Source organism: Lampetra planeri, chromosome 43, assembly GCF_965212315.1.
Source record: "Lampetra planeri chromosome 43, kcLamPlan1.2.h2, whole genome shotgun sequence".
Classification (NCBI taxonomy): domain Eukaryota; kingdom Metazoa; phylum Chordata; class Hyperoartia; order Petromyzontiformes; family Petromyzontidae; genus Lampetra; species Lampetra planeri.
This window is the reverse complement of record NC_136149.1, coordinates 5,208,474-5,330,369: the sequence shown is the minus strand read 5'-3', so window position 1 is coordinate 5,330,369 and position 121,896 is coordinate 5,208,474. Positions and strand designations below refer to the sequence as shown.

At 49.7% G+C, this 121,896-nt stretch overlaps 3 protein-coding genes across 4 annotated transcripts; all 3 read left to right on the top strand.

Annotated features, from left to right (window-relative positions):
* Positions 1-651: 651 nt before the first annotated feature.
* On the top strand, positions 652-34,455 carry LOC144732620 (nucleotide-binding oligomerization domain-containing protein 2-like). 2 transcript variants are annotated; one of them, XR_013588218.1, is made up of 13 exons: positions 652-890; positions 2,831-3,071; positions 3,652-4,093; positions 4,407-4,518; positions 7,485-9,348; positions 9,717-9,800; positions 13,166-13,249; positions 16,223-16,306; positions 19,376-19,459; positions 25,126-25,213; positions 25,636-25,719; positions 27,601-27,684; positions 28,630-34,455. XR_013588218.1 is itself a non-coding variant. In XM_078614116.1 (13 exons), exons 2-13 carry the CDS (start codon positions 2,902-2,904, stop codon positions 28,697-28,699), a joined length of 3,246 nt encoding a protein of 1,081 aa, XP_078470242.1. In that variant the 5' UTR covers positions 652-890; positions 2,831-2,901; the 3' UTR covers positions 28,700-34,455. The 2 variants fall into 2 exon arrangements, 1 of the variants encoding a protein (XP_078470242.1); XM_078614116.1 differs by having other exon boundaries at positions 25,126-25,209.
* Positions 34,456-41,751: 7,296 nt separating this feature from the next.
* Positions 41,752-60,376, top strand: LOC144732621 (nucleotide-binding oligomerization domain-containing protein 2-like). The gene is made up of 13 exons (XM_078614117.1): positions 41,752-42,282; positions 44,687-44,927; positions 45,514-45,910; positions 46,225-46,336; positions 47,394-49,266; positions 49,629-49,712; positions 51,264-51,347; positions 52,133-52,216; positions 55,267-55,350; positions 57,206-57,289; positions 57,940-58,023; positions 58,605-58,688; positions 59,860-60,376. The coding sequence occupies exons 2-13, from the start codon at positions 44,758-44,760 to the stop codon at positions 59,927-59,929; spliced, it is 3,210 nt and encodes a 1,069-aa protein (XP_078470243.1). The 5' UTR covers positions 41,752-42,282; positions 44,687-44,757; the 3' UTR covers positions 59,930-60,376.
* A 4,177-nt stretch (positions 60,377-64,553) lies between these two features.
* On the top strand, positions 64,554-100,086 carry IPO5 (importin 5). The gene is made up of 26 exons (XM_078614115.1): positions 64,554-64,686; positions 71,024-71,104; positions 73,288-73,483; positions 74,232-74,334; positions 75,007-75,103; positions 77,963-78,064; positions 78,780-78,905; positions 79,622-79,742; positions 80,205-80,292; positions 81,052-81,158; positions 82,342-82,466; positions 83,016-83,105; positions 84,103-84,276; positions 84,487-84,705; positions 85,335-85,418; positions 86,355-86,487; positions 88,201-88,319; positions 89,714-89,810; positions 90,741-90,913; positions 91,446-91,557; positions 91,873-91,928; positions 93,078-93,200; positions 93,685-93,904; positions 95,610-95,838; positions 96,477-96,618; positions 97,212-100,086. Exons 1-26 carry the CDS (start codon positions 64,606-64,608, stop codon positions 97,296-97,298), a joined length of 3,285 nt encoding a protein of 1,094 aa, XP_078470241.1. The 5' UTR covers positions 64,554-64,605; the 3' UTR covers positions 97,299-100,086.
* The last annotated feature ends 21,810 nt before the right edge of the window (positions 100,087-121,896 follow it).

Genomic DNA, 121,896 nt, shown 5'->3' with positions numbered 1-121,896 from the left:
TACTTACACTTCGCGTTTAACCGATCCCTGTGTTTTTTTAAATCCTAATATTAAGTTCACTTGCTTACTTGCTTGCACGCTTACGACCGTGCAAATCTTTCGGTCGTTTTTTAACCCACTTCCCGTGATCCGATCGAGCTGACATTTTGCACACAGACTTGTTGTGCGTGAGAATTTATTTTCGTGAAATTTTTTTTCAAAAATTTTACACTTTTAGGAAAAAAACAATTATATTTAATTACCAATTGCTTAATGGTGGCAGGCAATCATCTGACCCATAGGTGGCAGCCATCTCAAACCAGAGGACGAGAGGACTCTAGCCGCCCGTTCCAAAGACCAATGTGGGCTGGTTTGTGGCCCATTGAACACGTACTGTAATTTATTGTCTTGCTCTTTGTAAAAAACTGAAAACACAGCAAGGTCCTCCTGTCATGGAATGTAATGTAAACCAATCGAAAGAAAAACAGAAATGAATAATAAAATAAAACCGATGCCACGCATATAAAGGATTTATAGTGAAAAACTTTGTTTTTACGGGTTAATTTTTTTTCGCTCTCTTCTCTCCAACTTCTCGGTGTTTGTCGCCACCACGCGGCCAATCTTGGATGGAGACGATCCGTCAAAAGTTTGCACTGCACGGACAAACAACTGGGAAAGTGCGGGGCCGGCCAGCCCAGCCAGGTGTGTCTCAAACAGGAACCCGGAGAAGGAGCAGGAAGTTATCTCTCTCTCTCCCCTCCGTCTCAAGAAGTCACCGCCGTCTTTATCTCTCTCTCTCTGGAAAGCGCGTGCATCAGACCCCGAGACGTCTCTCTCGGCTCGCTCTCGCCGATTGAGACGCCACACAAAGACGGCTTCTTCCCCGAACGAGCAGGAGTCCCTGCAAATCGGTGGGTGATGCTGACCGGTGATGATCACTGTTGTTGGCTTGCTGATAATGCTGTTGCTGCTGAGGATGCTGATAATAACGATCGAGTACCCCCCTCCGAATATCACAGGCGCTAGGCTGTAAACGTGGCGAGTGGGTGGATGGTGAAAGAACGATGGTGGTGGGGGGGGGACGTCAATCATTAACCGGACGTCGCCCGCTCAGCCAGAGACAACCTCCACCACCCCCCACGACGCAGCGATAAATCGCGCAGAGAGCGGCCGTGGGTTTTCAACGTCCGTCGCGGAGATAGAGCGACGAATTCGGCTGGTGAACCGAGAGACGGGCGGGCAGGCGGGGTGGGCAAGCGGCTCGACGTACGTTTGAACTTCTTTCGCACCGCACGTAGCCAAGTGTGCCGTGCCAACCGGAGGTGCGGGTGGAAACGCAGTGGGGGGCGGAGTGGCGGCCAATGGGATGGAACGCGTCCGGGCACGGAGATGGAGCGACGAATTCTCGTGCGTAGAGCGGCATTTCCGGGTGGATTGTATGAATACGTGACATTATCCAGACGTATCTACCGTCTTAATTTAAGGGGCTTTACAACAATCTTGACTGAGAGCTTTCGTAACTGCAGGAATTTATATTCTTTGGGTCTTACGGTAAAGTCACGTAGATAGGTTCAGAGAAAATAACAAAAAATTACGACGTTTCGATCGCAACACAAGCGGTCGTCTTCAGGATAAAAAAAACGAAGACGACCGCTTGTGTTGCGATCGAAACGTCGTCGTTTTTGTTTTTTTGCAATTTTTTTAAACCTGTCTACGTGACTTTACCGAAAGACCCAAAGAATATAGTTGGAGGAAAGTGTATCTTAAAGTTGCGTCACACTCCTCTGTCCACTCGGCAAGCAGCACGAATAGGTTCAACCACAGGTCGATCGGCAGGTTTGTATGTGGCTGGGTGAAGTGTGGGTTACTCGCAGATATTTCAAGACGTCTGATACCGTGGAAATGTAGGCCAAGTGAAAACCACAAAGCGGCTCTCAAGAGCAGTGCGACTCGTCTTTTTCATTCCACGGCACCGCTTTCAAACTGGCACACTATTTTATCAATTTTTTATTTTACCAGGTAAAGCCCACTGGGCTATGTAGCTCTTTTTCAGAAGCGACCTGGCGACAAATGATAGTTCAACGAAATTAGCTTATCACGTGGACATGTATAGCAGCCAAATATTCTAAAACGCATTTTTCTAAATGTTGAGCGAAAAATTGGAAGACCCAGAGAAAAATCCACGCGACCACGGGGGAGAGAGACACCGCAAACTCCAAATATACAGCAGGCGTCAGGGTCGGGATCGGACCCACGACCTCCTGTATACCAGGCGAGGTAGTTAACGTCTCGCCGCTGCCACGCCCCGGGGATGGGTGATAACGCGTGGTAGTTCACATATAATTCACGGTCCCTCACTTCTAATGATGGAGGAATTCAGGTGGAACTGCCAAACTCGGCGACACGAATTTGCTCAACTGTGTGGGTGTATGCGTGTCTCTATCTCCGCGTGTGTATCCATGTCCGTGTGTCTCTACGTGTCTCCGTGTTTGTGTTGCTGCGTGTCTCCGGGTTTGTCCCAACTGGGCACCCGCGACCGAGGGAGTTGAGAGGGCCTTGGGTGGGGGCCAAGGCCCTCTCAACTGTCTGCAGCCGTCAGCCCAATGATGAGGGGAGAGGGGGGAATGGTGGGAGGTGGGCGGAGGGTGCTTTAGGTTCTTTCCCGATTCCTAAAATACCGGGCTTCTGGGTATGCCATTGTACACCAATAACTTAGCACTGCTATAGTCTATAGCTCCATCTAAGGTAGAGATTATCGTTTTGTTTTAGCTATTTATTACGATTTTAATTCGAGCTGATTTTTTTGTTTGATGCGCTGCTATTTTTGTTCCCTGCCTCTCTTTAAATCCAGGGGTGCTCCCGCCCCCACCTTGATCCGCTTGGGGCCCTGATCTATTTGCTCGATTTGCCCGGTGGCCGGTGATGGCGGAGGGAGGAGCGGCGCAGGACCGGCCGAAGGCCTCATCCCTGCTCCTCCACCGCAGGGAGCGGCTCGTCCTGGCCATGGGCCCGCAGGTGGAGGGCCTCCTGGACGTCCTGTTCGCTCGCGACATCGTCTCCCTGGAGGAGAGAGAGAGCATCGTGTGCGGCAGGTAACCCTTATGCCCTACGGAATGTAAAATGCACTCTGGGGGGAGCTGTAGACCAAGGGGACAAGGGCACAGGGACACGCGGTGGTGATGGAGCGTTGATGTAAAGTCATGTGGAGGTGGATTATGAGCGTCACAGCGACGGCGTGGGGAGGCCTTCATCCAGCAGTGGCTAGACCGTTCCGTTGATGGCCGTGGTGACAATGATTACTTTAGCTTGTGTAGGTCTATGGCTTGCGGTTCGAATTTTAGTAGGCCGCCCTGGTTAATACTGTCGTACAGGTGTATTTAACATAAAATTTGTTCCCTCTGCTTCACAGTAAAAAAAATCCTGTGGCTTCATTCAGAGAAGAGTAGTCGGCCATTGTGCGCCAACATCTTGGTCCAAATAAAAAAAAACTCGCAATTTACTTAATTGGGGAACACGGTAATCGTCGCCCCCGACTGCGAAAAACTTTTCGGGACCCTCTTGGAAACAAAAGATCCTCGAGGCTCCATGAGGCTTAACAATGATAGCGGTGGAGGCCGCACCATAGGCCGCACCGCAGGCCGCCTTCGTGAACGTTCCATCGCGTTCTCCCAGGACGCCGTACGACGCGGCGCGCCAGCTGCTCTGCATCGTCGGCAGCAAGGGCGAGGACGCCGCCACGGAGCTGGTGGGAGCACTCGCGAGGGCGGCGCTCATCCAGGTGCCTCCAGGGTTCGAGCTCCGCACGGACCAAGCCGACGCCGACGCCACCACCAGCACCGGCTTTGCCACCGCCGACGACGCCACCGCCGCCGACGCCACCGCCGCCGACGCCACCGCCGCCGACGCCACCGCCGACGATGCCAACGCCGCGACGCTTGTCGCGGTGCCGTCGCCCCCCGACGGCGCCCTGGCTGCGATGCGGCTCCACCACCTGGCGCTGGTGGACAAGCTGGACGATGTGGACGTGCTGGCAGAGCAGCTGGTGCTGGACGGCGTCTTGAGTCACGAGGACCGGGACCGAGTGACGCTTCCGCAGCAGACGCGCCAGCAAAACGTGATTAGCGGCTTTAAAGCGCGCCGGCAGGCCGCGTCCAAACCTGATTCTCCAAATGTTTGCACGTTAATAATCCGAAAATCGGGAGCACGTACCTCGTGGCAACGTTTATAATAATTTACTTGTTTATCCAGGAAAGCCACACTGAGTCGCAGGACTCTCTTTCAGGAGGGTCCTGTTACATTTTACCGCACCTCTTATTCGCGCCGCACCGCCCAATTAGCACAGTTGGCTAGGTACGGTGAGATCGTACGGTCCTTCGAGTTGACCCGTCGATGCGTGAATAGTGGCGCTGTGGTCTCTGTTCCCGCAGGTGAGGAAGCTGCTCAATCTGATTCACACGAAAGGGGAAGCCGCGGCGGCCGCGTTTCTCCGCTGCGTCGACGTGAAAGCGGTGGCCGAGAAGGACTACTTCCCTTCGCCCGGTGGGAAAACGACGCTCGATCGTCGTGCAATCTATTCGCCCAATCGCAGCATGGGGTGGTGAGGGCGGGGGTAACTTACCCTGGCACCTGTATCTTTGTAGTTTTCGGTGTCTCCCTGCCTGTGGCCACGTGGATTTTTCTCCGCTTCCTCCGTTTTTTCCCTCCACATTTATAATCAATATGATGTGTTTAGAGTATTTAGCTATTTTAGATGTCAACGTGATAAGCCACTTATGTTAGGCTATCATTTGTGGTCCAGGTCTCTTCTGAAAAAGAGCTATAAAGCTCAGCGGGCTTTACCTGGTAAAATAAAAAATCGTTTTAGCCGTTAGAGATTCCACACCAACGACGCCTGCCATTTCGGCTCGTCACGAGCTGCAGACCGGCAGCCGATCGTGGCCATCGCAGATTTACGACACCGTTCAGGTGAAAGTAAAAAGGAACGACAAGTTGCTGCGGGAAATCTTTTTTTAATTGCTGCCATTTTACGAGGGACGTCTCGGCGAGGCGGTAAAGTTGCGGCGAGCGGCTGCTGTAAAGGAGTAATTGTGCGAAGCGGCATGGCTGTAAGAAGCGAACTGTTTGTTGTTTGTCTTGGGGACATGGCCCGTCAGTTTGCGCGTTCAACGCTTGTTGCAGAGGTCCACGGTTCGATTTTCGGCATGCTAACTTGGTTAATCTTTCTTTCTTATTGTAATGAGAGAGCACACCGTCGGGTGACGGAGGGCTGCATAGGCGCTGCTGCATCGGTCGTAGCCAATCAGGGCTAAGGCTTCCATCTGGGCCATAGTTCATGGCCGGAGCTCACAGGTACATGCGGGAACCATCGAGAAGGTTCTGAGGGGGGTGTGGTTAGAGGCGGGGCTTTGCTCCGCCGGGAGGGATATAAGGAGAGGCAAGGGGAGGACTCGGGGTTCGGTTTGGAAGCCTGGGTCTGGACTGCATCTCCGCCTTCTCATCAAGCTACCGACCACGTGGCAGCCTCGGGGGCCGAAGCTCTCCCGACTCCCGGCACGCCGTCAACCAGCGGTGTGCGGGGGAGGCGAGAGCAAGGGAAGCTGCGTGGGGATGAAGGAGCAGTGAGCGCGTGCATGCGGCGAGGGAGAGGGAGCGCGGAGCCGAGCAGTCATAACTAATAAAGAAAGGACGCAAGTCTCAACTTGTCGTGGAAGTCGTTTATTACATTATGACATTTAAAAAAGCAGCTGACGAAATACAGTGATACCTCGGTTCACGAACGCTTCTGTTCACGAACAACTCGGTTCACGAACAAAAAAGTTCATAAAAATATGCTCCGGTTCACGAACTCCACTTCGGTTCACGAACAGGAGCCGCGGCCATATTAATGCTATTTCCAGGCTGTCACATGGTCGTGACTTCCTGTAGGAAGATCGTGGAGAGAAGAAGAGACACAGAAAGAAGTACTGTGAGTACTGTGAAGACACTTTCAGTGACTTTTTGCTTTTTGGTGTGCTTTTTAGCACATACAGTACTGTACTGTACTACTGTACTGTACTACTGTACTGTACAATACTGTACTTACTGTATTGTACAGTTCACCCGTTTGAGTGCTTACTGAAGTCATCTCAAGCAAGGTTAGTGTTCTCTCTTTATACATTACTATACTGTACAGTACTAATGTGTATTGTAATTTGTTTCATATTTGTGTGCTTCAAAAACCAAAAAAAAGGTCAGAACGGATTAACCGGATTTACATTGAACCCTATGGGAAAATGTGCCTTGGTTCACGACCAATTCGGTTCGCGACCAGAGTCAGTTCACAAATTAAGTTCGTGAACCGAGGTATCACTGTAATATAATCGTGTGTAGAGGAGTCTGGCAATTCGTCCGATGGCATCAGGAGCCACTTGATGTGCGGTGTCCATACCTCCTGGGTAACCGAATACTGGCCAGGGTATGTATGTATATTGAACTTCTTTCGCACAGTGCGAAAGAAGTTCAACATACATACATGCACCGTACGTAGCCAACCATGGTAATCGGAAGTGTGGAGGAAGGACAACAAACTGAACACAAAAAAAACTATTCTAAAGAAATAAGACTTAAATCTTGATTCAAAAGTGCATAGCTCCAATGCTTTCCTCATCAGAAAGAATAGCATTCCAGATTGCCACAGAAGCGCATTTGAAAGTGGGTTGCAATGCAGTGACCGTCTTTGTAAGACGGCTAGCCAAAAGCCGCTGCTGCGAGGATGACTGGAGTTCGTGTGATGGTTATTTGTTCCTTCACGAGGTCATGAAAGGTGCTGTGGTTCATTTGTGGCAAGCAGTTTGTGTGTAATGGGTGGTCGGTTATACGATGAGATCTCCCTTCATCACATTGGCAATCGGGATGCCCTTCCTTTCTCTTTCCATTTATGATGGAATTGGTAGCCCCTTCCATGTGTTGTTCGGTTGTGGTTAACGCCCGCTGCGGCTGTTTTTCATTTATGTTGGAATCCACCGCTTGCACCTTTGGGATCACGGGATCAAGTATTGGCCGGAAACTTTCCAAACAGAGCCGTTCCATGTAAGCTTCTAGCCGAGGAGTTATCTTGTCCAGGAAGTTATTGGGTCATAGGCCTTTGTCTTTCTGGCTTAAGAAGTTCAAGGTTCTAAACTTCGCCAGGCGTTACATGATCTAGGAGTCACGAGGTTATGACCTAGAGCTTCCCCTTCCGTTTTCTCGGGACTTTGTCGGCAGTGTGTTGCGTTGGTGACTAATTCTGCCAGCCATTTGCGTCCAACAGGTTCCTGCGATGTATTACACTTTGCACTCTTATCGTGTTTTTTTTATTTTTTGTTGTTGTAGCGTTCTGACCTGCCCCTATTGGACATGAAAAATAGCGGATTCCTCCAGTATAAGTTCTGATTCTGATGAATTGCATGAACGACTCTGCATTATAAAAAGCATGTTTACCATTCGGTAAACTACGTGGTCACGCATAAACGTGTTGCGGCGCGCAGTGGAGGCGTACAAGACCAAGCTGCGTCGGCACCACGAGGACGGCTCGCAGTCGCTGCAGATGTACAGCCACCTTGGCCACCTCGCCCTCGACGACATCTACACCGAGACGCAGCTGCACGCGCTACCCACCGCGGCCGACGAGGAGCCCCTCGTGCTCACGCTGGACACGCTGCTGCCGCCGCCCCCGGCCGTGGCCGGCAACGGCGCCGACGCCGGCCGCCGCCCCGGGCCGCCCGGCAAGGACGTGGTCATTCTGTCGGGCGGCGCGGGCAGCGGCAAGAGCGTGCTGGTGCAGAAGCTGCGGCGGGAGTGGTCGAAGGGCGCGGCGTACGCCGAGTTCGAGTTCCTCTTCTCGTTCTCCTGCAGCCACCTGAACCACGTGAAGAAGGAGATCTGCCTGAGGGACCTGCTCTTCAACAACTGCTGCTGCCCGGACGCGTGCCCCGACAAGGTGTTTGAGTACGTGCTGAGACACCCGGAGAGGACACTGCTCGTGTTCGACGCCATGGACGAGTTCCGGCGAGACATGGCTGGCGGCGACGACGACGTGGCAGTGTGCGCGTCGCCGGAGGGCGCCGCCTTCGCTTTCACGCTCGTCGCCAACGTCTTGCGGGGGAACCTGCTCAAGGGCGCGAAGAAGATCGTGACGTCGCGAACCAACTCGGACGTGAAGGTCATGCTGGAGACGCACGTCGGGCGGAACGTCGTCGCCTCGGGCTTCTCCAAGGATGCCGTCATGGCGTACCTGTCCAAGCGGCGCGAGGGCGCCGCCAGCCGGACCACGGAGCAGCTGCTCAAGTCCGACCCGAATATCTACAGCCTCTGCCAAATCCCACTCTACTGCTGGATCGTGTCGCAGTGCCACGGTCTGCTCCGGCAGCCGCAGCCGCCGCAACACCAGGCGGCGCCGGCGGGGGCCCCGGACTCGTCGCTGACGATCACCGAGATTTACCTGAGCATGCTCGAGGTGTGCTTGTGTCACAGCCGGCCGCAGCGGGACCACGAGGCCGTCTTCGGCGCCTCCCTGCCGCTGCTGCTCAAGCTGGGCAGCCTCGCCCAGAAGGCGCTGCTGGAGTCGGAGACCTCGTTCTCGTCGTCGCGCCTCAAGGAGCACGGCCTCACGGAGGAGGACTTCGCGTACGGCTTCCTCATCAAGTCGCAGAGCTACCGCGGCTTCGGCACGGAGGACGTGTTCGTGTTCATGCACGTCACCTTCCAGGCTTTCTTCGCCGCGCTCCTCCTGGTGCTGAGCGCCGACCGCGGCGTGCGCGACATGCTCGGGCACTTCCCCAACTTCTCGCGAGCGACTCCGTGGCGGAGGCTGGCGCCGGCGTGCGTGGTCGGGTGGCAGCGGCGGAACCAGTGCCGCAAGCTCACCGACTCGGAGAAGAGCAACCTGCAGTTGGTGTCGCAGTTCCTCAGCGGCCTCCTGTCCGAGCGGCAATCCGCGGCGCTGTCGAAGATGGTGGACCGCGGCGGCGGCGCCCTCCGGCGGAAGCGCGGGGCGCTGCGCGCGCACCTGTGCCGGTGCCTGCGCGTTCACCTGGAGGATCTTGCGGCGAGTGTCCGACTGACGCGCCGCGACATGGTCAGCTACCGCGGCCACCTGACGTGCGACTTCCTGTGGGTGGTGTGCTGCGCCCACGAGTTCGGCGACGAGGCGGTGGCGCGGCGGCTGGCGCGTGACATGCCAAGCTACATGAAGCTGAACTACGCGTCAGTGGGGCCGGCGCACTGCACGCACCTGGCCTTCGTGCTGCGGCACGCCAGGTCGGCCGTGTCGGCCATGCTCGACAACAACCACATCGAGGACCTGGGCTTGCACCAACTGCTGCCGTGCCTGCACAAGCTGGACCAGCTGCGGTGGGCACGCGGTGTACACGCTCGCGGGAAATATTGTGATTTTTTTATCCCCCTCCAAATTCTCTAAATTGCTTTTTTGTGTTTCATTTGTTATCCTACCCCCAAAATTCTGATTAGCATGGTTGTCTACATACCGTTCGACATGCATGCAAATGGTTTTCTGACTTATTTAGAATATTAGGTCAGTGTGTGCTGGCATTTTGGTCCAAATTTGAACAAATTACTCAAAACCTCATTGGGAAACATAGCAATCGTTGCCCCACCCCCTACTCCCCACTGCGAAGACGTTTCCTTGGCTTTCCTGGGTAATGAAGTTCCATGCTCACCACCGCCCGCCTCTTTCCGTACCTTCTTGATTTGTATTCCAGAGTAAGCAGTAACCGGATAACGGACGACGGCATCCGCATGCTGGTGCCAGAGTTGATAAAGCACAACACCTTGAAGAACCTTGTGTAAGTGGCCCTCCACTACATGGCCCGCCGTGCAAACGAGGGGGACTTCAGCTGCCGTGTTTCGCTGTGTTAAACAACAACAAAAACGTGCAGCCCTGTGATTGTTTGCTCACGCCACTGCTGGGGGAAAGGGACGACTGCCAGTGTTGGTCACGATTCGGACACAACGATACAACGGCGGTGTTTTTAAACTTGCCTCGGCACACGCCGATTCTCTCTTGCTTTACTTCTCTGCATTAGCTTATCTCACTGTCTTAGTATTTCCTCCGCTTGGCCTGCGATTTGCGAAGCCTCGAGTACTGTGTCATTGAAAGGGGCTTTATAAATGCAGCTTATTACTATTGTTATTACTTGACCTATGAATCCATTCTGGGTATATGTCTTGGAAGAAGTGGGAGGAATCACAATTTACCTCACCACACGCAAACTGGCGATCAACTGTGGTTGTTGAGGCTGCTGCCCCCCGATTCCATTCTGTTGAGGCTGCTGCCCCCGATTCCTCTCCCCCTTCCTCCTCCTCTTCTTCTCTCCTCGCTGCTGCCGTTTCCCTCCTGCGAGACATAACTCTTGGCTGGCCCTTGGCCACCTCGGGTCATTCACACCCACTCTCCCCATGCATTCCCTCAAACATTAGTAGGAGACTCCCTGCACACCACATCCCACACTCGTATACGCGCAGCCACTCACACGCGACGTCTCTGCTCTCACAACCCCGCTCAGCGATGCACACCCAGAGCGGAGGCCAGAGGTGACAGGACGAATCGCGCACTCGCGGAGTCCTTCGGGTGCAGCGTTTCTTCCCCCGGGATACCGCGCACCCAGCCACACACGTTACGGCGAGCGCACACACCCCACCACGTACTTTCCTCACACTCGTAGAAACCACACGAGGCTGTTATCGATCATTAATGATTTATTCCCGGCGTGTCTGCGAGCTACTATTACCCGAATCAGTCTGAGTCAGCAGGGCAGGGCTAACCTATCTCCCGATGGTCTCAACCCGATCTACCTCGTCTACTCGGAATTAAACTCCCTAGGACCCTACGCTAAATGCCAACTCTCTCTTGCGTACTCACGGTTCGGCTCGGATGTGCGGGAAGCCGTGGGGAGGCGAGGCTGCACGGAGTTCTCCTGGTGGCGGGGCCTGGCTGCGCTGAGATTCGTCTCACGGATGATCCAGTGGCCGGCAAGGTGGCTACTCCGATCTCTCACTTCAGAAGAACACGACTGACTTTTTCTATACCTTCTCTCGCCTTTTATTGTTTTCTACATCAAAGAGAATTTGGCGCCGATCCGCAGATAGCTCGGATTTCCCGCCACGGACCATTGCTCTCACAGACGTCCGCATTTTGCCTTCTACATTAAAGGGATGACCCCGGAGCTGCGGCATTGGTGCACAAGCACATTGGTCCGACCAATCAGAGGGCCGGCCCTGTTTTCCCGCCGTTCGTGGCTCTGCCCCCCTACCTTCCTGCTGACCCGGGTGTGTCGTGTGTGTTTTCTACCCACGGTGGCTGGGCAGCCCCATCGTGACCATGTAATTACCACCCAAGTCACGGCGCCGCGGTGCGAGTTAGCCTCGGGGGAGATCGCCCAATTCCTTGGCCGCAGGAAACCATGAAGATTAGTCCCGTGAGAGGGCTTCCGGGTGAAAACCTGTCGGCCAGGTGACCTCCCCTCGGGGCCCTATGTGGAGGTGTGTGTGTGTTCATGTGGGGGGTGGTGAGGGAAGAGCAGTGTCGGCCCCGTCGCTTGGTGGTGGTGGGGTCATAGGTGGGGTGCCGGCAGAACGGCTTCGCTGCTGCGCATCACATGGTCAACGGCGGCGAGATGTTAACTACCTCACCTGGTATACAGGGAGGTCATATTCTCTCCATGATCGTGTGGATTTTTATCTGGGTCCTCCGGTTTTTCCCTCCACATTTTGTCACATGCGTTCAGAGTATCTGGCTGCTATAAATTTCTGCAAGATGATAAGCCACTTCGTTGAGTTATCATTTGTGGCCAGGTCACTTCTAAAAAAGAGCTATACAGCTCAGTGGGCCTTACCTGGTACAATAAACAATTATTTATAGTCTTAGGTTTTTTCGGTAAAGTCACGTAGATAAAAAATAAAAATTAATAAAAGTAAAATAAAATAAAAACCTCTCCATAATAAAGGCTCAGTCTTTTGTTATGCAGTCTATTCATAGTCTCAAGCCGCACCTTACCATAATAATAAAAAGTGGGCCATTCCTGGCCCCCCCCCTCAACCATTATATATATGGAGTGGTATCTCCTGTAATCTCTCATTTACTTGATACAGCTGTCGGGCTGTGACGGTTCCACCTGAAGACGAAAGCTTGTGTTGCCTCCGAAACGTCGTGATTTTTATTTTATTTTACTTTTATTAATTTTAATTTTTTACCTACGTGACTTTACCGAAAAAAACCTAAGAATATGAATCCTTGCAGTCACGAAAGCTTCAAATCTATAATTATTTATAGTTTTAGTTTAACTCATCACCCTCAGGCCTACACCTCTGCAGCGACAGCAACACGACAACAGGGACATGAAAGCAACTGAAGGGCAATTGTCTCCGGCAACGGATTTACTGTGAGCGGCTAAGGCAACTTTGTATGACTGTGGCATGCGGGAGGTGTGTCTAACCAAGTGATGATCAATTATATGGTCTACAGACCACACAACCAAGTCATGTGGTGTCTAACCATCATCTGATTGGAAGTCAACAACCGATTCATCCACTGGGGCAACTGCGATCAGATTCGTCCAGATTCAGGCAACAGGATTATGGTGCGGTGACTTGCCGGTGATTGTTGCCGGCAACGGTCGCCTTCCTATTGATGCAGCTCTCTCGTGCTTGCACAGAGCAAGTGCACGGGGTGGAAATCTTGCGGATGCTGAACGCCATCTCGGAATTGACACGGGGGGATTGAGACTGCGAGCCAGCGGAGGGATTGAGGCGTCAATGAGCGTAAACCGTCATGCGAACTCCGGTCACCCTCGCAGCAGCAGCTTTGGCTGGCCATCTAACAAAGACAGTGGGCACCGCATCGCACGCTTTTGGATGCGCTTCTGCAGCGACCTGGAACGCTCTTCTGATATTAGGAAGTCACTTGGAGCTATGTACTTTCAGGAGCGTTCAGTGCGTTGCGTCTGCGTGCTTAGACGTTGGAATTAATCGGAGTTCGAGGTTGAAAACTAATTTTTTTACAGCTGCTTTTTGTGTTTAGCTTGTTGTCCTTCCTCCGCACCTCCGATTAGCACGGTTGGCTATGTATGGTGCGAAAGAACTTCAACGTATGTACGTCTAGCATCGGGCATTTTGCGTTGACGTGAGTGTAACTGTTTTTTCCTACCGGCAGGCTCTTTAAGAACAGCTTGACGGACGTCATCGTGCCTGACCTGGCGAAGTTCATCGAGAGGAGCAGCACCATTGAGCAACTCATGTGAGAGACCCCCGGTGGATATGATTGGCACGTGATGGGAACTCTCCATTGAACACCTTGGAGCTCCGTCACAGGAATCGCTTCAATGGTTCATGGGGGAGATTTGGATGTCCTTTCGTCAACTCGTTCCTGAACTTACCCGACCCTCTCGCCCCATCGTAGACCTCACGTAGATTTTTTGACTGAACATAAAGACTCAGTGACTGAGAAGGACATATACACTCACATGGAGACCCACATAATTACACGGATCCAAATAATCAATATAAAAAAATAGAATCAGAATATTTATACTAGCTATGAAGCTCTTTTTCACAGATATCTAGTAAGGGCGGGTCAGAACGTTACAACAATACAACAACACGATTGGAGTGCAAAGTATAGAGAGTCAATGACTATATGTATGTATGTTGACCTTTCGCACCCTACGAAGCCAACTGCGCTCATCGCATAGACTTGCAAAGAGCCCCATAGTCTTACATACAGTACAGATCCATAGGATCAACACAGAAACGCAGACTTTGTTGGCAAGAGAGAACCAATTGCCAACAAAGGGATCTATAGACTCCCATAAATAAACCCACCAAGTGATTTAAATGCGTTGGCAGTGGCTTTGCAAGCTGCGCTTACACTCCAGCGGAGCAATGCACGCACCCCACGCAGCTTCCCAGCAGAACTGGTGAAGTCCAGCGTTCCCAGTTCTTTGGTTGTCATCATCAGCCAACAATGTGATCATTGTTAACATCGGGTCTCTTTCCCCCCACTCCCCTGAACGTTGTGTTCCTGAGTCATCTCAGCCTCCCTAACCCGCTAACCTAACCTGTAACCCCACACCCCTAACACCTGTGGGGGCTGACGCCCCCCTCCTCCTCTCCCCCCTCCTCCACCCCTTCTCGCCGGGCTGCCGCCGATCAAATGATCGGCCTCCCCGCACCAGCGTCCTCTCTGAGGGACATGGCTAGTGGCTGGCTCCCCACCACCTGGAGTTATCCCACACACTTCCCACGTACACCACCACTAATGAGGAGGTGGCTGCATGCACCCACTTGCCGGAGGAGCCGCTCCTCTGCTCGCGCTAAAAATAGCCATATGAATATGTACGCGCCCCTCCCCCTCCCATGGGGTCGGATTTACTCCGCCGTAAGCACGCGCACGCGCCCTTCCCCCTCCTGTGCGTCGGCCTTAATCCGCTGTGCAAACACGCACGCGAGCGCAAGCCGTATTGATGGCAATATACGCGCTCCACCGCTAAGTGCTATCGTCGCTACGTGAACACACTGCGTAAGGCGTGCTGTGTAAACACGCATGCGAACGGGTTTTAACTCACACCTCCCTCGCCCTATTAATCACACGGCTGCACGGACACGGAAGCCGTTAATGAAATACTACCCACGCTGCCTCCCACACACGCTCGAATTACACACTACGCCGACAGTTTCCCCACACCCACAGAAATCACACCACACGGATCCTCTGTGATAAAGTGTATTAATGGCGCGCCTATAGCAAGCCCTGGGCGGTCCGGAGTAAATACCCACAGAGCAGTGCCTAGCCTATCCCTATTCAATCCCTGAGTGCACTCTCCCCCCCAACTTCTCAGCTCGCAGACGTACTCGCTGTGTCTCACGGACACGGTGGGAATCGGAGGGACGAGGGTACGAGAGGTCTCTGCCTGGGGTCGAGTCGTAGCTGCACTTGCCAGCGTCCCTGGGACGCTGCGAGCGGCTGTGAGTCCGACCGGGTAGCTCAACGGTTGGAGGAGCACTGATCAACGTTTTTTCTCTTCCCTCCCTTTGTCCCCTCCCAATCCAAAAATCCAGGGTCACGTGGTGTTACCCTGCGCGGCCAATCGGGGGCCTACCTTTTGATTTTAAACCGATGCCCCGCCCTTACCTGGAACGATATCTTCCGGTGCGCCTTCAACCATTGTTTTCGCACCCGCCCTCCCCATCCCCGCCCCAACCGGTTTGGTCGGGGTGGCCGTCCCGCGGAATACACAACTTTAGTCGGTCCAGGAATTTCCCTCCCACCTCCTCTCATGCACTGCTCGCTGGGTGTTTGCCCACGAGGCCCCATCTCCCTGTGCTGTGAGTGTTTTCATTGCGGTTTTCTCGGTGAGCTTCGTCTTGCGCATACAATTCTTAGCTAATGCACGGGGGCCGCAATGCAATTCGGCCTGGGGGGGGTCTGCCAATCTCCTAGCACTGGGAAGCCGTGGAACATCCCCGCTAGGGGCCCCTCAGATAAAAACCCATGGTACCAGGTGACCCCCCACGAGACCCTATGTGGGTGCGTGTGTTTAGTCGGGGTGTTCGTGCGTTCGTGTGGAGGGGTGCAAGGGGATAGCAGCGCCGGCAGAGTTGCTCCGTTGCTGTGGCACCACACACTTCCCCCAATCCTTATAACCTTTTCTCCTTTTCTCTGAATTTTAAATCTTGTGTCGGCAGGTTCCTACGGAGAATTTTGTTCTCTCCGGCTGCTTCTCCTCGCGCGTTTTTGTTGAATCTACATATAGAGTGCGTGTATATATACACACGCACACATATTTGCACACTGTATCTTAAAGAGCTACCGGGAGTGGTGAAAAGCAGCGGTTTGTTTGGCAGACGCAGCGACTGCGTTGACCGTGACGCCTCTCTCTGTTTGTGTGTCCCCGAGCGCAAAGCCGTCCCTAGGGTATGGAGAATCGGGGCGACCGCCCCGGACCCCGTGCATTGGGGGGGGGGTGCTTTGGGTGTCGGGAGGGGCGCTTTGGGTGCGGGGGGGGGCACGCTTTGGGTAGAAGGGGTGCCTCGCTTCGACATCACGGTGTTAGATGTAATAATTCCGTTTTAGTTTGAAGGGGTTGGGGGGGGGGCACGTGGTGTGATTTTCCCCCATGCCCCGCTCCCCCTCCCGCCCCCCCCCCTATCGACAGCCCTGGCTCGCTGCTTGTCGCCTGTGACCCCCCTCCGCCCCCCCCAACCCCCTCAGGCTCGGCGGGAATGAGTTCACGGGAGCGGGCGCCGTGCTGCTGGCAGATGCGCTGAAGCGCAACCGCTCTGTAAAGATCGTCGGGTAAACTTTGTTTTTCCATTTAAATCTCTCTCGCCCGCGGTTTCCAAAGAAAAAGGGCACCAACCAATGAACCAGTTGCTCATGCGTGATGATCTCCCAGGCGAAATGCTGAGGGAGGGTGGCGTTTGTGCACAGACTGCCCTATATGACATCATAACAACAGTCTGGACCACTGGACGGGTTCCGCAGGACTGGAAGGATGCCCTGGTGGTCCCCCTCTTTAAGAAGGGGGACCGTACCGACTGTAACAACTACAGGGGCATCTCACTCCTCAGTGTGCCGGGTAAGGTCCTGGCAAGGATTATTCAACATCGCCTTGCTAGGCACGCTGAGGAGAGGCTTGCGGAGCCCCAATGCGGTTTCAGGAAAGGGCGGTCCTGCACAGATGCCATATTTTCTGTCCGTCTGCTACAGCAGAGGTGTAGGGAATTCCAAAAAGACCTACATCTCTGCTTTATTGACCTGGTCAAGGCCTATGATACCATCAGTAGGACTGGGCTCTGGGTTGTTCTTCGTGCTTTCGGAGTCCCTGACCCTCTGCTCACGATCATTAAGGACCTTCATGATGGTGAGCGGGCCCGGGTAAAACTACGTGGCTGGGAGTCAGAGCCTTTCCCTGTACACCTTGGGGTGCGACAGGGATGTCCTCTGGCTCCCACATTATTTAACATCTATTTCGACTGCGTAGTTCGTGAAGCCTTCAATAGCTGTACCGGGGGAATTTCCATTTGGTACAGATATAATGGGAGGCTGATCGACGCCCGGGTGCGATCAAGGGATGGCTCCCTATTGGTCAACCACGTTATGTATGCCGATGATTTGGTAATAGCTGCTCATTCAGAAGAGGAGTTGGAGACGCTGCTGCTGAGACTGGAGCGTGCCACTAAGAGGTGGGGCCTTACCATCAGCCCCACCAAAACTAGGCACCTGCCTGGGTATTTTGTACCATCGGACACTCCACCCCCACAACTCCCAATCGGTGATGGGGAAGTTGTGGAGAGAGTGGAGAGTTTCCCATACCTGGGCAGTGTGCTTATGACCGGCTCCAGTTTATCAGCAGAGGTCTCACTCCGAATCAGTCGAGCGGCAATATATTTTCATCGGTTGCGTAACGCTGTGTGGAAGCTACCTGGTCTGTCGCTCCGCACGAAGCTTCAGGTCTTCTCGGCCATGGTCATTCCCTCCCTTCTCTACGCTTGCGAAACGTGGACCCCCCTAGTGGAGCATCTTCACCGGTTGGAAACATTTAGGCTGGCCTGCCTACGATCCATCCTGGGTTTAACCAGGCTGGATTGTGTGAGGAGCTCACAAGTCCTTGAAATATCTGGGCAAAGTCCCATCAGTGAGCTCCTCCGGCAGGCAAGGCTGCGTTGGCTGGGTCATGTAGCCCGCATGCCCAGCCACCGCATGCCTAAACAGCTTTTGTTCGGCCGGATCGAGGGGGCTAAACGGGCGCAGCACGGGCTAGAGAAGAGATGGAGTGATGTGGTACAGGAGGACGTGGAGCTGAGTGGACTTGCCGATGACTGGTACCAGCGGTGTCAAGATCGGCCTCAGTGGAGGAGGCTCGTGAAGGACGCTACTGGGCAGTTGGAGGCAGTCGCCCTCCAACAACAACGGAGGGCGGAGGAGCGACGCTCACAACAACGAGCGGGGCGCCGGGTGGCTAAAGCACAGCAAGTTGGTACAGTAGGGGGCACAGGTGGTGCATCAGCCAGTCATCTCGGACATCTCGGTCAGTCGACCCGTGGCACCTGGGTCTGCCCCGTGACCTCCTGCCAGCGGGCGTTTGACACTTCACGTGGCCTCAAGGTGCACATGGCCTGGCACAAGCGTCGTGGTGACGTCACCGCCACCTAGTGGCGAATGGCGGTTGTTGTTGTTGTTGTGTGTAAGGTGTGTGTGTGTGTGGTGTGTGTGTGAGGTGTGTGTGAGAGTGTGTGGGGGAGCGGTTAGCGCTATGCTACGCTGTGAACCCGGCGATCCGAGTTCGGTTCTCGCTCACAGCCAACACCAGTTGTGATTATCTGAACCGGTCCTGGGCCTCCATCTAGGTCGACTCAGCCTCAAATGAGTACCTGGTGCGGTGTGTAAAAACATCGCCACTGGGGAGACAAAGGTGGCCAGGCATGGTGTTGGCCACCCACCCCCTCGTGTGCCGTGCCGGCCTTCATAGGTGCTCGCTAACAGCACTTGCCCTAACAGTGTATTGAGGCTATATGGGGGTCTTTGTCTTTGTGTAATGCTGATGAGGTGAGGATAGGCGGGAAGGTGGCGGCGGGGAGACACCGCCTAAAATAATGAAATAAAGGAGGCGGAAACGAGGCTGGGGATTGGGGGAGGACTGGAGGAGTTATTTGATAAGTGTGGGGGGCATGAGGGGGGGTTTAAGGGGGGGTTATGAGAGAGGGGGGTTACGGGGTAGGGGCACGGGGTCAGAATGTTACAACAACAGACAATACAAAATGGCCAGGACACGTTTTATTTTTTACAAACAACTGCTGAGCACACGGGGCCCAAAGGCCCAAAACTTCAAGCGGACAGCAAACAAACGACACTGTTAGAGGTGTAATAGAGTTATTTAACACGGTTTAACACGTATGCTTTGGGGATGGGCTGTGGGTGGAGTGGTTGGCGCACTGAACTAAGAAATCTCGAGTTAAATTCCCGGCCATAGCGAATATTGTTGGCGAGCGATATCCAAATCGGTCGTGTGTCTCCCCCCTTCGCCAAACCCGCACTGACCGGCGTGGTGAAGCATGGTCAAACAACCTCCATTACCGACAACAGCAGTGGATTGATAAAGGACTTCAAGTGTAATTTTGTTTCATCGCAGCTTTAACGGCCACCGGTGGTACTTCCACTTGGAGTTTGCGTCTTCATGATCGCCTATTGTCAATCTACTGTTGGTTGAGGGCTACCCCATGCTATCTCCACCCCTCTCAATTGTGCAATCTAAATCACCCAGCACCTGCATGTCAAGCAATTTATTTGTAATATAAAAAAAAAATCAGGTTTTAGCGAGCTGCGCGTAACCACTGCAGTTCTGTGCGTCGCTCTCTCCCCCAGTTTGTGGGGCAACGCGATCGGCGACCGGGGGGCCGTGGCGTTCGCAGAGGTGCTGGAGCAAAACACGCCGCTCGCCTGGCTCAGGTACCCGCGCCGTCCACCTCTGTTCCCACTGCGTCATCTCACCCGGTCTGTAGCTAATAACGACGTCCTGTTTTGTTCGTTCTTCGTTTGTTTTGCCGCGAGTCTCGGTCCCGTGGACTTAACCCCTTTCCCGTCCCGATGACGTACGTGGGACATACGTGTACGTTATCGGAACGGAAGTGGAAGAAAACCTAAAATAAAATAACTTTATTGGGACAGGGGCGCCACAGTTTGACGCCATCTATCGTAGAGTGCGGTCATGTCGCTACAGTTCTCTGCAGTGAGTACAATGTCTTTAAAAACAACGGCACTATGCCTCTCGAAATAAAATGAAGGCTGAGCCGGTTGCGCGTTCCGAGATTCAGCGGTGAACGTGACACCCATGTCTTGGAACCGAAAAGGGTTAACCTGCCGAGAGCTGGGTGGGTGGCTTATATTTCTACGTATGCAGTTAATTAGACAACACAACAGTTACATATGTAGTAAGTTCGAGTGGAACGTCCATCGGTCGCGACGGAGGCGGGAGCGGGCCGACAGCCCGGGGTTGGGCTTGTGTTCTGGCCCGCCGATCTTGCGGGCAAGTTGGTTCCCGCTGGGTCGGCCGTTGCGGGTGGCCGGGCCGATTTCACTCTCGAGGCACCTGAGGGTGGGACAATAGGACCTGACCGAGAGTCTGCATTGGCGCAGCGCCGCTCGCCGGACACGTCGCGCTCTCGGCCCTCGAGATGTGTGGGAGGTGTGCATGGTTGTACGTAAGGTTTCAGGCGTGACGGGTGCACAAACGGCGCTTGCCGTGCTGGATCTTGACGCACTGATTGCGGACAACGCGGACAATAACAACTGGGCCCCTCCAGGGCTTAAGCAGTTTTGAGGAAGTAGCCAGCGGCACTTGCGGGCAGTGAAGCCAGGCGCGGTCCCCTTTCGCCCAAACATGGCGGGACGTGCGGAGGTTCCGCAACCACTCGTTAACCAGCTGACGAGCTTCTGAGTTATTTTGAGCAGCCTCCCGGGCATCCACCAGACAACGTACATTAGCACGGATGTAGTCGGCAATTTTTGCCAAGGTGCAGGCTGCAGCAATTGGACGTCAATCGGAGGGCAAACCTCCCTACCATACATGAGGTAAAATGGAGAGTACCCCATGGCAGCATGGGGCGCCATTCTATAGGCGGCCAAGGCACCAGTACGTGGAGATCCCAATCTGTCTATGACTCAGACACCTGGTGGCTTAGCATGGAGGTGAGTGTCCTATGTAATCGCTCCACCATACCGTCGGTCTGGGGGTGATCTGGCGAGTGTCCCCAGCAGATCGCCCCCCATGGGCTATTTGATGGCGCAATGACATCGGCCGCCAACATATCGTTGATGGCCACCCGCACATGTTCCTTCTCGACTGGGCTCAACCGGAATGGGTTTTGACGAATTGGAGCGGCATCATCCATGTCGATGTGGTGGCTAAGCAATTTAGTACAGCCAATGTCGAATTTCCCTTGACTGAAAACGTTGGTGAAATTGCTCAGCAACGTATGTAATTCAAAATGCTGTAACGGTGACAAATCGGCACAACTGGAGCAAAGCGCGTCGAGCCAACCCGCGTCAGGACCCGGCTTGGATGTGGAAGGGGACACGTCCCCTACGTGACCCACCATCAAATCCCCCGATGGGGCCGGCGTCGCGTGAGCAAGCACCATCTTCTGAAGGATGACGGCCGTTTTCAACCCCATGTTAAGGATCTAGATAAAGGGCTCGCGGTCGCTTCGCATGAGCGTTTGTGTACACACAAGGTCCAACGCCCGCGCCGTCGAACGCGAAGGCCCGATCACAACGGCCCCCATGAACGCGTCGGAGTCAAGAGGCTTCCGAAGCAGGAGGGGAACCAACATTTGAGACCCGGGAGGAGCCGGTGGTGAGCGAGGCGCCGCGGTCGGAGGTCCCGAAGTGCGGTGACGGGGGACCCGGCAGCTGGACGCCACATGGCCCCGAAGGCAGATGATGGACGCGCCGTCCTGGCGTGAGGTCGGCCGGTCCCGCTGGTGGTAGTCTCGCTGGGGTCGCCGGTCGGACGATCCGCGACTCCCCGTTGATGATGGCCTGGTGAGGCTCCGATTCCACGTTGTGGCCCTGGTCGTCAGGTGGGCCCGCGCAGGCGGCGACGGTCATGTCCCCCTGGAGCTGTAGATGCGCTTAGATGCACCTGGCAGCGTGTAGAGACGTGAAGTCATCGTCGTCGGCCGCTGGCATAGCAACTCGAAGCAAGCGAGCCCAGCTCAGGAGCTTCTGCAGCACCAAAGAGTCCATGGCGTTCTGATCCATATGAGGGTAGGCAACCCCTGCCATGGCCAGCAGCGCGCTGTGGTACCCCAGCGCCGACTCCCAGGCCATCTTCGTCCTGACGTCGAAGCGGTGACACGCTTGGGATGGTGGCCCGTAAATCAGCCGCATCTGACAAAGGGCGTCTGTCAGCGTAGCTCGCTTCGCCCATGAAACTGTCAGGAAAGCGGCAAGGGCGTTGTAATCCAGCATGGCCGGGAGGACACGGAACCCCTCAGCCACTGACCAGCCGGACGTCTCTATGTGAGAGACAAACTGGCGTTCGAATGCCGCCGAGTTGCCGCCGGCCGCAGAGTATGCCTTCAGCTCCGGCAGGCGTTGCTGGATGTGAAGCGCGCGTCCGTCGGCCGGCGACACGGATGAAGCTGTCCCGCATCACCAGCGCTGGCCAAGATGTCGCCCGGCGGTGAAGGTCGCAGCGCTGATGACGCGGTGTCGGTTGGTTGGACCCCGCTGGGCCCAGAAATGACGTGGCTCCCAGCGGCCACTGCACCCCCCGGCGAAAGTATCCCCCAACATGGTGGGAGTTTCAAAATTTATGACGGGAACGGCGGTGGCGGTGTCGGTTGGGTGCTGCGCCATCTCCCTCCCTCCCGCTGCAGCCTCTGAGCGACGTATGTCGCCCAGGATGGAGGCAGTAGCGTGGAGCAGCTCCGTGAGCTGGAGAAGCGCTTCCTGCAGCGGAGCTCCCGACGATGGAGGAGGGGCGGGCGGTTGAACGGACGACCGCTCAGCCGGCAGTGCAGCGCCATTGACGGCCGGAGTCATCGGCTCCGCAGCTGCACGCTTACCGAAGTCGCCGTCTGGGCTCTGGGTACGTGATTTACCCCGCGTCTCCATGGCCACTTCTAACACCAAATGTAGTGAGTTCTGGAGACGCTGGTAGAGGCGACGCGTTTATTACAATGCACAACAACAACAGACCTTATACAGACTAGGGACACAGCCTACGTCTAGCGTGCCTGACACCGGCTACGCTCTCAGGTCCTCCGGCTATGATTTACCTAGGGGAGGCTATCTGACCCGTCCCAGCCAAGGTGCGAGTCCAGACCACTGGCTTCCTCGGACCTGGCCCTTACAAAGACGTCAGGCCGGGATTCCCAGGGTCTCACCACTGGCCCCCACAGAGCCCCGGCCCTTACAAGGACAGCGGGGCTAGGGGTCCAAGGTCCTAAGCTGGCTGGTCTTCTGGTTTCTGTCTTGGACTGGCCCCGAACCTCTGGAGAGGTCTGTTTTTATACACCTTCCCCACCGAGGGGCGGGGCTGCGTGGGATCCTGGAACACCCCGCAGCCCCCTCCCGTTGGGAGGGGCCCTGGCAGAGGTCGCAATCGGGTACCCGATACCCGTACCCTACCCGATACCCGGCTACCCGTACCCGGCTGGGTACGGGCACGGGTACCCGTTTGCGACCCTGGTACGGCCGGGTACGGGTACCGGTAGCTGCACGTGACTCACCCCAACCAATGAGTGAGAAGGCCGTGAGTCACTGGTGAGCAACCGTTTGTCACTCATTTCCCAACGTCGTCTCACAATTCAGGTTGCTAGAATCAACCCACCCGCGCCTGCAACATGGCTTCATCCCAGAGGTCGCAATCGGGTACCCGATACCCGTACCCGGCCGGGTACGGGTACCCGTTTGCGACCCTGGTGCGGCCGGGTACGGGTACGGGTAAGGAATCAAAACCCGTTTGCGACCTCTGGCCCTGGGGGATCACATAACACTCTGCAGCCCCCTCTCGTTGGGAGGGGCAGTGGGGGATCCCAGAACACCCCGCAGCAACTCCCCTGTACCGCCCTTGATGGGCCCTGTCCACCACTGCAGGTAAGTGTGGCCCATCTACGGCGCTACACATACATAAAGTGTCTTCCTCACTTATTCGTTTGTTCCATTGCTTAAGGTTTATACATTCGTGTCGAAGTTGGGGAGTGAGCGAGCGGATGATTTCAGGAGTAGCCTCGTGGTGAATAGCTGAAATTCTAACACGTAGCCTTTCGCGACCAATATTATTAATTGATAAAGGTTTTTGGGTTAGATCGCGTCAGTATAAATGTGCAGAAACCCTCCACCACCCGACACGGCCAATCAGTAATGGATTTGTCACGTAAACAAAACGACAAATAGTTACTACTTCAGCCCACCGGCGGGTTGAGTGAATCCACAACATTTACAATTTGAGTACGACGTTTCACTGGCAATTACCACCAGGATCATCGGGCGATTTGCCAGAATAGTGAAGCCATCCACCTGCTTCTGGTCTTATATAGTGCAGGATGTCATATACATAAACAGACTAACAGACTCATAGACCCACATATACAGTAATCCCTCGCCACTTCGCGGTTCAAGTTTCGCGGCCTCAGTGCATCGCGGATTTTTTGAACTGATTTAAAGGCCTAATTATACCTGTGCAGTAACACCATCATCATCATTCATCATCACATTCATCGAACTGCACAGGTCTGTCATCGTCGTCATTGTCATCATCATTGTCATCGTCGTCGTCGTCATTACTGGAGTCAAGTCTCAAGATACTACTGTCATTGGTGAGTGTAGAACACCATAATACGCATCGTATGAGAGAGAGAGTGAATGTATAATATTAAGGTTTTATAATTAAATAGATTTAAGTAAAATATATATATAAAGTATAAATATACATATTTTAAACATTCTGGTACCCACACACACATATACGGAAATTCCTAGGGGGCCAATCCTACTTCGCGGATTTTCACCTATCGCGAGGGGTTCCGGTCCCCATTAACCGCGATAAACGAGGGATCACTGTAAACCCATTGGTGAATAATTAGAATTGGGCAGTGACGTTACTATGCGGTCTACGGTTTGAGATTTTGACTTGTGGTAATTCATACACCATACACACAGACTCACACACACCTAATGAATGTCTGAAAATCTTCGAGCACATGATTGAAGGGGGCGACGGTGTTACTATGCGGCCCATGGGCTGACAATGGTGGCCGCAGTCGCACTGGGAGCTACTCTTATTTGTCCATCGGTGTAGGAGGAGATAGCCGCACCATTCTTTACGGGGCAATTTGAAAGAAAAACAAGGTTCTATTTCATTGACAGTCGCTGCTCCTCCCGCTGCTCAGAGCGCAGGTTCAGCAGGGGTTGGAGAACTGTGGTCACACCTGGGTTGGAGCTGCAAGTTCCTCCAAGTTGATTTTGTTCAAGCTAGATGAGAACTCAAACGACCAGGATGAGTCTCACCTGCAGCAGTTGCATCGGCCACTCACCCGGTTCAACAAATTGAACGTGAACCTTGAATATCTGCTATTAATGTTCTGTGTGTGTGTCCTGTGCAACAGTCTGGTGGGCAATGGCATTGGCAATGAAGGCGTCAGACGACTTTCCGAGGCTCTCCTCAAGAACTCCATCCTGCAGGATCTCTGGTTGGTATACAGGACTTGCCGTATTTTACCTGGGATACGTGTGATGGCTCTCATCTCAATAAGCACCTTTGCCAGGATGAAGATTGTTTTTACTTTCGAGTATAGCGAGTGTTGAAAAATAGTGCAGTAATTAGAACATTGTGAAATGTACCAAGAAACCCTGGTACGATTTTCCAGATTTGTAACACACATTGTACTAAGCACTGCGTTAAACCACTCCCCAACATATTCAAATTGAGCAGAGTCAATTCTCACGGGCACTATATGAAGCGCGTGCGAACGACGTTGAAATGATGCATCATTAACGTTGAACTGATGCATCGTTGACACCGTCTGTCCACTGCCAAATCCTGGTGGCCTTTCCCCAGCGAGCGACGTTCCAGAGTTCCGTGCCGAGCCATTTAATTTTGTGTCCGGTCGAGGCAGGCTCGGGGAGAACTCCCTGACGGACGAGGAGGCCCTCATCCTCGCCGACGTCATCCGTGGAAAAATGCACCTCGAGCAGCTGTGGTGAGAATGCTGCCCCTGTGCGTGAATCCCTTGTGAATATTTCATCGAGGCCTTGGGGCCAGAGTACAGAACGACGTAAGGTGTCTAAGCCCTTTCCCGTTCCAATGACATGTGTACGTCGTCATATTTTCTTTTGATTCGTACGTCATTGGAACGGCACAAGTAGAAAAATAAAATAGCTTTTTTGGTACCGAGGCTCCCACAAGGCCATGCGGGAGGGTGTGCGGCACAGTTTGACGCCAGCTATCGCTTCGGATAGTTGCGGTGAGTGCAATATATTGAAAAACAACGGCGCTCTGCTTCTCTAAATAAAATGAGCGCTTAAGCTGCTTTCGCGTTCCGAGATTCAGCGGTAAATTGGACACCTACCCTGCAACTTGCAGTAATCTCGGAATGGGCAAGGTTAAGAATGTCGCAATGTTAATTTAACATCGGTCGTTACTCCCAAGTAATAGAGTTGCGATGTCGGGCATCAAAAAGTCATGACTGCCCTCTTGACAGTGCCACGGCTGAATGGGAGCACGTTCGCCGCTTTTTTCAGGTGCTCACGGTTCTAATCAAGCACCTGCCCTGGTTATTATTTCAAGTGTAAGAACCTTGATAGTAACTGTGCGCCGTCTGCTTCACAGTGAACGCTAGAGATCCAGTGACGTCGTTAGTAAGAGTGGGCCACTGTTGTGCTGGCGTCAGGGACCAAATTTGCCAAATTCAAAGATTACACGGCAAATTACTTAACTGAGATTATACAATGCAATCATCGCCATCTACTGGCAGACTAATGAGACTGTATCCCGGTCCTATCAGATTATTAAACAAAATCTTCTCGATAAAGGAATACCTTAATCTGTATGTTTCAAAAACCTATAGGGTACTTCCCAACAAGGTAGAACACTGAAATTTGGTATAGGTAGCTTTTAGGACCCAAACAATAGGAAACATCTGAACATCCTAGATCTTTTATTTGAAGGCCCCCAAATCTCGATTTTAAGTGCCCAACAAACATGTTTGTGCATGTCATTTAGAAACCGTTCTAACAGCAGTGCGTTCTGACTGTGGTGGTACCTGCTATGATTACAGCAGTGCATACCGACTGTAGTGGTACCTGCTATCACTACAGTAGTATATGCTGACTCTATAGCAGTATTTATCGACTCTATAGCACAAAGTACTCACCTGACAGAGTGGCGTGGTGAGGCCTAGATTGTCCAGCCGGCCGAGGTGGCACCTTGGCAGGCTGGGGCTGGGCTGCTACCCCTGACCCCCCCCCCCAGCCACGATCTCTCCGGCCGCTTTGCAGTAATATCTACGGCCTATAGTGGGAGCATCTAGCGACTGTATCTATTAGTAACTGCACGCATCGGGGTGGGGGGGACATCACACAGTGGAGATTTAAGCTCAGCGTTTAGTGTATTTTTAAAGCATTTTTAACGTGAAAGAAAATGTCCCCCTCACTCCCACCGAAAGCGTGCGACTTGGCATGGGCTGTCCCCCCACCAAAGGCACGTGAGTTGGTATGGTCGTGCACGCGTCATAAATAAATAGAGCTAAAACTTTCGCACTAAATCGCTAATTTAACTTTTTTAAAAATGACAGGTGTGAAAAAGGAATAGCGCTTGCTCACTGCGTTGCTTACGGCGTGGTACCTGGCTATTTTTATTTAACATAAACCCCACCATTGGAGAGCCAAATCCTTCGCAAGCGCGTGAACACACACAAAGCCACAAACCGATAAACATAACTTTTTTTTACTTTTATATAGATAGATACTACTGGTCGGTGATTTCGATTAACAGTTATTTCGGCTAACAGTAGTTTTCCTGGAACGTATTAAAAATAACGTTAACCGAAGAGCGACTGTAATGTATTCATCTCCCCGTTCAGGTTGAACAAAAATAAATTTACCGTGCTCGGCGCCGAGGCCATCGCTTCTGCCCTCAAAGACAACACCTGCTTGAAGTGTGTCGTGTGAGTAGACATTTAAATGTGGTCATCATCACCATCGTGCAACTCCTTGATTTGCAACTATGTCTCTGTCAATCGTACAATAAAAAAAAAGCTTTACGAAACGTTTTATTTTACCAGGAAAGACCCACTGAGCTATATAGCTCTATTTTAGATGCAATCTGGGCCACAAATGATATCTCATAAGTGACTTATCATGTGTGAATTTATCACAGCCAATTATTCTAAACGTGTGTTTGTAAACGTGGAGGGGAAAACCGGAAAACCCAGAGAGAAATCAACGCGACCATGGGAATAATATGGAAACTCCAAATATACAGGTGTCAGGGTCGGCATAAAACCCACGACCTCCTCCTGGAAACCTAGCGAAGTAGTTAACATTTTGCCACCTTGGCGCCCCATCACCATCTGACAGCACCCCCAATACAAAGGAAGTTACTCACGGCTCTGTGCTTGGCCCTATCCAGTTTTCTCTGTACGTCCTTAAAGACCCTGCACTCGCTCTGTACAATGTTGGCCTTCACGTGTCTTTGTCTTGTTGTTGCTGCTGTTGCTGCTGTGTTCGTACGCCGCGGATCTCCATTGTAAAATAGCAGATATCTGGCTAAATGGGATCAACCGTGTAACAAATGAAATAAACAAAAATTATCAGTCATGTTCAATCCACTGCTGGGTGAAGGCTCCCCCCCACCCTAAACCGCCACCACCTTTCGCGATAATGCGATGTAATAATAAAGATGTAGCAAACGTATGATAAATTAACTATAGGGCATTCCCATGGCATGGTACATATCTGCGTGAATGTCCAAAGTTATACATTTGCTGTTCGTATACAATAATGCTGCGGTGTTATAGAAGACGTGTGTGTGTATTCTTACGAAACATTTATTTCTGTACGTCTTCTCGCGTATGTTAAAGCAACCGGTAATGTTTTGCCTCTCGTTACAGGTTGAGGGATAATGATATCCCTTACGACGAATACGTGAAGATCCAAGATAAAGACAGCAGAATAGAGTAGTAGCGCAGACCACTTGTCGACATTTTGTTACATTGAAATTCAAATTGCAACAAATGCCGGTGGCAGCTGTTTACGAGTTTGGGCGGACGTCAGTGTCATCTGTTGATACCCAAGCGGGGGTGAATGCACTTTTTTGTTTTTACACTAACTCAACTTGCACTAAAAAGACGTACAAGACCAAAGCCATAGCCACTCGTTTGTGTAATGGGTCCTGGAGACACTTGCAGAGGCGACTCTTTCTTACAACACACCACACCCACAGTCCTGATCCAGCCTAGGGACACAGCCTACTTCTAGCGTGCCTGACATTGGTTACGCTCTCGGGTCCTCCGGCTATGATTACCCTAGGGGAGGCTACCTAACCCGACCCAGCCAAGGTGCGGGTCTAGATTCTGGCTTCCTTGGACCTCGCCCTTACAAGAGTGTCGGGCCGGGAGTCCCAGAGTCCCACCACTGGCCCGCACAGCGTCCCGGCCCTTACAAGGACAGTGGGGCGAGGGGGTCCAGGGTCCTAAGCTGGCTGGTCTTGGTTCTTCGGCTGCGACTGGTCCAGATCGGCTGGGGAGGTCCCCTTTTATGCCCCTTGCCCATCGAGGAGTGGGGCTGCGTGAGATCCCAGAACCACCTTAGCCCCCCCCCCCCCCCTCGTTGGTGGCGCCGAGGGGCTTATCTGTCTGGGATCTTGAGCCCCCAGCGGCGAGGGGCTTAGCTGTCTAGGATCCTGAGCCCCCCGCAGCCCCTCCCCTCTTGGGCTGACACAGCAGCCCCTCCCCTGGCGGTACGAGGTACCCCCTCTGGATGGGCCCCGTCTACCGCTGCCGGTAAGTGTGGCCCATCTACGTCACTACACATACACAGACACTAAGGTATTGTGAAAGCCCAGTGGGCTCTGTAGTTGTATCTACTGACTGTACAGTATAGTATCTACTGAGCCAGTAGTCTTCTTCTTCTTCTTGTTCGTCCATCAAAGTTGATGATGACCAAGGCACGTTTGTCATTATGTTGGGTTTTGATGAGTGCGCAAATGGCTGAAGAGGCCAATCCGAGCCCGGAATTCCCTGTGGCACACTGGACAGGTCAGGGAGGATGCAGAGCTCTGAGGTGCAGCCACACGTCCTTCCTTGGTAGATTTGCGCTGCTGCCTCTTCAAGATAGCACAGGAGCGTCTCCTACTCTCACAGAGGACTGCACCGTCCTGTACTTTTCTTCTCCAGGCAGGTCGGTCCTGTGCTAGGGATTCCCAGCTTTTAAGGTCGAATCCAAAGCTCTTCAAGGAAGCTTTCAGGGTGTCCTTGTAGCGCTTTTTGGGGCCACCTTGTGCTCGCTTGCCATTCCTCAGCTCGCCAAAGAAGACTTGATTTGGAAGTCTCGCATAGGGCATTCTGGTCATGTGGCCAGTCCATCTAAGCTGTTCCTTCGCAAGCAAGGTGTAGATGCTGGGGATATTTGCCTTGCTGAGGACTTCCGTGTCAGGGATTCTGTCTTGCCACTTGATCCTCAGCAGTTTCCTCAGACAGCTCAAGTGGAAATGATTCAATTTCTTGGCATGGCGCTGGTAAACTGTCCAGGCTTCGCACCCATACAGAAGAGTTGGTAAGACAACAACCCGGTAGACCTTCAATTTTGTCTCCTGCTTGATGCCAGTCCTTTCCCATACCGAGTCACGTAGACGTCCAAAGGCTGCACTGGCCTTAACAATCCTGATGTTAACTTCATCATCTATGTGCACAGCGCGAGATAGTGTACTACCAAGGTAAGTAAACTTGTCAACGGCTGAAAGCTTTTGCCCATTCACAAAGATGGTTGGCTCAGTGTAGGGTTTCCCAGGAGCAGGTTGGTATAGGACTTCAGTCTTCTTTGTGCTGATTGTTAGGCCGAAGTTGTTGCAGGCTGAGGAGAGGTGGTCCATACTGTCCTGTAGATCTTTATTTGAGTCAGCAGCCAGAGCACAGTCATCAGCAAACAAAAGATCTCGAACAGTGATTTCCTCCACTGAGCCAGTAGTAGATACTGACTGTATAGTAGTATTTACTGACTGTAGCAGTATTTACTGACCGTAGTGGTATATATTGACTGTTTTAGTATCTACTAACTCTATATAGCAGTAACTATCAACTCGATAGCAATGTAGTGACTTGCAGCGTCACTACTATGTACACACACACACGTGTGACGTAACTATGCATGAGAGCGTCACTACCAGACGGGTCTACATACCCAGACATGACGTCATCCCGTCTGGAGGCGGGAATGACGTCAGGGCCGGTTCAAGGATCTGGAGGCCGTAGGTGAGGCCACGGGGGTTGTGTAAGGCTGTGACACTCTGAGTGAACCCGACTGGACACGTGGCCGGATCAAGGTGGAGGCCGGGGGCCCGGGGGGCACCTCGGGGGGCCACGTGGACAGACAAGCAGCTTCGAGAGGGTTCTCGAAGGAAGGCGTGACCGGGGTGGGGGCCCGGACACGCCAAGGCCCATATAAGCAGCCTCCTCACCGGGTTCGAGGCTGCCCGTGTCAAGAAAGAAGATGCATCGTGAATATGCCTCGTGAAGAGTCAAGCATCCAGTCAGCGGACCAGCCAGTAGCCCACCTGGCTGGGTCATGCTAGTTGTATCCGAGAGTCTGTGTGAGTGATGGTGTGTGTTAGTTAGAATAGGTCGGTAGTCACAACCCTATGTTTAGGAGCGTTCTGTTAACAATAAATAGTGTTGCCTCCCAAGACGTTGTGTTCGCCTATTTTTGAGCCCATTACAACAGTATCTACTATCACTAGAGCAGTGCATACCGACTGTGGTGGTACCTGCTATCAATACAGCAGTGTATACCAACTGTGGTGGAACCTATCAGAGCAGCAGTGCATACTGACTGTGGTGGATCCTGCTATCACTGCAGCAGTGCATACTCACTGTGGTGGGACCTGCTATGACTACAGCAGTGCATACCGACTTTGATGGGACCTGCTTTCACTACATCAGTACATAATGACTGTGATGGTATCCTGATATTGCTACAGCAGTGAATACTGACTGTGGTGGTACCTGCTTTAACTACAGCAGTGCATACCGACTGTGGTGGTACCTGCTTCACTACAGCAGTGCATACTGACTGTGGTGGTATCCTGCTATAGCTACAGCAGTGCATACTGACTGTGGTAGTGCCTGCTATGATTACAGCAATGCATACCGACTGTGGTGGTTCCTGCTTTCTCTACAGCAGTGCATACTGACTGGTGGTATCCTGCTTTAGCTACAGCAGTGCATACTGATTGTGGTGGTACCCAATTTCACTACAGCAGTGTATACCGACTGTGGTGTAACTGCTTTAACTACAGCAGTGCATACCGACTGGTGGAACCTGCTATGATTACAGCAGTGCATACTGACTGTGGTGGTACCTGCTATGATTACAGCAGTGCATACTGCTGTGGTGGTACCTGCTTTCACTATAGCAGTGCATGCTGTGGTGATACCTGCTATGATTACAGTAGTGCATACTGACTGTGGTGGTACCTGCTATGATTACAGCAGTGCATACTGACAGTGGTGGTGCCTGCTATGATAACAGCAGTGCATCCTGACTGTGGTAGTACCTGCTATGATTACAGCAGTGCATACTGTGGTGGGACCTGCTATGATTACAGCAGTGCATAGTGACTGTGTTGATACCTGCTAGCACTACAGTAGTACATGCTGACTATATATCAGTATATATGGAATCTATAGCACAAAGTAGTAAGCAGACAGTGCCGTGGTGAGGCCTAGTCTCGTGTAGAGCCCCCGGCCTCGCCTAGATTTGCCAACCCGCCGAGGTGTCACCTTGACAGGCTGTGGGCTGGGCCGCTGCCCCCGGCCACGCAACAATAATGGCATGTAAGCCCTATAATAATGATATGTAGGGGCTCTATAGTAGTTTCAGGACGCATTGGGTATCATTAAGATGGGGTGGGGAGAAGAGGACATCACACTGTGAATAATTAATGTGTTTGGTGTGTTTTTGCTGCATGTGTAAGGCGAATTAAAATTTGCGCTGATCGTGAGTCCGTTGCTAGGGGCAACCCATGTGAGCAATGCAAAGTGTAATTAGGTACATGCTTATAAGACTAAATTTTGATTTAAAGCTTTCGTGACTGCAGGGATTCATCTTCTTGGTTCTTTCGTAAAGTCACGTAGAATGGAAATAATAAAAATAAAACATAATAAAATAATTATCACCAGCTTAAATATACGCTCCAAGCCTGGTGCTGTTTCATTCAGACGCTGTCTCCCCGACAGACCTGGTCTTCACCTGATGACGGCTGCTTGCGTTGTGGCCGAAACGTCGTGAGAATTATTTTATTATGTTTTATTTTTATTATTTCCATTCTACGTGACTTTACCGAAAGAACCAAGAAGACTTATAAGACTAATTTGTGTGTCTTACGTCTGATATAAATGCATATAAATACAACAGTGTGCGACTTACCTTGGGCGATGGCGCGTGTGGATTGCTAGGAGGCAACGTAGTGGGCATTGTGCACAAGTGCAGCTGGCTGCATTGTCACCCAGCGCATGGCGAAGGGAAATCTTCTAACCTCTGAAAGGCATTCTTTGTATCGTCTTGATTCTTTCGGTAAAGTCACGTAGAATGGAAATAATAAAAATAAAACATAATAAAATAATTCTCACGACATTTCTGCCACAACGCAAGCAGCCGTCCGTCAGTCTGTCCCTCTGTCTGCGTACACACGCTTGCAAGGGATTTGGCTCTCTGTTGGAGATGACGTATACATTTTTTTTGCCAGCCAGCATGCCCTCAGCCGCGCGGTGGGAATAGGCTATTCCGTTTTCCCATCCGTAAAATTTAAAGTAGTTAAATTAACAATCTAGTGAGGTTTGTATTTATTTACTTACTTTTGCCGCCCGGCGCGGGACAAAGCACGCTATTGCACATGCGCCAAACGCTGACAGGAGTTGCCCCTGGCAACGCACGCACGCCATCGCTGGAGGGTGGGGGGGATTTCTCATTCACGTTCAAAATGCAATTTTTTTTACACGCAACGCTGAGGTAAATTCATCAAAGTGTCATGTCCTCTTCTCTCCCCCCCCCACCCCAATGTGTGCACTCACGACTATAGGGTCGGTAGATACTAAAATTATACCGCTTAGATCGTGTTATTGTAGCGTGGGCGGGGGGATGGTGGGCAGGGGTAGCGGCCCTGCCCCCAGCCTCGGCCGGCTGGGCAATCAATCCAGGCGAGGCCAGGGGCTCTACACGGGACTAGGCCTCACCACGGCACTCTGTTAGGTGAGTACTTTGTGCTATAGAGTCGATATATACTGGTACTAGCGGGAAGTACCCGGCGTTGCCCGGGGGAAAAATATATTTAAAAACTTCTCAAAACTTAAAAACATTCAAATTAAAAGAATACTTTAATCATTACTGCATTAATTAAAAATAAAATAAAACCCAATGCGCAGTGGAAAAAACAAGTATAACCCGTAAAAGCTAAGTTTTTCACTATAAATCGTTTATATGCGTGGCGGCTAGAGTCCTCTCGTCCTCTGGCTTAAGATGGCTGCCACCTATGGGTCAGATGATTGCATGGCAGCATTAAGCAATTGGTAATTAAATATAATATTTTTGTCCTAAAAAGTGTAAAATTTTGGAAAAAATTTTTCACGAACATTAATTGTCACGCACAACGAGTCTGTGTGGAAAATGTCAGCTCGATTGGATCACGGGAAGTGGGTTAAAAAGTAAAAAAGGACTCGATCACGGGTCTGTCTCCGTTGTCCTTTATTCGGGTTCTTATACTTGTCCCACACGGCCCTCGCTCAGAGTCTCCCCCGCTTGGCAGCTCCACAGCTGCCTTCGCTCCCGTAGCCTCCTCGCTCCTGCAGCTCCGCTGCAGATCCCCTGTGCAGTCCTCCGGCTGCCCTCACTGCAGCTCCACCGCTGCTCCTCGTTCCTCCGTGCTCGGTCACCGCTGGCTGGCGGTGCCGAGTCTTACCGTGTGTGGCGATCTCGCCACTCCCCAACCTCAGCCCTGCGTGGCCTCTGTGGCGATCTCGCCACTCTCCAACCTCCGCCCTGCGTGGCCTCTGTGGCGATCTCGCCACTCTCTGTCTCTATCCCCAACTCTCTCTTCCACCCCGCTGGCTGGCGTCGTCATGAGCCCCTCAGCCATCAGGCTGAGGCACGGCGACCACCCAACGTGTTCTCCACTCTTCACTCCCCCGACTGACCCAGATGTCTTCCTGTCTCCCCGCTATAACATCTCCCCCCACGTGATCCTGACTCCTCCCTCTCGGATCGTCACATCCGATCCGCCCATTTACGCCCGCATTACAAAAGTGTAAAATTTTGGAAAAAAAATTTCACGAACATTAATTGTCACGCACAACGAGTCTGTGTGGAAAATGTCAGCTCGATTGGATCACGGGAAGTGGGTTAAAAACGACCGAAAGATTTGCACGCTCCTAAGCAAGCAAGCAAGTGAACTTAATATAAAGGATTTAAAAACTTATGCTCGCGTGCCAAGATTCGATTCTTTGAATCTCGCAAAGGAATTGATGGTTATAGATTTCTTTAGAATCGGCCTATTCTCGTTTAATCGATACCACAGACACTCACCAGATATCGATTCTCGCCAGTCCTGTATGTGGGTTGACTTCATGGTCATTTACCCCCTCCCCCACCCCCCAAAATACAAAAGTCTATTTTCATACTTTTTACATTGTGTACAGTCCGGAAGCTACCGACATGCCAAATTTCAAGTTTGTTGCATGTCGGGAAGTATGCTAAATATTTCGAACAGACACACATTAACAAATGTCCTTTTTATATATAAGACTAGCGGAAAGTACCCGGCGTTGCCCGGGCGACAAAGGCAGACACACACACACAAATGGACTCACACACACAGACATCGACCCACACACATAGAAACGCATCGACTTACACGCACACACACACATATGGACTCACACACAGAGATCGACTTTAGACACACACGTGTAGTTACACACACAAATCGACTCACACATACATACATAGACTCAACAACAACAACCGCCATTCACCACTAAGTGGCAGTGACGTCAGCACAACGCTTGTGCCAGGATATGTGCACCTTGAGGCCACGTGAAGTGTCGAACGCCCGCTGGCAGGAGGTCACGGGGCAGACCCAGATGCCACGGTCGACTGACTGAGACGACTGGCTGATGCACCACCTGTGCCCCCTACCGTGCCAACTTGCTGTGCTTTAGCCACCCGGCACTCCGCTCATTGTTGTGAGCGTCGCTCCTCCGCCCTCCATTGTTGTTGGAGGGCGACTGTCTCCAACTGCCCAGTAGCGTCCTTCACGAGCCTCCTCCACAGAGGCCGATCTTGACACCGCTGGTACCAGTCATCGGCAAGTCCACTCAGTTCCACGTCCTTCTGTACCACATCACTCCATCTCTTCTCTAGCCCGTGCCGCGCCCCTTTAGCCACCTCGATCCGGCCGAACAAAAGCTATTTAGGCATGCGGTGGCTGGGCATGCGTGCTACATGACCCAGCCAACGCAGACTTGCCTGCCGGAGGAGCTCACCGATGGGACTTTGTCCACATCTTTCAAGAATTTGTGAGCTCCTCACACAATCCAGCCTGGTTAACCCCAGGATGGATCGTAGGCAGGCCATCCTAAATGTTTCTAACTGTATCGGCCTCGCTGTGCGCTGCATTGCACCGCTAGCTGAGTAGTTAACTTCGCGTCCAATAAACCCTCAGAGCCAGGATGAACATCCGACTCCAAACGTCATTTATTGAATTGAACGAGGTAAAACTGGTAAGAAAACAGCACAGATGCAGCATCTGTTAATACCCGGAAACACCAACACAATGAATGAACACCACAGCATCATACCATTGTCTTAGATAACATGTTTCTCAACAATGGATCCTGGATGGACCAGGCACCTACATTACCACTGAATAGCTATACAAGAGCATAAGCTACTGTGTTACATAAAGGCACATCATGTAATCATCACACTGCACCCCAGATGTACAGTACTACACATAACACTGCACTATGAATGAGACATTTTGTCGTCCTTGCTCTCAAGATCGCAATATAGTTACTTGGGTACAAGTTTGACTCGACTTATTCGATTACAGGTAACAGTCACAACAAGGCAAGTTGCAGGCTTCATTGTTAAATAGGCCTCGTATTTTATCATAACAATTTAACAGCATTATAAAGGCATTTACATAATTATAACGGTCATTCTAACATTATAACAGCATTGCCAATATTATAAGAACATAAACGAACTTACAGACAATGCTTCTTAAAGTCCCACAATGGACAATTGCAGCTGGCTTCACTGGGACGCGATGTGTGCCGCCATCTTGAATTATGTGTGTAATGGCCGATGCCCGCGTGGTTGAGCGGGAATCTTAAATCGCAACTTCCTGGTCACGTGACCAAACTTAGCATCAAAAACAGGAAATTCCTGTGTACATACGCCCCACATCTGCCGTGAGGAAAGACACCTGCCGTGAGGCAGAACACTAACCGGCGAAGATGTTCCAATAGGGGGGTCCAAGTTTTGCAAGCGTAGAGAAGGGAGGGAATGACCGTGGCCGAAAAGACCTGAAGCTTCGTGCTGAGTGATAGACCAGGTAGCTTCCACACAGCGTTACGCAACCGATGAAAAGATAATGCCGCTCGACTGATTCGGAGTGAGACCTCTGCTGTTAAACAGGAGCTGGTCATAAGCACACTGCCAAGGTATGGGAAACTCTGCACTCTCTCCACAAATGGCCCATCACCAATTGGGAGTTGTGAGGGTGGAGTGTCCGATGGTACATAGACTCACACACACATTGACCTACACACATATATGGACTTACAAAGACAGACATATCGACTAAGACACACACACAGGGACTTACATACACACATGGACCCACGTACACACATCGACTTACAGACACACATCGACTCACACACACATACAAAGACTCACACACACACATGAATTTACACACACCTATCGACGCATACACACACATGGACTCTGACACATACACACATTGCCGTACACACATCGACTGACACACAGACTCCCACACAAACATACATGGATTCACACACGCACATAGAGCCACACACACATGGACTGACATACACACATGGACTTACGCACACACACACACAGATGTACGTACAGACACACACATATGGACTCACACGCACACATGTACCAAAACACACACACAGAAAGAAATGGACTTACACTGACTTGCATGGAGCGACGCATACTCAGCGACTAACACACACGCACACGGACTGACACAAACACACAGACATATCGACTCACACACACATTGACTCACACACACAGACACATGGACTCACACACATCGCCGCAGACACGCACATCGACCCACACGCACATCGACCCACACGCACACATGGACTTAGACGCAGGCATTATTAATGTGAAAAGAATTAACTTAATAGAAAAATAGAAGTTGTCTACACACACACACCACGCGCACACATTGACTAACACACACATCGACTTACGCACACATACATCGACGGTATGCACTATAACTACAGCAGTGCATAGCGACTGTGGTGGTACCTTATTTCACTACAGCAGTGCACACGAACTGTGGTGGTACCTGCTTAAACTACATCAGTGCAAACCGACTGTGGTAGTTCCTGGTATCACGACGGCAGTGCCTAGTGACTGTGGTGTAATCTGCTATCACAAAGGCAATGCATACTGACAGTGGTGGTACCTGGTATCACCAGAGCAGTGCATACTGACTGTGGTGGTACGTGCTTTCACTACACCAGTGCATAGTGAATGTGGTGGTACCTGCTATTAATACAGCAGTGCATACTGTGGTGCAACCTGCTCTCAGTACAGCTGTGCATACTGACTGGTGGTAGCTGGTATGATTACAGCAGTGCATACAGTGGTGGTACCTGCTTTAACTACTGCAGTGCATACGGATTCTGGTACCTGCTTTGATTACAGCAGTGCATAGTGACTGTGGTGGTCGCTGCTATGATTACAGCAGTGCATACTGTGGTGGTACCTGCTTTCACTACAGCAGTGCATACCGACTGTGGGGGTGCCTGCTATCACTACAGCAGTGCATACTGACTTTGGTGGTACCTGCTATGATTACAGCAGAGCATACTGTGTTGGTACCTGCTAGCACTACAGTAGTATATGCTGGCTGTATCGCAGTATATATGCAATCTATAGCACAAACTAGTAAGCAGACAGAATACCGTGGTGAGGCCTAGTCCCGTGCAGAGGCTCCGGCCTCGCGTCGATTTGCCAGCCCGCCGAGGTGTCACGTTGGCAGGCTGGGGGCTGGGCTGCTCCCCCTGGCCACGCAACAATAATGGCATGTAAGTGCTATCATAATAAAATGTAGCGGCTCTATAGCAATTTCAGGACACATTGGGGTATCATTGGGATGGGTTGGGGAGAAGAGGGCATCACACTGTGAAGAATTAACGTGTTTGGTGTGTTTTTGCTGCATGTGTGCATTGCTAGGGGCAACCCATGTGAGCAGTGCAAAGTGTAATTAGATAAATGCTTATAAGACTAATTTTGTGACTTACGTCTGATATAAATGCATATAATACAACAGTGTTCAACTTACCTTGGGCGATGGTGCGTGTGGATTGCTAGGGGGCAACATAGTGGGCATTGTGCGTAAGTGCAGCTGGTTGCGTTGTCACCCAGCGCGGGGTGAAGGGAAATAATTAAAGAAATCATCAACGAATTTAATATGTTATAAAAAAAATCGCCAAGAAACGCTAATTTTACTCATTTAAAGGTGACGGACGTGAAAAAGGAAGAGCCTATTCCCACCTCGGGGCTTTGGGCATGCTAGCTGGCAATTTTTTTCTAAGTTAACCCCACCGTTCGGAAGCCAGATCTCTCGCAAGCGCACGTGCGGAGACTTATACATAAGAAGAAGAAAGACTAGCAGGTGTACACGTTCTTCGCATGGAAATTCATAGTTTAGTCCATCACAGATTTGACGTCACCGCTCACTTGCCGTGCAATAGATTTCCATTATTGCGCCCCCCCCCCCCCCCCAAATACAACAGTCTATTTTTATACGTTTTGCATTGTGTACAGTCTGGAAGCTATCCACATGCCAAATTTCAAGTTTGTTGCATGTTGGGAAGTATGCTAAACATTTCGAACAGACACACATTCACAAATTTCCTTTTTATATTTTTATATAGTCAGCATGTACTACTGTAGTGATAGCAGGTACCACCACAGTCAGTATGCACTGCTGTAATCATAGCAGGTACCATAACAGCAGTATGCACTACTGTAATCATAGCAGGTACCACCACAGTCGGTATACACTGCTGTAGTGAAAGCAGTTACCACCACAGTCAGTATGCACTGCTGTAGTGATAACAGGTATCACCGCAATCGGTATGCATTGCTATAGTGAAATCAGGTACCACCACAGTCGGCATGCACTGCTGTAAGCATAGCAGGTATCACCACAGTCAGTATGCACTGCTGTTATCATAGCAGGTACCACCACAGTCAGTATGTACTACTGTATTCATAGCAGGTACCACCACAGTCAGTATGCACTGCTGTAATCAGAGCAGGTACCACCAGTCAGTATGCACTGCTGTAATCATAGCAGGTACCACCACAGTCAGTATGCACTGCTCTAGTGATAGTAGATACTGCTATCGAGTTGGTAGATACTGCTATATAGAGTTAGTAGATACAAAAACAGTCAGTATATACCACTACGGTCAGTAAATACTACTATACAGTCAGTAGCTACTACTGGCTCAGTAGATACTACCGTACAGTCAGTAGATACAACTCCAAAGTCAATCGATACTACTTACTCTGTTGTATGTAGGGTGTGTAGGTATATATACCTACGCGAGGGTAAATATGTTTTTTGAGGGGGGTGGTCGACAATTTTCGGAAACCTTTTATATCAACTATTTACCCCACACTTTCTCTAATTTTTTGGACTTTTGCAAGACTCTTATAATTATGTTGGTGGAGAAATGGACAAACGGCCCACCGTGCTTTCACAAATCCCTCACAAGCGCGCGCGGAGACTTTTATATATAAAGAAAAGATAATACAGTATAGTTGTTTTGCTTGTTTACACATCACACCGGCCACACGGACTCTTTTTTGTTCTTTCTGGGAGTGATTTTTTGTTGTTTTTGAGCAGCTTTGCGTTTATTGCAACAAAACCCTGGACCAGTTTCGACGTTCAATGTCTCATCAGTGGAGTCGGGCTTGCTTAAAAACCAATTCTGGCCAACTGGCAGGTTCAACTTGCAATATTCCTTAATGACCTACACTGTCCTCTTACATGTTTGTTTCGTGTTTCTTTTGTTATTTCTGTGATCATCCGCAAAATAAATCTAAATCAACTTCCAGATGTTGTTTTTATTTTTGATGGGGGGGGGGGGGTTAGATCGCGTGAATATGAATGTGTCGTTAAACCCGCCACCATTTAGTTACTGCTCAAGCACACGGGCCCGTTGTTGGAGAGTAGACCCACACAGCCTTTACAATCCGAGTACGACGTTTCGCTGGTGATTACCACCACCGGGATGGTGGCGGCTTTAACGACGCATTTATTTTCACGCGATCTAACCCACAATAATACAACAAAAACTACTTTATTATGGAGTAGCTTTACTACCCGGCTTCCACCAGGACTTGGATTCACCACGCCCGGTCGCCTTTGTCTCCCCAGTGGCGATGTTCACACACCACAACCGTTACTCAGTTGAGGCTGAGTCAACCTAGGGGAGGCCCAGGACCAGTTCTAATAATCGTCACCGGTGGTGGTCGTGAGCGGGAATCGAACTCGGGTCGCCGGGTTCGTAGCGCAGCGCGCTAACCACGACACGACAATGAGTTACGCTTCCACATGCCCGGGTCACGTGACAGATGGGACGTCACAGCTCACTTGCCGTGCAAAAAATATATGCATTATTGAGCTCCCCCTCCAAAAAAACAAAAGTGTATTTTAATAATTTGTGCATGGTGTACAGTCTGGAAAGTACCCACATGGCAAATTTCCAGTTTGTTGCATGTCGGGAAGTACGCTAAACATTTTGAACAGACACATAATCACAACTTTGCCTTTAATATCTATGGAGATAACATTGGTCGCGATAGCCCAATACAGTACTACTTACACTTCGCGTTTAACTTCGCTCTCTTCTCTCCAAATTCTCGGTGTTTGTCGCCACCACGCGGCCAATCTTGGACGGAGACGATCCGTCAAAAGTTTGCACTGCACGGACAAACAGCTGGGAAAGTGCGAGGCCGGCCAGCCCAGCCAAGTTTGTCTCAAACAGGAACCCGGAGAAGGAGCAGGAAGTTCTCTCTCTCTCTCTCCCCGTCTCAAGAAGTCACCGCCGTCTTTATCTCTCTCTCTCTGGAAAGCGCGGGCATCAGACCCCGAGACGTCTCTCTCGGCTCGCTCTCGCCGATTGAGACGACACACAAAGACGGCTTCTTCCCCTAACGAGCAGGAGACACGCGCAGTCCCTGCAAAATCGGTGGGTGATGCTGACCGGTGATGATCACTGTTGTTGGCTTGCTGATAACGCTGTTGCTGCTGAGGATGCTGATAATAACGACCCCCCCCCCCACCGAATATCACAGGCGCTAGGCTTTAAACGTGGCGAGTGGGTGGGTGGTGAAAGAACGGTGGTGGGGGGGACGTCAATCATTAACCGGACGTCGCCCGCTCAGCCAGACAACCTCCCCCACCCTCCACGACGTCGCGATAAATCGCGCAGAGAGCGGCCGTGGGTTTTAACGTCCGTCGCGGAGATGGAGCGACGAATTCGGCTGGTGAATCGAGAGACGGGCGGGCAGGCGGGGTGGGCAAGCGGCTCGACGTACGTTTGAACTTCTTTCGCACCGCACGTAGCCAAGCTGACCGGAGGTGCGTGTGGAAACGCAGTGGGGGTCAAGGGATGGAACGCGTCCGGGTTTGCGGAGATGGAGTGACGAATTCTCGTGCTAGTGCGTAGAGCGGCATTTCCGGGTGGATTGTATGAATACGTCACATTATCCAGACGTATCTACCGCCTTAATTTAAGGGGGTTTACAGCAGTTATACGCGAGATGGTAGTGGTGGGAATAAAGTGGCCATGGTTATGAAGAGTGAGAGGAGGCCTTCATCCAGCAGTGGATTGATCATGGCTGATGCAGGTGACAGAGTCGCGTGTTTCATGAATATTCGTGGCGTCTCTGTCAAACGCTTGTCGGGGCCGTGAGTGAATGAATGCAATTACAAATCTGACATTTTTTTATTTATTACTCTTTGGTTCTTTCGGTAAAGCCACGTAGGTATGAAATAAATCACAACGTTTCGGGCGCAACACAAGCGTCCGTCATCAGGTGGGAAAGCATGATCTGCTGCTGAAGCAGACTGTTTTAAAAGGTTTGAAATGGGTGTAGCAGCTTCTTGGTTCTTTCGGTAAAGTTCTACGTGACTTTACCGAAAGAACCAAGAAGATGAATCCCTGCAGTCACGAAAGCTTTAAATCGAAATGGGTGTAGCAGGTCGATTTTTGGGTGTAATAGGTCGATTTTTATTTGTTGTTTGCCGAAATGCCTGGCTGCTTGGGATGTCAATGGAATAATATCCGAGGCTCAGTGAGCAAAAACCCCAAGGCACCCTGACAGCACGGCTTCCATGGACGCTCACAGTAAACGACACCACATCCACACATGGTGGCTTCAGCAAGCATTCTGCCGTGTCGAACCTGGCCATCACTGGACAGAGACCCAGGGGGGGCCCGATCCATGTCCCTGTCTACGTGACTTTACAGAAAGACGCAAATAATATACTGTAGTTGGAGGAAAGTTTATCTTAAAGTTGCCGTCACACTCCTCTGTCCACCCGGCAACCAGCACGAATAGGTTCAACCACAGGTCGCTCGGCAGGTTTGTATGTGGCTGGGTGAAGTGTGGGTTACTCACAGATATTTCAAGACGTCTGATACCGTGGAAAGGTAGGCCAAGTGAAAATCACATAGCGGCTCTCAAGAGCAGCACGACTCGTCTTTTTCATTCCACGGCACCGCTTTCAAACTGGCACACTATTTTATCAATTTTTTATTTTACCAGGTAAAGCCCACTGGGCTATGTAGCTTTTTTCAGAAGCGACCTGGCCACAAATGATAGTTCAACGAAATTAGCTTGTGACGTGGACATGTATAGCAGCCAAATACTCTAAAACGCATATTTCTAAATGTTGAGGGAAAAATTGGAAGAAAAATCCACGTGACCACGGGCAGGGAGACACCGCAAACTCCAAATATACAGCAGGCGTCAGGGTCGGGATCGGACCCACAACCTCCTGTATACCAGGTGAGGTAGTTAACGTCTGGCCACTGTGGCGCTCCGGGGATGGGTGATAACGCGTGGTAGTTCACATATAATTCACGGTCCCTCACTTCTAATGATGGAGGAATTCAGGTGGAACTGCCAAACTCGGCGACACGAATTTGCTCAACTGTGTGGGTGTATGCGTGTCTCTATCTCCGCGTGTGTATCCATGTCCGTGTGTCTCTACGTGTCTCCGTGTTTGTGTTGCTGCGTGTCTCCGGGTTTGTCCCAACTGGGCACCCGCGACCGAGGGAGTTGAGAGGGCCTTGGGTGGGGGCCAAGGCCCTCTCAACTGTCTGCAGCCGTCAGCCCAATGATGAGGGGAGAGGGGGGAATGGTGGGAGGTGGGCGGAGGGTGCTTTAGGTTCTTTCCCGATTCCTAAAATACCGGGCTTCTGGGTATGCCATTGTACACCAATAACTTAGCACTGCTATAGTCTATAGCTCCATCTAAGGTAGAGATTATCGTTTTGTTTTAGCTATTTATTACGATTTGAATTCGAGCTGATTTTTTTGTTTGATGCGCTGCTATTTTTGTTCCCTGCCTCTCTTTAAATCCAGGGGTGCTCCCGCCCCCACCTTGATCCGCTTGGGGCCCTGATCTATTTGCTCGATTTGCCCGGTGGCCGGTGATGGCGGAGGGAGGAGCGGCGCAGGACCGGCCGAAGGCCTCATCCCTGCTCCTCCACCGCAGGGAGCGGCTCGTCCTGGCCATGGGCCCGCAGGTGGAGGGCCTCCTGGACGTCCTGTTCGCTCGCGACATCGTCTCCCTGGAGGAGAGAGAGAGCATCGTGTGCGGCAGGTAACCCTTATGCCCCACGGAATGGAAGATGCACTCTGGGGGGAGCTGTAGACCAAGGGGGCAAGGGCACAGGGACACGCGGTGGCGATGGAGCGACGATGTAAAGTCATGTGGAGGTGGATTATGAGCGTCACAGCGACGGTGTGGGGAGGCCTTCATCCAGCAGTGGCTAGACCGTGTCCGTTGATGGCCGTGGTGACAATGATTACTTTAGCTTGTGTAGGTCTATGGCTTGCGGTTCGAATTTTAGTAGGCCGCCCTGGTTAATACTGTCGTACAGGTGTATTTAACATAAAATTTGTTCCCTCTGCTTCACAGTAAAAAAAATCCTGTGGCTTCATTCAGAGAAGAGTAGTCGGCCATGGTGCGCCAACATCTTGGTCCAAATAAAAAAAAAAAATACTCGCAATTTACTCAATTGGGGAACACGGTAATCGTTGCCCTCTACTGCGATAAACTTTGCGGGACCCTCTTGGAAACAAAAGATTCTCGAGGCTTCGTGAGACTGAACAATGATAGCGGTGGAGGCCGCACCGCAGGCCGCACCGCAGGCCGCCTTCGTGAGCGTTCCATCGCGTTCTCCCAGGACGCCGTACGACGCGGCGCGCCAGCTGCTCTGCATCGTCAGCAGCAAGGGCGAGGACGCCGCCGCGGAGCTGGTGGGAGCGCTTGCGAGGGCGGCGCTCATCCAGGTGCCTCCAGGGTTCGAGCTCCGCACGGACCAAGCCGACGCCGACGCCACCACCAGCACCTGCTTCGCCACCGCCGCCGACGCCACCGCCGACAACGCCAACGCCGCGACGCTTGTCGCGGTGCCGTCGCCCCCCGACGGCGCCTTGGCTGCGATGCGGCTCCACCACCTGGCACTGGTGGACAAGCTGGACGATGTGGACGTACTGGCCGAGCAGCTGGTGCTGGACGGCGTCTTGAGTCACGAGGACCGGGACAGAGTGACGCTTCCGCAGCAGACGCGCCAGCAAAACGTGATTAGCGGCTTTTGAAGCGCGCCGGCAGGCCGCGTCCAGGCCTGATTCTCCAAATGTTTGCACGTTAATAATCCGAAAATCCGGAGCACGTACCTCGTGGCAACGTTTATAATAATTTACTTGTTTATCCAGGAAAGCCACACTGAGTCGCAGGACTCTCTTTCAGGAGGGTCCTGTTACATTTTACCGCACCTCTTATTCGCCCCGCACTGCCCGATTAGCGCAGTTGGCTAGGTACGGTGCGATCGTACGGTCCTTCGAGTTGACCCGTCGATGCGTGAATAGTGGCGCTGTGGTCTCTGTTCCCGCAGGTGAGGAAGCTGCTCAATCTGATTCACACGAAAGGGGAAGCCGCGGCGGCCGCGTTTCTCTGCTGCGTCGACGTGAAAGCGGTGGCCGAGAAGGACTACTTCCCTTCGCCCGGTGGGAAAACGACGCTCGATCGTCGTGCGATCTATTCGCCCAATCGCAGCATGGGGTGGTGAGGGCGGGGGTAACTTACCCTGGCACCTGTATCTTTGTAGTTTGCGGTGTCTCCCTGCCTGTGGCCATGTGGATTTTTCTCCGGTTCCTCCAGTTTTTCCCTCCACATTTATGACCAATATGATGTGTTTACAGTATTTAGCTATTCTAGATGTCAACGTGATAAGCCACTATGTTAGGCTATCATTTGTGGCCAGGTTGCTTCTGAAAAAGAGCTATAAAGCTCAGCGGGCTTTACCTGGTAAAATAAAAAATCGTTTTAGCCGTTAGAGATTCCACACCAGCGACGCCTGTCATTTCGACTCGTCACGAGCTGCAGACCGGCGGCCGATCGTGGCCATCGCAGATTTACGACGCCGTTCAGGTGAAAGTAAAAAAGAACGACAAGTTGCTGCGGGAAATCTTTTTTTAACTGCTGCCATTTTACGAGGGACGTCTCGGCGAGGCGGAAAAGTTGCGGCGAGCGGCTGCTGTAAAGGAGTAATTGTGCAAAGTGGCAGGGCTGTAAGAAGCAAACTGTTTGTTGTTTGTCTTGGGGACATGGCCCGTCAGTTCGCGAGTTCAACGCTTGTTGCAGAGGTCCACGGTTCGATTTTCGGCATGCCGCCCTGGTTAATCTTTCTTTATTATGACATTTATAAAAGCAGCTGACGAAATAATATAATCGTGTGTAGAGGAGTCTGGCAATTCATCCGATGGCATCAGGAGCCACTCGATGTACGGTGTCCGTACCGCCTGTGTAACCGAATACTGGGCGGTGTATGTATATTGAACTTCTTTCGCACGGTGCGAAAGAAGTTCAACATACACTCCTATCGTGTTTTTGTTGTTGTTGTAACGTTCTGACCTGCCCCTACTGGAAAAATTCATAGCTCATCGGATTCCTCCAGTATAAGTTCTGATTCTGATGAATTGCATGAACGACTCTGCATTATAAAAAGCATGTTTCCCATCCGGTAAACTACGTGCTAACGCATAAACGTGTTGTGGCGCGCAGTGGAGGCGTACAAGACCAAGCTGCGTCGGCACCACGAGGACGGCTCGCAGTCGCTGCAGATGTACAGCCACCTTGGCCACCTCGCCCTCGACGACATCTACACCGAGACGCAGCTGCACGCGCTGCCCACCGCGGCCGACGAGGAGCCCTTCGTGCTCACGCTGGACACGCTGCTGCCGCCGCCCCCGGCCGTGGCCGGCAACGGCGCCGACGCCGGCCGCCGCCCCGGGCCGCCCGGCAAGGACGTGGTCCTTCTGTCGGGCGACGCGGGCAGCGGCAAGAGCGTGCTGGTGCAGAAGCTGCGGCGGGAGTGGTCGAAGGGCGCGGCGTACGCCGAGTTCGAGTTCCTCTTCTCGTTCTCCTGCAGCCACCTGAACCACGTGAAGAAGGAGATCTGCCTGAGGGACCTGCTCTTCAACAACTGTTGCTGCCCGGACGCGTGCCCCGACAAGGTGTTCGAGTATGTGCTGAGACGCCCGGACAGGACGCTGCTCGTGTTCGACGCCATGGACGAGTTCCGGCGAGACATGGCGGGCGGCGGCGACGGCGACGTGGCGGTGTGCGCGTCTCCGGAGGGCGCCGCCCCCGCCTTCACGCTCGTCGCCAACGTCTTGCGGGGGAACCTGCTCAAGGGCGCGAAGAAGGTCGTGACGTCGCGAACCAACTCGGATGTGAAGGTCATGCTGGAGACGCACGTCGGGCGGAACGTCGTCGCCTCGGGCTTCTCCAAGGATGCCGTCATGGCGTACCTTTCCAAGCGGCGCGAGGGCGCCGCCAGCCGGGCCACGGAGCAGCTGCTCAAGTCCGACCCGAATATCTACAGCCTCTGCCAAATCCCGCTCTACTGCTGGATCGTGTCGCAGTGCCACGGTCTGCTCCGGCAGCCGCAGCCGCAGCCGCCGCAACACCAGGCGGCGCCGGCGGGGGCCCCAGACTCGTCGCTGACGATCACCGAGATTTACCTGAGCATGCTCGAGGTGTGCTTGTGTCACAGCCGGCCGCAGCGGGACCGCGAGGCCGTCTTCGGCGCCTCCCTGCCGCTGCTGCTCAAGCTGGGCAGCCTCGCCCAGAAGGCGCTGCTGGAGTCGGAGACCTCGTTCTCGTCGTCGCGCCTCAAGGAGCACGGCCTCACGGAGGAGGACCTCGCGTACGGCTTCCTCATCAAGTCGCAGAGCTACCGCGGCTTCGGCACGGAGGACGTGTTCGTGTTCATGCACGTCACCTTCCAGGCTTTCTTCGCCGCGCTCCTCCTGGTGCTGAGCGCCGACCGAAGCGCGCGCGACGTGCTCGGGCACTTCCCCAACTTCTCGCGAGCGACTCCGTGGCGGAGGCTGGCGCCGGCGTGCGTGGTCGGTTGGCAGCGGCGGAACCAGTGCCGCAAGCTCATCGACTCAGAGAAGAGCAACCTGCAGTTGGTGTCGCAGTTCCTCAGCGGCCTCCTGTCTGAGCGGCACTCCGCGACGCTGTTGAAGATGGTGGACCGCGGCGGCGGCGCCTTCAAGCGGAAGCGCGGGGCGCTGCGCGCGCACCTGCGCCGGTGCCTGCGCGTTCACCTGGAGGATCTTGCGGCGAGCGTCCGACTGACGCGCCGCGACATGGCCAGCTATCGTGGCCACTTGACGTGCGACTTCCTGTGGGTGGTGTGCTGCGCCCACGAGTTTGGCGACGAGGCGGTGGCGCGGCGGCTGGCGCGCGACGTGCCGAGCTTCGTGAAGCTGAACTACGCGTTGGTGGGGCCGGCGCACTGCACGCACCTGGCTTTCGTGCTGCGGCACGCCAGGTCGGCCGTGTCGGCCGAGCTCGACAACAACCACATCGAGGACCTGGGCTTGCACCAACTGCTGCCGTGCCTGCACAAGCTGGACCAGCTGCGGTGGGCGCGCGGTGTACACGCTCGCGGGAAATATTTATTTTTTATCCCCCTCCCAAATTCTCATTTGTTATCCTACCCCCAAGACTCGGATTAGCACGGTTGTCTACGTACCGTTCAACGTGCATGCAAATGGTTTTCCGACTTGTTTAGAATGTTAGGCCAGTGTGTGCATCCTGGTCAAAATTTTAACAAATGACTCAAAACCTCATTGAGAAACACATAGCAATCGTTGCCCCCCCCACTCCCCACTGCGAAAACGTTTCCTTGCCGAGTCTCCGGACTCTGCAAGGCTTTCCTGGGTAATCAATTTCCACGCTTACCCCCGCCCGCCTCTTTCCGTCCCTTCTTCATTTGTATTCCAGAGTGAGCAGTAACCGGATAACGGACGACGGCATCCGCGTCCTGCTGCCGGAGTTGATGAAGCACAACACCTTGAAGTACCTTGGGTAAGCGGCCCTCCACCACACGGCCTGCCGTGCAAACGAGGGGGACTGTCCCGACTTCAGCCGCCGTGTTTAGTTGTGATAAACAACAACAACAACAACAAAAACGTCTAGCCCTGCGATTGCTTGCTCACGCCACTGCTGGCGGAAAGGGACCACTGCCAGTGTTGGTCACGATTCGGACACAACGATACAACGGCGGTGTTTAAACCTGCCTCGGCACACGCCGATTCTCTCTTGCTTTACTTCTCTGCATTAGCTTTTCTCACTGTCTTCTTAGTGTTTCCTCCGCTTGGCCTGCGATGTGCGGAGCCTCGAGTACTTTGTCATTGAAAGGGGCTTTATAAATGCAGCTTATTACTATTGTTTTTACTTGACCTACGAATCCATTCTGGGTATATGTCTTGGAAGAAGTGGGAGGAATCACCATTTACCTCACCACACGCGAACTGGCGATCAACTGTGGTCAACGGCGGCGAGATGTTAACTACCTCACCTGGTATACAGGAGGTCCTATTCTCCCCGTGATCGTGTGGAATTTTATCCAGGTCCTCCGGTTTTTCCCTCCACATTTTGTAACATGCGTTCAGAGTATTTGGCTGCTATAAATTTCTACAAGACGATAAGCCACTTCGTTGAGCTATCATTTGTGGCCAGGTCGCTTCTAAAAAAGAGCTATACAGCTCAGTGGGCATTACCCTCAGGCCTACACCTTTGCAGCGACAGCACCGCCGCTACAAGGACATTAAAGCAACTGAAGGGCAATTGTCACCGGCAACGGATTTACTGTGAGCAGCTAAAGCAACTTTGTATGACTGTCGCATGCGGGAGGTGTGTCTAATCAATGAAAACGAGTTTTTTGTTTAAGTGATGATCAATTATATGGTCTACAGACCACACAACCAAGTCACGTGGTGCCTATCCGTCATCTGATTGGAAGTCGCCAACCAACCGGCAGCTGCGATCAGATTGTAGTCCAGATTTAGGCAACAGGATTATGGTGCGGCGACCGTTGCCCGGTGATTGTTGCCGGCAACGGTCGCCCTCCTGTTGATGCAGCGTCTCGTTCTCGCACAGAGCAAGTGCACGGGGTGGAAATCTTGCGGATGCTGAACGCCATCTCGGAATTGACCCGGGGGGATTGAGACTGCGAGCCAGCGGAGGGATTGAGGCGTCAATGAGCGTAAACCGTCATGTGAACTCCGGTCATCCTCGCAGCAGCAGCAGCAGCAGCAGCTCTTGGCTGGCCATCTAACAAAGACAGTGGTCACTGCATCGCATGCTTTTAGATGCGCTTCTGTGGCCGTCTGGAACGCTCTTCCTTCTGATATTAGGAAATCACTTGGAGCTATGCACTTTTAAATGCACATTGGAAAGTAATTTTTTTACAGCTGCTTTTTGTGTTGAGGTTGTTGTCCTTCCCCCCGCACCTCCGATTAGCACGGTTGGCTACGTATGGTGCGAAAGAAGTTCAACGTATGTACGTCTAGCGTCGGGCATTTTGCGTTGACGTCTTGCCTCGAAGTGAGTGTAACTTTTTTTTTCCACTGGCAGGCTCTTTAAGAACAGCTTGACGGACGTCATCGCGCCCGACCTGGCGAAGTTCATCGAGAAGAGCAGCACCATTGAGCAACTCAAGTGAGAGACCCCCGGTGGATATGGTTGGCACGTGATGGGAACTCTCCGTTGAACACCTTGGGGGTCTTTGGTTGTCATCATCAGCCAACAGTGTGATCATTGTTAATAGTGGGTCTCTCCCCCCCCCACTCCCCTGAACGTTGTGTTCCTTCGAGTCATCTCAGCCTCCCTAACCCGCTAACCCAACCTGTAACCCCACACCCCTAACACCTCCCCCCGATCCTTATAACCTCTTCCCTTTTTCTCTAAATCGTAAATCTTGCGTCGGCAGGTTCTTCCGGAGAATTGTGTCCTCTCCGGCTGCTTCTCTCTCGTTTTTGTTGAATGTACATATACAGTGCGTGTGTATGTATACACACGCACACACATTTGCACACTGTATCTTAAAGAGCTACCGGGAGTGGTGAAAAGCAGCGGTTTGTTTGGCAGACGCAGCGACTGCATTGACCGCGACGCCTCTCTCTGTTTGTGTGCCCCCCAGCGCAAAGCCGTCCCTAGGGTATGGAGAATCGGGGCGACCGCCCCGGACCCCGCGCATTGGGGGGGAGGGTGCTTTCGGTGGCGGGAGGGGCGGTTTGGGTGCGGGGGGGGGGCACGCTTTGGGTGGAGGGGGTGCCTCGCTTTGACATCACGGTGTCAGATGTAATAATTTTTTAGTTTTAAGGGGTTGGGGGGGGGCACGTGGTGTGATTTTCCCCCATACCCCGCTCCCTCTCCCGCCCCCCCCTATCGACAGCCCTGACTCGCTGCTTGTCGCCTGTGACCCCCCTTCACCCCCCCCTCAGGCTCGGCGGGAATGAGTTCACGGGCGCAGGCGCCGTGCTGCTGGCAGATGCGCTGAAGCGCAACCGCTCTGTCAAGATCGTCGGGTAAACTTTGTTTGTCATTTAGATCTCTGTCGCCCGCGGTTTCAACAGAAAAAGGCCGCCAACCAAACAATGAACCAGTTGCTCGTGTGTGTGTGTGTGAGGTGTGTGTGTGAGGTGTGTGTGTGAGGTGTGTGTGGTGTGTGAGGTGTGTGTGTGTGAGGTGTGTGTGTGAGGTGTGTGTGTGTGAGGTGTGTGTGAGGTGTGTGAGAGAGTGTGTGTGAGGTGTGTGTGTGTATGGTGTGTGTGTGAGAGTGTGTGTGTATGAGAGTGTGTGTGAGGTGTGTGTGTGGTGTGTGTGTCAGAGTGTGTGTGTGAGGTGTGTGAGAGTGTGTGAGGTGTGTGTGAGAGAGTGTGTGTGTGAGGTGTGTGTGAGAGTGTGGTGTGTGTCAGAGTGTGTGAGGTGTGTGTGTGAGATGTGTGTGTGTGTCAGTGTGTGTGTGTGAGGTGTGTATGTGAGGTGTGTGTGAGGTGTGTGTGAGAGTGTGTGTGTGTGAGGTGTGTGTGTGTGAGGTGTGTATGTGAGGTGTGTGTGAGGTGTGTGTGAGGGGTGTGTATAAGGGTGTGTGAGAGTGTGTGTGTGTGAGAGTGTGTGTGTGTGTGAGGTGTGTATGTGAGGTGTGAGGTGCGTGTGAGGTGTGTGTGTGAGGTGTGTGTGAGGTGTGTGTGTGTGAGGTGTGTGTCAGAGTGTGTGTGTCAGGTGTGTGTGTGAGGTGTGTGTGTGATTTTGGGGGAGCGGTAGTGTAGTGGTGAGTGCTACGCTGTGCTATGAACCCGGCGACCCGGGTTCGATTCCCGCTCACGGCCAACACCAGTGTGACGATTATCTGAACCGGTCCCGGGCCTCCATCTAGGTCGACTCAGCCTCAAATGAGTACCTGGTGCGGTGTGTAAAAACATCGCCACTGGGGAGACAAAGGCGGCCAGGCATGGTGTTGGCCACCCACCCCCTCGTGTGCCAGTGCTGGCCTTTATAGGTGCTCGTTAACAGCACTTGCCCCTACAGTCTGTTGAGGCTATACGGGGGGTCTTTGTATTTGTGTCGTGCTGGTGAGGTGAGGACAGGCGGGAGGGGGGCGGCGGGGAGACACCGTCTAAAATAATTAAATAAACTGGGCAGAAACGAGGCCGGGGATTGGCGGAGGACTGGAGGAGTGATTTGATAACTGTGGGATATGGGGATATGGGGGAATGAGGGGGGGGTTTAAGGGGGGGTTATGAGAGAGGGGGGTTATGGGGTCTAAGTGTGGGGGCCATGAGGGGGGGGGGTTTAAGGGGGGGCGGTATGAGAGAGGGGGGTTACGGGATATAACTGTGGGATATGGAGTATGAGGGGGGGTTTAAGGTTTGGGGGGTTATGAGAGAGAGGGGTTATGGGGTATAAGTGTGGGATTTGGGGTATGAGTGGATATTAGGTAAAAGGGGGGGCGGGGGGGCGGGGCTCCGGAATAGAAGGTTTCCTGCGCGTACGGATGTTTGTTAATGTTTTGTGAGGAATTTCAACAAAGTCCTAAGTGGAAGATCGCCTCGTGGGGACTCGGGCACACTTGCGTGTTGTGTTCTGTCATCGGAGAACTGCCATCCAGAATCAGAATATGTATTGATACAGGAGGAATCCGAAGAGCTATGAAGCTCTTTTTCGCAGATGTCCGATAGGGGCACGGGGTCAAAACGTTACAATAACAGACAATACAAAATTTCCAGGACACGTTTTATTTCTGACAAACAGCTGCTGAGCACACGGGGCCCAAAGGCCTAAAACATCAAGTGGACAGCAAACAAGCAACACTGTTAGAGGTGTAATAGAGTTATTTAACACGGTTTAACACGTACGCTTTCGCGACCAATATTATCACACGTTTTCTATTAACTCACTCTGTCTGTTGTTGTTGTCATTGTATCCTCAAATCTTGTATCTCAATTTTAACCCACTTCCCAATGTGGTATCGACTGCAAACTTGGTATGCTTGTGTCATACTGATGACAATACTATATTCTATCATAAAAATAAAATACAAATATTTTAAAATTATTTTTTATATGTTATGTTTCGGCTTGGGTCTCATTGTTCACGCTCAACTAACGTTGGCTGTAAATCACCACGGTCCCTTACGTTATGGCAAGCCTCGGGGCCACTTCCTGGAGATGTGCAGTTCTTCCATTACTAGTAGGGTACATTTCATTAAAGCGTGTTTTTAAAAAAGTAAAAAAAAAAATATTTCTTATCTTTTACTCTCCAACACACCGGTGTGCTGTACTCGTAATGGATTGTCATATTCTGTTTACGTGACAAACCTTACTAATTGACTGTCGGGTGGTGGCGGGTTGAACGACACATTTATATTTACGAGATCCAACCCCAAAAAAAAAAAACCTCTTATGGAGTTATTAACACGCTTCTTGAATTGACAGCTTCCATTCAGATCGCGGGCAGACATCGTCACGTGACTTCCCGACGTTGCGTGCTCTCTCGACCAATCACTTATCGCCAACGTCAAAGTTCAACAAACTCTGCGTTCATTGGCCAGACACAACTCAGTCGCTCTTCTGCCATCATCTTACCAAGTTGCCATAGTTGCTCACAGTAAATGCGTTGCCGGTGAGATAGCCCTAAAGATTCCCCGAATGTATCTTGGCCTTGGGGTAGGGCTGTGGGTGGAGTGGTTGATCTAAGAAATCTTGAGTTAAATTCCTGGCCATGGCGAACATTGTTGGCGAGCGATATCCGAATCGGTCGTGTGTCTCCCCCCTTTGCCAAACCCGCACTGACCGGCAGTGGATTGATAAAGGACTGCAAGTGTCATTTTCTTTCATCGCAGCTTTAACGGCCACCAGTGGTTCTGCCACTTGGAGTTTGTGTCTTCATGATCGCCTATTGTCAATCTACTGCTGGATGAGGGCCACCCCAGACTATCTCCATCCCTCTCGATTGTGCAATATAAATCACCCAGCACCTGCATGTCAAGCGATTTCTTTGTAATATATAACAAAAAATCAGGTTTTAGCGAGCTGCGCGTAACCACTGCGGTTCTGTGTGTCGCTCTGTCCCCCAGTTTGTGGGGCAACGCAATCGGCGACCGGGGGGCTGTGGCGTTCGCAGAGGTGCTGGAGCAAAATACGCCGCTCACCTGGCTCAGGTACCCGCGCCGTCCACCTCTGTTCCCACTGCGTCATCTCACCTTGTCCGTAGCTAATAATGACGTCCTGTTTTGTTAGTACTTCGTTTTATTTGCTGCGAGTCTCGGTCCAGTGGACTTCACCCCTTTCCCGTTCCGATGACGTACGTGGGATGTATGTGTACGTCATCGGAATGGAAACGGAAGAAAAACTAAAATAAAATAACTTTATTTGTACCGGGGCTCCCACAAGGCTATGCGGGAGGACGCGTGCCACAGTTTGACGCCATCTATCGTAGAGTGCGGTCGTGTCGCTACAGTTCTCTGCGGCGAGTACAATGTCTTTAAAAACAACGGCGCTATGCCTCTCGAAATAAAATGAAGGCTGAGCCGGTTGCGCGTTCCGAGATTCATCGGTGAACGTGACACCCACCCTGCAACCTGCAGACGTCTTGGAATGGAAAAGGGTTAACCTGCCGAAAACTGGGTGGGTTGCTGGCTTATATTTCTACGTATGCAGTTAATTAGACAACAACACAAGAGTTGCATACATAAAGTGTCTTCCTCACTTATTCGTTTGTTCCATTGCTTAAGGTTTATACATTCGTGTCGAAGTTGGTGAGAGAGCCAGCGGATGGTTTCAGGAGTAGCCTCGTGGTAAATAGTTGCAATTCTAACACGTAGGCTTTCTCGACCAATATTATTCATTGATAAAGGTTTTTTGGGTTAGAAGTATAAATGTGCCGAAACCCTCCACCACCCGACACGGCCAATCAGTAATGGCTTTGTCACGTAAACAAAACGACAAATAGTTACTACTTCAGCCCACCGGCGTGTTGAAGAGTGAATCCACAACATTTACAATTTGAGTACGACGTTTCACTGGCAATTACATCCAGCATCATCGGGCGATTTGCCAGAATAGTGAAGCCATCCACCTGCTTCCAGTCTTAAATAGTGCAGGACAACGTGATATACATAAACAGACTAACAGACTCATAGACCCATATATAAACCCATTGGTGAATAATTATAATTAGGCAGTGACGTTACTGCTTGAGATATTGACTCGTGGTAATTCATAGACTTACACAAAGATCCCCCGTGTAGCCTAAACAGACTGTTGGGGCAAGTGCTGTTAGCGAGTATCACTTATAAAGGCCGGCACGGCACACGAGGGGGGTGGGTGGCCAGTACCTCGCTCGGCCGCCTTTGTCTCCCCAGTGGCGATGTTTACACGCTGCACCAGGTACTCATTTGAGACTGAGTAGACCTGGGGGAGGCCCAACACCGGTTCAGATATTCGTCACCGATGTTGGTCGTGAGCGGGCATGGAACTCTGGTCGCTGGGTTTTCGTAGCGCTGCACCAGAACCGCTACACCATACACACAGACTCGCACACACCTAATGAATGTCTGAAAATCTTCGAGCAAATGATTTAAGGGGGCGACGGTGTTACTATGTGGCCCATGGGCTGAGAATGGTGGCCGCAGTCGCACTGGGAGCTACTCTTAATTGTCCATCGGTGTAGGAGGAGATAGCCGCACCTGCCGTTTGATGTTCCGATGCGGCTCAATATAGACCATTCTTTACGGGGCAATTTGAAAGAAAAACAAGGTTCTATTTCATTGACAGTCGCTGCTCCTCCCGCTGCTCAGAGCGCAGGTTCAGCAGGGGTTGGAGAACTGTGGTCACACCTGGGTTGGAGCTGCAAGTTCCTCCAAGTTGATTTTGTTCAAGCTAGATGAGAACTCAAACGACCAGGATGAGTCTCACCTGCAGCAGTTGCATCGGCCACTCACCCGGTTGAACAAATTGAACGTGAACCTTGAATTTCTGCTGTTAATGTGTCTGTGTGTGTCCCCTGTGCAACAGCCTGGTGGGCAATGGCATTGGCAATGAAGGCGTCAGACGACTGTCTGAGGCTCTCCTCAAGAACTCCACCCTGCAGGATCTCTGGTTGGTGTGCAGGACTTGCCGTATTTTACCTGGGATACGTGTGATGGCTCTCATCTGAATAAGCACCTTTGCCAGGATGAGAATTGTTTTTACTTTCGAGTATAGCGAGTGTTGAAAAAAAATTGTGCAGTAATTAGCACGTTGTGAAATTAACCGAGATACCCTGGTCCGATGTTCCAGATTTGTAACACATTGTACTAACCATTGCGTTAAACCACTCCCCAACATATTCGAATTGAGCAGAGCCAATTCTCACGGGCACTAGTTGAAGCGTGTGTCGTAACCATGCGAACGATGCTGAACTGATTCATCAATGGCGCGTCTATCCAATTCACGTCTATCCCATTGACACGTATATCCCATTGACACGTATATCCCATTGACACGTCTACCCAATTAACCAATTCTCACAGGCACGATATGAAGGACGTGCTGTGACCGTACGAACGACGTTGAAATTATGCATCATTAACGAGCCTATCCAATTGACCATTTCTCACAGGCACGATTTGAAGCACCCTAAGAACGACGTTGAACTGATGCACCGTTGACACCGTCTGTCCACCACCAAATCCTGGTGTCCTTTCCCCAGCGAGCGGCGTTCCAGAGTTCCGTGCCGAGCGATTTCATTTTGTGTCCGGTCGAGGCAGGCTCGGGGAGAACTCCCTGACGGACGAGGAGGCCTTCATCCTCGCCGACGCCATCCGTGGAAAAATGCACCTCGAGCAGCTGTGGTGAGGATGCCGCCCCTGTGCGTGAATCCCTTTTAAATATTTAAACGAGGCCTTGGGGCCAGAGTGCAGAACGACGTAAGGTGTCTAAGCCCTTTCCCGTTCCAGTGACATGCGTACGTTGTAACATTTTATTTCGATTCCATTCCGATGACGTACGTGTAAGTCATTGGAATGGCACAAGGCCATGAGGGAGGGCGTGCACACAGTTTGCTTCCAGAAGCAGATGGATGGCTTCACTATTCTGACAAATTGCCCGAAGATGCTGGATGTAATTACCAGCGAAACGTCGTACTCAAATCCTAAATGTTGTGGATTCACTCTTGAAATACACCGGTGGGCTAAAGAAGTAACTAATTGGCGTTTTGTAAACGTGACACATTTTTTACTGATTGGCCGTGTCGGATGGTGGAGGGTTGCGACACATTTATAATAACGAGATCTAACCCAAAAACATTTATTATGAATACTACTGGTCGGTGATTTCGATGAACGGTTATTTCGGCTAACAGTAGTTTTCGTGGAACGGATTAAAAATAACGTTAACCGAAGAGCGACTGTAATGTGTTCATCTCCCCGTTTAGGTTGAACAAAAATAAATTTACCGTGCTCGGCGCCGAGGCCATCGCTTCTGCCCTCAAAGACAACACCTGCTTGAAGTGTGTCGTGTGAGTAGACATTTAAATGTGGTCATCATCACCATCGTGCAACTCCTTGATTTGCAACTATGTCTCTGTCAATCGTACGATAAAAAAAAGCTTTATGAAACGTTTTCTTTTACCAGGTCAGACCCACTGAGCGATATAGTTCTTTTTCAGATACGATCTGGGCCACAAATGATATCTCATAAGTGGCTTATCATGTGGGAATTTATCACAGCCAAATACTCTAAGCGTGTGTTTGTAAATGTGGAGGGCAAAACCGGAAGACCCGGAGAAAAATAAACGCGACCACGGGAATAACATGCAAACTCCAAATATTTAAGTGTCAGGGTCGGCATCAAACCCACGACCTCCTCCTGTATATCGATTTAAAGCTTTCGTGACTGCAGGGATTCATCTTATTGGTTCTTTCGGTAAAGTCACGTAGAAGGGAAATAATAAAATAATAAAAATAAAACATAATAAAATACAATTCTCACGACGTTTCGGCCACAACGCAAGCAGCCGTCCTCAGGTGAAGAACAGGTCTGTCGGAAAGACGTCTTTCCCTTCTACGTGACTTTACCGAAACAACCAAGAAGATGACTCCTCCTGTATACCTAGCGAGGTAGTTTACATCTTGCCACCTTGGTGCCCCATCACCATCTGACAGGACCCCCAATACAAAGGAAGTTACTCACGGCTCTGTGCTTGGCCCTATCCAGTTTTCTCTGTACGTCCTTAAAGACCCTGCACTCGCTCTGTGCAATATTGGCCTTCACATGGCTTTGTCTTGTTGTTGTTGCTGCTGTGTTCGTACGCCGCGGATCTCCATTGTAAAATAGCCGGACATCTGGCTAAATGGGATCATCCGTGTAACAAATGAAATAAACAAAACAAAAATATCAGTCATGTTCAATCCACTGCTGGGTGAAGGCCCCCCCCCCCACCCTAAACCACCACCACCTCTCGCGATACTGCGATGTCATAATAAATACGTAGTAAATTAACCATAGGGCATTCCCATGGCATGGTACATATATGCGTAAATGTCCAAAGTTATACATTTGCCGTTCGTATACAATAATGCTGCGGTGTTATAGAAGACGTGTCTGTGTGTATTCTTACGAAACATTTATTTCTGTACGTCTTCTCGCGCATGTTAAAGCAACCGGTAACGTTTTGCCTCTCGTTACAGGCTGAGGGATAATGATATCCCTTACGACGAATATGTGAAGATCCAAGATAAAGACAGCAGAATAGAGTAGTAACGCAGACCACTTGTTGACATTTTGTTACATTGAAATTCAAATTGCGACAAATGCCGGCGGCAGCTGTTTACGAGTTTTGCCGGACGTCAGTGTCATCTGTTGACACCCAAGCGGGGGTGAATGCACTTTTTGTTTTTACACTAACTCAGCTTGCACTAAGAAGACGTACAAGACCAAAGCCATAGCCACTCGTTTGTGCCAAACGGACTCCTAAATCGGTGCTTTACTTTTTTTTTGTTACGTACGCGTGACAGAACTTTTTTTAAGACGTTTTAAAATGAATTTGCGTGAACTCACGATGACGGAGGAGGAGACGTGGCGTTCGTAATGTTCAGCCGATACTTGTTACACAGACACGGAGGGGAAAAGTTACTTCCATCTCCCCCCATTCCTCTCTCCTCCCAGCAGTATAAGGGGCCGTCCATAAATGACGTCATGCACCTGGGGGGGGGGAGGGGTCAGACATTTGTGACGATGTGTGACGAGGGGGGGGGGGGGGGTGAGAAATGTGACGTCACATCAAAATGCGCAACTTTAAATAAATATAGACAACACGTTCTACTTAATTAAATAGACTTTTTTTTATAAATGTTTTCTTCTACAACATGACAATAGTTTAAAGCGATTTGAAGCATGTTTCTTTTTTTTTGGGGGGGGGGGGCAGAGCTTTGTGACGTCATATTTGAGGCGGGGTCTGACTTTTTGTGACGCCGTGTGACGAGGGGGGGGGTCAAAAATCGTCCAAAAGCGCGTGACGTCATTTATGGACGGCCCCTAAGTCGATAACAACACAGTCGTATGGTTAAGGTTGGCCTCAGGTGAGGTAAAGTGTTGGTTATTCCACCTTCATTCAACACGTTACCCAGTGAGGAAGAGTAGGCCAAAACACCCTCTAGATGGGCTGTTTCGTGGCGGCTCTTCGGCCAGCAATGACACGAGCAAAGAATTGCGGGGCTGCACCTCTTCCTTTTACAGGTGCACCCCGATATGAGTTACTTCGATTAACGATGGTTCGTTATTAGGTTTGCCATAAATTATGTTTCGGTGGGGAAAAAAATCTAACTACAAACTTATAGTAAATGCACGTTATGTGCATGCGTGCCTTTTTATACTGTCCTAGGCCATGTGTGACTGGTCGCTGCGTTTTGTAGCCTCGCCCCTTGACAGCCGTGTTGAAAAGAGCTTCATAGCTCATCGGATTCCTGCAGTATAAACACAGATTCTGATAAGCCACGCACACCAAGCTCCTGTACCTTCCACCACACTTCACTGGACTCACACCCTCCTAGTAACCCCACCCCCCGGTTTCTGGTGAGTAAATAGCAGTGTACATTGTTACACGCTTTCATTTAACTCACTCTGTCTGTTGTTGTCGTATCCTCAAATCTTGTAACTCAATTTTAACCCACTTACCAATGTGGTATCGACTGCAAACTTGGTATACTTATGTCATACTGATGACAATACTTTATTCTATCATAAAAATACATTTTTAAACATTCTTTTTTACATGTTATGTTTCGGCTTGGGTCTAATTGTCCACGGTCAACTGATGTTGGCTGTAATTGGCCACGGTCCCTTACGCTATGGAAAACTTCGGGGCCACTTCCTGAAGTCGTGGAGTTCTTCCATTACGAGTACATTTCATAAAAGCATGTTTTTAAAAAAGTTTTTGTTTAACTCGTCTCGTTATACTTCTCCATATATTGCGTTGAAAAGTGTTTACTTTGGTAGCTTCTGGGTTCGATATTTCCTTATGAACGCATCTTACGTTAGATAATGGGGACCTTATGGAAACATCTGTTCCGATATAGAGGAGAATGTTTCACTTTAAGTTCGGGTTTTCAAGAATGCAACCCAAATATGTGTCGAGGTACACCCATACCTCTAAAAGCCTCTTGGCAGAACTGTTTAGTGACGCCTCTGACCAAACCCCTTTAACAATTACTTTCCAGGTGAATTCAACGATTGTGTAATTGTCACCGATAGTTACAGCTTCCTCTTGAAAACGACGCGTAACTCAAAATTCCGTAAAAATTCTACGTAAATTTCCCACAAGATATAAAGGAAATGGTTGTGGTTAGGGAGATTATGCTTTCGAACCTCATTATTGTGTCTACACATTTCACTGGTTACAGTACATATTTAACACATTCCTGCGGAGGGAGCTGGTAGGAACGTTGGGTTGCTCAGTCAATGGCCAGGGTCAACGGCGGCGTGGTGTATTCCGCAAATATGCCCGACTTTGAGGGCGGGCACAAGCCGGCGTGAGTAGGTTAAACGTTGAGTTTTATAAGGGCACCACGGGGTGACCAGCCCCTCCCCACCCAACCCCACCCCTCCCACCCCCCACCCAGCCCCTCCCCATCCAGCCCCTCCCCTCTCCATCCAGCCCCACCCCTAACATTTTTGTATGCACGACGGACGGACACAATAATCCCCTGTGGGCTGGTGGAACCAGGAGGTTCATACCAGTACAATACTACCCATACATGTATTAAAAATAGTAACAGCCTATTTAAGTTAAGAAAAATAAGAAAGTAAAAAAGGATTGTTTTCACGTGTTGTGAAATGCTTGAGTGTGGCGTACTGGGTGGGGGCCAAACACAAAAATTAACGTGGATAAGACATTCAGGATGTTGTGCGAGAAGGAGATGCTGCTGCTGTTCGTACTTGCACCTCACGCATCGCTACCGAACTTTGCTGCCTAACGACGAAGCTCGCAGCGCGTTATGTCGATAATAAGGGGCCGTCCATAAATGACGTCACGCACCTGGGGGGGGGGCAGACATTTGTGACGATGTGTGACGAGGAGGGGGGGGGGTTGAGAAATGTGACGTCACATCAAAATGCACAACTTTAAATAAATATAGACAACACGTTCTACTTAATTAAATAGACTTTAATAAATGTTTTCTCCTGTAACATCAGAGTGCAGCGCCACATTAAATACGCACTACAATGACAATAGTTTAAAGCGATTTGAAGCATATTTTATTTTTCTTGGGGGGGACAGAGCTTTGTGACGTCATTTGAGGGGGGGTCTGGCTTTTTGTGACGCCGTGTGACGAGGGAGGGGGGGGTCAAAAATCGTCCAAAATCGCGTGGCGTCATTTATGGACGGCCCCTTAGGAAAATATGGTTTATTACAGAATGAGTCTTAACGCTAATAGCAAAACGGAGGTGGTGCAAGGCATTGTTTCGTGTTGTGCACTCACGTGTTTTGTCGCTGCAACGTGGCATTGGCATTTCCTCGAGCACATTACACATTTTTCCTGCACGGTACGCATTTTTATTCATACATCTAAATCAGCTCAAGCTTCCCATGAATCACGTGGCTTTAGTGTGGCCGTCCCAACTGAATCTCTCCCGCTGTCTCCGCCCCCTCGGAAAACAGACGCTGTTCCATGCAGCTCACCGCTGCTTGCTCCCAGTAGACTCGCACACGTGCAGCGGGGTCTTGGTGCAGTGGAAACTCTTGGCCCAGTCATTCCTTCTCCACTCCCCTACTTCCTAACCAGCGCTCATGCTTCCTGCTGCTGTGATCTTTGCGCATTGGGATCCTAAGGATGGAATGCGCATTATACATTTGAATTATTACCTTGAGCCCTGCCCGTCGCTTTGCATTTCGTGATGCCATTTGGCTCTGCTAGTGTGCCACGGTAAACAGGTTTTCAGAAAATGTTAAGACTAGATATACCGGGAAATCCACATTGTAATATAATATACAGCATGAGCTTCGTTACATAATATATACACGTGTCAGTTTAACACGTAGGCTTTCGCGACCAATATTATCATAATCAACGTTTTTGGGTTAGATCGCGAATTTCCCGATGATGCTGGATGCAATTACCAGCGAAACGTCGTATTAAAAAATTGTAAATGTTGTGGTTTTACGCTTCAACACACCGGTGGGCTAAAGCAGTGAACTATTTGTCTTTTGTCAACGTGACACTTTTTTGCTGATTGGCCGTGTCGGGTGGTGGAGGGATACGACACATTTATAAATAACGCGATCTAACCCAAAAACGTTGATTATGAATATACACGCGTATAAATGTAGCTTAAAATTAAAATCATTTTAATTTTACTAAAACGTAGGGTTTCGTAGCCAACCCAATGATCCATATTTGTTTCGGGGTTCGGCCACGTACAGTAATAGTTTTACGCCAAAAACATTTTTATTTCCCGCGTTTTTTCCACCACGTGCACGGTGACCAAAACGCGCACGTGCCACACAGCCCAAACGCCCCCGCCCCTCTTCCCACCGCTGTTGGCGCGTGCGCAGTCGCAGTTCGGCTCTACGCGCGAGTCCATTCGCTGACGCTTTCGGCCAATCGGATGGCGCGCAAATCGAGCGGGAGTCGAGCGAGCGAGCACGCGCGCGCCGTCAAAAGCCGGTGAGGTCATCGAACGGGCGGGGTCAGTTATACTCGGCGGCCATCTTAGTAAGGTTAAATCGGCTTCAGGAGTGAAGCCGGAGAGCGCCCCCCCCCCCTCTCGGTTGATGACGTACGCGACCCCCTTCGCCGCTCAATGAATGATTCTCGACCCTTACGTAACATGGCCGCCCGGGTGACTTCACCGTCCACCGGCGGCGCGGTTTTTATTGCTCGCGCGGGCTGAGCGCGCGGGCGGTGCTTTCTGGAGTCGGGGAGGAGCGCGGAGCCATGGCGGAGCAGGAGGCCTTCTTCCAGCAGCTGCTCACCAACCTCATGAGCCCCGACAATGGGGTTCGCAAGCAAGCCGAGGTAAGAAAGCGGCGGGTGGGGGGGGGAATTCGGGAGTTTTGTTTTTTTCCCCGAGTGGGAGAAACCTTTGGCGCGCGTCTCTAGCCTCGGCCTCCTCTACTCGGAAGGCCGCGGCCTGGTTCACGTGTGAATTCCTATTAGCAGTTTGTCTCGGCGGTGGACAATTAACGCAATTTCGAGTGCGTGTTCTTTCGCGGGGTTGTTTTTGTTTGTTTGTTTGGGAGGTCGTTGCGTAGGTCGTTGCTCGCTCGGTACAATTGTGGGTGAAGTATGGCCCGCGACTCGGCGCGCCGACAAAACGCGTGGGGGGGGAGGGCCTGTTCAGTCACCGGCGTGGCGCCCATTGTATTCCCCACCGTCGATAAGCGCCGCCGCCGCCCATTGGCCGCGGTGGAGGCCTCTCGGCCAATGGGACGATCGCGTCTTGAGGTCGCGCGCCGTTGCAGCCAATGGGTGAAGCGAGATGGCTCGCGGCCGCGCTTATGTGGACTATGAGATGTGGCAGCTTGACAGCAGTGACTTGGGGTGCGTGCGTGGGGATTTAAAATTGTTTTTTAAAATAAAAAATGTAATCACGCTTTCTGAGCAAAGGACCGAAACGCTAAACAGTCCACAACAAACATCACCATCCTTAAAAGTTGTCACCTCTCCAACGCACCGGCGTGCTGTGCTGGTAACGAATTGGCCACGTTCTGTTCACGTGACAACCCTTACTAATTGGCCGTGTCGGGTGGTGGCGGGGTTAACGACACATTTGTCGCTATTGGTCGCGAAAGTCGTCTCCGTGTTAAACCTAGAGAAGAGTTCACAATGATGGCGAGCGGGGAGGGGGGTGATCGCACGGAGGTGGTGGTGGGGGGGTGGGTGACGACTTGGATGGGGCCCGTGCATGACAGCGTTGGGCCTTTCCCCTAGGTCGACTCAGCCTCAAATGAGTACCTGGTGCGATGTGTAAACATCGCCACTGGGGAGACAAAGGCGGCCGGGCGTGGTGTTGGCCACCCACCCCCTCGTGTGCCGTGCCGGCTTTCATAGGTGCTCGCTAACAGCACTTGCCCCAACATTCTGCTCAGGCTATACAGGGAATCTTTCTATTTGTGGCGTCTGCTCCTGATTAATCTTTAAGTTCGAGTATTACTCATTTCTTTAGAACTGCTTTTTGTGTAATATGTTTAGTTTGTTGTCCCCCCCCGCACGGTTGGCTACGTACGGTGCGACAAAAGTTAAACTTACACTACATGTCGTGGGGTAATAGTATGGAGGGGATGACTGCATGAGTGGTAGCATAGAATAGGGTGATATCATGGACGTGGTGACATGATAGATGGATAGCGTGGGTGACGGCGCAAACGGGTTGATATCATAGAGGGGGTGACAGCTCTGAGGGAGGCATGGCAGTGTAGACGGCGTGGAGGACGTGAAGCACATTGAAGGAGGTGGTCACATGGAGGGAGTGACGGGAGGAATTACGCCAGAGATTTACATCGGGGGGGTGGGTGACAGCATGAAAGTGGAGGCTGCGTGGTTGTTGACAAGATATACTATATATATAGTGGCATTTTGTGTTACATTAACATAGCGGAGAGCGACGGTGTGGGTGGCATCACGGAGGGGAGGGCAGCGTGGAGCGGCGTGTAATGGCATGGAGGGGGTTCGCACAGTATGCAGACGATGACACGCACTGGATAAAGGGGTCAACAGCACTGGCGAAAGTATCGAGAAAGTTGAGAGCCTGCAGAGGTTGACGGCTCGTACGAGTGAGGAGCTTATCGGAGTTGCATTGCGGTTGACAGCCAAACCGGAGGGAACGGCGTGCAGTGGTGATAGCAACTGGTGGCGTGGTTGTGGCTGGAGTACATCAACCATACCATTGGAACCTCCTTTGCCAGGAGCAAAATATGATAATTGTTTTTTTACCCTTTTATCTGGCAACAAAAATGGTGTAAATGTTTACCCCGAGCTCTCATACTCTGATGGTGCATTGTCTTTGAGTTGTGTGCCTTGTGGCGTCATCTGGTCCAACACCATGTGAGACTAGGCTCTAAGGAAAGCTGTCTCGGGTGTGGACCAATCAATTTCAAGGACAGTGCATACATTATCAGAGTTGTGTTTTTTGTTTGCATTCCGACCGCAGGTATTGTGGTCAATGCAAACATGACTACATCAACCATGTTGGAGCAAAAGGAGGGAACAACGTAATATTGAACTACTCTAGTTGTGGAACGGCTTGCAGAGGACATGGCGTACGGAGGGGAGATGGCATGGAGTGTTCGTAGAGAGGATCTCCATGCGGGATATGGGCATCGCTTATGACCGATGGATGGCGGAGGGCATTGCAGGACATTGTGCGAGTGGGAGGTAGGGCTTTCAGAGTGGACTCTGATTAATTGGAGTCATTATTCGAGAAAGGGATAACAGAGCAGGGAACAGAATGTGTTTGGAGATGCAGCAAAACAGTTGGGGCTTTAGACCTTACCGCAAGAAATACCAGTGCATGAGACGTGATGTTGCTGTAACATATCAGTCATTGTAATGGATCAAGGCCTGTGTTTATAACCAAGTGAGAGTCCATTGAGATAACTGTTTGATGAGGATCTCCACAATGTCTTTATCCCTTGCGACTCCAACTTGCCCCTCATTCCTAGATGCATATACTGTGCACATTAATTATATCAGACCAGGTTTGCTTTCATGTTTTGCCGCAAGAATGTGTGGCTAATGCGGACTTGGTGTCTTTTTAATAGGTATCTATTTGGTGTTTGAACATTTTAACGCCCGTTTTATTGCCAAAAGGTAAAGCCTATTCTTTTTTTTTCATACTAGATGCAGTTTGTAAAACGGACGTTATAAATTTGGATTGTAGACACCATTCAATACAGTACATATAGTGTTCCCTTCGGTTGGCTGCCCATTGGGACTGGGTTTGTCTTCGTATAGTTGTGTATCAAGTCAAGTTGTGTACACGTGGTGCTGTATCGTTACTGGAAGTACATTGTGCTTTGTACAGTTGGCTTCTGTTGGCCAAGTGTCACAGAAAATCTAGTGTGGGTAAGGAGAGAAATGGCTTGCTTGGTCAGACCTTAATTTAAATGACTGTGTAGGTGATACGGTCTTATGGGTGTTATTCAATATGTTGTCTGCTGAATCATGCCTGCTTTTCTGTGTCGTGTAATGTTTGTTTTGGCATTAAAGCCGCACATGATCCTGCGTCCGTTCTACAGCACCATAGACATACAAGAAACTTTTTTTGCCTCAAGCTATTTGAATAAAATGCAGAGTAACGGATGTAGAATTAGTTTCGTCAGTTATATTCATGATTTGTAATTTCCTCTGCAGCTCACGTTCTCATTTTACGGTGAAAGGGCTTTTCAAAATGTTGAACAAATAAATCCCAAATCGATGATTTGGGATTTTTTTTGTACTTGCACTTTCCATGGTATTTCATGTGATGTATTTTTCTACAGTTATTCACAAATGCATTTCAGTGCTTGTGTGGAGCACTGAATTGGCAATGGACTCGCTAGACCACGGTTCAGTTTGGTTTTCAAGAATAATTTCCCATGGAACAATCGCATCTATTGAATCACCCAAGGGTGACTTTTGTTAAGATTTTGTTATTGCTATAGTTGAGTTGATAATCATCCATATTCCTGCGTCCAAGGTATGATACATTCACTTACAACACGAGTTGAAAATCATCAATTCCATTTGAAAATATCGTTTAACGTGTAAGTATGTTTGTTTATTGTGTACGATATGGGTAAGGGTGGAGCGGTGGCATAGTAGGGTTAGTGCATTGTGCTATGAACCCTGACCCGCGTTTGATTTTAGGCCACGTCTAATATCAGTGGCGAGTGATGTTTGGACCAGCCATCCCTTACCTTTTCAATTTGTTTACTTGGTGCCGGATAACATTCGTCTGGAAATCCAAAGGCCGATGACTAAAAACATTATTTTATTTGTATGTGGAGACACAATGTGGTGAAGCATGGTCAATCAACCCCCATGACCGACACGGCAAAGAGAAGCCTCCATCCAGTCGAGGACTGAGTGAAAAAGAGCCATCATTTCATTATGAAATGTTCTGTGTTTATTTCAGAAAGCTATTGACATCGCAAAAAACGCACTTTTTTTGGGTAATAAACACAAAACCGAAACTGGTTCTGTGAATTTAAAGATTACCAACGCAAGGAGTTTGGTCACAAATGTGATGACAAAGCCAAAGGGCTGCCTTCTCCATTTAGCAAAATGGTCACAAATATCTCGCGGTATATGCGTCGGCAAACCTCGAGCACATGGGGAACTGCCTCTTGTCATCAAAACTTTAAAGCCGGAATGAGCTTTGGTCACTGTTTAGGAACTTGCCATTATTATTTAAATGTGTGCAGGCGCCCATGGCGGGGGCGGGAGGGGGGGGCGCTGGTTATTGTGCACAGCTATTCAACCAGTGAAAGGGATTAGGCCTCAGTCCAATTTGGTGATAAAAAAAGGGGAGAGGAGAAAATTTTACCCATGGTCAGCTGTTCATTCTGTCTAACCCTTGATCCATTATGGGTCAAGCGGAATCTATAAAATTGTGGATTTGCTTGATGAAATGAACCCATTGGTGCTCCCATAGCACCCACAAACTTGATTATTGCTTACTATTATTTGGCAATGAGGATCATGTGTTTTATCCAGAAACAACTTTGTATGATCTCAAGACGTTTTCAGAATGATGCAGCATCACGATGTTTGGCTAGTTCATATTTTTTACCAAAGCTGGAGTAGAGGAAAGTAAGAGTACTTTACAGAAACCTCTTCTGTACACCAGGGGAAAATTCACAAACTCATGTATGATCTGGCCCCATCACAGGCAAGCATGCATTTTGGGGGTTTCACAAATATGTGCGTGATAAATGGAAATCATGCTGTACGCTTGAGTTTGTAATTATGGTTGACTTGACACTGTTGTATGGTGCCTCCCTTCCACCTCACAGGTTGAGCAAATTATTTTGCCATACTGCACCACGTGTGTCAGTGCAGATCAGTGAAGACGGGACCATAGAAGTACATTACAATGACGAATTATGCTGAATTGGCCTCTGCTGCCTACAACAGCTGTTTTGCACATGCTGGACGCCCATCCAACTACTCTCCGGGATAAACCTTGCTTTGCTTCCAAGATCCTGACAATCAAGTCCATTCAGGGTGATCCGGTCGTAGGCAGGCTATCCAACACGACTAATTTATCGGCTGGCTCATACCAATATTGTGGGGGAGGCTAATGTTAAGCAGAATTGAGTGAACTTGAATCCCCCTTCACAGCGATATTTTTGGGTGCGTGCTTCGGCATTACTCTTGTGTCGAATGGTCGGCTCACATGCGCTGATTGATGGCTGCCCTCCTGCCTAGCGTGCTGTTGCAGAACATCGTGCAGCCCAGTCGTAGCCAATCGGCAAGAGTACATCGAAGTCTTCAGATTTGCCTTCTACCAATTCACCGAATCCATCCCATCTGATCAGATTCCGGAAGCTAAGCAGAGCTGAGCATGAGTTGCTTGATTTTTTTTTCTATGATTAATGTTATATAGCGTCTTCCATGCAAATTGCATCTCACAATTTCAGAGGAACCACAGACAAAGCTGGAAGGTTGCCAGGCGGCGAGCCACCACCAGCAATTGCTCTGCAGTTCTTTATATTAAGATGGTTTCAGCCAATTTGTGAGTTTATACGTGTGGAAACTTCCGCATGCGATAGGGAAACGCTCTACCCCTTGCAGAAGGGACATGATATCGGTCCGCACTTTGCTGTATTGAATTCTGCTTGCAAGCCAGGTTATTGCACATCGATGCCAACAGAGAAGGGAGTCTCGCAACATTTTGTTATTTGCCCGATCCACTAACCCTTGTTTCCTCCACAAGCGATGTCTTAGAATATCAGGTTTTGTTGGCTATCTCTAGGGTTAGGTGGCAGTGCAGCAGTTGGCTTCGCCTACATAAATATTCCATGGATTTGGTCTGTCTTTGGAGTGAATCTATCTGTACAGAGCGTTGAGTGGTTTCCTCTCATTTGCACTTGATTTTTTATCTAATACCCTGTTTATGCATGGTGAACTTATACTTTTCTAAAGATTTTTCACATGGCAGAATTTTTCTCACGTCTACCTATATAGCTCATTCCCCAGCTAGTGTCGTATGCAATGTTGTATTCCACATCACAGATGTATCCTGCAACATAAAGCACAATGCACTGTGTATCGTAAGTCGTTTCCATATTTTTCAGCAGAGGAGCGAGCTATGACATTTAAAGTCTTAAGTGTTTGACGTGTGTGTTTGCGACTTCTTCTTTCTCCCTAGGAAGCGTATGAAGCCATTCCTGGGCCTTCAAAGTTGTCCTTCCTCATGAGCGCCGTGAGGAATGGATCTGGTGCAGAAGAGGTGGGTGTTTTCCGTGCCCTTGTCACCTGTCTTCGTTTGCTGGGGTATTGCTGGAGAACGCGACCGATGCAGTTGGACTGTCAGTTGCTGTAACGCTGCCACATGCTGCCCATTAATGTGCGGTGCAGAAGTGATGGTGTTTTATCCATTCATCCTCTACGATCGGTTTAATGGGGCGCCACAGTGGCGAGATCTTAACTACCTCGCGTGGTATGCAGGAGGTCTTGGGTTTGATCCTGATCATGACACCTCTCTGTTTGGAGTTTGCATATCTCTCTCTCTCCGTGAACTCCGGGTCCTCCAGTTTCCCCCCCTACATTTAGAATCAACATCACGTGTTTAGAGTCTTTGGCTGCTATAAATTTCCACATGACAAGCCACTTCGTTGAGCTGTCATTTGTGTCCAGGTCGCTTCTGACAAAAATCTATATAGCTCAGTGGGCCTTCCATGGTAAAATAAAAATAGTTTATAGTTTAATGACGAGGCCGTTGGGGCACCGTGCTCATGATCTTCCACCACCTTGCTTGGTGTTTTGACTCGTGGATCAGCTGGTTGCGGTGGAAGTCTGTCCGCTCTGTGCCAATCTGAGCCCAAGTTTTCCTTTGGAGCCATTTTCCTAGTCCCCTCAATGACACCTTGGAGGATGTGCAAAAATAATTCTAGTTTTCATTGTGCCATAGTGCCTAGGAGTCGTTCTTTGTTTCCTGATCAAGTGGTAATTGTGCTCCATACACGTATTCTTTGGGTCTTTCAGTAAAGTCACGTAGATAGGTTCAAAGAGAAGAACAAAAAACTACGACGTTTCGATCGCAACACAAGCGATTGTCATCAGGAAAAGATTTCTCCTTACGCGTGTTTGTTGGTTATATCTGCTGGCCATGTGTGTTTTATAATATTCCTCAATGCGTAGTGGAGACCGTATTGGGGTCAGTGAACCCCAATGAAGTTACATTATCAACATTACGACATGCGCGGCACGTAGCAGTGCACCGTTGCATCGATTAAAATATATTCTTCCGCTTGCGATGCGTGCGTGAAATCGTGCGTGTGAGAATTGTTAACGCTCTCTTCGCATATTTTGTATGTGATTGGTTTGTGACTCCCCGCAGCAACGAGAGGTGCTGCGTGTACAACAATTATTATTTAGTTAAATTATTCATTATTGAAACAAAAGTGCAACCTGGAATCTAGATACTTTTCATCGAATCGTTATATGCCTATCTCATGAACACGTTTTACATTAATAATTCAAGGAACATTCTTGCCGCTTTAGTTTCAGGATTCAATAACTATACAAAACTTTTGGTGCTTTTGTGTGTTTGAACAGCAGTTGCCCAAATGTTAAGAAGCCTACGGGGGCAGCCTGAACTGAGCCTTGGCCACCATTACTTGAATTAGTTTCCCTATCACACTCCCCGTCCCTGTGAGCACCTTGTTTGCACAGCGGCCTTCCCTTCCAGTGTATTAGAGTAGTTGGCATGGGCACTGGTGCAAGGAATTAAATGCCCCCCCCCACCCCGTCCAATCTACTCCACTTTTGGCAGTCAAGCACACTTGGATTCCTCTGGCACGTGGGGGCTAGTGCAGTAAGCGCGCACTCGATGGCTTTGCCACCGACTCCATTCCTGCATCGCCTCTCTCCATCCCCACTCTTACCTCCCCATCCCGTCCACCATCTATACATTCGTCTCCGCCCATATCTTCCTCCATCCTCTATCTGCCCATTCCTCCTTCCACGTAAGCAATGCAGATGTCCGGAAGAGAACACACCGCAGGTAAGTGTTGTCGATGTGAATAGGCAAAAACGGTTCCGCTTGGTTGGGTCATGTGTGCAAGGTAGGGGAGTGCCAATGTTGGCCTCCACGTTGTCCAGTGACCAAGGGGAAGAGAAGACATAAAATAAAATAGTGGGATACAGTTCGGAAAAATGTTGGAGGTCGCGTGTTGTGGGATCTGGCAGAGGCGTTGGCGAGGTGTGGCAGCATCAATGGCGATGGCCACGATGATGTCTTGACCTCCATCCAACTCTCCATCCCTCCCATCATCTCCCCCTACGTGCATCCATACTTCCCCCATCCCTACTGCCAACCGAGGAGTGCTGGCGCGTTTTCCATCAACCGCACAAGCTCACGTTTTGCCCTTCCCCCGTCGCTTTGCTATGCCCGCTTGCGCCAACATGCAGACACGACAGATGGCGGCGGTGCTCGCTCGACGGCTGCTGTCCTCGTCGTTCGAGGAGGTGCACCCGGCGCTGCCCCCCGAGCTGCAGCTCGCCCTGCGCCAGCAGCTGCTGCTGGGCGCCCAGGACGCCTCGCTAAGCCCGAACCTGCGCGCCAAGATCAGCGACATCATCGCCGAGCTCGCCCGCAACCTCATCGGTAACGATCATCGACATCCTCATCAGAATCCACTGCTGGGTGAAGGTCTCCCCAAGCCGCCGCTGCCGCCACCTTTCGCGATCCGGCGATGTAACGATCCATTCGACACCTGCACTTGAACTGAGTTCATAGTTCCATCTCCGGCGCGTTCCATTCCTTGGCTGCCACTCCGTTGTTATTCTTAACTATCCTCCATCGTCCCTTCCAGTGACGTGTCCTGCCCAAGTCCACAACAGTTTGGATAACGTCATTAACTTATTAAATTTCGATTTAAAGCTTTCGTGACTGTAGGGATTCATCTTCTTGGTTCTTTCGGTAAAGTCACGTAGAAAGGAGGTAATAAAATAATAAAAATAAAACATAATAAAATAATTCTCACGACGTTTCGGCCACAGCGCAAGCAGCCGTCCTCGGGTGAAGACCATGTCTGTCGGGGAGACAGCTTCATTTCAGACGCCGTGAGAATTATTTTATTATGTTTTATTTTTATTATTTTATTACCTTCTTTCTACGTGACTTTACGAAAGAACCAAGAAGAGTCATTAACTTATGTTCTTTAATTCGTGTGTTCATCTTCCTGTCACTGTAATTCAAAGCACGGGTCTCAACTTGCTCCTTTGCGCACTTTTCCGCTTTTGTTCCATCGTAACAATAATGGTAATTGTATATTCTTTGCTCAAGAAATTAACGTTTTAGTAATTTTTGTTTCTTAGAGGTTTTTTTTTCTCGCTCTCGTTTTGTTTCACAGACGACGATGGAAACAACCAGTGGCCAGAGGTGCTGAAGTTCCTCTTTGACTGTGTGAGCTCCCAGAATCCCCTGCTGCGAGAGGCTGCCCTACACATTTTCTGGTAACGGGACACACTCCTGTCACTGGTGCGTCATCATCATATGTTTTATCCATTTCCCTATTTGTATTACAGTTGTGTTGTTGTTTTGTCATGAGACAAAGTATCCATTGTGAACACTCATAGCATTGCAAACACTTGTGATGAGAACTAAACTATTTTTATTATAGCAGGTAAGGCCCACTGATTTTTTTGCTCTTTTCCAGAAACGACCTAGCCACAATTGATAACTTCATAAAGCGGCTCATCATGTGGAAATTAATGGCTCTAAACGCGTGAAGTTGATTCTAAATGTGGAGGGAAAAACCAGAGGACCCAGAGAAACATCCACACAACCACGGGGAAAACATGCAAATTATAAATATACAGGCATCAGGGTCGGGATTTAACCCGTAGCCTCCTGTATACCAGGCGAGGTAGTTAACATCTCCTAGCCACTGTGGCAAAGCATGGAAGAAGATTTGAAAGAGCCACTTCTGACATACCTTCACCTGACCTTTTAGCCAAAGAACCTCAACTGTTCTTCCCAAGTTATGGATCAAGAACTCTCACGTGGAGTTTGGCATAATTTACATGTTTTATATTATCCGTTTTTTCCGGATGACCCTTCCCCACCCCCCATTACTTGCTGCTTTGCACTAAACACAACATTTTTGTTTTAATTTCCCCATGCAGGAATTTCCCCGGCATCTTTGGCAATCAGCAGCAGCACTACATTGACGTGATCAAGCAGATGCTGGTCCAGTGCATCCAGGATCAGGAAAACCCCAAGGTGTGGAACACGTGCAGTGAACTTTCTATCGGTTATGGGCGCCACGATGCGGCGGTACGGCGCATTGTCGTATCGTATAAGTACGACAACAAATACATTTATCAATTCTGAAAAATATTATCTTATCATTGGGAATAAAAATTTTATATATATTTCTTGTTTTTTTCTGTTTTCAAATGAGCAAAATACAAGTAACATTGTAAATAAATAGCTATGGGATGCTGCCATGGTTTAGGGATTAGCACACTCCGCAGGTCCGCTCATTTGTTATCCCAGAGCGGCAGATGAAACCGTGGACAAGTCTGTATCGATGTGTACACGGCAGCTGATCGGCTGGCAGCACGTGGTGGGGTAAAGTGTGGATACTCCCACAATCTTCCAAGATGTCTGGCCTTCTGGGAAGAGGAGTAGACCAATTCCCCTCGAGAGGGTCTCTAGAGCTTCCCCTAGTGAAGGCCGTCACGGCAGTCGTGGTGTGAGCAAGCAATTGCAGTGCTGCACCTTTAGAATGTTTATATGAACACATTCCTGCTGAGGGAGCTGGTAGGAACGTTGGGTTGCTCGGTCAATGGCCTGCAGGGTCAACGGCGGCGTGGTGTATTCCGCACATATGGCCGACTGTGAGGGCGGGCACAAGCCGGCGTGAGTAGGTTAAACGTTGAGTTTTATAAGGGCACCACGGGGTGACCAACCCCTCCCCACCATCCCCACCCAGCCCTTCCCCTCCCCACCCAGCCCCTCCCCTCCCCACCCAGCCCCTCCCTCCCCACCTAGACCCTCCCTGCACGGCGGACACAATAATCCCCTGTGGGCTGGTGTAACCAGGAAGTTCCTACCAGTATGACATTGTATAATGTCGTATCATGGACTCTTATCTCACGACAACCATAGTAAACTCATCAGTTGTTTTTATCCAGTAATAATCCAGCCGAGTACACTTCCAATTAGATACACAGCTCCTTCACAAAGCACAATCTTCCAGGCACACTGAAATGTGCCACCAGTCTCAACTTACATCTTTAATTCCATCGCACGCAACATTTACAACTGTTACAGCCGGAGTACATTCTACGTGCACTGGTGATGAGCACACTTTAATTATGTGTATTTATGTATACATTGTACAAATACATACTTTATATTTTGTCGATATTTAAAAAAAAAAGTTTGTATACGTGTCATTACTTGTTTGCTATGTATGCGTCAATTGACAACCCTGGACACCCTTGCAAACGGGATGTTCCATCTCAAGGGAATATACAGGTGGAATGTTTAGAAAGTGTCAGGGCCAACAATCGCACGCATTGATCCTAAAAAAAGATTGCAGGCTCAGCCAAAATATGTTAGCAGCCCTTCTGCAGGCGTGCCTCATAAATAGCTAGCATTGTACTGGCGTGCGGTCGGCTGCATTGCGATTCACTCACTGCAGCGATTCAGAGTGAAGTGAGCCATTGCACTTGTTTGTGCCTTAACTTGCCCCTTCTTTACATAGACAAGTGTGGGGTTTGTTCAAACTGAAGAAGTGTGCACCACATGGCCCCAAGGGGGTTGAATGGCTAGTCATAAATATGACTTGATTCATTGGCAAGCTCCAATGAAATACTAATCCTGTATCGAGCAAGTAACAGTCCGATTCGAAACCTGGGTTAGCATTTACATCTGCAAGCTACTACTGCTCACTGTGTAGCGTATCAATTTTACTTGCCAATTGATGCATAGCATTGTGACTTAAGTGTCTGGTTTGGCTGCATACTTAATTTCTGTTGTGTTGCTCATTTATGCCCAGCTGGTTAACATGTCGTTCATAATTAAATGTATTAACTTTTTCTAGGCTCTTGACTATTTTGCAGGAGATTAATACAGTGACATATTTGGCAAATTCTTTTGAGTAGTTTTATTTATTTATTTTTTATAGATATCGCTTTCTCATGCACCAACATTTTGCCTTCACAGTGCTACATTACAAGGTTATTTTAACACATTCCTGCGGAGGGAGCTTGTAGGAACGTTGGGTTGTTCGGTCAATGGCCAGGGTCAATGGCGGCGTGGTGTATTTCGCAAATATGGCCGACTGAGGGCGGGCACAAGCCGGCGTGAGTAGGTTAAACGTTGAGTTTTATAGGGGCACCACGGGGTGACTAGCCCCTCCCCTCCCCACCCAGCCCCACCCCTCCCACCCCCACCCAGCCCCACCCTCCCCACCCAGCCCCTCCCCACCCAGCCCCACCCCTCCCATTTTTGGATGCACGACGGACGGACAGACACAATAATCCCCTGTGGGCTGGTGGAACCAGGAGGTTCCTACCAGTATCATACGGTACAACATTGCATATCTGACTCACAGGGGACTGAGGTTTAGGCCGACGTGAAAAGGTCAGGTTTTTGAACATCCATAGCAAATAACAGTCACTCCATTTACAACTATGCTACCTAGAAAATAAAGTACATACTGCTTTAAACATGTGGATATACATTACTGTACTTTAGAAGTTAGCAAATGTGCTTGAGATAAAAAATACATCAATGTAGAATTTGTTAACGTCTGTTTTAATACTGCACTGGGCTTGGACGTTTAATTGGTTAGGGTGTGATATTGGGCTGTGTTATATGTGATGTTGTACTATAATGAGTACCACTTAGTGTGAAAGTCAACAGTGGTTGTCCTATGGGGAGACTCGCCCTTGCTGGAGGAATGTGGAATTGCCACCACTGGCTCTTCAGTGCTGTAACAAGGAGATGAGCACCGATGCCTCAGAGCTCATTTGAGCAGGCAATAACTTTTATTTTTGAGTGTACTTGATGCTCAGATGTTCGTGTGCGATTGATATAAGTTTTGTTTGGACTGGGAATGCCCTGCAGGTTCGGATTCAAGCGGCCAAGGCGACTGCCTCCTTCGTGCTGTCTCAGGAGCATCTGCCGGTCCAGAAGCACTTTGCAGACCTCCTGCCCGGAATTTTGCAGGTACGTGGGCCCCTTCACAACAACGACCGCAATGACGACCTGCGTTTATAGTGCCTCCTGAACGTAAAACAAACGGAAACAAATACAAATTAGGAAACGGAAGGGAATGAGAGGATGCGTGCAAGGGAAGGGGAGAAAATAAGCCATTCAGAGTGTCTGAAAGCATAAGGTTTAAAATGATAGATGTTCGAAGAAATGTCTTCTTGTCTGTGGCATAAATGATTAGCAACTTAGAGATCTATATCCATGTTTGAAAGGGATGTGAAAGCTGCAAGGGTGAGGCTGCATGAAGTGCTGCAGAAGTTCACAATCCCTTCCGTGGTTCCGTCAGGGTCGGTGCAGTCGCACTTGCGGGGCTTCCTTTCATTTTCCACTTACGAAGGTGGTGACCAGATGTGGCACCGTGAGTCGTGTGGATTCGATTGAGAGTCACGTGCTCCACTCTTTTCAGAGAAGGGCCGATACCAGGTGGTGGTTCGTGGTCGCTTCCAATGTCCGACAATTTGGTTTAAAATTCAATGTTATATTCTTACGTTGTCAATGGAGACTGCGCCAAGACCATCAACTCGCTTCACTCGCAAATGCAGTTCAATCAAAGAGGTGGCTGGAACCCGGCTTCGATCCCTGGCCCTCGTCCGTGCTTGCCGACGTGACGTCTTCGACGCGGCGTTAGCGCCCAGCGACATCGGTGCTTTATTGTCTTTTGGTGGCGTAGGCGGTGAAGGACTCCCTGCTGTTGCTCGACGACGACTCGGTGCTCAAGTCGCTCGTGGACCTCGCCGACACCTGCCCCAAGTACCTCAAGGGCCACCTGGAGGACACCTTGAAGCTCGCCCTGCAGGTCCGTGCTCCCATCACGGCACCGCCAAGCGGTGACGCGTCGGTCTGGTCGACGACAATGGAGACGTCGCCGGCGAGCGGCGAAGTGTCGTGTTTAATGTCGTTAAACACCAGTGAGTGGAGTCTGTTTAACCTGTTCTCGTTCTTATGATGGATTTGTACGTTTTTCTTCCAATTCTCTTCTGATGACGTAAGTGTACATCATTAATACGTAACCGGAAGAAAAAATTAAATAACTTTATTGGTACCGAGGCTCTCTCAAGACCATGCGGGAGGGCGTGTGGCACAATTGTGCACCAGCTATCATAGAGTGCGATTGTGTCGCTAGAGTTTCCTGCGGTGAGTACAATAAAAAAAACGACGCTATGCCTTTCTAAATTAAATGAACACTGAGCCGCTTTAGCATTCAGAGGTGAATGGGACCCCCCATCCTCCAACTTGCAGACGTCTCGGAATGAGAAAGGGTTAATTGCATTTGTACATCCCGTAAATATGCGTCGTGTTCTTCGTGGTAGACGTTAAAAGTGTCGTGGAATTATTTAATAAGATAAACAGGAAGCCATGTGTGCTGGCGTGTCACGGTCCGTATTTTCCACATTTGACAAATCGCTCGTGCCATTTGGCCGCACCGATCGAGAGCATGAGAATCGACTGATCGATTTGTCGTCAATGGTTTTTTTTTAATTCACGGTGACCGAGCAAAAAATCCTTTTGCAGATCTGCGAGGATAGCAACATGGGCAACATGAGGAGGCACCTGGGCCTGGAGGTGATTGTGACACTGGCCGAGGCCGCCCCGGCCATGTTGCGAAAGCAGAAGGAAATCATCTCGTTGGCAGGTAAAATGAGCAGAAACTAGATTTTCTCCAGAGAAGGTGTGTGGTGTGTAAGGGGTGGCCGTGGTGGCGAGATGTTAACTACCTCGCCTGCTATGCAGGAGGTTGTGTCTGGTTTGTTAGTGATATGGGTAGTCGGATTGCGCCCGTGTGTGTGTGTACGCGATGTGCTAGGAAACAGGCGACCCGGGTTCGATTCCCGCTCATAGTCAACACCTGTGACGATTATCTGAACCGGTCCTGGGCCTCCCCTAGGTTGACTCGACCTAAAATGAGTACCTGGTGCCGTGTGTAAACATCGCCACCGGGGAGACAAAGGCGGCCAGGCGTGGTGTTGGTCACCCCACTCCCTCGTGTGCCGTGTCGCCCTTCATAGGTGATCGCTAACAGCTCTTGCTCCTACAGTCTGTTAAGGCTATACGGGGGATCTTTGTCTTATTGGACGTTGCTGCCCCCATGTGACAGTCATTCGGATGCTCGACCTCATGGTGGATCTGGAGGACAACGAGCTGTGGTCGACGTGTGACGAGCTGGAGGACGAAGACTACGACAGGTTCGCAAGCACTTTCTCTCGACAAAGGCTCCCCGAAAGTGGAGAAATATTAACTACCTTGGCTGGTATACAGGAGGTTGTGGGTTCGATTCCGACCCTGACGCCTGCTGTTCTATATTTTGAATTTGCATGTCTCTCCCCGTGGCCGCATGCATTTTTCTCCGGGTCCTCTGGTTTTTCCCTCCACATTTAGAAACGTGCATTGAGAGTGTTTGACTGCTGTAAATTTACAAGTGATAAGTTACTTCGTTGAGCTATCATTTGTGGCCAAAGTCGCTTCTGAAAAAGATCTGCATAGCTCAGTGGGCCTTCCTTACCTGGTAAAATAAAAATTGTTTGGTTCGGTCACATGACGCCTACTGTTTTCATGAGCCTAAATCAGGGGATCAGCAACCGAAATAAAAAGAAGAGCTGTTATTTTCGACTTTGGTAAAAAAACATATTTAAAGAGCCGCAGTGCAATGTGTGGCGAATACGAGACGGTGATCCTTAATAAGTAACATCACGAAGCGGCCCTTCAAGAGTCAGGTTTGCCCACCCCTGGCCTAAATGTTACATTAGTTTATCATTTGCACAAGATTTGTGTAAACTGTAGATAATCGATTGTTGCACGTGCGATCTCGCGCACTTATCGCGAGGGTAAGAACGACGTTAATGGGTAGCACGCTTGATAGAGGTGCGCATCTTGCACTGGAGAGGTTACGTTACTCGGGGCAGCGGTAATTCCTCCCCCTCGTTCCCTTGTTGTCCGTGCTGCAGTAATGCGGTGGCGGGGGAGAGTGCGCTGGACCGACTGGCGTGCGGTCTCGGAGGAAAGACGGTCCTGCCTTATGTCACCCCAAGGATCGGCAGCATGTTGCCCAGCCGTGAGTCTCGGTTGACGTGGTGTTTGTTTTTGACTTTCCCCAAGTTTCCCACGCTGCCTATTTACCTCTTCCCCCACTGTAAATACAGACTTCAGACCTTCCTGTCGTGCTCTGCATTGATCAGTCACGGCCCGTTGAAACCAATTTTTCCACCTCTGTTGCTTGTTTCACCTGCAGCATAATCATCACCCCCCTTCCCATTTAGTCATGGTTCCTGCTTCACGCGATGAAAGCACATTGTGGTCCAAATGTTTCATATTCAACATTTTTTTGCTTTGCCAATTAATTTCATAAATGCATAGCAACATCGCCCCCTACTGTAAAAACTTTGCAGGACTCTGTTGAAAGTGTCCAGACTTGACACTTTATATATTTCTTCTTTATATAATCCAATTGTGCTCTAATCCTCATGCTGTAATGAAACAAATATTTGGGATTTGAAATCTCTTATCGCAAGCAGTATAATACCACTCTGTGTCACAGAACGGCCTCAGAAGATGATGTCCCTGCAACTGAAGTTCCTTATTTAAGACCCAAGACTTGAGGAATTTTTCACAATTCTAGCTAATCACCTGATGAAGTTGGTTGTAATCACTACCGCAACATCATTCTCGAATTGTAAATGTTGTGGGTTTACTCTCCAACACACCGGTGTGCTGAACTAGTAACTAATTGGCACGTTTTCTTTACGTGATAAATTTTACTCATCGACTGTGTCGGGTGGTGGAAGGTTTAACGATACATCTATATTTACGCGATCTAACCCAAAAAAAACCTTTATGGATAATACTGGTCGCGAAAGCCTCCTTTTTGATCTTCGTAGCCACACTAGGGTGCACGCCTTTCTACGCCCCGCAGAGAATGTTCCTGCTTGCATGTCCCGCTCTGCCCCGAAACTGGTTGGTGCTGTTATCGCTGCCCCTGTGAGTTATTGGTGCTGCCCCTGGGGCTCCTTCGTGACTGGTCTCGGTACCTTTGTCCCCTGCGCTTGGCCTCAGTGGCCCTGGGGCCATGATGTGGTATAGCTTGCTCTCTCTCCCACGCGTCCCTGCCCCCACCGCCCCACACATTTCTCCCCCTACCCTCATGTCGTCTGCTGGGATACGTGTGAAGCCTCTCAAGGTAACGGTTTGCCTCCGGACGAGACGTGACTTGACACTATCGTCGCTTGTCCATTGTGTAGAGGACTGGAAGCACCGGCATGCGGCCCTCATGGCTCTGTCGGCCATCGGCGAGGGCTGCCACCAGCAGATGGAATCAATGCTTCCCGAAATCCTCAACTACGTGTTGCCCTTCCTGAGTGACCCGGTGAGAGGCGGTGCTCCCACGATGTCCCCCTGTGCCACCACTGTGGCCGTGAGCGCTGTCTTATTATAAGTAGGAGCATGACAACTGTGTGGAGTGGAACCAGGTAGCGCTGTATATTCATGGATGTTGAACTTCTTTTGCGCCGTACGTAACCGACCATGCTCATTGGAGGTGCGATGAACTTTAGCACGCTACGCTTTGAAAGTGGCAACGTGACTTGGATTCCCGGACACTGCCAACATGACGAATGATATATATGAACCGGTTCAGATATTTTTTCTTTCCACTGCTGCATGAGGGCCTCCCCCACGCTCTGGGTCGTGGGGGTTATTTGACCGTACTTCATGCTGATCAGTGTGGGTTGGTGAAGTTGGGGGGACACGCACCTCCGATTAGCACGGTTGGCTACGTACGGCGCGAAAGAAGTTCGACATGCACACACACGCACGCACATTGCACGTAGCGGCTTTTGGCCACCGCAAGACGTGCCAGCGATGCCAACGAGCGCTTTTTTTCTACCCGCGGACCCTCCCCCCCCCCCCCCCCCAGCATCCCAGGGTGCGCTACGCCTCGTGCAACGCTCTGGGGCAGATGGCCACCGACTTCGCGCCCACCTTCCAAAAGAAGTTCCACGACAAGGTGAGTCGCCGCTGAAATCGTAAACCTGTCTCGCCACGCTGCCCCGCGCGTGTATTGACAATAGTCGGGGCCAGAAAGTCATTGGCACGTGGCGTGTGATAAGTCACTGTTGTGGACGTTATTGCCCAAGTTGGGTTCGTTTGCGTAAATGTAAATGTGTCTTCTTGGTTCTTTCGGTAAAGTCACGTAGAAGGGAAATAATAAAATAATAAAAATATAACATAATAAAATACAAATAATAAAATAATAAAAATGTAACGTAATAAAATAAAAAAAATTGTATGTTTTATTTTTATTATTTCCCTTCTACGTGACTTTAATGAAAGAACCAAGAAGATGAATCCCTGCAGTCACGAAAGCTTTAAATCGAAATGTTAATGTGTCGTTAACCCGCCACCACCCGATGACACAGCCAATTAGTAATGTTTGTCACTGAAACAAAACGTGCCAATTAGTTGCTACTTCAGCACACCGGTGTGTTGGAGATTAAGCCCACAACATTTGCAATGTGACTAGCGAAGTCTTGAGCCATCTTACGAGAACCAGACTATGCTATCTTGGGATTATTTCTGATTAATTTGTAATGCCCAAGACTCCGAGGCAGACTTAACCACCTCTAATATTCTTCGGGTTTTTGTTCATTCCCCGAGGCTCATAGAGCCAGCCAGACTAAGGCAATTTAATAATTCCTAAGGTTCGTTATGATTTTCGAAGGCTCACAGAAATATTTTTTTATGAGTGACTAAGCCTTGGGATTGGAGTGCTCGTGCAGGAGTTGGCACTGCACTACGAGCTACAAACCCAGCGAGATATATTCCCGGCTGTGGCGAACATCAGTCGTATATCAACTGGTCCTGGACCTCCCCTCCATGCCCTGCTTAGCATGGGGAAGCCTTCATCCAGCAGTGGATTGACAAATGATTGTACATAGATAGGCACGGGGAATCATCAACTGTTTGGCACCATCGAAGGAGCTCCACTGCGTCTCTCATCCCAGGTCGTGTCCGGCCTGCTCATGGCGATAAAGGACAATGACAACCCACGGGTGCAGGCCCACGCGGCAGCTGCCCTCATCAACTTCACGGAGGACTGCCCCAAGACGTACCTGCTGCCCTACCTGGACAGCCTCCTCGACCACCTGGAAGCCATCCTCAACGTCAAACTGCAGGAGGTGCCTCCTTGCGTGATCCTAAGCAGGACTTTGAGTGCCTTTTGTTGGGCTGTAAATTCATCCCACGGGGAAAGAAAAAGTTCCCCACCCCATACCTTAGTGTTCTGCAGTGATGTGATCACCTTTTCTGCCCATTCATCTGTCCTTCCGTCCATCCCTTTCTGTTCGTCCCATCATTTGTTTGACCCTCCATTTGTCTGCCCGTCGCAGATGGTGATGAACGGGAAGAAGCTGGTGCTGGAGCAGGTGGTGACGGCCGTGGCGTCCGTTGCCGACACGGTGGAGGAGCGCTTCGTGCTGCACTACGACCGCTTCATGCCCAAGCTCAAGTTCATCGTTGAGCGCGCCACCGAGAAGGAGATGAGACTGCTGCGCGGCAAGACCATCGAGTGCATCAGCCTCATCGGCCTGGCCGTCGGGCAACAGAAGGTATGGGGAAGGTCACAGTCATCTCTCTAATTCGGGAGTGGGGACGACCAAGGAAGACGTGGTCTGCTTTAACGGCATCTGTAAGTTGCACGGCGCCTTCAGCCACCTGTGATAACACCAGCGAAAGATGAAAAGCAGCCAGCGTTGCTTGCACGTCATGAAAACACATTTTCCAGAAATTGCAACCTCGGTCATTTTCTGGCAACCTCTCAACTGGCTCATAAAGCTCCACATCAAAATACGTGGCAATTCACACGCCACACGAAATAATTGTAAGGGGTTGGGAACCTATTCTTACGGAAGACTGAATAGGACTCTAATATCTTTTGATGGGCAATCGCAAATTAACACACACACACCCCAGTCACTTCTGCCACTACAAGAGGCTCTTGCAATATTACTTTTAAAAAAATACATTCCCTCCAGTACTAAATGACTGCTTATAGGATGCATGAAGCGACAGATAAATATTTTATGCGAGGACCGTTTCAAAGTTTGTCGGACTCATGTGTGACCACGGGTCAAATTAAATAAATTCATCGGTCCTGCTCGGCGTCGTCACATCCTCGGTAATGAGCGAAGTAATTTTCACGTTCGGTCCGTGTTGTCTCCGTTTCGCCATCGTGCAGTTTATGGCTGACGCGGCAGCCGTGATGCAGCTGCTGCTGAACACACAGACGGAGTCGACGCAGCTGGAGGACGACGACCCACAGGTACGACCAGAGCCCCAGTTCTTACAAAGAGGGTCCTCGCCTACAAACATCGGATAGTTCATATTCTAAGGTTTTCGGTAAAGTCACGTAGGTAAAAAATTAAAATTAATAAAAGTAAAATAAAAATCACGACGTTTCGGAGGCAACACAAGCCTCCGTCTTCAGGTGGAACCGTCACAGCACGGTAGCTGTATCAAGTGCAGCAATCGTGCTGTGACGGTTCCACCTGAAGACGGAGGCTTGTGTTGCCTCCGAAACGTCGTGATTTTTATTTTATTTTACTTTTATCAATTTTAATTTTTTACCTACATTACTTTACCGAAAACCTTAGAATATGAATCCTTGCAGTCACGAAAGCTTCAAATCTAGAATCGGATAGTTCGCCAGCATTGGTGAAGGCAAGCCTGACTGCTGATGAGACATCGAGTGTTGACAACAACCAGAGTTTGGCTTGTTTTGAACCAAATGCTGATGATAAGATGTATGTTTGTATGTTGAACTCCTTTTGCTGCCAAACGTTGCTCATTGAAGGTGCGGGATGCACTCTTACAAGGCCATGCGGTTTGTTGTCCTTTCCCCGCACCTCCCAATTAGCATGGTTGTCCATGTACAATGCGAAAGAAGTTCGGCATACAGAAGACCGATGATGATTTTCGCTCCAATTTGACATTGAGGCGGTGCTCATTTCCTGGTTTACAACCCTGAGCCAGTGATGACGATTACACATTCCTATGGCGGGGGGGGGAACATGTATTGATGGGAAAACCACTGTTGACTTTCCCACAAGGTGGTACGCATTTTTAGCGACCCCGGAGATATGATGGCCTGAATGATGAACCCCCAATCAATTGCGAACCGCTTGCTCGATCACTGAGCCACCCCACCCACACATGCAAATCCTTGCTCTTATCCTGGGGCGGTGGTGTCTGTCGGCAGATCTCGTACATGATCTCGGCGTGGGCGCGGATGTGCAAGATCCTGGGCAAGGACTTTCAGCAGTACCTGCCCGTGGTCATGGGGCCACTTCTGAAAACCGCCTCGATGAAGCCGGAGGTGGCCCTGTTGGATGGTGAGTGTCGCCCGCCGAGACCTCGGCCTGCCTTGGTAGTGGCCCAGCTGTGAGGCGCGAGGCGTGTTCAACCGCTCGTTGCGTAGGTTCGCGGTTCAAATCTGACGGGCCACCCTGGTTAATACTGCTCCGGCTGTGTGTGTGTGAACCATAAATAAAACTACGCGCTGCCTGCTTCACAGGGGAACGTTAAATATTCCGTGACGTCATTAGAAAAAAAGAGTAAACCGTGCCGGCCTTTATAGGTGCTCGCTAACAGCACTTGCCCCAACAGTCTGTTAAAGGCTATATCATAAAAATAAACTATGCGCTGCCTGCTTCACAGTGGAACATTAAAGATTCCGTGACATCATTTGAAAAAGAACAGGATAATCCGTGCGTGCCAGCGTCACGGGCCAAATTTGCCAAACTTATGAAAATTACCCCGATGTTACTCAATACGGCATGCACACTATTGGCAGACTAGCTTCCTCTAAAACACAGCACCTTTGTGATAACCCTGCACGGCAGCGTGGGGAATAACATGTACTAAATTATTATGAATTAAAATTTATTCTCATGTTCGTGGTAGTTCCTTAGAGTTGTGTGTGTGAGAATTGAATGTTTACTATTTGTGAAAATTGTTTCGTTTATTAAGTTTGTTGAACTAGCTGCCAGGATTGAGCAAAAACCTAGCCCCACTTTTCAGCCAGGCAACTTGGAAAGCACAGACTAATTGTTGCGAATCTAACATTTAAACTAACAACGACATATTTAAGCATCACAATTTAAATGCCAAATACATAGCTTGTTAGTCCACTTCATCCCCTATGGGGGACGTAGGGCCGCAATGAGTTCCATTCCTGTCCTTGGCAACATGTTGAGCCTCGCCCCAAGAGAGGTTGATCGCTGCTACCAGCTCGTACTTCACGGTCTTACAGGGACTTCGCTACTTACGAACATTCGACTTACGAACTTTCAGAGAGACAAACAAACCTGGCCGTGTGTCCAGTTGCCTGTTCGGATCGAGAGTCGTAAGTTCAATCGCCGCGCAATAGATGGCGGTGGTGGCATCTACATTTGCAGAACGTGAAGAACCAGTGGCATCTACACAAGATTATACAACTTTAAAGCCTTTCCCCGTGTTTAGTGTACATGCCTTACAACATGTTTGGAATCGACAGGAGTACAGGTGTTAAGTTGGATGAACAAATCGACTTAGGAACAGACCTCTGGAACTTATCTCGTTCGTAAGTAGAGGAATTCCGTACGGTCTTGGTCCATTCTGAGAACATGTCCGAGCCAGTTGCCGTCTCTTGATGACTTGTGTAATATTAGGGACAACCAGTCTTCTTGTTCAGTTCGGTGTCATTGCTTTTGTTTAATAGACAAAATAATACAAATGCTATAAAAATGTTGAATTAATAAAATCTTTAAATCTCATGAATGTTACCTTTAGGCAAATGGAAACAAACAAGACAGACCGAGTGAGGTGAACATTTGAAATCGACAACACAAATGAGACTGTGCAAACAATAAAAAAATCTTCAATTGAATCATAAAATCATGGCGATGAATCTTTAGGTTTCTAACTTCTAGGCGGTTTGCCCGAGTTGACCACAGCGAAACCCCCTTTAATTTACTCAAATTCCTGGGTTAATGATGACGTCCGTTAACATGTAAGAGAAGGATCAGGAGGCCGGTGTGAACTGGTCATTTGCTTTTGTCTTTCAGCCCAGGACATGGAGGAGATGGAGGACGACAGCTGGGAGTTTGTGAGCCTCGGAGACCAGCAGAGTTTCGGGATAAAGACGGCCGGCCTCGAGGAGAAAGCCACCGCCTGCCAAATGCTGGTGCGCAAAACTAGAATGTAAAAATGTTTGAAACTTTTTATTTTACCAGGTAAGGCTCGCCGAGCTATACAGCTCTTTTTCAGAAGCGTCCTTGGCCACAAATGATAGCTCAACTCCGTGGCCTATTATGTGGACATTTACAGCAGCCAAATACTCTTATACATATGTGGAGGGAAAAACCAGAGGACCCGGAGACAAATCCACGTGACCATGGGGAGAATCTGCAAACGCTACATATACAGCAGGTGTCAGGATCTAACCCACGACCTCCTGTTTAGACCCACGACCTCCTGTTTAGACCCAAGATCTCCTGTATATTTTGGATACTCCTGTATAGATGTTTCCAGACCCCAGTTTCCAGCCTTCCATCTCTTTCAAGTAAAAACAATGAAGATTGTTCGGTCGTGCAGTTGCAGCTCTCCGATGTCTTTTCGGGTCGTACCGCCACGTGTTGTCCGGCGTGATGTCCGACGTTTTGTTCCACGTGTTCGGAGCGTCTTCGGTAACTCAATGGAGCAGCTCAAGATCTCCCTCGGTTATATGTTACGATGTTTTTGTTATTTATATTTAGTTACTTGCTTAGCTCTTTCTCTAATTTGCACTCCTATTGTGCTTTTTTTTGTATTCGCTGTTGTAACTTGCTGAGCACCCATACTGGGCCATCTGTGAAATAGAGCTTCATAGCTCATTGGATTCTTCCTGCAGTCCAAAAATAAAGATTCTGATGTAGTATACTCTTTGGTTTTTTCGGTAAAGTCACGTAGGTAAAAAATAATAAAAATGAAAACAACTAAATTAAGTAACAAATTAAATGTAAAGAAATGAGAACAACTAAATTAAATCATGACGTTTCGGAAGCAACACAAGCCTCCGTAGTATTTGTCGGCTGCTGCTGCTGGCGTCTAATGAAGGCCGGCCTACACGTGGTACAACCCGGAAACACCTTGGGAGAGGTTTTCTTCTCTTCTTTCGTCCTTTGCCCAATGGCAAGTCTTTGACTCAAACTCTCCCCCCATTCTGGCCATTGTTGAGCTATCTGCTGATTTCACGGTACGACATCCCCCTTCATTCAGTTCGTCAAGCAGCATCTTTATTTTTCTGCCTTCTTGGGTCTCTTTCCAAAATCATTCTTAGAATTTCATGGAACTTTCACATCTGAGGTTGAAAACTCATTTCTTTAGAACTGATTTTTGCGTGTTCGTTTATTGTCCTTCCCCCCCGCACTTACGATTAGCGTGGTTGGCTACATACGGTGCGAAAGAAGTTCAACATACACGTACATACAATCCACGTGTTTATCTTTGTTGTCTGCATTGTCAAGTCTCAGCGATGAAATTGACCGACAGCCACCTGGTTTTGTTTTTCTCTGTGCGTCTTGTCGTGGGGTCCCTTAGGTTTGCTACGCGCGCGAGCTGAAGGAGGGCTTCGCGGAGTACACGGAGCAGGTGGTGAAGCTGATGGTCCCGCTGCTCAAGTTCTACTTTCACGATGATATCCTCACAGCCGTGTTCGTGCAGCGCAATCAAAAGTCCTAGAGCAGTGGTTCTTAACCTGGGGTGCACGCAACCCCCTGGAGGCGGAGAAACCCTTTCTGAGGAGTGCTAGACATGCCGGACTTTTTTTTAGAAGGTAAATCATCGAAAGACAAATTAAACACGGACACACAAGTACAGCTACTTTGTTTTGATCAAATCTGTGTATTTAGTAACGTCATTTTTTTTTACGCTTGCGAACCAAAGGGGTGCAAGTCTGCAGTAGAGGTTAAGAACCGCTGGTCAATAAATCAACAGCGATTTCCTGCTTGGATGAGCACTAAGGCAGTACTCATCTCCTGTTTAAAGCCCTCGGCCAGTGGTTGAGATTCCAAACGAATGAACACTTATTTATACTGGTTGGAACCTCCTGGTTACACCAGCCCACAGGGGATTATTGTGTCCGTCCGTCGTGCAGGGAGGGGCTGGGTAGGGAGGGAGGGGCTGGGTGGGGAGGGGAGGGTGGGGAGGGTGGGCCTGGGTGGGGAGGGTGGGGGAGGGGCTGGGTGGGGAGGGTGGGGGGTGGGGCTGGGTGGGGAGGGGCTGGTCACCCCGTGGTGCCCTTATAAAACTCAACGTTTAACCTACTCACGCCGGCTTGTGCCCGCTCTCACAGTCGGGCATATTTTGCGGAATACACCACGCCGCCGTTGACCCTGGCCATTGACTGAGCAACCCAACGTTCCTACCAGCTCCCTCCGCAGGAATGTGTTAACCCCTTCAATAGTGCTGTTTGTTTCTGGCCACATTACAGTTTGGGCATTTGGTGCCTGTGTTCGGCAAGCGATATTAAAAAATACAAACTGGTTCACCGGACACTTTCCTTGACTTTCATTTATTTTGGGGATTTTTTTTGTATCTCCGCGCGTGGATTTCTCCTCTGCGGCACGCGTGCGCATGGCTGCGGCAGAGTCCCTGCCGCTGCTGCTGGAGTGTGCGCGTATCCGCGGCCCCGAGTACCTGGCCGAGATGTGGCACTTCATGTGCGGAGACTTCATCAAGGCCATCGGCACCGAGCCGGACTCCGACGTCATCTCGCAGATCATGGAGTCCTTTGCCAGGGTGCGACGAGCCACACTTACAGCCCCCCCCCTCTAACACCCGGTCACAATCCCATTAACCAATCTTGATTTAAATAGCGCGCTTCACGTGGGCGTGGTGACACGGCCCAGCGTTAGCGCGTTCGCCGCTCGCATGTCTGTGCGTCACCGCGGATGTTGAAGGATTCCAGTGAGGTCATTAAAAGAAGAGTAGGCCATTGCGTACCGGCATCATGGTCTACATTAGCCTAAATTAATAAAAATATGTATACCTGATTTTTTCGATTTAAAGCTTTCGTGACTGCAGGGATTCATCTTCTTACCGAAAGAACCAAGAAGATATGTATACCTGCTTGTGTGTTTGCTACGTATGTCAATTGATACTCCGGGACACCCTAGCAAAACTAAATGTTTCATCTCAAGGGATTATCATCCAGGTGAAAAATGTTTCAATCAAAATATAAATAGTTTGTTCGGTGTAGGTGGCCTCGTGCGTTTGTTTTACACGTGTGGGACCATAATGGGATCGTGCTGTGTCTGCCCTGTACCCCCAGTGTGTGGAGCTGATGGGCGAGGGATGTCTTGACAAAGAGCACTTTGTGGAGCTTGGGAACATCCTGAAGGCAAAGTTGGAAGAGCACTTTAAAAACCAGGAGCTCCGACAGGGTGAGGCATCTTGTGGGTCCAGGTTAACTATTACATTGACTTCTGGTTACTGAACGAATACATGATAAGGTTGCACTCATTACACATAATGTGCGTTAACATACTAATATAGGATCACAGAGCATGGGCAATTATCGGCCACAGTTCTGCAGTTCTGGCTTTTCATTCTTGCCCGTCTGGTATCCCGTGCCTCTTCGAGAAACCGCACGTTACAAATTCTGCAGGGTTCATAGATGCAATTTGCATGACTTAAGCTATAAAATAAAACAAACGTGAATGATCATTGAATTATTTTGACGTTTTTTTTCCACGCAGAAAAGAGAAAAGACGAAGATTACGACGAACAAGTGGAAGAGACATTGCAAGACGAGGTGAATCCAGTTAATTATAATTATGCCCGCACCTCCGATGAGCACAGTTAGCTTCTTGCGGTGCAAAAGAAGTTCAGCATACAGATGTAATACGAGAGTTCACCGACGATCGCCGATCAGTGGGATAGGCTCCGCCGCTTGGGCCGCCATCACCCAATCGGAGGGATGAGCCGAAGTTAGGGGCGGAGCTTAAAGTCTCTGTGGAAGTAACCATCTAGAAGGATCGTGAGGGGGGCGTGTCTGTAAGCGGGGCTTGGTGACGTAGGTCAGGGGATATTAGGGAAAGCGAAAGAGAGCTCGGGGTCAGTGTGTGGAGTCAGAGAGCGGGACCACGTTGCCCAGGACGGCAGCGGCCACGTGTCGGGCTGGAGGCCTCCTCCCAGCGAGTCGCCTGTCAGCGGCGCGCGGGAGAGGTTGTGAGCGAGCCGACGGGAGGGACAACGTCTAACCGCGCGGGAACGGGAGTGCAGCCGCGTCGGAGAGAGAGCGCGGAGCTGTCCAGCTGTGAAGGAGTGAATAAACAATAAAGAAGACACAAGTTCCAGATGGTAGTCGCAGTGGTTTATTACACATACAGATTTCATGACCGAGGCAGCAGACCACTCACCTGAGGCAAGCGTACGGGCAGACGGACAGTCAGGAAGTAGGCCAAGGCCTCCAATTGGTGCAGAGAGGCCTCCAAATTGATTGGTCGGGAGGCAAGGTTCAAAAGGATTGGAGGAGAGATTCAAACTTGAAAGTCGGGGAAGCGAGGGTTGACGAGAGAGGCGACGCTCGACAACCGTTGGTGGAGGAGGACGATGATTGGCCGAAAAGAGTGGGGCGAGCGATGCTTCGAGAGAGAGAGAGGGCTCGAATGGTATAAAAGGGGTGAGCACAAGGGGGAGGGGAACGTTCAGGGGACAATGCGAGCTTCAAGCATCAAGGGAGAAGCCCCGGGCCTAGTCTTGGTGCTGTGTCCAATACGAGGCTCCGAGTAACAACGTGTCGGCGTTTTTACACACACATGCTACATGGGGAGGTATGTTGACCTCTATAAGTGGGGAATTAATTTACGTCGGTTTTTGTTTTTCACGTCCTGGAATAGTTTGTGTTCCTGAAACGAGTGGGGTATTACAATGTCACCGATTTGCATGTTGCCGTGCTCAGGATAACAGCGACGTGTACACGCTCAGCAAAGTGTCCGACATCCTGCACGCTATCTTCACTTGCTACAAGGAGACGGTGCTGCCCTGGTTCGACCTCTTTCTCCCGCTCATCGTCAGCCTCATCGTACGTATGCCACCTTGGACTCCTCAACTCAAGTGCTTCGCCTGTGCCTTTTTTTCCATTGTACGACTGAACCGTGCCGTGCTGTGCCGAGCCGGCTCGCGTGGCTCAATGTTTTTCCACTGTGAGAGCCGAGCTCTGCCGACAACGTCGCGCGCAACAAACGTGTCGTTAGACTCCACCCCTGGCCCTGCTTGGCCCCAGGCCAGCTTCGGTTGTCTTGTGAGACCAGCATAGCACAGTTTCGTTGTTTACAGCTTGGAACTGCAAAGAGCCAGTAGATAACCAACCGAGCCTTCGAGGCAATGTGCTGGCTTGGTTCGGATATGCCGCAATCGGTCAACAGGGCTCGCATAGCAGTTCTGCCAGGGAGATTTTGGAAACCCTGTGATTAATTTAACCATGTTTCCATAGGATAAGTCTCGATAAACAACATATCCATATTCTAAAGTTCTGTTCATGTTGCCGCTGCTGCTGTTACGACCAGGACCGAAACCGTCCGTGGGCCGACCGCCAGTGGGGGTTCTGCGTGTTCGACGACCTCATCGAGTGCTGCGGCCCAGCCTCGCTCAAGTACTCGGAGTACTTCCTGCGGCCCATGCTGGAAGGCGTATGCGAGTCGAGCGCCGAGGTGCGGCAGGCAGCCGCGTACGGTGTGGGCGTGATGGCGCAGCACGGAGGGCCCGGCTATGCTCCGGCCTGCACTGGTAACTAAAACTTTTAAAACTGTTTTAAATGTTTTTTTTATTTTACCGGGTAAATGCCCACTGGGCTATATAGCTCTTGTTTTAGAAGTGACCTGGCTATCACAAATGATAGCTCGACGAAGTTGCTTATCATGTGGGAATTTATCACAGCCAACTGGAGGGAGTTTAAGAAGTTTACAACTCACCAGGACCAAGAAAGAATATATCCACAATTAATGTAAAATAAAATGATTTATAAAGTAAAAAAAATAAAGAAGCAAACTTGAGGAATATCGGTCCCTTTAATTTATATAATAAACAAAGTAAATAAAATAAACATGAAAGTATTAAATCATAGTTTGGAAATTAACTTACCTTAAATTATGATGCTGCTACGCACCATCACTTTCTGTCCCATCACTTTCTCCCCCATCACTTTCTCTCCCATCACTTTCTCTCCCATCACTTTCTCTCCCATCACTTTCTCTCCCATCACATTCTCTACCATCACTTTCTCTCCCATCACTTTCTCCCCCATCACTTTCTCCCCCATCACTTTCTCCCCCATCACTTTCTCTCCCATGACATTCTCTCCCATCACATTCTCTGCCATCACTTTCTCTCCCATCACTTTCTCTGCCATCACTTTCTCTCCCATCACATTCTCTCCCATCACTTTCTCCCCCATCACATTCTCTCCCATCACTTTCTCCCCCATCACTTTCTCCCCCATCACTTTCTCTCCCATCATTCTCCCCCCATCACTTTCTTTCCCATCACTTTCTCTCCCATTACTTTCTCCCCCATCACTTTCTCCCCCATCACTTTCTCCCCCGTCACTTTCTCTCCCATCACTTTCTCCCACAACATTCTCTCCCATCAATTTCTCTCAATGCAAGTTCGTGAATAACGATGCAAGTTCGTGACTAACGATGGAATACCGCAACATACTTCTGTACTACCACAATTCTGCTTCCCACCGTCATCAACCCACGCTGACCAGTGTAGCGAAATTTTTAATTAGTATTATCATTGCGCTTTGTCTACCTGGGAAAGCCTTCCTGAGCATTGTGACTTTTTTCAGGAGAGATTGCTATGCGCTTCACAATTTAAGTAATTTGCAAGCATTTATTCAAACTGGACAAATTTGCACCATGACGCCAGGTTGTATGTACGTTTAACTTTTTTCGCACCGTACATAGCCGACTGTGCTAATACGCACAACTCACATGGCATAGGGAAGCCTTAATCCAGCAGTGGATTGACAAAGCACCGCACATGCGTGCGTTTTATCGCACAAATACCTCTTTTTAAAGCTTTTGTGACTGCAGGGATTCATCTTCTTGGTTCTTTCGGTAAAGTCATGTAGAAGGGAAATAATAAAATAATAAAAATATAACATAATAAAAGACAATTCTCACGACGCTTCGGCCACAACTCAAGCAGCCGTCCTCAGGTGAAGAACAGGTCTGTTGGACGCTGTCTTTCCGACAGCCCTGTTCTTCACCTGAGGACGGCTGCTTGCATTGTGGCCGAAACGTCGTGAGAATTGTATTTAATGTTTTATGTTATTATTTCATTATTTCCCTTCTACGTGACTTTACCGAAAGAACCAAGAAGAAAAAAACAAATACCTCTTGTGTCATTGTACACCCACCACAACTAGACACGCTTGACACTCTCAAACAATCCTCCCCCTCTGCTGTGCCCTTCCTTATCCATGCAGAGGCACTGGGACTGCTAATGCAGGTGATCCAGGACTCGCAGTCTCGCGTCAAGGAGAACATCAACGCCACGGAGAACTGCATCTCGGCCGTGGGGAAGCTGCTCAAGTTCCGGCCGGACTGCGTCAACACGCAGGAGTTCCTGCCGCTTTGGCTGTCTTGGCTGCCGGTCACCGAAGACAAAGAGGAGGCCGTGTTCTGCTACAACTACCTCTGCGACCTCATTGAGAGGTACGTACACATATATGCATGTTGAACTTCTTTTGCACCACCGTACGTAGCCAACCTTGCTGATCGGGGGTGCGGGGGAAGGACGTCAAACTATGGGTTTCTGTGTCAGTCTATGTGTCTCTGTGTGAGTATGTACAGAATTTTTTACTTCTTTCGCACCATCGTACGTAGCCAACCTTGCTGATCGGGGGTGCGGGGGAAGGACAACAAACTAACACAAAAAGCAGTTCTAAAGAAATGCGTTTTCAGTTTAGATTTAAATGTGCATAGCTCCAGTGGCTTCCTAATATCGGAAGGAAGAGCGTTCCAGACGGCCACAGAAGCGGGGGGTTCAGGAACTGGGGCGAGTAGGGCAGGCTTGTGGGGGGGGGGGGGGTGGAGGTACCTATTGAGGAATGAACAAATTATTTGGTGATGCTGCATTGACAAGTGGTGCACCACCAGCGCAGAAAGTAATCAAAAACAATTCGGCACATTTGTCAGTAACACCGCCTTAAAAAGAAAGTTATTTTACAGGAGACATTTCAGGCAGTGGCCGTCATACCCCAATGTTTTGAGGACTAGGTCTACCAGACTGACCGTTTTTTGTTGTCCACACTTTGTTCAAACACACCTGTTTGCCCGCATTTCCCGGGCAGTAACAACCCGCTGGTGCTGGGGCTCAACAACGCGAACCTGCCGAGCATCCTCGCCATCATCGCCCAGGGGGTGGCCAACGAGGCGACGAGCGAGGACGCTGCCTGCACGTCGCGGCTCGTCAGCGTCGTGCGCCAAGTGCAGGTGCGTGCATGCACGCCACACTCGTGATTGTCCAATCCTCGTGCAATGCAATCCCATATCACTGTCGAGATGGCGCTCGCCATTTTCAAGATAGTTCAAGTTCATGTATTAGGTATAACCCTGTGAGCCATTCGGCTTTTGAATCAGGTGCAACCGCAACAAACAAAAAAGAAAAACATGAACAAGAAAACATCTTCAAGTGAATATGTGACTAAGTGCAAACAGAAAATCCAAGAAAAGACAGCAAGATATTGCAGAAAAAGCACCGTACACCAACGCTGTGTGCAAAAATCCCAGTGGGGATGCAAGCCAAACAACAACAAGATCCTCCACGGTGCAAACTCGCTTACACATCACACCAGGTACTCGGTTAAGAATCGGTCGACCCGAAGCGAGAGGCCCTGGACTGGTTCAGATATCAATTGCCGTCGATGTTCGCCATGGCCAAGGAATCAAACGGATGTCGCCGGATTCGTAGCACAGTTGCGCTCACTACTCTGCCGCCGCTCCCCCCCCACTACCACGCCCGTTATTTTCCATTCGTAACCCGCTGTGGCCCTGTTAATAATGTTCACGTTGGTTGTCTCGCGCAGGCGTCCGGAGAGCTGTGGGCCGCCTGCCTGTCGCAGCTCGACAAGGAGCAGCAGCAGTTCCTCGACAGCCTCCTCAGTGCAGCATGAGCAAATGGGCACGCGCGCCCACGCACACGCACGACCACAGGCACCGCACCGCATGCACGCACACAGAGGGTGTACCTTAGGCTTGGGGGGGGGGGGGCGCTGAACGATGTGCTGCTATCACCGTGCCCCTCCTAGCTTGCGGAGTGGCGCTCAACCCCCGGAGGGGCGCCCGTTGTCTCTGCCCCCCTGCGACATATTTGCACGTGCGGCGGATTGGCGGTCCGGGCCGCTGATCTCGCCCCGTGAGTTAGTTGGTTGCATTGGTTGAAGTAGCGTTCACGCGGCCCAACCCCCCACCCCCCCCCCCCCACTGACATCCAACCCAGTTGGCTTTGAAGGTTCCCTTTCATTCGAAGGCTCTTTGAGTTGTGGGTGTGCTCGTTTGCTCCAAGGCTCAAGTGGTTCGTTCGCAGCAAGTCGGCAATCAAACAATAAAGCAGCAGCAGCTTTTCAGGAAGAGAGAATTGTGAAAATGTTGTCCTGGCCAAAAATTGCATCTCACAGCTAAAGGGGGGAGGGGTGAGGGAGGTCAAGTGTTGTTAGGGCCAAAGTGGGGACTATTCCCAACACCCCCTGCACTCCCACGTGTAATGTTATTACGACTGCATCCATGACTCCCAATTTATATTTAAAGTGTAATGCGACTGCTACCAATTCTATTTTTCATTGTTGGGGAGTCAAAACCGCTATTGGAATTCTGACTTTGTCACTGCATTCCCCCCCCCTGAGTCTCTTCCTCCCTCTGTCTCGAGCCCGCTGCTTATTCTGCTGTTGTGCGTGGTTCCAAGACACACTTTTGTATAGTAATGTTTTGCCCTTGCTGCAATGTGAACCATGTGATTGAATCGGCCTTAGCTCGGATAACTTTACTGCGTAGGTTATTTCACTCTGTGTAATTTAGATTTTGATTTCCAGTTGCAATGTTTGTTAACTAATAAAAAAAAATGTTTAACTAAATGGGCATTGGATTTCAACGGTTGAGTGGAGAGTGCATCAACGGCTGTCCTTTCGCCCCTTCCTCAAGACCACCACCGTCTTGAATGAATAACCTGACCAACCACTTCCATGCTGGGAGATACACAGCTGCAGCCTTGGTTAAAATGTTACTTTGATCGGCAAGGCAGTTTTACACATGTTCCTCTTGAATTATCCATCGGTCCATACTCAATTCAGAAGTGGAACGCACACAAAGGATGCTCTTCACTATAATTACTACTCCACACGTGCATATTGTGGAGGTATGATTTGTAGCATGGAAGTCGTATAGAAGTATGTTCTGATTAAACATTTTTTCGTAAAATGTGGACTGTCTGCCCATAACCAATTTTTTGTCCGGGTGTGTATTACATGACCACAAGCACTCAAAAACACGCGGTGAACGTCTCCAAATTGACTTAAATATATTTTTAAAAACCCAGTTGCGACGCAACGTGGAATCTTGTGTAGTTTACTCTGTTTCCACATCTCTGGTTATCAATATGGCACGGGCGTGTCCTGGCTTCCATTCTCCACCCTTCAGTTTGTCCTCCCATCTGGCAAGGCACAAGTGGTGCTGGAGGAAATTTATTTGCAAAGATGTCTTGACCCCTGAGTTTATCACCCCGCACAACTTAATTCAACTTTAGTGGTGATTTTCAAGAGTTTTTCACCTGCTTAAGATAAGATATCTCTTGTGACCGTGTAAGGCATTATATTTAGAGATTTGGCAGTTTATTTTGAGCAGCAAATGTGCACCTTTGCTTACAAGGTACAATTTGGTCATCCAAATACAACCCTTAAATTTTCCGGACTGTCGTTGAAACATCTGTGGAGCGATCCCATTTTAAAAGGAAGAACTTTATTTTTAATCAGTACAAATAATTATAGCTAGGCCACGGCTTGTGGAAAGTACGCAAGAAAACATTTATTTTAGTTCATTCCTCTTGAGGGGAAGAGTAACGTTAAGATGGGTAGCGATGTTAAAATAGAAGGGGGAAAAAATAAATGGAATTGGAAATGGTGATCGCATTCTGAAAGTGCCAGTGTTGTTGTGGGTCTCTGCTAGATAGACGGCATACACGGTGCTGTGTCGTTGCAGCCAGGGGTGATTTAGGAATTTGTTTTGGTCTATTCTTGTAAAGGGTTTTTGGATTAAAGCCCCCTCTTAGTATCTTGGTCCTCAAAAACTTTGTGTGTGTGTGTCCAGCGTCCGTTTGTTGTTTACCCGTCTTAAACATTGACCGAGGTGTGAACTGATATATTTTTTTGTGAGCCGGATGGTACGGTGATTGAAGGTAGCAAATACAATGTGTATTTGTGAATGTCAGAAAGAAAAAAAACGATACAATGTGTATTTGTGAATGTCAGAAAGAAAAAAACGATAGGACAAACTTACCACTGTTTTGGGAGTTTTTCCGTCTTTGTGACGCGTAGTGACGGATGGGTCGGTGAAACCTAAAGTGTTCTGTTTAAAGTCTTCGAGGGGCGTCTAAGCCAAATGGTTTTTAATCCGTATATATGCTACGACCAGAGGTGAAACATTAATTCCGCTGACAAAACGCTGTCAATTCAGCCCTCCGTGTGAGGCTTTACTCTCAGACTCGGTGGCGAGAGGTGTTGAATGAATGTAACCCTGCGACTTAAAACATACAACCTGCCTAATTAAAATGCTGAACGGTATACATTCTGCTGGAAACTGTTGGGCAAATGCACGCCCTGTTGATGCGTTTTTGTGTTTGTGATCAAACGGCTCATTTGTGTGTTGTACTTGTTAACGCTAAGCTAAATAAACACACGGTTGACACTGTAATTTAATGGATGTTAGGATTCGGTAAGATGCATATTTTTTTTCTGAATCTTGATCCTTCAACGTGACTTCTGCATCTCAAGTCCGACGCATTTGTAAGTCATCCCAATGCTTTTGGTTTAATGGCTCTCATGACCCAAATCTGACAACTTATTTTGTTCTTCATATTAACCTTTTCGCTAGTCCCCATCCTGCTCATTCTGTTCTAGGAAATTGTATAACAGGTTGACCACAGTTTTTAAATTAATATTTTATTAAATCCGTTAAATTCCTCGGTTTATTGCTTAAAAAAACCCCCAAAATCAATGCTGGCTTTCCAATACGCGTTGAGATTGTTAATTTAAATCCGTCAGTCCAGATGAGATTCCAGTTGTGGGTGCCACTAGAAGTGGCATAACTTTCAGCGTTTACACTTTCTTTGCACGGCCCTCTATAAGAGTGAATGATTGTGGGTCATTAAACAATTCACTCTTAATTATCTATAATATTCACTGAAGTTTAACTCACGTAGGTGGGTACCAGTTTACGCGCTTGGCCTGTGGGCCGTGTGTGTCGAACGACAAAGAGCTGCAAAAAGATGGATTAATTTAATATAAACATTTCTTTCGAAAAAGTCGCTTAGCAAAATGCGTATAACGTTCATCCATCCATCATCCATCTTATGGATGGGCGCTGAGAATATTAAAAAAACAAAGGGCAGCGAGGTTCACCGGTTAAAGTGCACGAGGCACACGCACGCACATGCCCTGTTCGGCTGCGTGCAAGGCCGTTCAATCCATAACGGAAACCGGTGGCAATCTTGTATCGCTTCCATGCCCTCCTCCAGCTGACGGCATGTGTTGACAATAAACCATGTTTGTATGCTGCACTCTTCTTCGAGCTGCGGCTCTGTGTCAAGTTGGGGTTCTTTTTTCACGATTGATTTTGTGTTTAAATCCTTTCTGGAATTTGTTTTTCTCCCCCCCCCCCCCACGTGTTGTGTTCACGGGAAAGCTGCCGCCTAAACAGACACTAATCCTCGTGCTATGTTTGGTTTACGAGTTAAAAGTAGAATTATGCCCTCCCCCCCTCTACCCTACCACTGTTGCGCAACTTTGCTGTTGACACGGGCCCTATTCCACGGATTACAAGACGCTGTGGAAAGTCAAAACGTGCCCCAAACTTGAGCCCGCTCTCAATAAGGTTTTATATACATCGTACACAACCCTTACCGGATAATGAGAACGGGGTTGAAATGCAGACCAAACAAAATGCGTCTTATAATCCTGAGAATACGGAAAAGTAAAAATCTAATGTTGTTTTCCTCCTACAAGTGATGCGATAAATCGCACACAGTGACCGGGCAATGACACATTTTTGCCGCTACGGGTCGTGTTCGGGCTCTACAAAAATCGTTTTGGAAGTGATGCATTGCGATCATATTTTATTTGTACGTATTGCTCGTCCATATGGAAAGACATGCATTCAATAAATAAAGAAATCGATAGAATTACGGTGTATATCACTTGTATCGGGATACGTTATGAGCAGCAGAGGTCAGAGCAGGAGAATCAATTTCTGTGTAATAACCACGGACATTCTAGATTTGAAGTTTTCGTGACTGCAAGGATCCATACTCTTGGTTCTTTCGATAAAGTCACGTAGGTAAAGAAAATAAAATAAAAGATAAAAATAAATCACGACGTTTCGGAACAATCAGCAAAAAACAGTTGCTGAAATAGGCCTATTTCGGCAACTGTTTTTTGCTGTGATTTTTTTTTTCTTTACCTACATGACTTAACCACGGAAATACAGCTTCCTACTTCGTGATATTTCTATATTAGTGTTTGCAACCGCTCACAAAATAATATAAGAACCGGCTGACCACCTAAGTGAGAGTAGGTGTGTGTGTGTGAACGCTTAACCCAATGTCCATTAAAAAACACAAAGATCCAATTATAATTAAACTGCTACGTAAAACCGCTCGCTGCTTACCCGCTTCACTTCAAATCCAAACCCCTCCCCCCCCTTGTTATCTATCCATCCCTATTCACAACCCCTCCAATCATCTTCCCCGCACTCCCTGATTACAAACCCGTACCCCCTGCATCACCAGCCCCCCACAGATCCCCACGCCTTCCCAATCACCCACCCGTTCCAGCCAAACAAAAGCAATCACTAATTTAAACGCCACATATCCCCCACCACCACCACCACCTTCTCTTTATCGGTCACTATAGTTGTACCGCACTACGCCAATCACGTGGCCCAAAATATAGCACTGTGGAGGCGAGGGTTGGTGGACCACACAAGTGTTGGAAACAGTCCCTTCCCCCTGGGCGGCTGGGTGGCACGCCCTGGTTTGGGCAGTGGGCGGGAGAGCGGTGGCGGGCGGAGGAGGAATTGGCACAGCCCCCTTTTGCCCACTTCAGCAATTGTTTCTTGCTGTGGTTGTCCCACCTGATGACGGACGCTTGTGTGTGCGCCCGAAACGTCGTGATTAAATGTATTTTATACCCACGTGACTTTACCGAAAGAACCAAAGAGTTTGGAATGTGAAGGAACCCAAGGAACGTCCATTGTTTCAACTCGGGAATCTTGATTCAGACTGCAGGAGGAATCCGATGAGCTCTGAAGCTCTTTCCCACAGACGGCCCAGTATGGGCGGGTCAGCATAGCTACAACAGCGAGAAATACAGAATTAAAAATACCCATAGCAGTGCAAAACAGGGGGAAGGGTGAGCAAGTCACTAAATATAATTCGATTTAAAGCTTTCGTGACTGCAGGGATTCATCTTCTTGGTTCTTTCGGTAAAGTCACGTAGAAGGGAAAAACACAATACATTTTATTATGTTTTATTTTTATTATTTTATTATTTCCCTTCTACGTGACTTTACCGAAAGAACCAAGAAGAGAAATATAATTCGATTAAACATTAATAATGTGGCACGCCGGGAGATGGAATTGAACCGGCGGACCTCTGGCTTAGCAAGTCGAGTGCCCCGACTTTGAACCACGGCAGCTCCCCGTTGCGTGGCCACGACAGAATATCCCTCTGCGTGCAACGTGACACACCGAACGCACATTTGGTGGCGCTTTCCGTTCACGTCTCGTTCATTAGCGCGTGCTCACCTCCCTGCGAGAGAAACCCCGCGACGTGCCGTGTTCTGCATGATACGTCGTCTGGCGCGTGTGCGTGTGCGTGCGGCTGTATCAACATATCAAAGCACCCGACAATGTACGCGCGACGCGGGGCATTCATAAGATCAAACATTACGCATAGAAATTAAAATAAAAGCACATCATAGGAAGAGCCATCAAACGCCCACCCACTCTGCGTGGTGGTTGTAACCCTTGCCGGCAGAACATTAAAGGGCCGATTGATGTCTTTCTAAGCCAGGTAGAGATGCCTTTGCGCTTCGAACACGTTTTGAAAGGGAACGCCACCAAATGCAGCAACGCGATGGAAATCAATCACGCCGCCTCTCATTTGGGGCCGTCCATAAATGACGTCACGCGATTTTGGACGATTTTTGACCCCCCCCCCCTTCGTCACACGGCGTCACAAAAAGTCAGACCCCCCCCCCTCAAATATGACGTCACAAAGCTCTGCCCCCCCCCCCCAAAACCATATTAAAAAAACATGCTTCCAATCGCTTTAAACTATTGTCATTGTAGTGCGTATTTAATGTGGCGCTGCACTCTGATGTTGTAGGAGAAAACATGTATTAAAAAGTCTACTTAATTAAGTAGAACGTGTTGTCTATATTTATTAAAAGTTGCGCATTTTTATGTGACGTCACATTTCTCAACCCCCCCCCCCCTCGTCACACATCGTCACAAATGTCTGACCACCCCCCCCCCCCTATGTGCGTGACGTCATTTATGGACGGCCCCTTACGAGCCCGGTGACGGTGGTAGTAGCTACGCGCGCCTTTAATACTGGTAGGAACCTCCTGGTTACACCAGCCCACAGGGGATTATTGTGTCCGTCGTGCAGGGAGGGGCTGGGTGGGGAGGGAAGGGCTGGGTGGGGAGGGTAGGGAGGGGCTGGGTGGGGAGAGTGTGGCTGGGTTGGGAGGGGCTGGGTGGGGAAGGTGGGGAGGGGCTGGGTGGGAAGAGGCTGGGTGGGGAGGGGCTGGTCACCCCGTGGTGCCCTTATAAAACTCTACGTTTAACCTACTCACGCCGGCTTGTGCCCGCCCTCACAGTCGGCCATATTTGCGGAAAACACCACGCCGCCGTTGACCCTGGCCATTGACCGAGCAACCCAACGTTCCTACCAGCTCCCTCCGCAGGAATGTGTTACAGGCCTGAAGGCGAGGGATGATCATGCACATGCTGTAAGAAACTCCCTGATCCATGGGAGATCGAGGCGCCATACCCTGACTCGCCAGGGGAAGGCGACAAAGTAAATGTGGACTCCCCCCCCCCCAACTCTTCGATGTGTGTTGGATTAAGTGTTGAGGGCCGTCCATAAATGACGTCACGCACCTACGGGCGGGGGGGGGTCAGACATTTGTGACGATGTGTGACGAGGGGGGGGGTTTGAGAAATGTGACGTCACATCAAAATGCGCAACTTTAAATAAATATAGACAACACGTTCTACTTAATTAAATATACTTTTTAATAAATGTTTTCTCCTACAACATCAGAGTGCAGCGCCACATTAAATACGCACTACAATGACAATAGTTTAAAGCGATTTGAAGCATGTTTTATTTGGGGGGGGGGGGGGTGGGCAGAGCTTTGTGGCGTCATATTTGAGGGGGGATCTGACTTTTTGTGACGCCGTGTGACGATGGGGGGGGGGGGTCAAAAATCGTCCAAAATCGCGTGACGTCATTTATGGACGGCCCCTTGCCCCCTCGCACACTTGGGTTCACACCGGGGCGCCCCGGTCTCCTCCAACTTGTACATTCTCTTCTTGGTTCTTTCGGTAAAGTCACGTAGAAGGGAAATAATAAAATAATAAAAATAAAACATAATAAAATAATTCTGACGCTGTCATTCCGACAGACCTGTTCTTCACCTGAGGACGGCTGCTTGCGTTGTGGCCGAAACGTCGTGAGAATTGTATTTTATTATGTTTTATTTTTATTATTTTATTACTTCCCTTCTACGTGACTTTACCGAAAGAACCAAGAAGATGAATCCCTGCAGTCACGAAAGCTTTAAATCGAAATTTGTAAATTCTCATTCTCTGTCTTTCATACGGCTGATGTAGACGCAAGAGAAATGACTCCAGTTTCACGTGCGGGCGGGTGGTCAAGCCCAGGTAACCGCGTCAGGTGCAGCGGAGTTCTATCGCTGCGATGTCCTCGACTCGAGAGGCACGAGTTATGTTTTTTGTTTGCATTCCGACTGCAGGTATTGTGGTCAATGCAAACATGACTCCTTGTAAAACAAGTGTCAGTTTTGTTGCCAGATAAAAGGGTAAAAAACCAATTATCATATTTTGCTACTGGCATATGAGTTTCCAATGGTGTAAATGCTTACCCCGAGCTCTCATACTCTGATGGTTCATTGTCCTTGAGTTGTGCGCCTTTTGGCGTCATCTGGTCCAACACCATGTGAGACTAGGCTCTAAAGAAAGCTGTCTCGGGTGTGGACCAATCAATTTCAAGGACAGTGCATACATTATCAGAGTTATATTTTTGTTTGCATTCCGACTGCAGGTATTGTGGTCAATGCAAACATGACTCCTTGTAAAAAAGGTGTCAGTTTTGTTGCCAGATAAAAGGGTAAAAACCAATTATCATATTTTGCTACTGGCAAATGAAGTTCCAATGGTGTGATGTCCTCCTTCGCATTTGTGGATCGGGCGTTGTGTCGTTCTATGTTGCTCCGGTCTGTTCGAGATGACCACAGTCGCGCACTGCAGAGTTTATGATTTGGCTGAAACATCAGAATATAAATGAAACTGCAGAGCTCGGGCAATCGTTGGCGCCGGTTCACCGCGTGGCCGTGGCTCCTCGTGCCTCTCGAGTCGTTCTCTCTCTTGGAGAGCGAGCGAGTGCTGTATGGTGTGCCGCAAGTTGAAATTAGTGTACCTGTCTCTCCATATGCAACAAAAAACAAACCAGTCAATACATTTAACACGACAACCCATGGATTGGCCTCTCCGATTAGCACCTCCGATGAGCGCGGTTGGCAACGTACGGTGTCAGAGAAGTCCAACATACGTACAGTAAAACCTTGGATTGCGAGTAACTTGGTCTGCGAGTGTTTTTTACAAGACGAGCAATTTTTTTTGAATAAATATTAATTTGATAAACGAGCGAGGTCTTGCAATACGAGTAGTACTTGTATACGCTTTGTCTGCCGAGCGTCACGTGATCACAACTGATGTACGAGTGCTTTGATCTACGAGTGCTTTGTATTACAAACACGTTTCCGGAACGAATTATACTCGCAATCCAAGGTTTTACTGCACATTATGCGTGTACTCTCTGGTTCTTTCGGCAAAGTCACGTGGGTAGAAACATTAATTATAAATCTCGACGTTTCGATCGCGACACAAACAAATCGTCATCAGGTAGAAAGATGCAGCAGTAGATCTGCTGAACAAGAAAGGGCTGTTGCAACGTGACTTTACCGAAAGAACCAAAGGGTATGGCTTCCTGCTGTCACGAAAACTTCAAATCAAGATTCACTTGTGTAACATTTCTGCTGTGGGGGGGGGGGGGGACTCTGTCTCGGCATCGACACTCAGTTCCTCCTCGGCAGAGTCAGGCTCGCTTGAATTAGTTGTGAGCTGCCCGAGGCAAAGAAATCGTTTTCAACGATGTCCGTCCCGGATTGATAGTTTTCATTCTTAAATACGATCCAATGGGAAAGAAACTTTAATCGAATGTCGGGTTGCTATTAGGAACCTACCTTGTTGGAACCGAATGACGTCGATCAAAGAGAGGCAGTTACAGAGAAGGAGCTACCTCCCCCAGCGAAGATTAAAACTGCGGGGCCTTGGACAAAAGGCCTCCATTTTCTGGAACCGAGAACAAAGTTAAAGGTCGTGAGAACGACCAAAAATGTCTTCCTGCTCACACGAAGTTGGTGGTGCTCATTTGTGGCATCACTGTGAACAGTCGTAGACATTCCACATTCCCACGACATGCACCAGGATAGCTATGGGACAACCACCGTTGATGCCTTCTCGCGAAGTGGCAATCATTTGCCATCAACATCTTTCCGTTGGTCATTGCCGAGTAATGAAGCCAGCCCTAACAATCATTCAAATTTATAATGCGGCATTCCATCGTTGAATCCCAATGCGCAATGCATGAAAAGCAGGAAACAATAACGGAACCAGGGCAACCGACCAGACGAGAGAGGGAAGGCCACTTTAAAGAGCTGGCTTTTCAAAGCAGACTTGAATATATCTACCGATTTTGTCGGTGCACTCTGCCAGTATTTTCATCCCCCCTTTTTTTCTGCCCCGGGCCGTCTAGAATCAGACTCCCGTGGCTATCAACGCTGATCCAATTAGCTCACGGAAGAAAATAGAATTCGTTAAATGTGAGAGAGCTGGAACGAATTGGCAGCGTCACGCCGTGTTTATAAAACGAGGACGTGGATGGGCATTTGCCGCACAAAGCCATTTATACATACTGCAAGACACAAATGGGACATACGGGAGGTATTTTATAATGCTTATAAAAACATCAGTCGTGAATAATGAAACGTTTATATCGTTTTATAGAGCGACCTTTAGTTAAGTGGCATTATTAAAAGTGTGGGGTTTTTTTTCTCTACAATGTTATAACGTCTGGATAAAAATATCTCATAGCCAGGTGGTGGTGGTGGTGGTGGCTATGCGTTTGGCCTGTGATCCAGCACTATGGAGGCAGCAAGCGAGGATTGGTGGATCACACACAGATTCTAGATTTGAAGCTTTCGTGACTGCAATGATTCATATTCTCAGGTTTTTTCGGTAAAGTCACGTAGGTAAAACATTAAAAGTAATGAAAGTAAAATAAAACAAAACAAAAATAAAAATAAAATTCACGACGTTTCGGAGGCAACACAAGTCTCCGTCATCAGGTGGGACCGTCACAGCCAGATTAGCTGCATCAAGTGAAGCAATGATTCAAAATGTAATCCCTTATAAGCAAGTTGAAGGGGGGGAGGAGAGGGGGGGGGGAGTTCATCAGAATGTGGTAGCCAATGAATGGAACGTATCGGGTGGGAGGGGGGGTGGGAGGGGGAGGGAGCCAACAAAACATTTGGCGACGGCTTGGACGCGGCTGCTGCGCACGCCAACACAATGGGCAGAAAGGGGGGAGGGGAGGTCTGATACACATGATAGAACAAAGGAACGAAAATGCCCATGTTTATACCAATGCAGGCTGAAAAATGAAGAGAGTACTGTCACACACAGATGTTGTGAAGCTGCCTTCCCGTGGGCTTTGAAGAGAGTGCCATACCCTGGTTCGCCAGGTAAAAGACGATACAGCGAATAACGTGGACTCTGCCTGTTCCGTCTGTATGGGATAGAGCGTTTCTCCCTCGCTGTGGGCAGTAAGAGGGGTTTTCTCCAGGTGCTGCGGTTTCCTCCCACATGTAAAGCCTAATTCATCGTCCGATAACAACCTTCATATATAAAGGACTGCAGAGCTTGGGCAATTGTTGATGCCGACTCATCGCGTGGTTCCTCCTCGCGCCTCTGCGTCGATCTCTCTCTACGAGAGCGAGCGAACACCGCGCCGCGCTTTACAATATGGGGATTATTATTTTGACTTTTTACGTTAAAAGGCAGTGTTACTCTTTGGTTCTTTCGGTAAAGTCACGTAGTTTGAAATAAAATAAAATAAAACAAATCACGACGTTTCGATCGCAACACAAGCGGTCATCATCAGGCAAAGGGGTCAGCCTCTAAAGGCAAACTGTTTACAAGGGCAGTGTTAGTGATGAAACTGGTGAGTTTCTGTCTCGTCCTTCTCACAGAGTCCATCAACGTAAAGACATTGCCATCATGGCGCAGTGCTTCACACAATGCACTCAGAGCTCAGAAACCTGAGGTTTGGACGCCACGGTAGTGAGATGTCAACCACCACGCCTGGTATACAGGAGGTCGTGGGTTCGATCCCGACCCTGACGCCTGCTGTATATTGGAGTTTGCGTGTCTCTCTCATCATCACGGTGGCTATGAGATGTCAACCACCACGCCTGGTATACAGGAGGTCGTGGGTTCGATCCCGACCCTGACGCCTGCTGTATATTGGAGTTTGCGTGTCTCTCTCATCATCACGGTGGCTATGAGATGTCAACCACCACGCCTGGTATACAGGAGGTCGTGGGATCGATCCCGACCCTGACGCCTGCTGTATATTGGAGTTTGCGTGTCTCTCTCATCATCACGGTGGCAAGGAGATGTCAACCACCACGCCTGGTATACAGGAGGTCGTGGGTTCTATCCCGACCCTGACGCCTGTTGTATATTGGAGTTTGCGTGTCTCTCTCATCATCACGGTGGCTATGAGATGTCAACCACCACGCCTGGTATACAGGAGGTCGTGGGTTCGATCCCGACCCTGACGCCTGCTGTATATTGAAGTTTGCGTGTCTCTCTCATCATCACGGTGGCTATGAGATGTCAACCACCACGCCTGGTATACAGGAGGTCGTGGGTTCGATCCCGACCCTGACGCCTGCGGTATATTGGAGTTTGCGTGTCTTTCTCATCATCACGGTGGCTATGAGATGTCAACCACCACGCCTGGTATACAGGAGGTCGTGGGTTCGATCCCGACCCTGACGCCTGCTGTATATTGGAGTTTGCGTGTCTCTCTCATCATCACGGTGGCTATGAGATGTCAACCACCACGCCTGGTATACAGGAGGTCGTGGGTTCGATCCCGACCCTGACGCCTGCTGTATATTGGAGTTTGCGTGTCTCTCTCATCATCACGGTGGCTATGAGATGTCAACCACCACGCCTGGTATACAGGAGGTCGTGGGTTCGATCCCAGCCCTGAAGCCTGCTGCTGTATATTTGTCTCTCTCCCCGTGTACGCGTGGATTTTTCTCCGGGTCCTCCGGTTTATCCCTCCACATTTAGTATCCACGCACGTTTAGAGTCATTGGTTGCTATAAATGTCCACACGATAATAAGCCACCTTGCAGAGGTGGGACAAAGTCATTGTTATGCAAGTCCAAGTCGAGTCGCAAGTCATCAAATTCATGACTCGAGTCTGACTCGAGTCCAAGTCACATGACTCGAGTCCACATCTCATAGGTGGGACAAAGTCATTGTTATGCAAGTCCAAGTCGAGTCGCAAGTCATCAAATTCATGACTCGAGTCTGACTCGAGTCCAAGTCACATGACTCGAGTCCACACCTCTGCCACCTTGCTTTTCAATCATTTGTGGTCACGTCGCTTCTGAAAAAGAGATGCATACTGTCGCTCAGTGGGCCTTACCTGGTAAAATAAAATAAAAAAAATAGTTTAATTAGTTTAGTTATTTTAATTTCATAGTTTATAGTTCAACTGCCAGCTAACATGAGCGGCGAGTGATATGGGGTGCTGTCATCCCCGATCCGAGATGCCCCACTTCACCAACCCGCACTGAGCAGCATTGCCAAGTATGCTCCAACAACTCCCATGAGCAACATGGGGCGAGGAGGCCTTCATGTGCTGACGATGGGGCTGTACATGATTGCCATGGACCATATACTGCAGTAAACACACTGTAGTCTGCCCTCATTCAACGGGGGAGGAGGAACAGCAAAACGACACGAACTCTCTCTCTCTCTCTCTGCTGAAGCCCTCTCATCGTGGCCAGCAGCAGATCTCAACAATGACATTTGGCTCCCAAACATATTGTCATCTTACGATACAATCAAGTTCAAGTTAATTTATTAGGTATAGCCCTGTGAGCCATTCGGCTCTTGAATTGGGTGCAACCGCAACAAACAAAAAACAAAAACATGAACAAAAAAATCTTAAAGTGACTATGTGACTAAGTGCAAACAGAAAATCCAAGAAAAGACAGCAAAATATTGCAGAAAAAAACACCGTACACCAACGCTGTGTGCAAAAATCCCAGTGGGATGCAAGTCAAACAGCAACAACAACCACAAGACAACTTAGATTAAAGCCATCAGTCTAACTCTGTACTACAACAAACAAACATGGCTAAACCAATACATAATTTCAACCGTGATGATGGTTACAAACTGAGTAATCATTGGAAAGATGTGATTAACCATGCAAAAAATATTTAACTACACTTATTTGGACCATCTTATTTGACAGACAACTATTACAGGTTATTGATAGACAGCCAGGCTTGTTTTACCATGTTTAGTTTGTTTCTTTTTTTTCCACACTATTGTTATGTAGGCCAGGCTTAGTCACAAACCGTACCTCTCCATAACAAAGGCTCAGCCTCTTAAGCCTCACCTTACCATATTAATAAAAAGTGTGCCGTACTTGGCCCTTCCCCCTCTCCAACCATTATATATACGGAGTGGTAGCTCTTGTAATCTCTCATTTACTTGATACAGCTGTCGTGGCTGTGACGGTTCCACCTGAAGACGGAAGCTTGTGTTGCCTCCGAAACGTCGTGATTTTTATTTTATTTTACTTTTATTAATTTTAATGTTTTACCTACGTGACTTTACCGAAAAAACATAAGAAAATAAACCAATACACTTTTCGAAATCACCACTGTTCGTACGTGATCAAATTACGAGTCGGCACTGAGTACGCTGAATGACCACCATCGCACCGCGTGCGAGTTTTACCTTTGGCGAGAACTGTACATTGGACGTCGACGGGAGAGGAGGGAAGAAAAAAAAGCATGCAATTAAACCGTGCAACTTCTTGGATCTTTCGGTAAAGTTACGTAGAAGGAAAATAATAAAATAAAAAAAATTAAACATAATAAAACTATTCTCACGACGTTTCGGCCACAACGCAAGCAGCCGTCCTCAGGTGAAGAACATGTCTGTCGGAAAGACAGTGTCTGAATGAACACCACCAGGCTTGGAAGCGTATATTTAAGCTGGGTTGGAGGGGGAAGAGCGCATTGACAAAGGAATTTGCATATCAAGAGGAATTAAGCATATTTATGGGAAATGCAGATATGGGATTAGTCACTACTTGTGAAATGCGTAGGAGGTGGGCGGGGGGTTTTCAAAGTCATATTATGCCCGTGTATTATGCAGGATTAGCAGCATCAAAGGGAGGGAGTAGGGTTAGCATTAATAAAGGGAAGGAATGTTAAATCGAAATTAAACCGTGAATGTTTTCTTTTCAGAGATGTTCACGTTTACGTTACAGCCGTCACTTGATACAGCTATCGTGCTGTGACGGTTCCACCTGAAGACGGAAGCTTGTGTTGCCTCCGAAACGTCGTGATTTTTATTTTATTTTAATTTTACTTTTATAAATTTTAATTTTTTACCAACGTGACTTTAACGAAAAAACCTAAGAATATGAATCCTTGCAGTCACGAAAGCTTCAAATCTAGAAAACAAAGGCGGTCGGGCGTGGTGTTGGCCACCCTCCCCCCACCACCCCTCGCGAGCCGTGTCTGCCTTCATAGATCCTGTTCGCGAACAGCACTTGCCCCAATCGTCTGTTAAGGCTATACGGGGGATATTTGTCTTGGGACTGTATTTCTTGTGGGGGTTTTCAATGCACTCGCAAAATGACAACAATCAAAGGCACATTTATGTGACACCTGCCTGCATGAACTGGACATTATATGTTTGCGCGTGCAAACAATCATCATCATCATCTCGTCGTCGTTGTTGTCATGCTCCTGTTGGGTCATTACAATCTGTTCAACTTATATTGCCCGATTAATGTACACATCGTACTTGCCGTACGCGAGAATAAGATTGAACGATGTTGGGTTTATCTTCTTGGTTATTAAGGTAAAGTCACGTAGAAGGGAAGTAATAAAATAATAAAAATAGAACATAATAAAATAATTCTCACGACGTTTCGGCCACAACGCAAGCAGCCGTCCTCGCCTGAGGACAGCTGCTTGCGTTGTGGCCGAAACGTCGTGAGAATTTTTTTTTTTATTACTTTCCTTCTACGTGACTTTACCGAAAGAACCAAGAAGATGAATCCCTGCAGTCACGAAAGCTTTAAATCGATGTTGGGTTTGTACAATTTTCCTCCTCTACTTTCCTCCGGTCACGGCCATCACTTCTTGTCGCGCCTGCGTTTATTCTGGGGTTCGGTGACACGGTCCAGCTGCTGGATACTTCTTGCAAAGCTGCTTCGCGGTTCGAAACCGAGAGGCAGCCCTGGTTAATGCTGCTGCTGCGGCACGCGCGCGTGTGTGTGTAATATTAACCGTGAATATCACGAGCTATCTGCTTCAGAGTTGACGTGAGAGGTGCCTGCAACGTTCTTCGATGGAGAGTCGCCCCGATTGTGGCCAAGTTTGATAACAAATAAATGACGCGCTTATTACTATTTGAAGCTTTCGTGACAGCAGGGATTCATCTTCTTGGTTCTTTCAGTAAAGTCACGTAGAAGGGAAATAATAATAAAATAATAAAAATAAAACATAATAAAATACAATTCTCCAGAGGTGTGGACTCGAGTCATGTGACTTGGACTCGAGTCAGACTCGAGTCATGAATTTGATGACTTGCGACTCGACTTGGACTTGCATAACAATGACTTTGTCCCACCTATGAGATGTGGACTCGAGTCATGTGACTTGGACTCGAGTCAGACTCGAGTCATGAATTTGATGACTTGCGACTCGACTTGGACTTGCATAACAATGACTTTGTCCCACCTCTGCAATTCTCGCGACGTTTCGGCCACAACGCAAGCAGCCGTCCTCAGGTGAAGAACAGGTCTGTCGGAAAGACAGCGTCTGAATGAACATCACCAAGCTTAGCAGCGTATATTTAAGCTGTTCTTTTATTTTTATTATTTTATTATTATTTCCCTTCTACGTGACTTTACCGAAAGAACCAAGAAGGCGCTAATTACCTATACAGAACACACAAAGAGAAAACTTTAGAGTCGAGACTCGGTTCGGCTTTCCTCCGTGATCCTTCCACGTGGCAGTGCAAGCCCACCGATGGGTAACTCGACACTCTCCACTCTATTCACGCGTTCAGATTAAAAAAACTAAAGTTCGCATCTTTAATACGTTTTGCACAAACGCCTACGATGGGCAATGCTTCCCGTACGGTCAGGGTCTCCCTCTCTCCTTACGGATATGCGACGTTGCATTCGCATGACCTGAGCGGTAGAGAAGACCACGGACAGATCGCGCAATCACCAACCCCGTCTGCGATCTTGTGGGTCGCGAATGCAAATCGAGTCGATAACGGAGCGCTGTGGAACGGTCGGTGTGGACGAGGCGAGGAGAGAAAGAGTGGGGGGATCGCACGCCACTCGTCATCCGGCCATTACGACGAACGAATGGCAACTGCAGAACACAACCGTCGCAGTCAGATAACATCAAAGGTTCGGCCGAAGCTTGTCAATGTATAACTTTACTCCGGCATTTAAACACATTCCTCCTGCGGAGGGAGCTGGTAGGAACGTTGGGTTGCTCGGTCAATGGCCAGGGTGAACGGCGGCGTGGTGTATTCCGCAAATATGCCCGACTGTGAGGGCGGGCACAAGCCGGCGTGAGTAGGTTAAACGTTGAGTTTTATAAGGGCACCACGGGGTGACCACCCCCTCCCCACCCAGCCCCACCCCTCCCACCCCCCACCCAGCCCCACCATCCCCACCCAGCCCCTCCCCACCCTCCCCACCCAGCCCCTTCCTGCACGACGGACGGACGGACACTATAATCCCCTGTGGGCTGGTGTAACCAGGAGGTTCCTAGCAGTATTAAAGTCTCTCTTCGTCGTGTGTCGGAGCTATCGAGATGCTGCGAGCTGGTGGCCTCAAAAAGTGTCACGAGTGAAAACCAGGAGAGGAAACACGACACGACAAAGCATCTTTGATGGCTAGGGGTTTGTCGTCTGTTTCACTTGGATCTGTATATAACTGTGAGGACAATACTACGAAATGTTAGCACAGTACTTGCAACTTTTGGTACGCTAACCGTGAGTGCAGTCTAGGGCTGAACGATTAATCGATTTTAAATCGAAATCGCAACTTGAAACAATGCGATTACTTTATTATTGGAATTGTGGTATTTTTTTATCATTATAACATTATTTACGTAATTTAACAATTGTTCTATGTTTGATTGTTCTATTTCAATTAGAACATTTTAATAAATACATGTTGGAAGCAATTCACGTCTTTTAAGTTTTCATCCTTGCATTAGAATATATAGAGCAGTTCATATTTTGATGGTATCACGTGGTAATGCTCCATCACATGTGTTTAAATCTATTACACAGTGCATATTGAACTGAAGCTTGACTTACATTTTTTTTTTATCGCAAATCAAATCGTAAGATCTGTCAGAAAAATCGCAATTAAATATTTTCCACCAAATCGTTCAGCCCCCTTTCATTGTGACATTTTTTCCCTGCACCAAGATCGCTGCGACCTCCCTGCGACTGATAAGAATGAATTCTTCACTGGACATCGGCCGGGCTTATTGATAATCCAGCACGCAACGAGTCACTCACCAGCAGTCAGGCATCTCCTTATCACTCTCCTATCACCACTGCTACCATGGTGACCGTTGCCATTGGTTTCATTCCTCGCTTCCTCCACCCAACAACAAAGGCGACGATTTTCCCGTGTAGCCTTTAACCGACTGTTGGGGCAAGTGCTGTTAGCGAGCAGCACCTATGACAGCCGGCACGGCACATGAGGGGGTGGGTGGCTAGCATCACGCCGGGCCGCCTTTGTCTCCCCAGTGCCGAAGTTTATACACCGCACCGGTTACTAATTTGAGGCCGAGCCGACCTAGGGGAGCCCCAGGACCGGTTCAGAAAATCGTCACTGGCGTTGGCCGTGAGCGGGAATCGAACTCAGGTCGCCCCGGTTTCGTAGCGCAGTGAAGCGATAAACGCTACAACTACCGCTCCCTACAGCAGCAACAACAACCACTCCACTCACCAACTCACTTCACTCACCAACTCACCCAACTCACTCCACTCACCAACTCACTCCACTCACCAACTCACCCAACTCACCAACTCACCAACTCACTCCACTCACCCAACTCACTCCACTCACTCCACTCACCAACTCACTCCACTCACTCCACTCACCCAACTCACTCCACTCACCAACTCACCAACTCACTCCACTCACCCAACTCACTCCACTCACCAACTCACTCCACTCACCAACTCACTCCACTCACCAACTCACTCCAATCACTCCACTCACCAACTCACTCCACTCACCAACTCACTCCACTCACTCCACTCACCAACTCACTCCACTTACCAACTCACTCCACTCACCAACTCACTCCACTCACCAACTCACTCCACTCACCAACTCACTCCACTCACCAACTCACTCCACTCACCAACTCACTCCACTCACTCCACTCACCAACTCACTCCACTCACCAACTCACTCCACTCACTCCACTCACTCAACTCACTCCACTCACCAACTCACTCCACTCACCAACTCACTCCACTCATCAACTCACTCCACTCACCAACTCACTCCACTCACCAACTCACTCCACTCACCAACTCACTAACTCACTCCACTCACCAACTCACTCCACTCACCAACTCACTCCACTCACTCCACTCACTCAACTCACTCCACTCACCAACTCACTCCACTCACCAACTCACTCCACTCATCAACTCACTCCACTCACCAACTCACTCCACTCACCAACTCACTCCACTCACCAACTCACTCCACTCACTCAACTCACTCCACTCATCAACTCACTAACTCATTCCACTCACCAACTCACTCCACTCACCAACTCACTCCACTCACTCCACTCACTCAACTCACTCCACTCACCAACTCACTCCACTTACCAACTCACTCCACTCACCAACTCACTCCACTCATCAACTCACTCAACTCACCAACTCACTCCACTCACCAACTCACTCCACTCACCAACTCACTCCACTCACCAACTCACTCCACTCACCAACTCACTAACTCACTCCACTCACCAACTCACTCCACTCACCAACTCACTCCACTCACTCCACTCACTCAACTCACTCCACTCACCAACTCACTCCACTCACCAACTCACTCCAATCACTCCACTCACCAACTCACTCCACTCACCAACTCACTCCACTCACCAACTCACTCCACTCATCAACTCACTCCACTCACCAACTCACTCCACTCACCAACTCACTCCACTCACCAACTCACTCCACTCATCAACTCACTCCACTCACCAACTCACTCCACTCATCAACTCACTCAACTCACCAACTCACTCCACTCACCAACTCACTCCACTCACCAACTCACTAACTCACTCCACTCACCAACTCACTCCACTCACCAACTCACTCCACTCACCAACTCACTCCACTCACCAACTCACTCCACTCACCAACTCACTAACTCACTCCACTCACCAACTCACTCCACTCACCAACTCACTCCACTCATCAACTCACTCCACTCACCAACTCACTCCACTCACCAACTCACTCCACTCACCAACTCACTCAACTCACCAACTCACTCCACTCACCAACTCACTCCACTCACCAACTCACTCCACTCACTCCACTCACCAACTCACTCCACTCACCAACTCACTCCACTCACCAACTCACTCCACTCACTCCACTCACCAACTCACTCCACTCACCAACTCACTCCACTCACCAACTCACTCCACTCACTCCACTCACCAACTCACTCCACTCACCAACTCACTCCACTCACCAACTCACTCCACTCACTCCACTCACCAACTCACTCCACTCACCAACTCACTCCACTCACCAACTCACTAACTCACTCCACTCACCAACTCACTCCACTCACCAACTCACTCCACTCACTCCACTCACCAACTCACTCCACTCACCAACTCACTCCACTCACCAACTCACTCCACTCACTCCACTCACCAACTCACTCCACTCACCAACTCACTCCACTCACCAACTCACTCCACTCATCAACTCACTCCACTCACCAACTCACTCCACTTATCAACTCACTCAACTCACCAACTCACTCCACTCACCAACTCACTCCACTCACCAACTCACTAACTCATTCCACTCACCAACTCACTCCACTCACCAACTCACTCCACTCACTCCACTCACTCAACTCACTCCACTCACCAACTCACTCCACTTACCAACTCACTCCACTCACCAACTCACTCCACTCATCAACTCACTCAACTCACCAACTCACTCCACTCACCAACTCACTCCACTCACCAACTCACTCCACTCACCAACTCACTCCACTCACCAACTCACTCCACTCACCAACTCACTAACTCACTCCACTCACCAACTCACTCCACTCACCAACTCACTCCACTCACTCCACTCACTCAACTCACTCCACTCACCAACTCACTCCACTCACTCAACTCACCAACTCACTCCACTCACCAACTCACTCCACTCACCAACTCACTCCACTCACTCAACTCACCAACTCACTCCACTCACTCCACTCACTCCACTCACCAACTCACTCCACTCACCAACTCACTCCACTCACCCAACTCACTCCACTCACTCCACTCACCAACTCACCAACTCACTCCACTCAACTCCACTCACCAACTCACTCCACTCACCAACTCACTTCACTCACCAACTCACTCCACTCACCCAACTCACTCCACTCACCCAACTCACTCCACTCACCAACTCACTCCACTCACCAACTCACTCCACTCACCAACTCACTCCACTCACTCCACTCACCAACTCACTCCACTCATCAACTCACTCCACTCACCAACTCACTCCACTCACCAACTCACTCCACTCACCAACTCACTCCACTCACCAACTCACTCCACTCACCAACTCACTCCACTCACTCCACTCACCAACTCACTTCACTCACCAACTCACTCCACTCACCCAACTCACTCCACTCACCCAACTCACTCCACTCACCAACTCACTCCACTCACCAACTCACTCCACTCACCAACTCACTCCACTCACTCCACTCACCAATTCACTCCACTCACCCAACTCACTCCACTCACTCAACTCACTCCACTCACTCCACTCACCAACTCACTCCACTCACTCCACTCACCAACTCACTCCACTCATCAACTCACTCAACTCACCAACTCACTCCACTCACCAACTCACTCCACTCACCAACTCACTCCACTCACCAACTCACTCCACTCACCAACTCACTCCACTCACCAACTCACTCCACTCACCAACTCACTCCACTCACTCCACTCACCAACTCACTCCACTCATCAACTCACTCCACTCACCAACTCACTCCACTCATCAACTCACTCCACTCACCCAACTCACTCCACTCACCAACTCACTCCACTCACCAACTCACTAACTCACTCCACTCACCAACTCACTAACTCACTCCACTCACCAACTCACTCCACTCACCCAACTCACTCCACTCACCCAACTCACTCCACTCACCAACTCACTCCACTCACCAACTCACTCCACTCACTCCACTCACCCAACTCACTCCACTCACTCAACTCACTCCACTCACTCCACTCACCAACTCACTCAACTCACTCCACTCACCAACTCACTCCACTCACTCAACTCACTCCACTCACTCCACTCACCAACTCACTCAACTCACTCCACTCACTCCACTCACTCCACTCACCAACTCACTCCACTCATCAACTCACTCCACTCACCAACTCACACAACTCACTCCACTCACTCCACTCACTCAACTTACTCCACTCACTCAACTCACCAACTCACTCCACTCATCAACTCACTCAACTCACTCCACTCACCAACTCACTCCACTCACTCCACTCACTCAACTCACCAACTCACTCCACTCACCAACTCACCCAACTCACTCCACTCACCAACTCACTCCACTCACCCAACTCACTAACTCACTCCACTCACCAACTCACTCCACTCACTCCACTCACCAACTCACTCCACTCACTCAACTCACTCCACTCACCAACTCACTCCACTTACTCAACTCACCAACTCACTCCACTCACCAACTCACTCCACTCACCAACTCACTCCACTCACCCAACACACTCCACTCACCAACTCACTCCACTCACCCAACTCACCCAACTCACTCCACTCACTCAACTCACCAACTCACTCCACTCACCAACTCACCCAACACACTCCACTCACCAACTCACTCCACTCACCAACTCACTCCACTCACCCAACACACTCCACTCACTCAACTCACCAACTCACTCCACTCACCAACTCACCCAACACACTCCACTCACCAACTCACTCCACTCACCAACTCACTCCACTCACCCAACTCACTCCACTCACTCAACATCACCAACTCACTCCACTCACCAACTCACTCCACTCACCCAACTCACTCCACTCACCCAACTCACCAACTCACTCCACTCACCAACTCACTCCACTCACCAACTCACCCCACTCACCCAACTCACTCCACTCACCAACTCACTCCACTCACCAACTCACCAACTCACTCCACTCACCCAACTCACCAACTCACTCCACTCACCAACTCACTCCACTCACCAACTCACCCCACTCACCCAACTCACTCCACTCACCAACTCACTCCACTCACCAACTCACTCCACTCACTCAACTCACTCCACTCACCCAACTCACCAACTCACTCCACTCACCAACTCACACCACTCACCAACTCACTCCACTCACCAACTCACCCAACTCACTCCACTCACCAACTCACTCCACTCACCCCACTCACCCAACTCACTCCACTCACCAACACACTCCACTCACCAACTCACTCCACTCACCCAACTCACTCCACTCACCAACTCACTTCACTCACCAACTCACTCCACTCACCAACTCACTCCACTCACCCAACTCACTTCACTCACCAACTCACTCCACTCACCAACTCACTCCACTCACCAACTCACTCACCAACTCACCAACTCACTCCACTCACCAACTCACCCCACTCACCCAACTCACCCCACTCACCAACTCACTCCACTCACCAACTCACTCCACTCACTCAACTCACTCCACTCACCAACTCACTCCACTCACCCAACTCACCAACTCACTCCACTCACCAACTCACCCAACGCACTCCACTCACCCAAGTCAATCAGTCTCTCACCTACTGCGTCTTAAACGTTGCTGTTTGTTGCTGGCCGCTTGGGCGTGTTTCAACATTTGGGGCACCGTGCTCCGTTGCAGACGGCTTGATGGTGGGGAGAGGGGGGGGAACGAGGGTTCTTCATCCAGCAGTGGATATATCATAGCTGACGACGGTGATGGCTATGACATGTTGATGATGCAATGGTCCCCATTCGTTGCTTCGAGGTTGGTGGCGTTGTTTGACTTTGTTTGTCTCGGCCGTCGAACAAACACTGCGGGTCACCGCATCATCGCGCACCGCTTCCAAACGCGCTTCCGCGGCCGTCTGGAACGTTCTCGGTTCCTTCCGATGTCAGCAGGCCACCGGAAGCTGTGTCGCGCGTTTAAATCATCTGGATCCAAAATTTTAAATTCTTTACCACTGTTTTTTTTTATGTGTTAGTTTGCCCCCCACCACCCCGCCCCTACGATGAGCACGGTTGGCTACGTACGGCGCGAAAGAAATTCAACAGAGTGCCAATGGGGCCGTCCATAAATCACGTCACGCACCTGGGAGGGGCGGGAGGTCAGACATTTGTGACGATGTGTGACAAGGGGGGAGGGGGTTGAGAAATGTGACGTCACATCAAAATGCG

Coding starts and splice junctions, on each gene's coding strand:
- LOC144732620 (XM_078614116.1), top strand. CDS start 2,902: ATGGCGGAGGGAGGAGCGGCGCAGGACCGGCCGAAGGCCTCATCCCTG. Junction 9,349..9,716: donor CACAAGCTGGACCAGCTGCG/GTGGGCACGCGG, acceptor TTTGTATTCCAG/AGTAAGCAGTAACCGGATAA. Junction 9,801..13,165: donor AACACCTTGAAGAACCTTGT/GTAAGTGGCCCT, acceptor TCCTACCGGCAG/GCTCTTTAAGAACAGCTTGA.
- LOC144732621 (XM_078614117.1), top strand. CDS start 44,758: ATGGCGGAGGGAGGAGCGGCGCAGGACCGGCCGAAGGCCTCATCCCTG. Junction 45,911..46,224: donor AGCAGACGCGCCAGCAAAAC/GTGATTAGCGGC, acceptor CTGTTCCCGCAG/GTGAGGAAGCTGCTCAATCT. Junction 52,217..55,266: donor CGCTCTGTCAAGATCGTCGG/GTAAACTTTGTT, acceptor TCTGTCCCCCAG/TTTGTGGGGCAACGCAATCG.
- IPO5 (XM_078614115.1), top strand. CDS start 64,606: ATGGCGGAGCAGGAGGCCTTCTTCCAGCAGCTGCTCACCAACCTCATG. Junction 78,906..79,621: donor CCTTGAAGCTCGCCCTGCAG/GTCCGTGCTCCC, acceptor ATCCTTTTGCAG/ATCTGCGAGGATAGCAACAT. Junction 85,419..86,354: donor TGGAGGACGACGACCCACAG/GTACGACCAGAG, acceptor GTCTGTCGGCAG/ATCTCGTACATGATCTCGGC.